The sequence below is a fragment of the Thamnophis sirtalis genome, unplaced genomic scaffold (assembly GCF_051295495.1).
Source record: "Thamnophis sirtalis isolate CommonGarterSnake01/CBP01778 unplaced genomic scaffold, rThaSir2_p1.2 scaffold_9, whole genome shotgun sequence".
In the NCBI taxonomy this organism is placed as follows: domain Eukaryota; kingdom Metazoa; phylum Chordata; class Lepidosauria; order Squamata; family Natricidae; genus Thamnophis; species Thamnophis sirtalis.
Genome location: NW_028261389.1, coordinates 44,126,396 through 44,270,574, shown reverse-complemented (window position 1 = coordinate 44,270,574; position 144,179 = coordinate 44,126,396). Strand labels below are relative to the sequence as shown.

General features: G+C 39.0%; 1 protein-coding gene across 8 annotated transcripts; it reads right to left on the bottom strand.

Moving 5' to 3' along the window:
* Nucleotides 1-64,121: 64,121 nt before the first annotated feature.
* On the bottom strand, nucleotides 64,122-128,480 carry KCNC2 (potassium voltage-gated channel subfamily C member 2). Of its 8 annotated transcripts, none has more exons than XM_014073230.2 (6): nucleotides 128,062-128,480; nucleotides 126,300-127,047; nucleotides 72,315-73,233; nucleotides 69,756-69,923; nucleotides 66,221-66,315; nucleotides 64,122-65,262 (listed from the first exon to the last, which is right to left on the bottom strand). In XM_014073230.2, the coding sequence occupies exons 2-5, from the start codon at nucleotides 127,026-127,028 to the stop codon at nucleotides 66,254-66,256; spliced, it is 1,878 nt and encodes a 625-aa protein (XP_013928705.2). In that variant the 5' UTR covers nucleotides 127,029-127,047; nucleotides 128,062-128,480; the 3' UTR covers nucleotides 64,122-65,262; nucleotides 66,221-66,253. The 8 variants fall into 8 exon arrangements, 5 of the variants coding, with proteins under 5 accessions (XP_013928705.2, XP_013928704.2, XP_087579557.1 ...); XR_001313933.2 differs by lacking the exon at nucleotides 64,122-65,262 and adding an exon at nucleotides 68,508-68,666 and having other exon boundaries at nucleotides 66,244-66,315; nucleotides 128,062-128,479; XR_001313932.2 differs by lacking the exons at nucleotides 64,122-65,262; nucleotides 66,221-66,315 and adding exons at nucleotides 67,015-67,153; nucleotides 68,508-68,666 and having other exon boundaries at nucleotides 128,062-128,479.
* Between the last annotated feature and the right edge of the window lie 15,699 nt (nucleotides 128,481-144,179).

Below are 144,179 nucleotides of genomic sequence, written 5' to 3'. Positions count from 1 at the left end.
AACTTTGGGGACATGACCTAAAAGAAATAATCAAGACTCTTAAAGCAGACCGATTATGTGCAATGTCACGATCAAAGATTTGCAAGAAGCTCTGGTTCGAATGCAGCAAACATGACTGGGAACACCAAATTGACAAAGTTCTTGAAATGAGCAAGTCGAGATTCTGTGGGACTTTTGGATCTAAACAGATAGACATCTGGCCAACAACATGCCTGACATCACTATTGTAGGAAAGAAAAAAGTCTGCTTGATTGATATTGCAATACCAGGTGATGCCCGAATTGAAGAGAAGCAGTTAGAAAAAAATAACAAAATATCATGATTTGCAAATTGAAGTTGAGTGACTATAGAGGAACAAATCAATGGCTGTACCAATAGTAAGGAGTGCTTGGAACAATACCCAAAGGGCTGCCTATATACATAGAAATTTTGAACTTATTCGACCTGAATATCCTGACTTTGCAAAAAAAACACTCTACTTGGAACCGCCTATATATTCAGCTACAACCTTAATAGCTCTTAGGTCAGTAATGGCTAACCTTTTTTCTAAAGACATGCCAAAATTGTGCATGCATGTACCCCACCCGGGTGTACCGGTGCCTGCCGGGAGCACTGGGTACCATTCTGGTAAGGTGCTCCAGAAGGCCCCCATCCACCTGCCCACGTTCCTTATCGGTATTTGAGCTCTTTGGGGCTTCCACGCATGCACATGGAGAATACAGTGCCTGTGCAATGCTCCACTGAGCAGCTGGAGCATCATGGAGGTGTCACGGAGCATCGCAGGTGGTAAGTACACATGCGTGCCCTGCACGTGTTCATGTAGTGGACACCAGGCCCATTGCACTGTACCGGTTGCAACGGTATCTGGAACCCACCACTGGTGTGCATGTCCCACCCACCTGCGCATGTGCAACCCCCCTGAAGCTTTCCTGAAGCCTGGGGAGGGCAAAAAAATGGCCCAATGGCGCAACCAGAAGTTTAGGAATGAACTTCCGGTTGGCCTGTTGGGCCTGTTTTTCATTCTCTCTAGATTCTAGAGGCTTTCCTGAAGGCTGGGGAGGGTGAAAACAGCCTCCCCTGGCCCTACAGAAGGCCGAAAATCAGCTGGCTGAGGGCTGCCATGCCAGCAAATATGGATCCGTGTGCTACCTGTGGCACACATGCCATAGGTTCACAATCACTGTCTTAGGTTCTTGATTAGGATTTGAACGGTTTAGTTTTTACCAGTCCTAGACTATGAATAGAATTTAAGATTAAATCAATAGTAGTAGTGGTGGTGGTGGTGGTGGTGGTGCTGGTAATAACAATAGCAATATAAAAATCTTCCTAGCCAAGGTTTTTGGGAAGGGATGATAAAAATGACAAAATCAATCTAAACATCTAGCTCACTGTATGTTGAATCATGACAATGATAATACAAAGATTATTTATCCAAAATTACCTTCAGTTGTCAAAAGCAAATTATTTCTTATAAAACTGAAATAGAACTGAATATGTTTATTTTATTTTTGTAAGCCTTTTAGAACTTGTATGATAATAGGCATAAACATTCTAAATAAAAAGGGGGAGTGGATCTAGAATTAGGGAAATCTAGGCAGCCATGAAGCTAATGTTGTAGTCATTATCTCTCCATTTGACTGATCCTACAGATTGGTCATAAGGATAACATGGGAGTGCACAACTTAAGTATGCTACCTTGAATCCCTTGTGGGAACCATGGAAGTATAATGAAAGAAAAATAAATATAAATCCTACTTAATAAGTTATCACCATATTCCCAATTACAGCCAAATATCACTGTTTCACTGACTGAGACATTAAATTAAAGTACTCATAAGAAAATATCTTCTTCCTTATCAATGCAACCAAATTATCAGTTTTATACTAATTTCCCAAAAGTAAAATCTTATTACCTCGCCTACAGACAAGATATGCTAGGTTCATTGAATGAATCATTAAAAAGCATTTTCTGTAATCTTAAACTTTGCCTAAGAATTCAAAATTATTCTGAAATTACTCCTCCCATGAACATGGCCAAACTAATTATTTTGCATAAGACCAAATTTTATCTGCAATGTTGTTTACTTTGTTAGTTTTCCTATTTCGCATTAATAATGTTGCCACATTCTCTCTGATGCAAATAATACCACTGTTTTCTTAATTTCTATAGCCATAATGGAATGTTTTTCTTCTTAGCAAACTTCGATAGGTTGTACTAAATGTTCTAACAACATCTCTGTATGTAAGATAATTTAATATAAATATATTTTAAAACACCTCCATTTAAAGCCACAATACAAGGATTGAGGAGATGGATTAAAGAGTACTTACATATGTTTCCGTCTCTCATTTTTGTGGGTTTTTATTTAAACAGTTCATAATCTTATTTTATTTTTAGACATTCAGTTCACTTAATAATTGTATTGCTTTAATTCCAATTTTCAATTTTTCAAGTTCCATTCTAGAATGCCTTAATCAGACCCAGTTACATAATTAATATGGGCTCTTTAAAACACAAGCTATATATGGCAAGTTTCTATGTTGCAAAAGAAAAGACATCCTTTCAATATGAATAAATTAAATGAAGCAACTTGGCTATTACAGCAGAATGTGATTAGATTTGGCAGTATTTGTCGATGTTTTTCCACTCTTTCATGGCCCACATTTATTAGATGAAAACTTTCATGCCTGAGTGGATTTTTCAGTCTCTAAAGATCAAATGTATCATAAAAAATTCAGATGGTACAGAAATATTGCAGGCATGAAATTATGTAACTATCATTACCTATAGATTCTCATGACTGTTTTGTAACCTCTACTTCCATATTCTATTTACTTTTGAGAAGAAGACATTAGCGTTTCAGAAGATACTGTATCTATAAAGCTTCTTGTCTTCAGTGGCTGCCTTGAAAATCTACTCTAACATCTGGGGAAATGTTTATATTTTCAGAAATTATGGGCACATAGATTCATATTTTATCCAATACATCAAACCCAGCTAAATCATGCTGACCTCTATTATACTCCTTGAAGTATTAGAGCTACCTCAGCCTGCGTTTTTTCTAATTTAGTACTATATTCTAATAACATATTTCCATTCCTTCTTTCTTGTTTTGCTTCATATTGATTAAAAATAATTTTGCTGCTATTTTTTACTGCTTTTTGAGATTTTTACTTGCTAGATTGTATTATTTCAGGTCAAACAGGTTAACATTTCTGTATTTCTTTGCTTTTGTAACTTCCTCTCATATCAGTAAACTGGGTAACATGGAATTGAACTTTATCCCAGCTGAATATATAAATGAACATCTAGTAGTTTGATTTTTCCCTTGTGATGATCCATAACTCTATCACAGGTATTCAGATCTCTTTGATTCCTTATCTAATGTCTTCCTCTTTTCCTTTTTTCTTCAATTTTTCCAAGTAGTTATTTCTTCTAATCCTCTTCATTGCAAGCCAATTTCTACTTGCTGATTATCACACCATCAATATTCATGTAGCTCAACACTGTTTGATTAGTTTTTCTTATAGTTCACAGTATTCACAATAATCATCTTCAAATGTATCATACAAAGTGTTCTGGCACTCTTTCCAAATGTTTAGCTTTCACAACTGTATATGTTCAATGGGGGAAAAAAACACATTGCTTTAATTTTTCTGATTTTTGTTTCCACAAAAATATATATTTAATCTCCATAATTTATTCCAAATAAATAATTGCCCACCCCCACAGGAACCAAATCCTGTTATTTCTCCAGTCATGGTCATTATTTATCTATTATGAATGCAAGAAATCAAATACGGTATATTTACCAAAATCCCCTTTTCAGTATCATTTTTGAGTTCTCTAAGCATGCTGATTGAAACTATTTTTGTCCTCACTTTTTACTTTCTACTTTTGCTTTCATAGTGAGATAGCAATAGCAATAGCAGTAGACTTATATACCGCTTCATAGGCCTTTCAGGCCTCTCTAAGCGGTTTACAGAGAGTCAGCATATTGCCCCCAACAATCTGGGTCCTCATTTTACCCACCTCGGAAGGATGGAAGGCTGAGTCAACCCTGAGCCGGTGAGATTTGAACCGCTGACCTGCTGATCTAGCAGTAGCCTGCAGTGCTGCATTTAACCACTGCGCCACCTTGGCTCTTCTAAGACTTCTTTACTTTCATTGAATAAAGTTTTATCTTTTGAAATGCAAACTATTTGAGATGAGTATTTTCAATTTTGATTTCAATTTCTTTGTTCAACCTGCTGTTTTACAAGATAAACGTAAAATAATTATTAATATTAGTTACCCTTTATTTGAACTGAGACCATCCTGCTATTTTGAAGATGTATCAAAGCACTAAATTTGACAGCCATTTTTAATAATGATGGCTACTTCATTGGTTTTATATTTTTCTTATCCATAATAGAAGTTTTGATACTGCTGTGATATGACATGACCCATTCCAGTCCATTTCAGTTCCCCGATTCCAAAAATGTCAATGTTAAATCTTGACATTTCTGCTCTGACAACTTCATATTTGCCTTGGGTCATAGTTCTCAGATTCCACAAGCCTAATGTTGCGAAGATATACAAATCTTTGCAACATTGAACTTTTCTTTTGCCTTTGGGCACATTAGTAGCTGGATATTCTTTCAGCTTTAATTCAGCCACATAGTAAATATAAGTGAAGATGTATTTAGCCTCTGCTCTTCCCTAGTAGTTCATTGCACATTCTCCCACCCAATTACTTCATCTTCCAGTGTCATGCTGATATTATTCTGATTGTGAATGTCCATTTTCTCAGCAAAACACTGGAGTAAGCTGATGTTTCCTTTTCCTTGGATAATGTAGTCTTCTCTACCAAATTATAGTTAAAAGTATCATTGAGATAGGCAACCCCCTCTTTAAAACAAGGTGATGATTCATGAAGGAATGCAAAATATAGCTGGCTGCAAAAGAAAGCATCAGCCCCCAGGAACATCTTTATTTCCATGAATGACCATGGATTCTGCCTAAAACCTCTAGAAATTCTGAAACAGTTTAAAAAATGAAAGTATTGAAAGTGTTAAGGAGAGATAGTGAATAGCTGGAAACCCGGCATTCTAGTAGGTCTGGGATTGGTCACATTCTTTCCATGAATCTAGTGTCATAATTGCTCTTAATAGTATTTAATTCTTAAATAAGATTGATAGAGAATGGAATAACGTAAAGTCTGTCAATCTTATAATTTTTCATCTTCTTGAAAGGAAAGAGCAAATGTATTGAGCCACCAAGCAAAACTGCTGAGCTATTGGATTTAGAATCAATAAATTCATAGCAATCCATGTCCAAGGACTTACTCATTCCTGCATTTTCATCATGATGAAGGAACTATGTTGACTGGACAATCTGTGTCTAGATGCTAGTGAACACAGTCCCGGGTTAAGCTGGCATCAAATCAGTCACACACATATGTCAGGACATGATGTTTGCTGTCAAATATATTAAAAGGGTTTTATTTTAAGAAATGTCATTGGACATCATAAATGAATTTACTCAGAAGGAAGTCTCAATAAAGTGTACTAAATCTTAACTATATCTAGAATGAGATATAATTTTAGGAAGAACAGTACATATAAATTTCTTAAAAAGTAGAAGATTATGTAAAGAAGAGTGAGCTATGAAATTAGGCGTATATAATATAAGTCCATGATGGCAAACCTATGGCACGTGTGCCACATGTGGCATGCAGAGCCATATTTGGTGGTACGCCAGCCATCAGCTCCAGTGCACATGTGCACACCAGCCAGCTGGTTTTTCACCCTTCCAGAAGGCCAGGGGAGCGGGAACGAACTTCCAGTTGGGCCCTTGGGGCCATTTTTCACCCTCCCCAACCTCCAGAGGCTTTCCTGAAGCCTGGGGACGGTGAAAAACAGCCCCAACAGCCCAACTGGAAGTTCAGAACTGATCTGTTTCCAGCTTCTGGAGGGCCTCCGAGGGACCAGGGAAGGCCATTTTTGCACTCCCCAGGCTTCAGGAAAATCTCTGGAGCCTGGGGAGTGGTCGTGCACGGATGTGTGGGGCTGTTGTGTGTCTATGCATGGGGGTGCATGTGCACATGCGCAAGTGGGTGGGAAGGGTTGAGTGGGCACACCGTAAGAAAAAGGTTTGCCATCACTGATATAAGTGGTGAATTTTGAAAAAGATTGGTTGATTTGCAAGATAGTAACTTCAGGTCCCTCCTTTGACCAACAGCCTTAGTAGTACAGCAATAATAAACATCTTATGGATTGAGAGAATCACACTCTTGACACCATAGTTATCATAACAGGAATATCCAATAGGATAGCAAAAGGCAAGATATTTGTGGGGAAAAGAGAAAATCTCTTGTGCCAGCAGGTGATAATGTAGGTTTGAACAATATGTAGGTCTCCAACAATGTTTTGGTTTACCTTTCATTATCTTCATCATATGACATGTTAATGAGGAATATTTAGGCAATGGAATATAACAATGGGCATCACTTTTTCTGAAAATGTAGTTTGTTTCTAGATGCTTCTAGATTAACAATAGGAATCATGATTGCAAATTTACTCAGTCCATTGCTTGGATGAGAAGTAACCAAATCAGTGGTGGGTTCCTACGGGTTCAGACCTGTTCTGCTGAACTGATAGTGGTTTGGCGGCCTGGGTGGCTGGAACCGGCAGTGGCCCAGGCCTGCCATGCCCCCAGGTGGTGCTGTCGGCACCGCCATCTTGTTTTTCAGTTCTGTGCATGCGTAGAACAATTTTAATTGCACTGTGCATGCAGGCAGTGCACATCAAGCGTGCACACAAAGAGCACACACGAGCAAACCAGCAGTAATGCCTGCTGGAACCCACTCCTCAGTCAAATATCCAAAAATCAATGGTGAGATATTCAATTTCAAATTATGGCAAAGTAGAAGGAATACTTTACCAATTTTCTATTTTATAATCTCAGCTCCAGCCAGTCATATATTTTTCTATTTTTTCTTTTTCTTTTTTCCCCCATTCAACAGATTGAATACACTCCTTGCAACATAAACAGTGTTGCTCATTTGTACCCTGTACTTTCCCAATAAGCTATTTTAAGAAGCCCAATCTGTTACAATATCTGCTGTCCTCATATGTGAATTACTGAATGGATTGTGCCCAAAACTACAGAGATGAGTACACAACAATTATATTTAATCACAGTTTAAATATAAATATAACTGACACAGTTATATTTAATCAGCTTAAATGGCCTGCTCCATAGAAGTAAAAGACATTGTTTATTGGCTGTGATGGTGACCGGCCCAGATAGCATTCAAAAGTAAGCAATACTTTGTCAGCACAGATCACGAGCATTGACTATGTTGCTATGGCATAATCTCATGCCAAGAACCATCATTCCCCACATTAGTAGAGTGGTACTGCTAAACCATCTGTTTGGGGTCTTAAGCAAAAGCTGGATTGCTTTAAAAATAATTACCAGATACCTATAGCTATATGGGACAGTTTTATTCTATTCTTTGGTGAACTCATCTTTTATTTGCCAAAGGGCTACCACAGCTGCACTGAAAAAAATCGAGACAATTCCTTTGATAGTAAAAAAAGAAAATGTTCTATTCTGCATCTCTTTGACACCATCTATATTTCTTCAGCCCAGATGTGATAGAACTACTCTCTTGACATTTTGTTGAACAAGTCTTGGAGGTAGTAAGAGCAACATAGGTGTGTATGTGTGTGTTAGTATGTTCTAGTATTTCTTATTATAGAGACAGCCCAAGCTGCAACTTCTGCCTGAATCTGAATCAATTTGGCTATATTTCCAAACAGTATGATAGGTACATCAAGTTTTTATCTGGGCTTCTGAAAGGTGCCTAAACTGCATCTAGTCCAAATGATAACAGCTTTTCTGTTTTTCGTTAAATAATGGTTGCTCACTTATTAAGGGAATAACACTCTTTAAACACTCTGCTTATTTCCAAACCAGCAATGTTTTTATGTCAAGAGCTGCTTTATAACATACCCAGGAAACTCACTTATCATTCCTGAACTGGCAGACACAACCCTCTGTTCTTCATTGAGATTCCAGTTGTCTCGTGGTTAGGAAAAAAACTAACCATGTTTCTTTTTCCAGAGAATGCTGTTCTTTACAAAGTGATTGCCAGCCGTTCTCTGGAAATCTTATAAATGTAGTAGTCTTTGATTTTTGATCACAATTGGGACCAGACTATCCATCATAAGTGACACAATTGTTAAGTGAATTGCACCTGATTTTGTTACCTTTTTGTCATGGTTGTTAAATGAATCAAATGGTCATAAAGTTTATCTTACTTCTCCCATTGACTTTGCTTGTCAGAAGCTGGCTAGGAATGAAATCATAAATCTCAGGACACTGCAACTGTCATAAGTACATCCCAGTTCCCAAGCACCCAAATTTTGATTAACTGCAGGGATGCCTCAATGGTCATATGTGTGAGGACCAGTTGTAAGAAACTTTTTAGTACCACCATAACTTTGAAATGTCACTAAACAAACAGTTATAAGTTAATGACTACCTGTATATCTACTTTCCTTTTTAAATTCTATAATATTTTTAAAAATATACACATTCTACTGTTTATTATGTGTGATTCCCAAAATCTCTTGATTGGTGGAAAATGGAAGAAAAAGCCATGGTTAATGGAAAATGCAACAAATTGTTACAGGTCTTAAAATATTCTTTTAATCTTTATTCATTACTCAAACTCTAAAAACTGCCCATAGAGTGTGTAAAACTGGTATTAGTAAAAGCAATAAAAGGTTTTCTCTATGTACTACAACATCAACAGGTCTGCCTTTCTTTTAAAAAAATCAGTCTCTGAACTCTATATATTCATCATATAGGTTTTATCTCTGTGATAAGCATTCACTATAATAAATTAAAAGCAGCATATCATTGTGTGAAATCACAATAAACCTCACCAGTCAAGGATGAAGCGTATATAGTTTAAGAAATATTGGAAATGGACAACATGATATGTTGATCTTAGAAAATGAAGTAGTGGAAATAGTACCAATTAGTAAGGAACAGGCCATATGCTTAACCTCTTTTCTTCTGAGGACAAAGGACCATACTGTTCCTACCTGTTCACTTTCCTTTGGAATAAAAAGACCAGCTCTTGGTTGGGGGGTGGGGGTGTTGAGACTCACAAATTAATTTAAAATGAATTTAACAAAATATGTGCTGCAGATTGAGAATTGAGAGAACACTGATATAGTTTTCCACAAATAATTTACACACACATTACTAGCAATCTTTAATTCAAAGGAATATGGTGTACAACAGAAGTACGGTATGTGTTTTCCTCAAGTAAAGTTATATTTGTTGTTGGGTGCTGAAATAAGTTCAAACATTGGTGCCCCACTTTTTCTCTCAGAAAAATGAAATGTAGAAGCCAAAATAGTTATATAATCAGGGCCTCTCAGCCAATATTACCAAATAGATGTATGTCAAGCGCCCTGTTGCTTGAGATAGGACAATGTCCCACTTGTATTTCTTTCCTCATTTGGGTGTATACAGGTAGTCCTTGACTTAAGACCACAATTGAGCCTTAAATTTTTATTGCTAAGCAAGAAAGTTGTTAAGTGAGTTTTCCCCAATTTTATGACCTTTCTTTGCCACAGTTGTTAATTGAATCACTGAAGTTGTGAAGTTAGTAACACAGTTGTTAAGTGAATCTGGCTTTCCCATTACCTTTGCTTATCAGAAGTTTGCAAAAGGTGATCAAATGATTCCGGGACATTGCAACCATCAAAAATTCATGCCAGTTGCCAAAAGTCAGAATTTTGATCATATGACCATGGGGATGCTGCAATAGTCATGAGTATAAGTAGTATATTCATATAGATATGTGTAGTCATATCATTTTTTACATGTTGTTGTACCTTCAAATGCTCACCAAGTGAATGGCTTGAAGTCAAAGACTACTTCTATTGCCTTACAGCAATTTTTGAAGAGGGAGCAGGGCTGATTTCTCAGAATTCTCTAGTGAAATACATATTGTGGTCCATATGGCTCTAGAATCTGTTTGCTCTACAAGGCAATATCCTAATGAAGAATCCCTCTTCAAGCAAAGGATTTGGATTTTCCAAATATATTGAACTTCAATGTTAGACAAGAGAAATATTGTGACACAGATGAGTGCATAGGCTTGGAGATCTTAAAATTCTTATTACATAAATTCTTTGGACTTTCATTTTCCTGCTGTCATGTTCTGTCTTCTAGGGTGACATTACCTGGCGTCCTCCCTTTCTCCACCATGTGAAAAAAAAGGCTTTTATGCCTTGGACTTTTTGGAAATGAAAAAGAGGGGATGACAAGAAGAATTAGAGCTAATCTTCTGGTTCTTCAATTCCTTCTCTTCTTCCAAATGTATATAAAATATAAATTTTATATTTTTAAATTTTCAGTATCCAGAATATAAGCATTCCACCTCAAAGAATACAAATACAAATATAGCTGCTTCCACATAAATTTTAAGAACAAAACTCTAAACTAAATGTAATACTCTAGGTGGCAAGAATCTGGTCCTACCATTAGTGTGCCACAGAAGAATCATGGTGGCACAATGTTTAAAGTGCAGTATTGCAGGCTAACTCTGCCCACAGCCTGGAGTTCAATCCTGACAGGGCTCAAGTTTGAATTGGTCTTCCATCCTTCTATGGTCAGTAAAATGAGGATCCAGACTCTTTGGACAATATGCAAATACATATTACAGAGAGTGCTGTAAAGCACTAGAGGGAAGTATATAAGCCTAACAGCTATTGCTAATAATAAAGAATTTGTTGTAAAGATTGAAATAACATTTCAATTTCTTATTCCAAATCATAACAGATTCTAAGGAAAAAGTATTTTCCCATGCCCAAGGGAGGATAAACATAAAAAGCTGTAATGCACACAGTTTTTGCATGTTTTCTCTCAGTCAACCTAGAGCAGTGTTTTTCAACCACTGTGCCGCGGCACACTAGTGTGCCGTGACATAGTGTAAGGTGTGCCGTGGGAAAATTACTTTATATATAGTCAATATAGGCACAGAGTTAAATTTTTTAAACATTTTCTAATGGTGGTGTGCCTCGTGATTTTTTTCATGAAAAAAGTGTGCCTTTGCACAAAAAAGGTTGAAAAACACTGACCTAGAGAAATAAAAGCAGGAAATTTACATACAGAAAAATAAACATAAATATTCTAATGCATATTCTTTTCTAGACGTTATCTATTCCTTCAGAAGCAGTATTCTCTTGAAATTAGATGTTTCCATTTGTATCCAAATGTCAGTTTGGGCCTGTGGGGATCAGTTTTAGTCCCTTTCTATTTTCAGCTCTTCTGGTTTGGATATAAAAAGAAAGAAAAAATGTCCCCCACACGGAAGGATTTGTTTGTTATGTCTACCTGACAAAAAGAGCATCTGTATCTCAGTGTTCTGGGGTAGTTTGAATTGACAGTCTGTCTATCTGTATCAGTGTCAGTAATCTGTACACTCATAACAAGAATGTCAACACCACCAACCTACAGCCAAGAGTAATACAATACAATAGCAGAGTTGGAAGGGACCTTGGAGACAAATGGCTATCCAACATTTTCTTAAAGACTTCCAGTGTTGGGGAAGTGAGGCTCTCACCTTGACCAGAGGGAAGGCTAAACCTGAATATAAGCTTAATTAATGGCACTTAAATTCCATTGTTATCAACCACACCTAAGATTTAATGCTCATTCCAGTGGATGTGATTAAATCAATTTGACTCTGATATATGATTTCATACTTTCTGATGTTATTCCTAGCAGCTGCCATGATTCAGATCCAAACTGAAATTAAACATTTGAATATAGTGAAAACAAATACATCTTACTTTGTGAATTCAAACTTTTGTAAAATAGTACTATTTTCAAGTATGTTGCACAAAATTAAATCCATCAGAAAGGTTGGTTATAAAGGCACAAATAATTTTAAAAAATAATTTCTGAGCTTTTAATAACTGAACAATTGAAAATAAAATGATGAGCTATGAATCTCAACCATTGAGAAGGATCTCATCCTGTCGTTTCAGAAAAATGTTGGGAAATGTGTTCATTGTATTTCTTCTGGAGCAAAACCTGAGCTGATTTTATCCTATATAAGCTGATAATCACCCCATAGCTATTAAATTGAGACTGGTGCTACCCAAATTACAAAGTGTTGTGTTCTGAGCTTGCGCTGACTAGAGGTTTGAGCGGGAAAGCGCTCGACAGCCGATTGGCTGATCGTTTGACAGCTCCTCTATAAATAGGGAGCTGTCCAAACGAGCAGCGCGCGTTCCTATCTAAGCCGGTTCTGAAGTGTTAGCTTGTACTTTAAGGGAATAAACTTGTTAGCCTTTTATTCCTGTCTCTGCCTCAGTTCTTCTGGCTACCCACGGGTCCTTGGTACACACTACTGGCGACGAAGGTTGGGATTGCCAAACTGAGGTACGAGAAGCTGAAGTCACTGATAGCTGAAGTCACTCGCTGAGTCACTAGAACCGCGCTTAATCATACCGCGACGAGACGTCGTTGGGTCTGACAGGAATGGCCACGTTAAATTTCGCGCCATTCAATTATGGAGCTGAGACATGGGAGTCGTACACGGCTCGATTTGAATGCTTCCTGGTCGCACACGACCTCACCAAGCTGACAGATGAGAGGAAATGCGCGTTTTTCTTGTCCGTGTGTGGCTCAGACGTTTTCCACACAGCCAGAGCTCTGACAGCTCCTGACCCTATAAAGGCCGTTCCGTGGCCTGAGCTAATGGCCAAACTGAAGAGCCATTATGCTCCGTCCCCGTCCAAGATAGCCAGCCGGCACGCCTTCCATCAGCGCAGCCAAGCTGAGGGGGAGTCCGTGAGTGCCTACGTTGCTGCCCTACGATCCGCCGCCCTGCACTGCGAGTTCCGGGACTTAGATGAAGCTCTTCTTGACCGTTTAGTGTGTGGCCTCCGCGACCTCAAACTACAGAAGAGGCTTCTAACAAAATCAGACTTGTCGTTCCAGAAAGCCTTCGATGAAGTTCGGGCTTCCGAAATAGCTGCTGCTTCCCTAGCCACCATCGCGAAAGCCCGGGCTGCCAACGCCGCGCAGCCTGCCAATGCCTTTAACACAGTGACCAGCCAGCCAGACTCGGACAGCGAAGATTCCGATGCTGAAGCAGATATTGAGGACATCAACCGCCTTGATGAGGCGAGCAGAAAGAGCTGGCAACGGCAGAAGGGCAGACCTAAATCTGCATGTAGTGGTTGCGGAGGTAACCACGAAAGAGCTGAGTGCAGATTCAGGCAAGCCCTCTGCCAGCGCTGTGGCAGGAAAGGTCACATCGCTCGAGTGTGCCGAGCCGCACAGCCCATGTCCTCGGCCGAGTCACAGACTGAGAGGTCGCGGCCATATCGTCCCAGAACAGAGGGCCCTAAGAAAGCGAGAGTGGACTGCCATTCCATTCTCCGTAACTCTCACCATAGTCTCTCGTGCAACCAACTTCAGAAGAAAATTCAACTGACAGTCATGGTCGAGGGGAAGCCCTGCGAGATGGAGCTCGACACCGGGTCTGCCACATCCATCGTGTCATGGAGCACCATCAAACGCATCGTGCCGCAGCTTTCGAAACGCCAGCTGAACGATTGCCATATCACACTAAGAGACTATCAGGGCAACCTGATCCCAATAATTGGCACCCGCAAGGTCAGAGTGCAGTTCAAGGGGTTTGATGGCCGCCTACCCCTCATCGTAGTCGACGGACGGCTGCCCAGCCTTCTCGGCCTTGACTGGTTCCAGTCCCTGGGTCTGCAGATCAACGGAATTCACCACCTCAGCTCCAACGCACTCGACTGCCTGGTCAACGAGTTCCCCGAAGTCTTTGATGGCAAATTAGGCAAGTACACGGGCACGCCGGTTTCCTTTAACCTCGACCCGTCCGTACAGCCGGTGCGGATGAAGCCTCGCCGGGTGCCCATCGCCCTCAAACCAAAAGTAGACGCTGAACTGGACAAATTAGTGGCTCAGGGCATTTTGGAGCCAGTGGACCATGCCAGATGGGAAACACCCATTGTGCTACCCATCAAGCCAGATGGCAGCGTGAGAATTTGCGCTGACTACCGCTGCTCCATCAACCGTGCCTTGCCTTCCCACGCATACCCAGTACCGGTGGTTCAACATCTGCTGCACACCTTGGGCAAGGGGACTGTGTTCGCGAAGCTCGACCTCGCCCAAGCCTATCAACAGCTGGTCGTGGACGATGAAGCCGCTGAAGCACAGACAATTGTCACGCACCGGGGTGCGTTCCGTTGCCGCAGACTGCAGTTTGGGGTCAGCATTGCCCCGGGACTGTTCCAGAGCTTAATGGAGCGGCTGCTCCAAGGACTACAAGGCGTCGTCCCCTATTTTGACGACGTGCTTGTTTCAGCCACCTCCATGGAGGAACTCATGGCACGTTTGCGCATGGTTCTCCAAAGATTCCAAAAAGTGGGCCTGAAGGTTAAGAGAGATAAATGCCAAGTTGCGGTATCCCAGATAGAATTCTTAGGGTTCCTCATCGATGGCAAGGGCATCCACCCCACGGCTGCCAAAACCAAAGCCATCGTTGAGGCCCCTGCTCCAAAGAACAGAGCTGAATTACAGGCCTTTTTAGGCCTACTTAATTTTTACGCTGTCTTCCTTCCCCACAAGGCGACAGTCGCTGAGCCACTGCATCGCCTCCTTGACTCGGGTGCCCCGTGGGTGTGGGGCCGCCGGGAAGCCTCCGCGTTCTTAGCAGTCAAGCACCTGCTTGTTTCCAACGATGTGCTTGTGCAGTACAGCGAGCACTTGCCCCTTGTGCTCGCTTGTGACGCTTCACCCTATGGGGTGGGCGCCGTCCTGTCCCATCAGTTACCCAGCGGAGCAGAGGTGCCAGTTGCCTATTTTTCCCGCACGCTCTCTGCCGCTGAACGTAACTATGCCCAAATTGATAAAGAGGCTCTTGCCATTGTGGCTGGGGTGCGCCGGTTCCACCATTACTTGTACGGCCGGCCATTCCAAATTGTCACCGATCACAAGCCCCTGCTAGGGCTGCTGGCTGGAGATCGGCCTGCACCACAGGTTCTTTCCCCACGCATGACTCGCTGGTTTGTGTTCTTGGTCTCCTACGATTATCAGCTGCAACACAGACCGGGGAAGCAGATCGCCCACGCCGATGCTCTCAGCCGTTGCCCCCTGCCAGAGGCCGTGAACGACCCTGCTGCTGCCGCGCCTGTCTTCCTAATTGACGACCTCAACCTTCCTCTCTCTGCCGCCGACATCGCCCGGGAGTCCGCAAGGATCAGGTAATTTCCCGGGTGCTAGACTGGGTTAAGCGAGGGTGGCCAAAAGACCCCGTAGACACCGTTTACCTTCCCTTTAAATCTCGCCTAGCGGAGCTCTCCGTTCAGCGCGGCTGTTTGCTATGGGGCCATAGGGTTGTCGTACCTGCCTCACTGAGGACTACTGTCTTGCGGCAGCTACATCACGCTCACCCGGGAATTGTCCGGATGAAAGCCTTAGGTAGAAGTTATGTATGGTGGCCGAAGCTAGACCAAGGCATCGCCGACCATGTCGCCGACTGCCCGAAATGCCAAGGTGCCCAGGCACTGCCACCAAAAGCTGAGCCGCGTACGTGGGAGCCACCTTCGGCTCCATGGTCCCGCATTCACATTGATTTTGCTGGCCCTATTCACGGCCACATGCTCCTTGTCGTTGTGGACGCCTTCTCGAAATGGCTCGAGGTCGTCCACATGTCCACTACCACTGCAGATGCGCTAATAGCGACCCTGCGTCGTTTGTTTGCCACCCACGGCCTGCCCGATGTGTTGGTGTCCGACAATGGACCGCAACTGACAGCTGCCAAGTTTGAAGCCTTCCTTGCTTCCCAAGGCATCCGACATGCCCTCACCTCCCCGTTCCATCCCTCTAGCAATGGTTCGGCGGAGCGCGCTGTCCGCTCTGTCAAAGAGGCTCTATCCAAACTAGACCACCTTCCCTGGCAGGAAAGGATTGACGCCTTCTTGCTAGCCCAACATACTACTCCCTCGCCAGAGACAAACTCGAGCCCAGCCGAGCTCCTCATGGGACGACGGTTGCGAACAACTTTAGACCGTTTGCACCCCACTTATTCCGTTGCCACCCCATTAGATTCCCGGGGAGGGTCTCGTTCCTTCATCCAGGGGGAGGCAGTGTATGCCCGGAATTATGTAGGGCATCCCTTGTGGCTACCGGGCATAATAACCGACCAGACTGGGCCCTGCTCCTACAGGGTCAGGCTCCTCGACGGCAGAGTCTGGAAACGCCATTGCGACCAGTTGCGGAGCAGGCACCAACCACCAACAAGCCAGCAGCAGTCAACCGTTCTGCCAACCCCGACGGGCACGCCGACCGACGCAGAGCGAGGAAACGAGGAGGTCAGCCGAGATCCAGCAGCCTCAGTCCCAAACCGAAGCGGCGACTTACCTGGTGGGCCAGCACCATCCTGCGTTCTCCGGCGGCCCAGGTGATCGCCGTCCTCCGATGCAGAGTCCTCGGTCGAACAGCCAGAGCCTTCAAGCGAAGCAGAAGGGCCTAGGGCATCAGGCCGCATCAGGCGGCGTCCAGCTTACTTGCAGGACTACGCCTGCGCGAACTTAAGGGGGGAGGAGTGTTGTGTTCTGAGCTTGCGCTGACTAGAGGTTTGAGCGGGAAAGCGCTCGACAGCCGATTGGCTGATCGTTTGACAGCTCCTCTATAAATAGGGAGCTGTCCAAACGAGCAGCGCGCGTTCCTATCTAAGCCGGTTCTGAAGTGTTAGCTTGTACTTTAAGGGAATAAACTTGTTAGCCTTTTATTCCTGTCTCTGCCTCAGTTCTTCTGGCTACCCACGGGTCCTTGGTACACACCACAAAGATTCCATAATTCTTAATCAAATCACATACTGTAATTGTTGGCACTATTCAGAGGGCTCACTGGTCAGCATTAGATAAATGTGTACCCTAAAATAGGGATTTTAGGGTACACAAATCCTGCTTTTTGCAGGGCTGCAACTATGTGTTGTGTTAGATATAGATAGATATAGATATAGATATAGATATAGATATAGATATAGATATAGATATAGATAGATAGATAGATAGATAGATAGATAGATAGATAGATAGATAGATATATTCAAAAAATATGTTATTCAGTTGAAAATAATCTAATAACATGTGAACTCAAAGATTATATTAATTCTTGAGAGCTGAAGCATATCCTAATTAGATCTGAGATGTGAGACATCCAGTTTATTTTCAAACTTCCTATTGAATCCAACTACATCCAAAAAATAACAACCAAAAATACTATTCAATATATAACCTAATGTTGCAAAGCTAAAAATAACCTTGTGCAGTGGATTCTTTCAACTTTTGCCTCAAAAGAGCATTGGAGAACACACACAATATAAACATGGCAGTACATTTTAAAAAGAAAAGAAAGGAGCAGTGTTTCCATCTGAATGATTTATTTGATCACAGAGAAGTTAAACCAAGGTTAGCCTCTGTCAGGATGCAAGTGACAGTGATGTGTTGCTCCTATTTGTTGAAGTAGGGAAAACTATATTGATGAAGACTTCTTCATTATTTAAATATATAAAGCTGTCCAACTGAATAGCTATACAATGAACTGTAATTCTTCCTCGCCTGGTCTTTAAACCACATGCATCTCACTTCAAGGCACAAAATTGCAAGGGAAGCACATAATAACAGTTTAGGATATTTTTCACTGATTTGTAAAGCTTTCTTTGTTTGGTGATAGTTAGCACTAGTATCCTAGCTGGCCTATTTTTCACTGAGATTTTTGCATAGGATGGGAATTCTGAGTATAACCTCCTTCCCTAGCTTCTACCTTTGCTCACTTATTGGATGAAAAGATGACTTCACTTATTCAGGATGTCTGCTATAATTCATGATTTTGCATATAAAAAGGGTTTAATAACTATTTGCATTCAAGAATCAGTTAACTATTCTTCTGCAAGTAATAATTTTGTTTTATCTTTTCAAGATGATTGATACATGACCACATCTTTGTTGAAACTGTCCACAATCACATCAGTTTGTAGGTCTCTGGACTTAATTTTTAGTGGCAGATTCCTTGAAAAGGGCATGAACAATGGAATTTTCAGGGCTACATTGCTCCAAAATTATGTGTGCCTGTTTGGGTAAAAATTAGAGATGGGAAGGGTTCTCTGATGTTGCAAAGTAAAGAGAACTGAAGAACATAGGTTCAGATTGAACCAGTGGTGGGTTTCACATTTTTTTAGAACCTCTTCTGTAGGTGTGGCCTACTTTGAGAGAGTGGCTTGCCGACCATGTGACTGGGTGGGCGTGGCCAACTTGTAAAATGTGGTGAAACTCACTTAACAACGCTCTTGCTTAGTATCCAAAATGTTGCCTCAGAAACTCTGGCATTTGAAGCACGCAAGTCTTAAAGCTGTCAAGTTACAAGACCCTTGCACCCCTCACCCTTTAGAAAAAAACCCAGGGGTGTTCAAACTTGACAGCTTTAAGACTTGTGGACTTCAACTCCCAGAATTCCTCCTCTAGTCATGTTGTCTCAGGAACTCTGGCATTGAAGTGTGCAAGTCTTAAAGCTATCAAGTTACAAGACCCTTGCACCCCTAACCCTTTAGAAAAAAACCCTGGGGTGTTCAAACTTGACAGCTTTAAGACTTGTGGACTTCAACTCAAAGAATTCCTCCTCTCGATCGTCATCTTGATGATGTACGGACGGCTGGGGAGAGGCAGCTGGAACCGGTTCTGAACGGCACTATAGAATTGTGGAACCTCTTCTATAGAAGAGGTTAGAACTGGCAGGAACCCACCCCTGGATTGAACCCAAGCTGTTCCTACATCTGGGTTCTTCTTTGGTGCTAGTGTTATGCCTAGAATTGGTTTGAAATTTGGGGTCCTTTTGGATTTGAAGTTTCTGCTTGGTCATTCCTTGGGGTGAGGGAGCTGCCTTAAAGGACTATCTGTTAATTCCAATTAGTCAAGAATGCTGAAACCATGTGTTAACTGGCTCTTTACACTGCGAGCATATTATATCTATACTTCAGGCCCTGCACCTGTTACTAGGTTAGTTCTGAGTATCTGTGCTGGTATTAATCATGGTTTAGAGCATGGGTCTGTTCTCAAACAGATATAATCTGGCTTATTAGTTCATGTAGGGAGAGGTCTCTGTCCGCCTTGCCCCCCGCCCCCAATTTCTAAGATGTCAGGGTGCTGAAGCTAGAAGTTACCTACAGCAGTGCTGACCTTGTAGAATTAATTCCCTACTGTGCCATTACTTGGTTGCTTGATGGCTTCTAGAAAGTTATTAAACACAGAGATTTTTCTAAGAGTCTTTCAATAATTATCTGCATTTCTATCCAACTTGGGTCTTGGATTTTGTTTCTGTAATTTGAATTGCATAAAGTTTTAATACTCTTGTTGTTTTTACTGTGACAGTATAACTACTTAGTGTCATGTGATTGTGATAGAATGAAAATCAAATAAATAAATAAATAAATAGGATACACAATAAAACATTTATAAATCCAAAGTGAACATGTCACCAGGACTTACATTATCCCGCTCAGAAATATCAGTTGCAGAGCTTTAAATGTTAAAGGCTGTAGTTTCACAATTAGCCCCAAATCCTTCTCCTATTAGATTTTCTGTCTTTTCTATAACATCTAGAAGTTGTAAAATTTCATAAATTTTTCCAATTATAATTTTTGCAGCCGTATTAATGAACAAAATTTGGGGAATATTTATACTCATCTTTAACCCAATTATATGAAAGGTAATAGTTATAGACTTTGTAAGAGATTAACTATCATATATATATATATATATATATATATATATATATATATATATATATATATATATATATATATATATATATATATATATATATATATATATATATATATATAAATGTGTCAACTTTTATTAATAGACAGGAACCAGATATGAAGAAACACTGATTAAAATAGAATTAGGGAATTTATCTATCTATCATCTATCTATCTACCCACCTACCTACCTACATATATCTACATCTAACTATCTATCTACCTACCTACCTATCTATTTATCTAATCTATAATTCAACCTCCCTCAAAAATATTTTAAGTTACTATATACTTTTCTATAGGGAATGATTCCAACAAAATGTTGTCTTCAGTTTTTTAATTAAGTCTTAAGGTTTTAGACATGTTGTTCCCATTTATGTGATCTTAAAAAGGCCTCTTTAAATCATTTATGACAGGTTTATACATTCCCATCAAAACGTTGCAATGATTTACTTAAAAGGAGGTATTGCTCCATTTTTCAATGGTTTGCTCTGGGCAGGTGCTTTTGTCCCTTCCAGCTGAAGCATGGGCTGATGGAATTCAACAGGACTTCCCCTTCAGTGGCATGATAAATCAAATGAGTTAGACTTATCTTTTGGTGAAGGCAGATATAAATGACAAGCAACTGCCAGACCACAGCTGCCCTTCTGCAATAATTATCTGGCTTTGACAGAATGCACTGTTTCAAAAAACCAAGGAAAGATTATTATTTTTATGCATTTGGACTTTTCTCCCTACATGATGTTTTACTTCTAAATTAATGTTACTACTTGCACCAAAAAGGACTGAAGAATATAGAACTTCACCAGAGTCAATTTAGTCCAGTGGTTAAGGTACCAGACTAAAAACTAGGAGACTGGGAGTTCTGGTTCTGCCTTAGCCATGAAAAGCAGCTGGGTGACTTTGGGCCAGTCACTCATTCTCAGACCAACTCATCTCATAGGATCGTTGCTGTGAAGAAAATAGGAAGAGGAAGATATATTAGGTATGTTATGTAAAAATAATAAAAGGGAAAAATATCTAAAATAAAAATAAAATTTCCAGAGAACATCTTAATTAGACTTTTCTAATAGCTAAATTGAACTTTGGGGAGGATGGGGACTCAGCTTCATTCAAAGCAATAACATTTTCACAAGATAGTTTGTCTTGAGGTGCATTGGCTTTGTCAATCAAATCTACTACAAATCCAGAGAAATTTGCTAGATTAAGAACTGTTGGAATGCCCAGCCCAGAGGAGAGATAAGCATTGGAGCTGCCTAATTTATCATCAGATCATAGGAAAGGTACTGTAAACTCCTCTCAAGGATTTCTTTGGAAAAACCATAAGAATAGCAGTGGGTAAACACAGAAAGATGCAAGCAACTTTTAATTTTTCCATGTAAATAGCAGGGATTAATTTTAATGTTAAAAATTTAGTTGCACTGACTTTTAGCTCATCGTAACTTACTGAATGCAAGGAACAACAGGCTATAAATTTATGATTTTCTTTGGCATTGCCTCTTTATTACTCTGCCTGCTCCTGTCTGTTAGAGTGCGAACTCTTTCTCCCCATTTTTGGGCATGCAGATATGTCAAATGTAGTTTACATAAATAAAATATGTAGCTCATCACTGAATGATCAGAATCCCAATGTTTATCAATGCTATATGCAGCCATAAGGAACCATTCTTGTACAAACAAATACTTGCAAGACAAACATGGCTATTATCTCCCCCATGTCAACTGTCCAGCATACCAACCTATAATGGCTTAGCTATAGCTATGTCAAAATCAAGACCAAGTGGAATAGAAAGGTATAAACCAAGAACTACATATGTTGAAGGAGTCAGACGTTATTAACACATCCTACTTAATCATTTATTTAATTATGATTTATGCAATAAAATACAATTGACTGGATTTGAATAACACCTTAAGTTATAAACTGATTAATAAGCAAAATGATTTGTTGCAAAAACTTAATGAAAGATTTTTTTTAACTTCTTGATTAGAAGGCAAAACATTAACTGACTTATTACTTCCTCCATGTGTTCTCAACATTCTGCAGTTAGCAGGATGTTTATTTTGCAAGACTGATTCAAGGTATTTGGCAGAATATGGATATAAAAATAGTGCCAGGTGAAAATGACTTCAGCCCACCATGACTTCCCTAGCTTGACTATCTTTTTAGTGGCAACATTTTGCCTTTATTTAATCTAAAATGAAAAGTCCTGCAAAGTCATGTGTAAATTTGATGCATCTCTGTTGAATTTAATCTTCATTACATAAATTATTTATAGCATTTTTGCATTGTTCCAAGGCCTTGTTTCACATTCATCTGAGTGTCAGCGTCTCATCCTTCAGGATTTAAAAAATGTTTTTTAAAAAAATATTTATTAAATAAATCAGAAACACCTTTCAGAACAGTTATAAGATTTTGTTTTAAGAAAGACGAATTCAAAGTATAATTTTATTTCATCTGAAATGAAGATGTGACATTGAATTTGTCAGTCATGCCTCTTACACCTTTTAATATTTATTTTTGATGGAATCTTTGGCATGCTTAATAAGACAATTAAGTTACATTCATTAATCTGGGAAGCAGGGACTGAACTTAGATATTGGTGGTATAGGGTTTCCTGCCTAAGCAGGGGGTTGGGCTAGAAGACTTCCAAGGTCCCTTCCAATTCTGTTATTCTGTTATTACTATATCCTGATGGTATCATGAGGCTCACATTCACTCAGACACTAATTGGTATGTTAATGATTATTTTTTATGAAATAGTCAAACACCAAAAACTTTTGTTTTAAAGCTACAGCACTCATGTGATAATGGAGATGTCAATTTCATGATTTTACACTACACTATTGGAAATATTTGTTAACATCAGTAAGGTAGTAAGTTAAATTATATAGAATATGGTTCATTATGGGTTAGCTGAAGTATTATTATTTGGCTTTCCTGAAATCTTGGCAAGTACTTGATCCCTGGTATAATAAGAATTAAGTTATATTCCCCACATTTAAGGCAAACACATTTTGACATTATTTGGTTCAAAACTTAAAATTTGATTCTCATGAGAAATTATTTGGAATAATCCATATTTAAAAATAGTTTTAAAACATTTTGGAAAATATTTTGGCCAAGCTTAATTGGGTAACACAACTTCCCAAATCAGGTAGTTCAAGTATGAATTATTTACATACAAGTGAAAAGCTCTCTGATGTTCATGGCTTTTTATAAAACTGCTGAATGGATGCCTCGGGGTACTAGTTTACTTTCCTTGCTTTAACACAATACCAGGCTCATGTGATTAAAATTAAGTAGAATGAGAGGTCCCTAAACTAGTAACATGAGCAAGACATACTAATCTAGATATTCTGCAATGATCCTCAGCATCATAATATAGTTGATTATTCCATGAAAGAAAAGAATGGAATTTGCTCACTTGAACTGATAAGATGTTGCAAAATATTATGCTTATTCGTTTTATAAAATAAAGCAATTTTCATTTCAAACTGGTTCATTTGTTTCAATGGGAGAGAGGGAGAGATAGAAATCAATAATCATTTTCGGAAAAAGAAAATATTACAAAATATTCCTTAAATTGTTATCAATTAATATATTTCAGTTTTAAGAAACATTTTCTGGTTCACTGAAGCAAGAAAATGCAGCTTTATTCACTAGCAAACTCTGTGGTTCAAAATACAATATTATTAACTAGCATCAATAGTGAAGGTTAGGTGTACACCTTGCACTAGTCATTATCGTTGAATAAATCACATTTGGACATAAATACTACTGTACCAAGTTCTGACAAACTACAATAAGTGGCTGATTTGTTACCATATACAAACCTTAATCAAACAAAGTACAGGGCGGGGCATAACCTTTTCCTAGGGGGTCACAGCAAGATCGACAGCAGTTTACAACTTCCGCGACACCTCATTTTAAAGCCCATAAAAAACTGAATTGAATGAGCTATTAAATGTTAAATTTGCTTTAAGAATGGCTGGAAAATTCGATTCGGAAGAACAAAGGATCATTGACAGAATAAAATGCATTGCCTTTCGAGAGGCTCGCGATGCTGGAGCGACGTTTATCAATCGAAAATGGATTGCAAACAAATTGAAACGTCATCCGGATTGGGTTACTGATAATTGGAACAAAACAGCCCAAGAATGTTTCACAAAATTTGGAGAAGGGCGTCCTCTGCAACTGTCCCAAGAAAGCAAAGCCATCATTGCAACTGGCAGTCGCAAACAACGAAAAGGAAACCGAAAAGTGGCCCAAGAAATCCTTCAAATTCGTGGAAAACGAGTTGATCAAAGGACAATCGGCCGATATCGAGAACGAGAAGGTTTGAAGCCATTCCACGTCATTTGCAAACCATTGAAAACTCAAACACACGTTCAAGATCGGCTTTGGTTGTGCGATTGGTTGTCTGAATGGACCGAGGAAGATTTTCTTCATTTGGCGCCATCTGACGAATTCTTCGTTTATGCCATTCGAAAACCGAATTTCCAGAACGATCGAATTTGGGCTAAAGACGTCGACGACATCGCCAAACATGAACGATATCGACAAATCGTTCGCAATCCGACTTGCATCGGGATTTTCGTCATTTTCACAGCCAAGAAACTGCATTGGGTTTTGAAGGATAAAGGGGAATCCTGGGATGGCAGTTATTTCCGTGAGAAAATTTTATTGGAGAATGTCATTCCATTTCTCAGTGATCCAGACAATGTCTTGGTGGTTGGTGAGGCTGTCTTTCTTCATGACAAAGCTCCTTGCATGCGTGCAAATGCGACTCAGCAATTGTTAAAGGAAAACAATGTCGAATTTTGGGGCAATGACGTCTGGCCGGGAAATTCACCAGATCTCAATCCGGCAGAGAACATTGGGGCCATAATTAAGGATGAAGTGGAAGCTCTGATGATTCAGGAGCAAGGTCAAAATCGATATTCGGTTGAAACTTTGAGAATGAATTTGGAAACTGTGTTGAAAAATCTGGAAAATCGAACGGAACTGTTTGAAGATTTGTTGTGTTCTTATCCACCTCGTTTGAATGCTGTTCGAAGGGCTAATGGTGGTCATACTGACTATTAAATCGTGTCAATAAACTCAGTTTTTGATGGGCTTTCGAATGGTGTATGAATTATTTGTGTTGTTATTACAAGTGTTGCTGTGACCCCCTAGGAAAAGGTTATGCCCCGCCCTGTACAATGTGACTTCATGAAACAGGTCAACATGTGATGCCAGACCTCTATTTTAATTTATTCTCTGAGCTTAAAAATCATGTCTGGGAAACTGAATCATTTGATCCACAGAGAAGGAAGTGCACCTACATGAGTAATCACAGTGAAATAAGAGCACTTAGACATATTACGCTCTTTTCTCTTCCAATCTAAATCAAAGGCAGCTACCTGTGAAGACCATCTGAAACTGTCAAGCAGTCTAGAATTCATCAGTGCACACATTTCTCATGCCTAGTGTTTTGCTTATGTCACACCACTGCTGCATGAGTTGTACTGACTTCAAGTTTCTTTAAGATGTAATTCAAGATGCTGGTTATTTGTTTGTTTGTTTGCCACCTGTCTCACTATGCAGAGTGACTCTTAGCAGCTTAAAAGCATAAATATAAAAGCATTAGAAACATTGAAATTAAGAACAGTTAAATAAGGGTTAAAAACCAGGAGCACAAGTAGTACAGGGATGGAGTTTTGTCTCTTATTCAACTAACCACTTCCAGCATAGTACGCCCTCAGCAGTGCCTCAGGCCAAGATGTTCCAGAGACCAGTTGCCATAGAAGAGAAGGCTCTTTTCCTTGATCCTGCTACCCAAAATTCCTTGGCTGACAGTGTCCATAGAAGGCTTCTTCTGCTAGAGTGAGTGGGGCGGGCCAATCCCATTGGTGTGAGACAGTTCCTCAGATAACCTGGTCCCGTATCATGAAGGGATTTAAAGGTGATAATCAAAACTTTGAATTGGACCTGAAAGCAAACTGGCTACCAATGCAGTTTGCATAACAGCTCCAGCCTAGGAGTCTCCAGAACTATCTGTGCCACTGCATTCTGAACCAGCTGTAGTTTGCAAATATTCTTAGCTATCACATTTGAAGCCTTGAATGACATGGGGGCCAAGCTATTTGAGCAACTGTCTATTTTAAGGAAATACATCCATCTCACCAAACTGAATAGATTTGGGACACTAGACTTAACTTGTATTACCTGTGGTCATTTGATGGAAACTGGTACTAGCATCTACTCTATGAAATAGCTTCCATCCAAGGTACAGAAGGCCCCTATCTTCCTTGCTTTCCACGTGACTGTTAAGACAGCTTTCTCATCAGGCATTGGGCCAGGATGGAAGATAAGTCCAGCATTTGTGTTCTTGAGATGGAGTATTAGGGCAGTAGTGATATACGAGAGTTTTAATTTAGTTGTATTTGTTGTTCTTGTTGTTATATATATTCTGGGTTATCAACCTAGGCTTTTTATATATAACATGAGCAGCCATTTAATTTTTAAAAAAATAGGTAAATCATATTTACCTTCAAAAATCAAAGCGCTTATCCTTTTAAAAATACTTTTTGTTTCTGTGCAGCTTTCTCAACTTTGCACAAATGTTTGGATGCCTCTTTCCAACATACGTTTTGTACAATGACAGGCAGTACTGGGCCTTGGCAAGGTTTACATGACCCAGTAAATCATTAAATGGGCAATCATATGGGCTTGATTATGAATCCTTTCCATATGATTAGTCTGTGGGTTTGTGAATTGTATCAATGGAGTTACTTAGCTAAGTTCAGCATGGATAAGCATGTCATGTAAACAGCTTTTGCCATCCATTTGATGTAAGAGACTCCATATGCCAGATCATACTATATAAAGCACAAAGAAAAGCTTGCTATATTTATTTTGCATTTGTTCTCAGGATAGCTGGACTCTGTTCGGCTTGCACAATAGGTGAGGCATCAATATAAAGATAGTTGGTAAGAAACAAGGTGCAGCCTTTCCCTCTGATACATGCAGGATTTTTCTTGTTTACCATCTTTTCTTGCTATTTTGTAAGGCCTGTAACCTTTTTACTCCTCCAGGCTACACATACACACATTCAGGTCAGCTATCCAATCACCATTTCCTTTCCTTCTTTCCCATGGCAACCATCTTCTTTCAACAGGCTGTGATTGCTTGAAACATCCCAGCTTTTCCCTTCATCTCATTCTGCCTATTCGATCTTGTTGCCTTAATCTCATCATATCTTTTCTAGTGTTCTCAGCATGAGATGGTTTCAAAAAGTTCCTTTCTTCTGATTTGATGCTTTGCTCGGTACAGCCTTTGAAGCTATAAATAGGTTAATGTAATTCACATGTGTAGCTCTTAATTTTAGGGAGAGCACTGCTAAAATCATCATCATTATAGCTCTATAAAGGTAATTCTATATAGAAGACAAAATATTCTTTTGAACATTTTATTCTAGAATAAGGTGACCAGACGTCCCGGATTTGGCGGGACAGGCCCGATTTTTCATCATTTTTCCCGCGTCCCGCCCGCTTCTCAGAAACCCCCGCTTTATTTCGGCACTTGCTGGCTCTCCCGCCCATCATCAGCTGCCGCTAGCTCGCTCGTTCCTTTCCCCCATCTATTCTATTCTACACTAAAAATCTAAGCCAGCCCAGCCTGCCGCTCACTGATTGGCCTGGACTCCAGCCAATCAGTGAGCTGGCTGGGATGGAAAACTTTAAGCACGCGGCATCCTAGCCAGCTCACTGATTGGCTGGAGTCCGCTTAAGCACGCCGCGCGAGTCTCCATTTCATTTCGCCTTCGCCGTTTGCTTTTGCTGCTTCACTGGTGAGTAACCGGTGGGAATCGGGAGGCTTTGCCGCTTCGGGTGGGCGGCGGTGGCCTTTAGCAAGGGAAGGCCTTCCCTAGGGAGTCTGGATTTCCCCCCCCCTGCCTCCTCCACTAGCCTTTGTCCCTCCACAGTAGGGTGGCTGGGGGGAGGAGACGGCCCTCCTCTCCTTCTCCCCCTTTGCGGAGTTGGGCTGGCGGGCCGTCTTCTCCCCCCAGCCACCCTACTGTGGAGGGACAAAGGCTAGTGGAGGAGGCGGGGCAGGGGGAGGGAAAGCCAGCCCGCGGCGGCTACTACCAGCCTGCGGCCTCCCTACCCTGAGAGAGAAACCCGGGAGAAGATGCGGGGAGGGGGGAATTCGCATGGGGCGGGCTGCAAGAGGGAAGGAGGGAGTCTGGATTGCTGCAAAACAAGTCTTGGGAAGTCCTTTGCACCGGCTAGAAAAGGTCTTCACTCACTCCCTCTTCTTGCAGCACGCCCCGATGCGAAAAACGCCGAAAACGCGCACTTGGGGCTGCAGTGATTTCTATCAAAGCAAACGTGGGCGCAGCCAAAGAGCTTCTCTGAATGGGGCTGAAGCCCAGTGGAACAAGAGCGCCGCATGCCCGCCACAAACAAAGCACATCCGCGCCCGCCGATAACTCCTGCGTGGGAGAAACGAGCCGGGCTCCCCCGGGAGACACCCACCCCCAGGCCGGGGGGGGGGGCTGCAGGTGGGGGAAGGGCGGGGGGGTGGAGGAGCCACCGCAAGGGCACCACATTTACCCCTGCACCGAGGCTGGAAACAGCAAAGGTGGCCAGGAAGGTCCGATCGGCCGAGACTATCACTCCGTGCTTCCTTCCCTAAAAATTTACATTTCTCTCAGAGGAAAGGTCACAGTGTTGTGTGGTAGGCGGAGCTCGGAGCACAACGGAGAGAGAAGGAAAGCGGGCGACAGTACTGGCTCCCGCAAAGCGGAGCCTTTAGGGAAGGGAGCCAGCCGTGGAAGGGAAGGGAGTGTGCGGGGCCGTGTGTGTGTGTGCACGCGCGCAGGCAAGCCGCCGGGGAGTTGCGTCTGCCTTTGCCAAGGGAATATGTTGCTGCTGTGGTATTTGCTGGCCTCCCGTTGCCAAACGGCACCTGGAAGCCATGAGCGGTGGACGCAGCCCTTGGCGGCTTCTAGCAGGGAACCGTAGCGAGCATCTCCCCCTTCAGCTGCAGCTTCCTTTCCTCTCTCCACCCGCCGATGCTGTGGCTGCTTTTCGCTTCTCTGCCTCTTCCTGGGGATCGTGGAGGAATCTTGGTCTGGCATCATTGTGTATACCCGTCCCAGCCGGCCGGTATTTTGCCCCTTCTGTCTCCCCGTTGCTCAGAAAAGCAACTCTGGGAAGGTCCTTTGCTAGCAGGCAGGTTCTAGGACGCCTGCCACCACCAAAGGACCTTCCCACAGTTGCTTTTCTGAGCAATGGGGAGACAGAAGGGACGCAATCTCCTTTCATTCTCCCTCTGCCTCATTCACTCGTTCGGGCAGCAGAGAACGAAAGAAAATTGCATAGCCAAGGACAAAGGAGCCTGCAGCCTCCTTCATTCAAATGTTCAGGCAGCGGGGATTGGGGGGGGGGCTTTCTCGCATGCCTTCTTTCTCTGAAGCCGCGCTGGATTTAGCAAACCTTGGGATTGTGCAGCAGCCGAAGATTGCCTGGTTAAAAAGGAGGAAGAGGAGGCTCCACTAGTCCGGAGCCCATCCGCGGTGGCAGGGATCCCCCACACACATACACACACACACACAGGGAGGGAGGAGAGACAGAGAGAGAGACAGACACACACAGAGAATGACAGAGAGACAGAGGGAGGGAGGGAGGGAGATAGAGGTAAAGAGCCACACAGAGAGTGAGAGACAAACAGATACAGAGAGAGGGAGAGGGAGAGGGAGGGAGTGTTTATGCACAGAAGGGAGATTTAAAACTTCGAAGTGAATCCGGGAAGAGGGAAGAGATGGAGGACTGGCTTTTCACTCCGATTTCTGAGCCCCCAGCTGTTAGTGACGGAGGAGGAGAAGGACGAAGGAAGACGTTGCATTTTTGTTAGGCTGAAAGAGCTGTGGTGTTTTAAAGAAGTCCCGTTCTTTTTATTTAAGCACGAAAGGAAAAATCTGCAAAAAGCCCGGGGAAATGTTCCTTGCAAAGCATCACGGTCTCAGAGAATGCAAATGAAGGTGCTTATCTCCCCGCCCGGCTCGGAGTCACGCTGAGTCCCATTGAGAGGGCGGAGGGACGCTATGCTTTTTTTTTGTTTTGTTTATGTTCTCACAACCATGCAAAGGTGGGTTTTGTGCTACAAGGATCTTTCTTTCTTTCTTTCTTTCTTTCCCTGTCTGCGGTTCCGATTGCAGTTGCTTCAGTTTAAAGCACCGTTTCTCATTCCTTGCAAAACTGGGGCAGGACTGCCTCTCCTTGCAGCACGCTCGGTTGCAAAATGTCCCCCTGATTTGGTTTATAAGTTCGCAGCAAGGCAATCCAACAAATAGGAAAGTTTTAATAAGATTTTCTGACTTTATTTGGTCTCTGCTGCCACCCCACCCCCTCCCAAGGAGAGAGTGGGAAGGAGAGGAAGGAAGGAGGGAGGGGGAAGGAAAAGAAGAAGGGAGGGGGGAGAAGATGGAAGGAAGGAGAAAGAAGGAGGAAGGAGGAAGATGGAAGAAAAAAGGAAGAAAAAGAAGAAGGGAGGGAGAAAAGAGGGAAGGAGGTGGGAAGAAAAGGGGAAGAGAGGGAAAGAGCAGAAAGACGAGGAGGATGAAGTTGATAGGCAAGAGGAAGGAGGAAGGAAGGAAGAAAGAAAAAGGGAGGGAGAGAGGAAAGAAGAAAAGATGGAACTAGAAAGGAAAGAAGGGAGGGAGGAAAGAGGAAGACAGGGAAAGAGCAGAAAGACAAGGTGAAGGTAGATAGGCAGAAGGAAGGAAGAAATAGGAAGGAGGGAAGGTGAAAGGATGGAAGGAGGAAGGAACAGAAGCGAAGAGGAAGAGAGAAATGGAAAGAGCAGAAAGACAGAGAAGGTAGATAGGCAAAAGAAAGGAAGTTGAAAGAATGGAAGGAGGAAGGAAGAGAAAAGGAAGAAGGGAGTGAGTGAGGAAAGAAGAGAGGATGGAAGGAGAAAGGAAGGAAGAGAAGAAAAGACAGAAGATGGATAAGGTGAAGGTAGATAAGCAAGAGGAATGAAGGAAGAAGTGAGGTGTCTCGAGGAGGGGGAAAACATTTAGTGACCAAAGTTACAATGGCATTGAAAAAAGTGACTGATTACCATTTTTCACACTTAACAACCATTTTCACACTTAGCAACCGTTGCAGCATCCTCATGGTCACATGATGAAAATTTTGATGTTTGGCAACAGATTCGTATTTATGATGGTTTCAGTGTCCTGGGGTCATGTAATTGCCTTTTGACAAAGTCAAATGGGGAAACCAGATTCACTTATGTTAATAACTTATCAGCTGCATTTATTCACTTAAGAACTGTGGCAAGAAAGGTGGTATAGTGACCAAAGTTACAATGGCATTGAAAAAAGTGACTGATGACCATTTTCACACTTAGTGACCATTTTCACACTTAGCGACTGTTGCAGCATCCTCATGGTCACGTGATCAAAATTTGGATGTTTGGCAACAGTTACAATTTATATTTGTAAATTGTAGTTATGTTGAAATTTAAAAAAAACATTACAATACTATTTTTGCATTGTATGAAAATTTTTGTTGCTCCGTATAACATTTTTAATCAACACCACCCCCCCCCCCGGGTCAAAGGTATCCCTCTTTACCAATCTGAAAATATGGTCACCTTATTCTAGAAGCACTTTCCTGTTATGGTCAGTAAAATTCAAAAATATTATTTAAGTTCTGTTCCATTATTGGCCAAGAGCCAAGGTGGCGCAGTGGTTAAATGCAGCACTGCAGGCTACTGCTAGATCAGCAGGTCAGCGGTTCAAATCTCACCGGCTCAGGGTTGACTCAGCCTTCCATCCTTCCGAGGTGGGTAAAATGAGGACCCAGATTGTTGGGGGCAATATGCTGACTCTCTGTAAACCGCTTAGAGAGGCCTGAAAGGCCTATGAAGCGGTATATAAGTCTACTGCTATTGCTATTGCTATTGCTATTGCTCAGGACTGAACATGTTATTCAGACTATAAGCACTATGTGTAGAACTATATGTAGAAACAATGGTGGGGGAAATTCTCCATCAGTAACAAGAGAGAATTTACAATGCTACATATTAAACAAAATGCTGAAAGATACCATGTGAATTTCCGTTAAAATATAACTGGAATAAAGTAGGACGTAAAATGAGATTTGGAAATAAGAGTGAGATGGTTTGGGGTCAGATTAGATGATCTTCAGTCATTTTTATTTTTGTGATTTATAAGGTGCAAAAGCATATTCTGAGTCTTGAAAAAGAACAGGAAGCTTGAACTCAGGAAGTTTAAAATGTCAGACCACAGAGCTAGTTTTTCTCACCTAGCCAAACCACATAAGTTAATATTTCCTACATGATAATCAGCTTCTGCCTAGCAATAAGGAGCTTAACCAATAGAAATGTTTTAAGATATTTCCGTGTTTTGCTGCTTTTATGCTTTTTTGCTGCTTTATAAAGAGTGTGTCTTAATCAAGATCTTTTGTTCAGACAAAGATGTGGGTTTACACTGTCTGAGCCTTTTGGCCAAAATAAAGCTTTTCTTGATCTCGAAGTCCAGGTCCTTTGATTTTCTGCAACAGGAGAACTTGTGTGCCTCTAAATGCTGATGAATTACAGCTTTCACAATCTCTCACTATTAGCATTACTATCATAACTTACTAGGAAGTTATGATTCAGAAGCATCAAGTTGCTTAAAAGATGGCAAAAAAAATCATATAAGCAATAGCTCCTATAGATTGCTACTTGTCAATGAAACCTAAGCTTCTAAATCAGGGTGTGACAGCTATCTTCCTGATTTATTCATACACTTCAATGACATCTGAGTAAAGTATTTATTTTTGGTGTAGATGTAATATATTATTCTTGTAATTATATTTCACATAGGGGCGTATTTTCCATTTTATAAAATAAAAAGATTTATGACCTTTATTTTAGTCTTTTTTTTTTTTAAACAGAACTTTTTTATTTTTCTTTAAAAAAAACACAAATATGTCATTTGTCAATCATTAAAACATTGAAGTACAATTTTTTTTGTTGTGTGTACCCCTCCCTCCCTCCACCCCCCCCACCCCCCCTCCTCCTTCCCCCCCCCCCCCGACTTCCCAGAACCCGTACCCGGTATGGATTTTTAACTAACACAGTCTAAAATCTATTGAGAAAAAAGAAATAAAGAAATTAATGACATTCTAGATTGACCTTAGCTTCTTCTTACTGAACTAACTTTTAACAGTTTAAATCATTTCTGATCTTAAGCATAGGCTAACTGGAATTTCTTAGTCCCGTATTTATTTTGTATATAGTCAATCCATTTTTTCCAGTCTCGTTTATATCTCTCATTTGAATGATCTTTGAGATATGCCGATATTTTAGCCATTTCAGCTAAGTTTGTTACTTTCAATGTCCATTCTTGGATTGTAGGCAAGTCTTCCTTCTTCCAATATTGCGCCACCAACAGTCTTGCTGCAGTTATCAGGTGCAAAGTCAAATTGGTCTCTACCACTGTAAAGTCAGTACATATACCTAGTAAAAATAACTGAGGACTAAACTTTATCCTTCTTTTAAAAACATTTTGCATGACCCACCATATTTTTATCCAAAATGCCTTAACCTTTTGGCAGGTCCACCATATATGATAATATGTAGCATCGAGAGAACCACACCTCCAACATTTAGGCTGTACATTCGGATACATAGAAGCCAACTTTTTAGGATCTAAATGCCATCTATAGAACATCTTGTAAAAATTTTCTCTCAGATTTTGAGCTTGTGTAAATTTCACATTTCTTACCCAGATTCTTTCCCATGTATCCAACATTATTGGTTCCTCAATATTTTGAGCCCATTTTATCATACAATCTTTAACTAATTCTGTTTCCGAATCCATCTGTATTAATACATTATATATCCTCTTTATATGCATTAAGCTTTGATCTCTTATTTGTTTAAACAGATTATCCTCAACTTGAATAAAACCAATTTTTTGATCTATTTTCCACCTAGCCTGTAATTGCCCATACTGGAACCATGTTTGAACTACCTTCTCCTCTTTTAATACCTCTAAAGATTTTAATTGTAATACCCCCCTTTCCGAGGTAAGAAGCTGTCTGTAAGTAATTCTGTCCTGTTTTTGTGCTGTATTCATATTTTCAATTGCGTGTCTAGGAATTGCCCACATGGGTATCTTGTCATTTAATTTATATTGGTATTTCTTCCAGACCCGCAATAAAGCATTTCTTAAAATATGACTTTTAAAGTTCTTATCCAATTTTTTGTTGAATAACAGGTAAGCATGCCAACCAAATAGCAGATCGTGTCCCTCAATGTTCAATATTCTATCATTGGTTAAGTGAATCCAATCACTAATTACAGATAATGCCACTGCATCATAATATAGTTTTAAATTAGGTAGTTTCAATCCTCCTCTCTCACGTGCATCTTGCATTATTTTCATCTTTACCCTCGGCTTCTTTCCTGCCCACACAAATTTGTTAATACCCTTCTGCCATTCTAAAAGGTTCGCATCTTTTTTTAGTATAGGTAACATTTGGAAGAGAAATAAAAATTTTGGTAGAATGTTCATTTTCACTGCCGCTATCCTACCCAGCAAAGATAGGTGCAATTTCTCCCATTTTTTCATCTCTGTCTGTATGCTATGCCAAAGTGGTTCATAATTATGCTTATATAATTTCCCATTTGAAGTTAAAATGTTAACTCCAAGATATTTGACTTTTTTAACTACATCACATCCTAGCATCACTCCTAATTCTTCCTTTTGTTTAATATTCATATTTATAGCTAATATTTTGGTTTTTCCTAAGTTTATTTTAAAGCCCGACACTTGACCATATTGATTAATCATATTCATTAAAACCACACTGGATTCCTGCGGTTGTTCCAATATTATAACCAAATCATCCGCAAAAGCGCGGACTCTATATTCTTGCTGCCTAATCTTGATCCCTTTTAAACCATCCAAGCCCCGTATTTTATTCAACAATACTTCCAAAGTTATAATAAACAATAATGGGGACAAAGGACAGCCCTGTCTTGTACCTTTTCCAATTTGAAAAGAGTCTGTTAGACTTCCATTGACTATGATTTGTGCTGTTTGCTGTTGGTATATTGCTTTAATTGACTGTAAAAAATTATCTCCTATCTGCATTTTTTGCAGTATCATCAACAGAAATTGCCAGTTAACTCGATCAAAGGCCTTCTCAGCATCCAAAAATATAAACGCAGCAGGGATCTGGTTGTTCTTTCCCAAATATTCTAATGCATTAATAATTAATCTAACATTACTTTTCATCTGTCTCCCTTGTATAAAACCTGTTTGGTCCGTATGTATCAATTGTTGAGTGACCAACATTAACCTATTTGCTAATATTTTAGTAAAAATTTTATAATCTACATTCAGTAATGAAATAGGTCTATAATTTTTGGGTTGAGTAGTATCCTGATCTTCTTTGGGTATCAAAGATATAAACGCTGTCTTCCAAGATGGAGGGACTTTACCTTCCGTTTGAATCATATTAAATAATTCTCTAAGAGGTTCTACCATTTCTAACTGTAAGTTTTTATAGTAAACCGCTGTCAAGCCATCTGTACCTGGTGCTTTCCCTGACTTTAATTGCTTAATTACCTGCAGGATTTCCCCCGAAGTTATTGGTTGATTCAATTTTTGCCTGTGTTCTTCTCTAACTAAAGGTATTTTCTCTTTGTCTAAATATTTGTCTATGTCTAAAGCATTAATTTTATCCCCTTTATACAGTTCTGTAAAAAATTCCCAGAAAGCCTTTTGAATCTCTTCCTGTTGAAACACCTCCTTCCCTCTATAAATCAGTTTAGATATATTTCGAGTTTTCCTTTTTTTCCTAATCTGATAAGCTAACCATCTGCCAGGTTTGTTTGCATTACAAAAAGTATTGTGTTTTGCATATAATAGATTAGTAGCCACCTGGTCAGAGATCAACATGTCAAATTGAGATTTTAATATGTTAATAGCTTCCTTAACCTTTGTATCGTCTGGGTTCATTGTTAACTCCAGCTCTTTTCTCTTAATTTCCTCTTCCAGTTCTGTTCGTTTTAACCCTTGCTTATTTCTATGTGTTTTATTTATATTCATCAAAACTCCTCTCATATACGCTTTGCTTGCGTCCCATACAAATTCCATAGATGTACCCTTATTCATATTCAAAACAAAATATTCAGATAGTAATTTTTTACAATCATTAATATACTTTTCATATCTAAATAAGTTTTCATTCAATCTCCAAGACCTTCTTGCCTGCACTACCCTTCCCAACTCCATCCAAACTGGGTTATGGTCCGAAAGGATCCTAGCTGCAATCTTTGTTTTCTTGACCCTAGAAAGCAAATCATTAGTGGTTAGAATAAAATCAATCCTTGAGAGGGATTGATGCCTGTCCGAGAAGAAAGTGAAGTCACATTCCTCTGCATTTCTTTCTCGCCAAATATCTCTCAATTCAAAATCATCCATAATGTCAAAGAAAGATTTGGGTAACTTTGCTCGCATCTTGGTATTTAGGCGGGAAATCTTCTTATCTTTCTTAGTGTCTATCACTCCATTCCAGTCACCCAATAGTATACAGGAACTATAGTCCCATTGTACTAATTTAGCATGAAGATTTCTATAGAATCTATCTTGCTGTTGATTGGGAGCATAAATTCCCAAAAGTAATGTCTTTTTCCCTTCTAAGATTAAGTCTAAAGCAATATATCTTCCGAAGGGATCTGCTTCTATTAATTCAGCTTTCATGTCTTTTCTTAAGTATACAACTATACCATTCTTCTTTTCCATAGCAGAAGCTACAAAATGTTGACCAAGTTTTGAGTTGATCAAATATTTTTGATCAGTTGATTTGATATGAGTTTCTTGCAAACAAATTACATCGTTCTTAAACTGTTGGAGATAATGAAATATTTTCTTCCTCTTCTGTGGAGAGTTCAGTCCGTTGACATTCCATGTTAAAATCTTAGTTGTCATCTTTGGTTGGTTGAAGCATTTTTAGAGCTTCCTGCACGGCCTGTTTAACCTTAGGTCTAGCTCCTCCCATTGCTTCCAGATTTGTTGTTGTAGATCCTTGATCGATGGCCGATGATTGTTGATGCTGTTGCTTTTTAGCTTGTTTCTCCATACGTCTAGTAGTCATGCGGCTAGGTCTTGGTTCCATAGCACCTTGCACTTCTAGAGAAGAGAGATGCTCCATCTTGTCTGGTGGTTGTGTAGTTTGCTGTCTATCCTGTCCTTCTTGTGGTCTTTCTCTAGGTCCAAATGGTGCAGGGTGTCCGGCCTTCAATATATTATAATAAAAATCTCGGGCTTTCCATACAGAGTTGAGGCGGTATCTTTGCTTATCAAATGTAAATATGATGCCAAATGGTGCATCCCATCTATACTGTATCTGACGATTTCTGAGTTCTTCGACCAAAAAAGTGTAGTCTCTCCTGGCTCTTAACATTTGAGGTGGTATCTCTTTCAAAACAGCCAGGTCTTGACCGCCAATTTGAAGCTTAGTATTATAAGATGCTTGCAGTACCATATTTCTAAACTCTCTTGTAGTAAAATATATAACGATGTCTCGAGGAAGCTGCTTCTGCTTTGCCAGCCAGGAGTTAACGCGGTAAGCTTTGTCAATTCGCCAGTCTTGATTGGTCCCTGGTCTTCCCATCAGGCGGTCAAAAGCTTCCGATAGGATCTGTTTCAGGTTCTCCTGTTTCTCCTCACGCAGCCCCCTTACTCTTAATGCGAACTCCATTTGTCGGTACTGTATCATAATAATTTCTTTTTCAGCATTTTCCACTTTTTGTTCCACCACCTCTGTTTTCAATGTCAAGTTAGCATTGGCATCATTAAGAACCTCTAGAGTATCTTCCACTCCAGAAATATGTTCTGTTAATACAGTTACAAGACTCAGCATGTCGTCTCTAATTTTATCAATCTTAGCATCAAATTTCTCATACAGCTCCTGTTTAAGTCCATTTATTTCACTTTTAATTTCTTCTTTCATTTCTTTCATTTCCTCTTTTCTCTCCTGCTTTACCACCTCTCTATTATCTCTAAACTTATCTTCCATTTTAATTGTCTGTGCATTGAGAGCCTCGCTTAGATTACTCAGGAAAAATTCTTTCGTTAACACATCCCCAGCAGGGGGTGTAGGAAGCGGAGGCTGCAGCTTTGTGCCAGGCACTGAGGATGTGCCCCTGGAAGTAGAGGGTGACGACTTCAAGTTAATATTTGGTTTTGAGGCCATTTCAAAATTTATCTGCCTGCAGTTAATAAAACTCTATTGCCTGAATTTGCAGCTTTAAGTAAAGAGGCTTTTATTTTGAAGTTTAAGGCTTGGCAAAACTTTCAGTGAGTAAACATTGTAACAAGACCATTCAGCAGATTCATCACCATTTAACTTCCAAATAAGCAAGGTTAATGAAGGAGTAAAATTCTTCTATTGTGAAACCAAAACAAATGATAAGCAATCTCTTTTGTTTTGAATTTTTGTGAGAGTTAGCAAAAAGTGTTCGTTATTACCGGAGAGGCCAGCCTGCTCGGCGCCATTTTAGAAGCCTCTGAGTAAATAATTTTTCGGAGGAGAAAAAGAAAAGAAGCTAAAATGTTGATAAGCAATTATTGTCCACAGTAAACGGATCCAGCTCGTGATAAGAATAAATCAAACAAAGCTTAGAGCAGAGTGGGAGAGACCTACTTTGTCCTGCACAAGGCAGTTTGAAGTTCCCAGCACGGACAGCCGTTCTGCCTTGGGCTAGCCCCCCTTTCCTGCAAGCACAAAAGCTGCAAAAATCGAAGAGCATTTGCCAGCAAAACAGTTTCTTCTTTCCTTCTTGCCTGAAGGATAAGAAAACCTGATAAGACGTCAGATGGAAGATCCTCTAAACAGGTACGTAGCCAGGAATTCGGAGGCAGCTGATTTTTTGCTGCCCCCACCAGTAGGCTCCTCCCAGGAAGCCAGCCTATTTTAGTCTTTTTTTAAAATCCAAAGCTTTACTGTTATTTCAGAACTGTGGTTGCTTCTTGCTTCGAGTGAGCCAAGGTAAAGTCCAAGTAACCCAGCACTAATTGTAGAAGAGCTCAATACATATCTACCAAATTGTTCTCTTCATGGCACATTTTAAAAAAAGAGGGATTCCTGCATCCCACTTTCTATCTCTATTCTGCTGCCTGTGTACTTAAAAAATAAAAGTTGGAACATCCAAAAGCCAATCCTTTTGGGACTATTCATGCCAATTACCCACAGTGTTATTTTCCAGTGATCCTTTTAACAGAGATAGTAGTTACTATCAATTCTTCCCTGTGGTTCATTTTTCTCTCTTTTCTTAGTTTTGCTTGCCTTGTCTTATTTTGCCAGTTAACTCATATTACTGTTTATTGATGTTTAATAAATAAGCTGCAAGCGATATTTTGGCTAGTGATATAAACTGAATATAGTGATTGCTTGTGTTGGATGCAAACTAAACTAGAAAGGGTCCAGGGGAGCGGGGGTGCTACCAGCTACTAACTGCCATACTGTTGTTTCTTATTTGAGAGAGGAGGAGAAATAGTCATTTTTTTCCTTTGCCCTCAACAGTGTTAAGTTCCTTTCAGTCAGCTCTTCAAAACTGTATAAAAAATGTAAACTCATGTTTACAAAGCAAAGGAGGCGGTCTAATTAGACCCATCCTATACTATCTGGCCAAGCAGGAGTTAGTGGCAGATGGCAACAGTTACGTTTCCTAGAAAATTGTTTTCTCTGTGAGCAGGTTGTGTTATAAAAACATCTCCCTCTCCAGACTGAAACTGATAAGAATCAGATGAGAGAACATATTTGGGTGATTTCGTGATGTGTGCTTATGGATGGTAAGATGTATTGATTTTGACTGCTTGACATCTGCAATCCAGAAATAGACTGAACCATTTTTGTTGTAACAAAGAACACAGATTTCTATCTCATATCTCTTTGGCATTTGGGAAGAAGAACTGCATTATCTGAAGGAAGATGACAGGAAATTTAAAATAATCCTCCAAAAGGTAGCAATACATATACATGTACATGTCTATCAAGAAATCTTTGTTCAATACATTTATACATGTGACACATGCTCATGTCCATGTCAATGGCAGCAGCCACACTGAAACAAAATTGATACAGCCAGGATCTATATAATGTACTTTTATATTACTTGAATAGTCATATTAAAACTGCATGTAAAACTGTTGCGTCCTCCCGACGCATACTGGCGACGAGGATGAGCGACACGGACTCCGTCATCGTCCCTGCCCTGGCTCCTTCATCTGTTTTCGCTGCTTTCAGGTTAGAGGCCGAATCATGGGACGCCTTTTTAGAGAGGTTCCAGGTCTTCCTCATGGCATACGACCTCTCCGAGCTTCCTGAGGGGAGACGACGGGGCACTTTTCTGCATTATTGCGGGCCAGAAATGTTCGCCACCACCTGGGCTCTCTCTACACCGGCCCCGGTACATTCTGTGCCCTTAGATCTCCTCATGGCTCGGCTCAAGGTTCATTATGTGCCCTTGCCTCAAGAGTCTAAGACTCCCTGCAGAACCCTCCTACCGAAGGCTGCCTCCGCAGAGGCGGAGGCATCTAGGCAGTAATGTCTAATGAATGGTGAAGGAGACGCCCAGGCAGCGGCCCGGCAGATCTCCTCTATGGGAGCCTGGGTGGCCCAGGCTGCTGAGGTGGCCGCACTTCTGGTGGTGTGTGCGGTGATGCCCTCTGGAACCTGAATTCCCCATGCCTCGTAGGCCTATGAAATGGCCACCCTGATCCACCTGCTGATGGTGGTCAGGGAAACCTTAGTGCCTCTGGTGAAAGGTTGATATGACACGAAGAGGGCTTCTGAACGCCTAAAGGGAGCCGTGCGCTTAAGGTAAATGTGCAAGGCTCTTCTGACGTCCAACCTGTGCCAAGATCTTTCCCTATCCCTGGAGGGCTGCAGACAGAAGTCCGGCAGAACTATCTCTAGAGCCCTGTGGAAGGGGGAATTGACCTTGGGCAGGAACGCGGGGTCCAATCTGAGGATTACCCGGTTCTCTAGGAATGTGCAGAGGTCCGCTCTGCTGGAGAGAGCATTGATCTCAGAAACTCTCCTGGCCGAGGTGATGGTGACCAGGAAGATGACCTTAAGGGTCAGAAATTGAAGGGAAACATCCTTCAGGGATTCGAACGGTGCCTCCGTTAAGGCCTGGAAGACCGTAGGTAGGTCCCAGGAAGGGAATCGATGGACTGCTGGGTGCCGCTCCCTTGAGGAAGGACCTGAGGACCGGATGTTGGGATAAGGGTGGAGCGTCCACCCCCACCCCCCAGAATGGTGGAAAGGGCTGAGACCTGTCTCCTAAGAGTGCTGGGGGCGAGTCCCTTCTCTAGACCTTCCTGCAGGAAGTCCAGGACCTGAGGTACTGAGGCCGAGGTAGGCTGAATGTCCCTTGCTTTACACCAGTCAGCAAAGGCCACCCAGGAGGCGTTGTAAATGCGGGTGGTAGATTGCCTCCTGGATGCCTCGATGGTCCTAATGACCTTGGAGGAAAATTGAGCCTCTCTTAGCTGCTCCCGCTCAATCGCCAGGCGGTCAGATGGAGCCACTCTGGATCCTGATGTAAAGACACCTCCCCCAGGAGGATCCGCCAATGGGGAGCTGAGGACCGCTCCACCAGGTCCGCTAGCCAGGGGCGGCGTGGCCAGAAGGGAGTCACTAGAATCATCTCTGTCCCCTCTGACATGAGCCTCCTCAGAACCCCAGGAATGAGGGGAAGGGGGGGAAATGCGTAAAGTAGACCTGGTGGCCGTCTGCAGCAGAGGGCGTCCGTGTCCATGGCTCCTCTGGAGGGAAACCTCGCTATGAAGTTCGGCAACTGGGCATTCGCTGGAGTTGCGAAGAGATCCACCGTCGGTTGTCCGAACCTTTCGCAGATCCACTGGAAGACCCTGGGGTGGAGCTGCCACTCTCCGTTGTCGACCGTCTCCCTGCTGAACCAATCCGCTTGCTGGTTCTCTGTCCCGGAGATGTGTTCTGCTCTGATGGATTGGAGATGTCTCTCTGCCCGGTTGCCTAATCGGAGGGCCTTGTCACGAAGGGCCTTGGAGTGAGTGCCCCCTTGCCTGTTCACGTGGGCCTTGGCTGCCACGTTGTCCATCAGGACCAGGATGTGGTGACCGGTGACTGTGGTCTTGAAGTGTCGTAGGGCCAGGTGGATGGCTCTGAGCTCCAACCAGTTGATGTTGTTGTGCAGATCTGTTGGAGTCCAGCAGCCCTGGGCTATCTGAGCTTCCAGGTGGGCTCCCCAGCTGAACAGGCTCGTGTCCGTCGTGAGTATCTTCCTCGCTGGCTCCTTGAAGAGGGATCCCTTGCTCAGTGCTGGGGTCAGCCACCAACGGAATGAGAGCAGCACTTGGGGCGACACTTGGATCTTGAATCTGGAGTCACTCGTCCCTGCCTTCTGGTATGGAAGCAGGAACCACTGCAGCTCTCTGGCACGTAGGCGAGCCCATGGCACGATCCCTATACAAGAAATGAATTTCCCAAGGAGCCTGGAAAGAAGAACTACAGGGACAGAGCGCAATTTACGAACTTCATGAATCAGCTGCACAATGCTGTCCTTTCGTGCCTGGGGGAGGAACACCTCCCCAGACACCGAATCTATAATAGAACCGAGGTGTTGGAGCCTGGTAGATGGAACCAGCTGGCTCTTCTCTAGGTTGATAGAGAACCCCAGGGATCTGAGGATGTCAATGGTGGTGCCTAGATCCTGTCTGGCCGTGGCTGGGCACCTGGCTAGGACTAAGATGTCATCTAGATAGCAAAATAGACGGACTGGTAGGGAATGCAGCCAGCATCTTGGTAAAGGTCCTGGGGGCTGAGTCCAGCCCAAAGGGAAGGGCCCTATATTGGAAGTGATTTCCCTCATGGGAGAACCTAAGGAACCTGCGATGTTCTGGGGCGATGCTGATGTGGAGGTAGGCCTCCGTAAAGTTGATGGAGGCCATGAAGTCACCCTGTCAGATGCCTTCCAAGATGGATTTCAAGGAAGTCATCTTGAATCTACGGTAGACTACCCTGGAATTGAGTTGTTTAAGATCCAGGATAGCTCTCCACCCTCCTGAGCTCTTGGGGAACAGAAACAGGTTAGAATAGAAACCGGAACCTCTCTCCCCCTCTGGGACTTCTTCAATGGCCTTGATATCCAGAAGGTGTTTGATGGCCTTAGCCTTAAGGGCCCGTTTGGCCAGATCAGCAGAGGAGGTGAAGGTGCGGAACCTGTTAGGGGGTTGAGAGTGGAACTCCAGGTGTAACCCGAGCCTAACCGTCTGGAGGACCCACTCGTCAGAGGTGATGCGTTCCCAGGCATCCGCAAAAAGAGTGAGGCGACCGCCAATGGGGTGATCCGTGGCTGGATCACTTGAACCTGTGGAATGGGCAACCACCTCCTCCTCGAAAGGGCCGCTTGCCCTGCTGCTGGCCCCTGAATCTGTCCCTAAAAAACTTCCTGTCCCCCTGTCTGTGGAACCTGGGGGGTTGGTACCTGTGAGACTGAGCCTCCGAATCAGGCTGGTGGAAGGATGTTCTCCTGGGGTAGGGGGTGTGTCGGTTATCCGACCATCTGGTCGTGGCTGGGAGGACCTTCTTCTTGTTTTTGTCCTCCACCAGAAGCGGGTCCAGCGAGGTGCCGAACAGCTTGTCCACGACGTAGTCTGCTCCTGCAAGGTGCCATTTGGCTCAGGACTCCCCCTGCCAGTGGCGCAACCACAGTAAGCGCCTGGATGCTACAGAGGAAGATAAAGCTCGGGACGCATACTTAACTGCATCCAGGGTGGCGTCCACAGAGAATTGCGTGGCTGCCAGCACCTTCGAAATGGCTTGCAGCAGTCGCACCTCCGTGGCCGGTGTTCTGTCTCTCAGCTCTTCCAGCCACAACACCATGGATCTGTTTAAAAAGGAAGCAGAAGTGGCCGCCCTAATGGCCCAGGTTATTGCCTGAAATGTTTTACATATCACGGTTTCTTCCCTCTTATCCTCTGGCTTAAGACAGTTTGCAATGTCTCCCGTCACCACGGATGAGGATGAGGCTAGAGTGGTGATCGGGTTGTCCACCTCCGGGAGCTAGAGTGCCTGGTCAAAGGTGGGGTTGAGGTTATAGAACCTCCGCTCATTGCCCCCCGGATTGGGGAAGGACCCTGGTTTAACCCACTGAGATTTTAGGATCTCCATGAACATCTCTGGAGTTGGAATCTCCTCCTTTTTTACCGGGGGTCTATGAAAGGGGCTCTTTTTCCTCCCCTTACTGGTGCTAGATGTGGAAGTGGTCGGCCTGGGTTCTGGAGGGGGATCCAGGTCCGCTGTGTCCCTGGCCTTACGGAGTAGGGAGCTAAATAAGGAGGAGGGAAACAGGCCCGTGATGTTGGGGGCCTCTGTAGACTGAGCATCCTCATCCGCAGAGAACCCCACGTCTTTCAGCTCCCCTTCTTCTAAATCTGAGGCTTCACTGACAGTGGAGGGAGAAGGGGACCTGTGCTCTCTGGCCACAGAGGCTCTGGGAAGAGTCTGATGATCTCTGGGCTGGTCCCGGGATGATCCCTGTTGTGAGGCCTGGGGTTGGTGCTGCATCCCAGCGGCCATCACTTGAGCTAAGGCCCTGGCTAAAACCTCCTGGAAACTCTCAGGTAGCTCTGGGAGGGCAGGGCGGAGCTCTGGAGGTTGCAGGTGATCCCTTGCCTCTGGTGAACCTGGTGCCAGCCTGGGCCTAGCTGGGCTGGAAACCCTGCGACCAAAGAGATCCCCCCTCGTTTCAGAGGAATGAGCAGGCGAAAGGGGGGGGGCGAAATGGAGTTATGCCTTCTGCCTGAGCTCCTGGGGGAGCCAGGAGGGGACGCCTGGGCCTCTGCCAGTGCAGGGAGCCTGCGGGGGGAGCGTGACCTAGAAGGCGATGGGCTGATGGTCGCCCTAAATCTCCCAGATGAGGCCCTGGTAGCTCTGCCTCCTTTAGGGCGAGTCTCCTTAGTGGATGCCCTGGGGGTGTCCTTCCTGGTGGGAGACCTCCCTCTGGTGGCCTGGGAAGCTCCCCTGGAGGTCCCTTCAGCTGGATCTGGGTCCCCTAGGGATCTCTGCCCAGCACCCCCGCTCCTCGCCGCGTCCACCTTGCACGTACTCTTTTTCCCGCTCATCTCTCCTCTCTCTGCTGGCTCAGCTGCTTCTTCTTCTTCCAGCCGCCGATCCACGGCTCAAGCACCGGCCTGCAATGAATTCAGGACCCTCTGCGGATCCACCGGCAGAGTGGGGGCCGCTCTAGGCCTCTTCTGGCCTCCTCAGTGCTTCTTGAGTGCTCCCGGCTACCGTAGATGATTGCCAGTCACGCACTCAGCCATGTGCTCCTTTCAAAATGGCGGCCGCCGGCCTGCGACCCGAGCCTCTCTGAAGCTGGAGAGCGCTGGGGCGATCCTCTGCGGATCCCCGGTCCTCCGGAGTCCTAATCGGGTGGCTGAAGAGCGAAGGCCCTCCACACACTCCGATCGGTGCGGAGGCTTCCTCCCCTCTTACGCGACCATCCGGCCACTTGGGGAGCGCGCCCGTGCTAGCAGGGCAGCAAGGCCTTCTCTAGCAGCGCTGAGCACGTTGGAGGAGAGATGCAGCGCTGGATGCTTCTTGGTGAGAGGAAAAAAATGCTAGAGAAAAAAACCTACACTAGAAAAACCTCTAGATTTCCAAAGTGAGGGAGAGTCAGAAAACACTCCTTCTGGGCTGGAGTCTGAGGTTAATCTGGGAGAGCAAGAGGAGGATCAGAGGCGTGGCTTCAAAAGATTATCCTCAGACTCCAGGGCAAAAGGGCTTGGTTAATACCCAGCTGTTACTCCTCCCACACCTCACTCTGGAAACTACTATTTTTCTAAGAAGCTAATACAACTACGTATGTTAACTTTTGCACACTAATTGTATGCTCTGATTAAATCTTTTAGGAAACATTTGAAGTTTCCATAAATACAGACAATAGAGATACACTTGAAAGAACTATTATTATATTGGAGAAAAAGAGTAGATTGCATATATTATAACAATATAACGATTAACAACACAAGATATAGCTGTGCACATTATAGATGCAGTTATGTTTATGTAAAAGGAAAGAACAATTAGCAGGAATTGTAGCTTTCTTAATGGAATTGTTTTCCTAAAAAAAGCTAGAAAGATGTACCAAAAAAAAAACAACCAAGATGCTTACAAAGACCATTGATTAGAAAAGATAGGAATCTATGCTAAACCATTGCTGGGATCCTACAACTCTCCAGGCAGTTGGCTGTTTTGTACAGCTCTGCATAGCCCAAAAGCCTAAGGCAGCAAACAACCACATAATATCTCCCAAACATGCTTGCAAATTGTATTAAGTTTTGAAACTTGTATTAATATTAAATATTTGTAGAATTATCATATCAAACTGAATGTTGATCATATCACTGCCCTTGTTAGCAGGACAGTTTTTTGGATGCCATTGAAAAAGCAAGAGAGATTCTTGGTCCAAAAACATGGCTATTATTCAGAATTTCTGATTCCTTGGATCTGTGATACTTCTCTCTGAGTTTTTGTTTACAACTTTTACCATTCCTACTAATCTGGCAAAGGAAAGTGAAAATCCACCATTTTTGCATGTCAACTTTATTTGTATATACTACAAGCTGTCTTGTAATATTGGAAAGCCATAATCTTTTCACCCTCTATTTCAAATGCAAAAATACAGAAATTTTCCCTCAAATAAGCTGCTTCACTTACAAAGTCCAATATATCCTATAAATTTTCTGCTATATATTGTTGCTAGGTTACCAACAACTTCCTTCAAGTGATAACATGTCACACTTGAACTTGTAACAGAGAAGTAAAGATTACAGTAAAAGGATTAGTCACAGCCCTTCCTTTCAAATCTGCTGGTGTTCCCTACCTAAAATTCCCCATGTATATTCTTCTAGTTTTTCTGATATTAAATTATACAGTATTTGATATATTGTTGGATTGCCCTTAAAATGCACATAATTCTTTGCTAACTCTGTAAATGATGACAATATTAATGAAAGTATTTCTAAGCAGAGCTGCTAGTAACTGTTGATCTTCATTATTCCAGTAGATTACCTTCTTTTGAGAAATATGAGAAGGGTCAGTATGAAGGGGAAAAATGAGACAACATTTTCAGAAAATATAGTTTAAATTTAGGCTTCAGTGACCTAAAATAAATCCAGCAATGCCCTCCCTGTTAGAGCAGGTCCTGGTATTAAGACAATATGTTACGTAGCTGCTCTGACATAAGTGCTTTCTCATATATCATTAAGAGCACTGTTATAAATATCTGAACTTCTGACCTTCTTTAACATTATCTAGACCAGTGGTAGTCAACCTGGTCCCTACTGCTCACTAGTGGGCGCTCCAACTTTCATGGTGGGCGGTAGGGATTTGCTGTAACTCTGCTTTATAAATTTTATAAAGTAAAGTTACTTCCCTACTTTATAAATCACCATTACTGTGGAACCGGTGGGTGGTTAGAAAATTTTACTACTAACAGAGATACAAAAGTGGGCTACCCCTGATCTAGACTATGCTCACATGGCATGACATCCTTAATTTATTCAGAGATGGAGGTCAGTGTATTATATGTAAGGTGACCAGATTTTCAGATTGGAAAAGAGGGACGCCCTTGACCGGGGGGGGGGGGGGGCTTGATTAAAAAAAATTTTTTTTGTAAAAAGGTCACCCCAGGACACTGAAACCAGCATAAATACGAATCTGTTGCCAAACAAAATTTTGATCACGTGACCATGAGGATGCTGCAACGGTCGCTAAGTGTGAAAAATGGTCGCAATGGTCGCTAAGTGCGAAAAATGGTCATCAATCACTTTTTTCAATGCCATTGTAACTTTGGTCACTAAATGTTTTCCCCCTCCTCGAGACTCCTCACTTAGCGACCATCAGAAATACGAATCTGTTGCCAAACATCAACATTTTGATCGCGTAACCATGAGGATGCCACAACGGTCGCTAAGTGTGAAAATGGTCGCTAAGTGTGAAAAATGGTCATCAGTCACTTTTTTCAATGCCATTGTATCTTCCTGATTATTAAAAGTGCAAATTCACTCAGTGTCAATCATGACTCCTGAGTCCATTTCAAAGTATTGTGCATAGAAATTTTTAAAATGGCTTGTTTCAATTTATTTTGGATAGAATCTTTTTTTAAATAGTCTAAGACAATTTAAAAAAAGAATCAACACAGAATACCACTATTTTAAAAAATCATATGCACAATAAATAAAATATTATTTTAAAATACATTGAGCCTATACTCCTTACAGTAAATGACTCATCTGGAAACAAGCCAATAGCATTTTTTGTGCTTTCAAATTTACAGATTTTCCAAAATCAGCTTAAAGTCCAAATATTTAAAGACCACCCCCCTCAAAGCTATCTTACCAGAGCTTTAAATATCTTCTGGAGAGGCCCTGCTAGTAATCCCATTCATGACAAAGGTAGGGCTTTCTAGTTGGTAACATCTTAATTTGAGGCTTGATTGGAACATTATACAGAAGTTATTGAAAGACAGTAAAATGGACATCAACAATCTCACACCCTGCTCAAAGTTGTGACAGCAAGTTTAAATTTTTGACCTTAACTATCAAGAAAAAAAACAATTTTAAAACTGGCATGTCAGTGACTTCTTAAAAGTCAGGATGCCTGGTCAAGATTAAATTGCAGGTAGATTTCTTATCACTTTCTAAAAAGAGAAAAATTCAGAACATAACAAATAAAAGGTTGTGAATTTCACAGATGAGACAGAAAACCACAAATGGGCAAATATGATCTAGAAAGGCATGACTCTCCCATATTATGGGAATCCCATAAGCCCTGCAGATGTTCATTATGAAATTATATTTAACTATTTGGGACAGAAAGACAACACAGACTATTTTTTTAAAAAAATTCACCAATATCACACCATAAGATTCTTTACCTTTTCTTTGCAACAATTCCGAATGGCACAAGAAATCTCCATCAATATCTATCCCCAAGAAGAAAACTCTTCTTTCACAGCAAAATAATGTAGAAAAATTACAAACAATAACTCTTTTCAGCTTTATGCACCACCCCAGTAAACACAAATGTTTGATCAGAAAAAATATGTCCAAGATAGGAGCAATAAGCTATACACCATGATTTAGGAGTTTGATTTTTTTCAAAAATAAATGCTAAAATACTAAACTGTATATATGCACATTTAGGTAAATAGTGTTCTGTATACCCTCTCGGAGGCGGCGAGCGATCCCAATCACGAACGGACGCCGCCCGCAGATAACTTCCATGCGGTTCAGGGGCTTCTGCCGGGCGGCAGGACCCCCGGAAGCGAGAGGAAATTGTCTGCGGGCGGCTGGCAGCGCCCCAACCTCTCCTCCTGCCGCACGGATCCATTTTGATTCACGAACGGACTCCGCGGCAGGAGGAGAGGTTGGGGCGCTGCCAGCCGCCCGCAGACAACTTCCAAGCGGTTCAGGGGCTTCTGCCGCACGGCGGGAGCCCCGGAAGCGAGAGGAATTTGTCTGCGGGCGGCTGGCAGAGCCCCAACCTCTCCTCCTGCCGCGGCGATCCATTTTGATTCACGAACGGACTCCGCGTTCCCCACCTCTCCTCCTGCCTCTTCGTGAATGGGATTGCCGCCTCCGAGAGCGTGGGGGCAGCTGCAGCCGCCCGCAGAGAACTTCCACGTGCTTCAGGGGCTTCTGCCGGGCGGCGGGAGCCCCGGAAGCGAGAGGAACTTCTCTGCAGGCGGCTGCAGCTGCCCCCACCCTCTCCTCCTGCCGCGGCGAGCGGAAAATTCGATTAGAATTAGATTACTCACCAGTCAGCGCAGCTGCAACCTCTTTCGTCTTTTGGCGAAAGGAAATGGAGACTCGCGCAGGCGTGCTGAAAATTTCCCATCCCAGCCAGCTCACTGATTGGCTGGAGTCCAGGCCAATCCAATCAGTGAGCGGCAGGCTGGGCTGGCTTAAATTTGTAGGAGGTAAAAGGCTAAAAGCACGCTTTTTTTGGCGCTCGCCGCTCCCGCCCATCAGCTGCTAGCTTGCTGGGCTGGCTCATCTGGTAGGATAGAGAACAGAACGATGAGCCAGCCCAGCAAGCTAGCAGCTGATGGGCGGGAGCTACGAGCGCCAAAAAAAGCGTGCCTTTTAAAAAGGCGGGCGGGACGCGGGAAAATGCATTGGAAAGCGGGTGTGTCCCACCAAAAGCGGGACGTCTGGTCACCTTAATTATATGAATACCTAAAGTCGATCAGATGTGGTGTTAGGAAGACAAAGTTTTGACCCAATGTAGTCCCACTTTCACCATTTATTTGAGTAAGTAGCCATCCCTGGTCAGTTGTATAATCTGAACTCAATTAACAATGGGGAAGTTGCCATGTTCTGCCTGCTCAGTTTTTCAAGAAAAAAATTGGGCTAGAGAGCAACTGGAGAAGCCAGGCTCTTTATTATACAATTCATTGCCAAATTACTACAGCCAGTGAACACATTTTCCTTATACTGATTAACTGAATAGGCCAACCACACATCGCCAATTTAGATTACCTTCAGCCATACTTTCTCACTTAAGCCTGAAAATATTCAATCGTAAATATAATAATTAACACTGTTTGAGAATTGTGTTTGCATTCCCAATGTAGATCATAGAAAAGCCACTGGGTATTCTGCTTGCCTATCAATTCTGGTTATGAATTAGGAATGTTTTCTACATTACTTGCATACATTTCCGTATTCCTTTTTCTTCCTTTGTGGATTTATTGTGGGGATAATTTTTCTTTGTTGTTGATAATATCTGGATGGGAGGGGGATTTTTCAGTTCTCTCTCTGGCATCTTCTATTATTCTTTCTTACAGTATTTTTTCTATTACCTACATTTAGATTGCAAGTTCTTTGTGGCAAAAAAATTATGGATTTGTTTCAAGTTGGCTTTTGACTGTAGAAAAAGAAATTGATTCAAGGATTTTGTGTTTGGCCTCAAATAAAATAGACCTCAAATAAATTTCAGCAGAAGGTATCAGGGAGAACTCTTTCCATAAGTCTGTATTTGATCCTTGTTGCTTCACACCCTGAGATCTGGACCTACAATATTCCTTCTTTTAAGGATAGCATAAGGTTGGCCAAGTTTTGGCCAGGGAGATAATGTTGTAGAAATCTAGGTGATAAGACATGCAGGATCTGACAATCAATTTTGAATTGAACCCAGAAGCAGATTGGTAATCAATGTAGCAACTGCACTATTAAATCTGTTATTCCCAGATCAACTGCTGTATTTTGGGTCAGTTATAGCTTCTGAGTGGGGTGTATACTATATATGCAAGATTAGGGAATGAACCATGGTTGAATAGAGATTTTAAAAAAATCTATAAATGGCACAGAAGGTACAAGCACTATATAGCCTGAATTGATCTGTTTCAGTGTGATATGTTTGATACTCTGTTATATGTTGCCTGCATCTATAAGCTAACAACTATTGTTGTTTTTTTAAAGAAAATACTTTGCAAATCTTCTATCTTAAATCTGTCAGTCTTTCATCTATGGAATGGGAAGAACCAATTATAAGTTGCTGACAAGCCAGAAAATTATTTAGAAATAGTTTTGTATCATTACAATTTCAGTGATTGTCTGAAAGAAGAAACATTAAATATAAGGACCAAAAAAAAGATGAAACAAAAATCTGTCAATGTTAAATTTGTAGATATTGAAAACAGAAGCAGCTGCACAATCTGGAGATATTGGCATATATACAATCCACTGTTCTCCCTTGCTTCATCTGAAAAAGAGTCTAATGATGAAGCAAACGTTATGTATAAATAAAACATGATGATGGATTGCCAGACTCAAAAATATTCTCATCAAAGATGGTTGTTTTTCATATCTAAACAGCTTCATTTATTGTTTTAATTTATCTGAATTATTTTGGGATAATTCCACAATAAAACCAATTACGCTGCTCTGGTACAGTGAAGCTTAACTATATTGCATGCAATGGAAAATTATGTCTGAATCAGAATTATGATTAAATAGCTGCCAGTAGATGATGATTCATTGGTAGATGATGGGCATCTGCAAATATATTTCTATAGTGTCTGAACTAAGAATAAGACCCTGACAGATTTTTTTTCTTTAATTCTGAAAAAGAAAGACCTAAGCCAGGGATGTCAAACTCAAAGCCCGGGGGCCGGATCTGGGCCATGGGGTACTTAGATCTGGCCTGGGGGGCCACCCTGGAAACAACAAAGGACTGGACTGTGGTGCTTCTGCCAGCGAAAACGGAGCTCGGGAGCCCGTTTCCGCTGGCAAAGAGCTCAGGCCACCACAGGCACCCCGACACGAGTGACATCAAGTTGGCCACACCCACCCTGGCCACACCCATCCTGACCCCCAAGGTCAAAAACAACCCTGATGCAGCCGTCAATGAAATTGAGTTTGACACTGCTGACCTAAGTAATTACTGAGCCCTATTTATGCTCTTAGAGGACATTTGACTATTAATTTCTCCCTTCAATAAAAAAAAACCTTGTTCAAAGTGATCAAAGAAGAATCTTTATAATTTTTATTGATATAATGTACAAAAATTACCAAACAAAAAACTAAAGCACGGCATTATAACTAGAATTATCCCAGACCAAAAATACTTTAACGTGTACAAAAGAAAATAATCCACAAAATAATTCACAAAGAAAGAGTATAAGAAAAACAGAAATTCAGAGGTATTAAAAAAGTAAAAGTTTGTCCATATGGAATCAGATTGATCACTCTTGCCATTATATCATAAAATGCCAGTCAGAAAGCTAAGAGTGAATATATTTCAGTCCAAAATTTTAGGCTGGAATGTTAATTTCTTTCTAAAAAATCCAAAATATATTTGAGCTACCATTGGAAATAATGGATAAAAAATAATTCTACCAATTGCATCCAATTTTCCTATGAAGGAAAGGAAGCCTATTATGTTATTTTATATGCTATTTTTTCAATTATTTCTTCAGAATATGTAAGAATAGTTATACAAAGATTCTTGTGCTTTTATTTCTAATATTAGTAATTCAGTTAAATATTGGCAAAAAGAATCAAAGAATTCCTATTCTATTCCACTGGAATTTCTTTAGGTTTTTTTTTTTTTAAATATATTTTATTCATTTTCACATTCCATTTGCAATCACTTATATACAGGGTATTTACTATAAAAAAAGAAAAAAAAGAAATAAAACAAACAAAATAAAAAGGAACACAACTCATCATTCACAACCCCACCTAACACTTCCATCCTCCATACACCCCATCTACCTCCTCCAACTTTCCTTTCTCCCTCTAACACTCCCCTCCTACTTCCCTTTCCCCTCAAACCTTCCTTCTCCCCTTACTCCCCACACGCCCTCCTTACATTCCCCTTACTCCTTCCTTACTCCTCCCTCTTCTTTCCCTCTATCTCCCTCCTTGGTGTATGCCTTTATTCGAGTGTTGTTTAATCTGATAAAAGTAAAATAAACCAAGGAAAAATATATATATATATATAAAGAAAGAAAAAAGAGAGAAAAGAAAAAAGAAAAAAAACCACCGTATATAAATACATTCTTGTTCTTATTGAGACTATTTTAACGCCCCCCACACCCCCCCCACAAATCCCCATCCCTAATCCTCCCGACTTCCCAGGGCCCACACCTGGCACTACCTTCTGTCTAAAATATCTTGTATACATATGGATTAAAAATAAAAGTAATATGTCAAAAGAAAGAAAAACAAGAAAACAAAGAGAAAAAAAAGAAAAGAGAAAAGAAAATAAAGAAAAAAAAAGAAACCACTCTTTGTGTTGATCTCAGCCACCCATCTTTATCTATGCTTAAATAGTATAAGTCATTCTATCTATATTTTATTCTCGTCTCTTACTTCTTTGTTATTTACCCCAACCTTCTGTAGACTCTCCCGTTCCTCTTCCTAAACCTTATATTCAGGTAAACATTTATACAAATTTGTGTAGGCATCAATATACAGTCTAACCAAAATTGATCCCTTCCGATAAAATTTAAGCAACGTGGTTCATGCCACATATTCAAATATTACTTTACAGAAGAATAATCAAACTTTCCCTTCTAATAAAATTTAAACAGCGTAAATAATCTTTCTTAACCTCCTTTTCAAACAATAATTCAAAATAATCTAACCAAGCTTCCCCTTCTTAGTAAAGTTTAAGCAGCGTAGATCAAGTATTACTTTACACAAAAATCAGTTTCTATCTTAAGATAATCCCAACCGACTTTCTCTTCTAATAAGATTTAAATAACGTAAATCATTCCACATGCATTTTACCCTCATCCCTTGCTTGTCTGATATTTACCACTATCAAATTTATGCAGACATTTGTTTAAGATCTAGCTCAAAGTAATTTCAACCAACTTTCCCTTCTAATAAGAATTAAATAGCATGGATCATTCCACATATTCAAATAATACTTTCAACAAAAGTCAGTTAACCTTCTGTTTTAAAGTAGTCCCTTCTAACAAAATTTAAACAACCTAATTCATTCCGCATTCATTTTACATCTATCTTAAGATAATCCCAACCGGCTTTTCCTCTTCTAATAAGCTTTAAACAACGTAAATCATTCCGCATATATTTTACCCTCGTCCCTTGCTTGTCTGATGTTTACCACTATCAAATTTATGCTGACATTAGTTTAAGATCTAGCTCAAAGTAATTTCACCCAACTTTCCCTTCTAATAAGAATTAATCCGCTTTTTCTACCGGAGAGAGGTCGCAAACCCCCATTCGGTCCACAACTTTGGCAAATATTTTAAAATGTCTAAATTCTCGATCTCCGTTTTTCTGCTTCTCCGAGGGAGGAAAGGCTACACCCTCCATCTTGCAGCCACGCGGCCTGCCGTTTGCCTTCTCCTTCCGCTTGTCTCTCCTCTCTTCCAAGTGAGTCAGGAAGTCCCGCCTTCAAAGTCCTACGATAGAAATCTCGGGCCTCCGAAACAGAGTTAAGACGAAATCTTTGATTCTCAAATGTGACCGTAATGCCGGCAGGGGCCTCCCATCTGTATCGAATCTGTTGACTCCTAAGCTCTTTAGTTAAAAAGGTGTAGTCCCTTCTTGCTCTCAACATCTGGAAAGGAATATCTTTGAAGACAATCAGGTCCTGGTCATCAACTCGGAGACTGTTATTATGAAACTTTTGCACAATCGCATTTCTGGATTCTTTTGTGGAGAAATATATAATTATGTCCCTCGGGAGCTGTCGCTGTTCCGCTACCAATGAGTTCTGGCGATAGATTTTCCGAATCTGCCAATCAAAGTTAAGTCCCGGGCTTCCCACCGCATGGCTGAAGGCTTCAGCAAAGGTCTGTTTCAGATTCTCTTGCTCCTTTTCACGGAATCCTCTAACTCTTATTGCAAATGCCTTCCTATTAAAATTTATCATCATGAGCTGTTCTTCAGTGTCTCTAATTTTTTGTTGTAATATTTGAATATTAGTAGTCAAATTAAAATTAGCCTTCTCCAAGCTTTCCAATTTATTCTCTATTTCAGCAGAATAATCTGACAGGGCAGACACGGCTGCGAATGTATTCGCCTTCATTTGGTTAATTTTAGACTTTAAATCATCATATAGTTCCAATACAAATTCCTTAATTTCTTTTTTAAAATCATTAAACATTTTAAAGAAATATTCCTGTGTTAAAAATTCTCCAGTAGAGGGCATAGGAGACAAAGGCTGTGGTTCCAATATAAATTCTTTAGATTCTTTAGGCACATTTGTAGCAAGACGCTTCTTTGATCTGGGTGCCATAATAAATAAACAGATAAGCAGCGCTTTTGCTCCCCTCTGTTTCCAAAGAAAAAGAGTTTATTTTGTTAAGGAGCGGTCTGCAGGAAGGTAAAACCGGCTAAGTACATCCGCTATCAATCACCAACGGGGGGAAATCGCCATTTTGAAGTCCATTTCGACAAAGAAGTCTCTAAGACGAATGGTGCTGGTATTTAAGATAGTAATAAAAGCATAAATCTCACAGGAGTGGGACCCGCCCGTATTAACCTAGCTTGAAAAAAGCTTTGCTTTGTCCTGGGGGGGGGGGGCTAGCCTGTCTGGGGCTGCCAAAAAAGGCAGCTGAGAAGAACTGGCTGGAGATAAAAGCTCCGCTCCCGCTGGATCTAATCTCTGTCCACAGCCAAAAAAAAAGAAAAGGCTGTGGATTACGAATAGACCCTAGCATACAGAGCTACTCCCTGCCCCTTCCTTAGCCAAAAAGGGGTGATATCTATGATCTTATTTAGATATACAGACCAGATCCCTGAGAGGAGCTCGGTTGAGCCCTCCTCAGCAACAGGCCACGCCCCCAAATTTCTTTAGTTTTTTTGTCATATGGTTAATTAATGCTTGAGACAGGCTATTTATCTCTTATATATGTGTGTGCTTTTAAAACAGTTTTAAGTTGCATCTTCTATATAGGAGAGTTGTGCCCATCTCTGTCTTTAGACACCAGATGTTTCTTACCATTTTTAATCTATTAATACTTTCTCATGCAGGCACTTTACTGCTAATTTTTCAGTTTTAAAATCATTATTTAAGTTATGCTGAACCTCCCTTTCCCAAAAATTTTCATAAAAATAAATATTCCCACCAGGCACCCCTACATGATTTCTAACATTTTGCTTGAAAATTACTGACATGGTTTAAGCAGAAAGCTTGAAAGCTCGAAATACCTGTCTTTTTTATTATTGCTTCTTAGGCAATAACACACTCTCATTGGTGGTGATGAAAGAAATGTCCTTCTGGGTTCGGCTCCAAGTGGGGAAAAAGACACTGGAGACATGGAGGCTGCTTGGAAAGATGCTTTATTGTTGGACAGGGCCACATGGCTTGAGCCCTGAACAGAAAAGGTGATCACATGCTTCAATGTTGGTGGAGAAGAAGAAAAGGGGTGGGGTTTACTAGTCTTCTTATGATTTGTTTAATCCCACCTCTGCCATGTGGTCAGTTGGGTAAAGTTCCTTAATCCCTTCCCCCTGCAGCTGCAGTGGAGAAGTCTTTATTATGTAAAAGTGGACTAGCTTGGCCTTAATGGCCCATTAACAGTGGGGATGGACAGGAAGATACAGGCAACTATTCTGTCTTTTAAAACATGTTTCTTTTGATATCCAGGGAAATATTCTGCCTTTTCAATATTTCCTAGGATATTTCATTTTTCTGGGAGAGGGCTGGATAATAACTTCCCACAGTGGACTTGCAGGCAAAATCTGCGTTTAGATTTACAAAGCAATGCCTTATTAACATTTCATTCTTTTATTTTCCATAGTAAATTGGAAAATGCCATCATTATAATGCAGCTGACAGAAGGGAGTAAATTAATTCCAAAACCTCTAAAGAAGCATTTTATTATAGCTGTTTAGGGGAATGCAATGGGGCAGAAAAAAATCTAGTTTCTATTTATGTAAATGATTGGGGCAGTTTATATTGTACAAACTTTCATGGTCTATTCAGATGTATCAGATGTTCCAGAGCCAATTTCAGATGTATCTTCATGAAATGGAGTTTAAAGTATGAAAAGACAAATCTGTATCTGCTACTAAGTTTGCTGTCAGGAGCCTCTTAGCACTGGAAAAGGTAAGAGGTTGGAATAGACTGAAAAGACCGATATTCCCTGTGGAAACTCACTGGGTAACTTTAGGTTCTATCTTGTCTCAGAACCACCATTAACCCAGGGTTATTATTATGGAGAAAAAATTGAGATGAGCGTGCTATGAATTACATCTTAAGAATCCAGAGAAAGGTAGAATGTAAATCTAACGAACACTATTTAGAAGTATTTGTGTTTATAGTGCCTACAAATTGTCCAAAGTAATGTAATATATTGAATGTGGATATTTTGTAAGAAATTATATGTGGTGAGTATATGAAAGAAAAAATGCAGTGACGTTGGTTAGCACCTTGAAGCCCCTCTCCCCTTTAATGTTTAATTCCTGTTTTAACTGCCGCCTATGGGAATATATTTATAGAGTTTTGTTTTAATTGTCCACTATCCAGAATGAGAAGGGTGGTCTTCAAATTTGATATAAATAAAACAATGATAGTAGAATACATATCATTTTGGAATTCTTAAATGAGGGAAGAACATGGGTATTTTTGCTACAGTTTATTTTTGGAGTTAATTATGAATTCTACTAACATACAAATACCTCAAGATTCATTTTAAATTGACATCTTTAAATGATGATTTAACTACCTCATATCAGGACAACGGTTCCAGAGTTTTAACATAAATGTTGCATTTATTCCTCTGACTTTCTCGCATGCCTTTCAAATAATTCTCCTATGATCTGTTGATTGTGTGGGATGCATTACTGCTTTCAAATTTGTCAACTTGCAAAATAATTCACTGTATATATTTCAGAAAGACATTGAGCATTTTAAGAAACTTCTAGGATCCTGAAATACCCAGTAGAGATTATCAGACAGGGATCAAATGTTTGATTATCTCATTAAGGAAAAATACATTTTCTTGTAACATCATGTCTACTCTGTGGCCTAAATGTGATCTTGAATACAGCATTAAAAGCTAAAACTACAAAATGACACCCTCAGAGGGTCCAATTCAGCTTTAATGAGACATCATAGTTTCCAATTATGCAAATCATTTTGCATATGCCTCAGCCGCATATCTCCCCACTGCTCCACTGTTTGAAGCAAGTTCTGCTTTAACATATTTCATTTTCCAGAATAAAAATACAGAATTCAAGCAAAAAAATTATAATCACAAAGAAGTTGGGTGTATATTCACATAATGAAAGAAAGAGACTTGAAATGATCAGATAAGAAGACATGTTTCCCCTTCACACCAACACAGAGCAACTACTAATGAATTGATTAAATTAGGGTTGTTTTACATATAATAATAGAAGAAATTGGAAGAATGGGGGAAAGAGGAATAGGCGAGATTTCAAATATAGCAGCTGATATTATTGCTTGGGAAAGATTGCTTGTCTCCTTACATTTAAGTTTTTTATTTCCTTCTTGCTCCTTTACCTCTTTCCCTAAACTTCATCCTGTTTTGCTCATATACTCACAATTTTCTTTCCTTTGTAAACACGCCCTTCCTGTTTGGTTGTTTTTTTGTTCTTCTGCTAGAAGAAAAATAATTCATCAGGAGATAAACAAAGCATTTTATTTTACAAGCAATTTAATTAATAAATACTAATTCAATTTTTGAAATATATAATTGCACACATATACACAAATGTGGGACATGTACAAATTTACTGGAGAGAGGTAGGGCTTATTTTAGCTTGAGTTGGCTGTTTAATTTTACAAATAGGAAAACTGAGCATTGAAAACTGCCCCTGGTTTTTGGTTTTGTATCTACACTATCTTTTAGGAGCCAGAGATCTTCTTACTTTTAGTGTTGCCATCTTTTCGGGCAGCTATGATTCAGGTATGCATCCAAAACTATGAAAATACATTTGGTATTATAACAGAACACAAACATGCCATCCATATTTAACATGTTAATCTAGAACAACATATATAGGCTAATATATAGGGAACATATTATTTCTATTAAATAATTATGGTTATTAGAGAATTGTTCTTCGTTGTACCATTTTTCATCATTCTTAGTAGTTACAGTAATTTTATGCTAAAGTTAATTTCTCACATTTTAATACCACTAATCCAAAGAAATATTTTAGTTTGTGGTGTTTTGTAATAATAAACTTAGCAATTAATATGGAATAATATATTATGCTTTGTGATTTTATAGGCATTAGGAACTAACAACAGCATTCATGGTGAAAGCTATTAGGAAATCAATGTTAATCAATTCATCCTCACTTCAGATAATATACGTCACATCATTTTTTTTAAAAAAAATCCTTACTTGAAGAAAGTAATGATTGAAACTAAACAACTTTTAGTATCTATTCACTAGAACTTCAAAAAATAATAACACATTTTGACCCTAGTAAATTGCAATAAATATTACTTATATGAATAATAATTTGGATGTTGAAGATGAGTACTGTCCTGGACCAGCAATTTTTTCTTTTAGTCATCTCCCATTTTCCCCTTATTTTTTCCTAAGTACATAAGAGTCTTAAACTTTGCATATAAGTGTTTTACAATTTTCAAACTTCAGTAGTTGAGATCTTTTAGATTATAGGATACTCTTATATAAATAATCAGCCTTTCATATTGCCACTAAAAAGAAATGATTTAATCCAGTATACAATCACTTTTAAACACTATTTAGTAAACATGAAGTATCTTTACCTTATTCTATGTTTTGGAGCTGATGGGTTCCATATTCTGATCTCAGGCTCACTCCCTGGGGAGATGATCAAAAGGCTGTGGAAAGGTATTTCTTTTGTCTTGGACAAAGAAATCCAAGATGGGGCATTATTTGTCATTTAAAAGCAACAACTGCACTTCCTCATTCATCAGATGTATTAATGTTTCTTTTATCACTTCTGTCATTCTTACATTTTCTACTATGTGGGTCTTCTGAATTGACCATTTCAATATGCAGCATTGTAAAATTATAAGGTGCACCATTTTGATATCAATACTGCATGTCCTAATGCAGAATTGAAAGAGGATAGAGATAGAGATAGGGGGGCAGGCTCCTAGTTGTGAGAGTGATCAACCATGGATTTGAAATTGCATTTACAACCATCAAATGAATTAGAATTGAAGTATGTTATAGACAGTGATTGGGCTATTGATGTACAATATAGAAAGTCAATTTCAGGATTTATTGTAATGTTTGCAAACAGATTAGTTGCTGGAAATCTAGAAAACAGACTTCAGTTGCCATTTCCACAGCTGAAGCACAATTCATAGCAATGTTGGAGTTGTGTTCAGAGATAACATGGTATATACCTGTCATGGTGAACCTATGGTAGCCCTTTTTGCAGACACACGAGCCGTCTCCCACCTAAGATCCACTACGCATGCCCGTGTGCCTCCCGCCAGCCAGCTGAGTTTTGGGTCTTTGGTGCTGGTGGGAGATGCATGTGAATGTGTGGGGAGTAGGGGGAGGTCATAAGTGCATGTACGAGGGGAGGGGGTGGCACGGCTCCCACACACCCATTTTGATACTCCCCCTACCCCACCCCATCCTACGCATGCGCATGTGACCCCTGTTTTGGTGCTACCAGGCCTTCCTGAAAGCCTCCTGGCACCAAAAATGTGGATGGCTTTGGTTCTCTCCTAATAGGAGAATATCAGAACTCAATCTTGACTTGAAGTGGGGAGCTGATCTGTAGCCTCATTCCCCAAAGAAGTTTGCCCCACTCAATGGGGTGGGGGAGGCCAAAAAGAGAGCACCAAAGCCATCTCCAAGCTATTAAGCTGAAATATTCCAAGCACTATGAATCACATGCTCCCTTCAGCTACTTGGGAAAGAGATTGAGAGTTCTCCCTCCCATTCCATTGCAGGAGAGGTGGCCAGACAGGTGGGCTCTCTCAGCTGCTGCCGTTTGAGGATAACTGCCTAAAAAGTCCGCTTGCCTCTTCTTCCCACCCTCGAGTGTGAATTGCTGAGAAAGTGGCCAGGAAGGTGGCGGTGATTGGCTGCAGTGCATTTGCAAGCTGCAGAGAAGGGCAAGGAGGGGGGGTTGTTTTCCAGAAATAGGAGAGGAGGGCAACAGCCATCGCTCCTTCAGGCCTTTCTCCATCTGACCTTTTCCCTTCCTGAGTGTGCATGTACTTCCTAAGCACCTTTGGCTTTAAAAATGGCAACAGGCAAGAGCTCCACTGATTGCTTTCGAGTGCTTTTGGCTATTAAGACGGGCAACAATCAGTTTTTCTCACCCATTTCCTCTGCCTTAAAGGGCAATGTGTATGTGGGCTCATACATGAAAGCAGTTACTTGAGCTCGGCAGTAATAGTGCACAGGATGCCAAAGCCATCCCCATTTTTGGTGCCAGGAGGCTTCAGGGACACCTGCTAGCACCCAAACCGGGGTCGTGCTTGCATGCAGGGGGAGCATGTGAGGGGGCATTGGATTATGGCACGCACATGTGGGCTTTTGGCACCCGAGGGGAAAAAAGGTCTGCCATCACTGGTATATACATTTGTTAAAAGATTTGGATATTGAAGTGAAAGGAGCTATACCACTATTTAAAAATAACACATGTATACAAATGGTAGTAGGTGAGAGCCGAGGTGGCACAGTGGTTAGGGTACAGTACTGCAGGCCACTTCAGCTGACTGTGATCTGCAGTTCAGCGGTTCAAATCTCACCGGCTCAAGGTCGACTCAGCCTTCCATCCTTCCGAGGTGGGTGAAATGAGGACCCAGACTGTGAGGGCAAGTTGCTGACTCAATTTGCTAAAAAAATCTGTAAACCGCTTAGAGAGGGCTGAAAGCCCTATGAAGCAGTATATAAGTCTAATAAATAAAATAAAGAATAAAATCCAGAAGGCAGAAGCAAACACGTTGACAAAAAAATATTGTAATTATCAAAGAAGCAATGAAAGAAAATGTAATAGATCTAATTTATTGTCCACCGGAAGATAATTTGGCTGACCTCATGACAATCATGTATATAGAAACACAAGGATCTTATGAAACAACTTGGTTTAAATGCTCATCAGCTATAAATTGGAGGGATGATATTTAAATTTAGTACCTGAACAGTGGGGTTGTGCAGTGAGCCAGAACACACATTTATGGTTGACTGGTTGGAGAATGTTGGCTGCTGCATGAGGCAATATGCATTGTGATTGGTTGCTGTGGGTGTGGAGGGTGAGTTTCCCTCCCCCCTTCCGTTTTTTTCTTCTGTGTGTTCTGTGATTTACATCATGATGCAGTAATGTGCCTGTCTTATTTGCTGTATATATAGGTGTAAATATATTTATTTATAAAAAAACTACAAGTTCATGCCAGCATCTCTGACTTCATTTGGACATCTGCTGCGCAATTCCCTTCCAAGAAGCAATGGCATTTTGGAAGCATAGAGCTTTCCCAAGGAGGAGGGAGTTTATTCCATCAAAAAGAATCCCAAATTAAGAGAATGTGCAATCCAATCTGGGGGGAAAGAGGAAAGAGGTTCAGGAAAGACACATCTGGAATTTCTCAAGATATATCTTGTATGTTAGAAAGTTATAACTTTAGTTTGGCAAGATTCTGTCCATTAAGTGTAAGCAAATAAACAATTGGACTCAATTGGATTTTACTGTGTCATCTTTGGGTTTGAGCCTTATACATCTGCAAAAAAACCCTTCTCCTATTCAACACACATAAGATCTGAATGAGCAATCCTTGGTCGGGAAATTCCAAAAATTTCATTTAAATAGTGTCTATGCACTTTTCTGATATTCTGCTTCCCTGAGACTTTTTAAACTTTCAAAAAATAGATACAAAAAATGATATATAATGTGATATAATGCTAAATAAATTTAACAGGTCACTTTTTATATTATGTTTGAACAGCAGACATATAGGTTGTCAGCCAGAGGCTTCCAAGAGATATGTCAAAGCAGATAAGGTGAGTGTCACAGCAGCACACTTGAAGTCTTTCCCCATTGAAAATATCTTTGACATAAACACATATACAAAACGAGTGCTAATTTAGTTGTGCTGCTGTGATCTTGGCTGTTTGGACTCTCCAAACTTCATTGCTTTAGTCTGCATGTATTACAAGAGGAAGTGCTTATCATATGTCCATTGTTAGCCACAGTTATTATATTCCTCCTTCGTGTGTAGTTACCAACAAAAGGATAGTAATATTCCTGTACACTTCCTCTTACATAAAAGGAAATATATATGGATGTAAACAATTTCTTGAAAAGCTAAACTTCTTTCCCTTTGATAGTTGTTGCATAGTTAAGTATTGAATATGAAAATATTTTATGAGAATTATAATACCACAGTCTTACGAAGTATTACTGAAACTAGTTGCTATGTATTTGATATATGTATAGGATTACAGAATTCAAACATAATTTAGACGCAGGAAACAATTTGTTTCAGAGGTAACAGACTGGTTGTAATTAAAAAAGAGATGCATGACAGCACTCTCTCTTCATTCATGCATTTGTCCTGTTTTATGGGATACTTATTTCATCCTGAAATAATCTGTATAAAAGATACTCACTATAATCAGAATGGCCAAATACTGCTTAAATGAAAGAAGGGACAAGAAAAAGGAAACAGCAGAAAAAAGAAAATAGGAACAACTTTGTGAGTTGTGTTTCAACGTCCTCCCCAAGATCTTTTGCATTTTATTCTCCATTTTGGTTAGTTACATGGCCACTGGCTTCTACCAGGCTTCTGCATGCACCTTTTGACAGCTTCACAAAAAGGTCCACAATACAGAGTTTCATATGTGGGAAACATTCTTACATTCAAGGGTGACAAACAGTTTCTGGAGAAGGTCTTGTTAAACAGTAGGGAGAGAACATAAGTTATCGCACAATACCTGGCAACAAAGCATCATAGACGTTGAATAGACTAGAACAATTTTATCACAAAAATCACAAAAAAGTAAAGAATCTCTCTGTTATGCAAAATATACATTTTAAGATCTATTTTATATTTTCTACTTTATATATACTAATATTATTTTGTGATCATTTCAATAAAAAAACTATAATATATTTAACTGCCCATATTTTATTTCTTTCAATACCTATGAGGTAACAATGAAGTAAATCAAAACAATAACAAAAAGCATCTATACAAGGCTATGATTTTTTTTTCTTCAGCTTACTACTTTCACCTACATTCACACATCTCTGATCCAGATCAAAACTAAATAATCTTTTGGCACATTCACTAGGATTCATAAAAATATAGATACGGCAAACTGAGAGTGCAAAGACTTCTTGCAAAATCCTATGACATTAATGTTCTTAAGTTGCAAACTTTGCAAAAATACAGTTGCTATGAGGAAACGTATGTGCTAACATCACTATTGTTAAATTGTGTGCCTTTTATGATCCACAGTGTGGCCTGTTGTAATGACCAAGAAGAATACACAAAGAGTTGTGCTGGTCTTTTTTCATGGGGTTTCAGAGATGCAGCATCCCTTGGTGGAGACGTCTAAAGCTGATATTCCATGCACACGCATCTTATTTACAGTTGACTCATCAATAGTGACTAATAACTGCATCTGCTGGCAGCAGCTGTTAAAATTGGTCCTTAATCCTCATAACAAGCTCGACTTCCATAGAAAATTAGAAGAATCTCTTCAAGGCGTTAGGTGATGATCAGGGCCCATTCAGGAGGAGCAAACTCTTTCCAGTACAGTCCTTGGTATGGCTAAATTCCATTGTCCCTTTTTCAGCAGTCAAAAATCCATGATAAATTCTGTATAACACTGTAGCCAATAATAGCAGCATCAGATATTAATTTCTTGATGAATCTATTTTCATATTAAACATATGTACTGTACAGCTATATCTGCAAGTGCTATTACCAAAACAAAATGTACATCTCCATGTATAAGAAATACAAGTACTCAAATACAACCTTGTACATTTTTATATAACATGCATTATATGGAAAGAATGTTACATATTTAAATACACCGGTTTTTCCTAGCAATCCTAAACGTACAAAAATCTGGGAATTTTCAACAATCTGAACAGTTCCTTATAATACTTTAAAAAAACTTTAATGTCTAAGTCATTCACATTGTTGGGTGTTTTTCCTCACCAGCCCAAAACTTCATATCTGCAACTAAGTTCATGAAGTTGCTTAAACCATGTTACCTTGTTTTTAATATAAAGAAAAAGCAATTATAGAGAATAAAATTTGAACATAAAAATGAATGCAGATTGTAAAAGTGTGGGATTGAAGCAGCAATCCTAATGAAATGACAAAACCATTGCTAAATCCCACCTTTTGAAAAATGTTAAGGAAGTGGCCATTTATTAAACTATATTTGGCATATGCATAGATACATGTATCAAAAAGTGGGGGAAGGAAGCAAATGCTTTTAGCAGCTAAACTTACACATGAAAAGAGCAGCTTTGAAGAAGGCAACTGTGGAACATGAAGACAGATGAAACAGTAACACGACACACAAGACACAGCATTTAAAGAAAATAAAATTAAAAAATGTTGACAAATAAATTGTGAAAGCCTTAGAGTTAGAGGTTTAGATGGTCAAAACCCCATTTTGAAACTATTATCCTCTTACAGCTATGATAATATATATATATATTATGTGGTGCTCTGCATCTGAAAATGTTGAAGAATCCTGGAGAAGAGAAATGACTGCACTATCAAGCAGCACTTGCTAACTTAATATTGCAAGCCTGGACTGTGTTTACCTTTCTTTCATGTTTTGTGCCTTCCCCAAGCCATTAAGAAAGAGATCTGGCCTCTGCTTGCGTGTACCCAGTAATGACAACCTCTTTGCAGTTATCTGTGTACAAACAACCGGAAATATTCAGAACTCTGCTATATTAACCCAGTACTAAAATAAATCAATCAAGAAATAACATTTTTGAAAAGAATAATCTTAAAATAAATCAAAGAGAATCAAAATAAACACAAACTAGCCAATCCCACATGCAGACCCATTGAACATCACTCTGATTTCAAAAAGATGGTACAATTAAAACAACAACAAATCTACACAGTCCTAGGTCATCTATGATTCCAACTAATCTGCAAGATGGATTTCAGGAATGGAAACAGAATGGTCAATGAACATGGTTAGACTGAAGTCACATCCTATCCAATTATGACCAGATCTCAGACATATTCAGAACAGGTTGGAATCACAAGAAATGAAAATCCAATGAATAATTATTAATGGAAGCACATTTATTTAAATATTATCTCCCTGAAAATATGATCATTTATTTATACGGTTCAGGTTTTTTTTATTGCTGTGGTAATATACAGTAGGACAATAGCAGTGAAGAGGAAACAAACCTACTGTAATTTAGAGGATCTTACAAGCAAATTAGGATCTTCAGCTATCCAGGTGATACTGCTGGACACTAGCAAGTATAACACAGATTTATACTTCTGTCAATAGAACTTGGTTAATGCTATAGCTATTCTGTTAGTTAATAAGCAGCATTTAAATTGCAGAAATGTAATCAACATATAGCCTCTGGTTTACAAGATAGATGGGATGGGAGATCGAGAGCGTCTTAGACAAGGTGAGCTGTAAGGTGAGATTACTGGAGACAGTCTCAAGGCATTGCCTGCCATGCCAGATATGTTGTTTAAACTTCTGGATTTTTCATAGCCTTTCATGAGAAAATGCAGACATTAGTTGAGTTCAGTCAGAAAATAGACAAACAACACAATGCAATGTAATATTATGTTTTCAATGAGTGCCTATAAAAAGTCCTAATGTTTTCTTAAATAATAGAGAAAAAGATAAGATGCCATTTATCAATAAAGCTTATATTTTTGTGTACATTTTAAGGGCAAAGACCACCGGCATATACTTGATATGCCTATTGGTTCTGTCAATGATAATTAAAAGAAATACTGTAACTGGCTGTCTCATAATATAAGTCAGTATCATAATTATAGAACAGTTTTCCCCATCCGGCAATCAGAATGCACCAGGGGAATTTTATTGATAAGTATAGTGGCACCGGACTAGTTCTGTAACCTAGAACATTCTATACCTAAATTCATGAAGCCTTTTTTTTTTATTTGTAACCCCAGAGGTTACATTTATTTTGTTAAAAAGTTCCATTTGCAAAAGTGTTCCTATCAGGCATCCAACATTCTACATCTAATACTATTTAAAATTTGATATATTTGAAGTATTTACAAGATTTGAAATCCATTAAAATATGTGTATATTTTTGTGTTTAATTATTCAGTAAAATCATAGTATTAAAATTTTCTAATAGCTATTTAAAAAATAAAGAGTGAATGTGCACTTAAGATACTAAAATAAACAGTATTTAGATGTTATGTAATCATTACATCTAGAGTTATAGAAACTCTTGATGGATCATAAAAACATGTTAGAAGTGAGCATTAGGCTGGGTGCTCGTCCCTCCTTCACTCATAATAGGATCCTGTTGTATTATCTAAACTAGAGGTTACATAGGAGCAAGTTCCATTTATTTTATAAAGAATCCATTGTGAAGCAAATATATTGTAACTGAATTACACACAAAATAAATATGATAATTCTTATGAATTTTTATAAGACGTGAACTAATAGTCTCTTTAGCTACAAACTAATCTCACTGTTAGGTAAACAATTATATATTCCTTATTTTTTGTTAAATTTATATCACTCCTTTTCTCTGGGGTATCAAAGCAAAATATACAGTACACCTTTCTGAAATTTCTCCTCATAACCATAATCCTCTAAGGTAGGTTGGGTTGGGTTGGGTTGAGAGAGAATGAATGTGACTTTCCACAGCAGAGGTTGGACATGATCCAAAACCTCCTGGTCCTGTTCTATAAATTAACTAGGTGGATTACTAGTCAATAGGATCTGTAGAGAATGAGATGAATATAAGTACAAATGCTATTTGATCTCAGAAGCAACATTTCTTTAAGATAGCACCCATAATTGCTGCAAATACACCAGGGTTTCCCACACAAACACATAAAATATGGATGACATACCTAGGGATGTAAAAGAAATCTGTGGGAACAGATTTGCAAGATTCCCCAGTTCGGACTCTGTTGCAATAAAGACAGTAGCACTGAACTGAGTCCACTAGTGTCCATCTTTCTCTGGTCAAAAATCCGCATAAAAATTCCATTTGTTTGTGAAAGATGCATCTGAAAAAGAGTGTTACGTTTCTGAATGTTGCATACAAAAAGGGGTAGTTACATAAATATGAAGGATATGTACATTTTAAAAAGTACTTGGGAAATTTATGAAATAAAGAATAGCATCATGGAAATTTGCTTTAAAAATGATTTATTGGGGAATTTACATTAACAACTAAGTACAGCAATAGAAAGTGTATATTAAAATGCCATATGTTATGGAAAACTGTGAACAAAAGTGGATATGGATTTTCAAATACTGCTTCCAGCTCCTAATGCAAAGTAGTGTATTTAATTTTTTTAAACAAATAAAGCAATAAATAACCTTTTGGGGGAGGAGGGATTTAAAGATTGGATTGTGATTCAAAGATGCATGTGACCTAGGCATGCCATCGAACTTTCATTAGTTTGCTGCAGGGGAAAACATAATAATACCGGTGTAGCTGAAGCAATTTTCTATTCAACATAGTGGAACTATCCTTAACTTAGTGACTTTGGGTAACCATGTTCCTTCTTTCAATTCAAACACTTTGTAAAAAATAGTACCTTAAAATTTTTGTTCTTTTTCAGAACTTTGTTTTATCTACCTCAGAGTTAATTAAATCATCCTTCTACGGCATGACTGTCAAACTCCCGGCCCACGGGCTGGATGTGTCACACACTGGCCATGCCCATGCCTGGTTTAGCAAAGGGGAAGGGAGTCCCAATACATCACATGACACTGCCATGAGAACGTGAATTTGACACACCTGTTGTACAGCATAAACTAAATTACAATAGTAACTAATTTACATTTAAATTATCCCACAGCAATTTCTAATTATTTAGAAAGCGATTTAATGAAAATGGTCTAAATTACATCTATATTCTTTCAGGTAGACAAATGAAATCATGAATGAAACAATAACATATTTTTCCATGAATTAATGAGCCAAAGACATTTCTAATACGAAACAACAAAGGGACAACAAAGAAAATATGAAAGAAAAATGCTGACTATAGTATTTCCTATAGAATTTATTGACATCTGCTTTATTCCAGGATTATTTGTTCAGAAGAATAGTGATAAAATTTATAGTCTAAGGAAAGAATCCATACCTTTTCTGATCCCTCCATCAGTAGCACATGGGTAATCACCTGCTGTCAGTAGAAAACATGTTCCCCCTCTTCTGTTTTTGTCTCTGGTACTAGAGCGTCTGATTGGTGGGGGGCTTTCCATTGGTGACAATGGCTGCTCACTTTCTGTACTGTCTTCACCTGATAACACTGGTCAAAGCACCATGCCCATTTACATCATATAGCCAATGAATAAATGAGACATCACAAATAACTTGCCTTATACACTTACTATTGAAGGTGGAAAAGAAGATTAAGTAGTAATAAGTTATGAAATGAAAAAAAGTTTGCTCACAAAGTTGAAAATCTATGATTTCCTAAGGAACAAACAAACTGGCCATTTACATGGATGCTGTCTTCAGTATTATATATTGCTTCAGTGTCTTCCGTATTTAAAAAATACAGCAAATGTATACTATAGCATTTCATCCACTACTCAAAGAAATTAATTAGCTAGCAGTGAGACAGTATGTTACACAAGATATGTTACACATATGCAACACCTGCAGTCTAAGGCCAATCTGTCATTCAGCATAATGTTAGACAAAGACACTAATGAGTAACTTAATGTTCTTCAATTGTAAGCCACACATTTAAATGCAGCTCATGAGCCCATCATCTGTAAGATGTTGATAAATGTATTACTTTGTAAAATATTCATAGGGCAGCAAAAGCAGGCATTAATCAACCTGCAATATATGGCTAGTGGCTAAATTTAGCAGGTAAGTCCCAAATTGTATAGGTACAATATGTTGCACAGTTTATATGGTAGATAATCAGCTAGTGGTCCTTAGCAATTCACAGAGATCTGCTGTTTTAACAGATATGTCTAGGTTCCCTCTGCCTCAAATTCTGCATCTTGAAAGGAAATATTTGGTTTTTCTAGGTTGTCTGTTAACAATCTGTTAACCATCTCCCTTCTATATAAAAGTCTTAAAGCTTCCCTATCCTCTTACTAACACATTAGTCTAGATTATTTTCTATGATGGCTCATTTTCAAAGAAAAATCTGTATTCAAGGACCAAACCATATTTTAGCTCAACTCTGGAGCAGATGATATTTACAGAAAAGGCTAAGCTATCTTCTCCAATCATGGTGCTCCCAAGATAAAGCCATTTTATTTGGAAATTATAAGGTATGAATCAGATTTCAAGAATACATGATTGGGGAAGACTGTGGTTCTTTAATATTTAAGCCTTTTCATTAACCTCTTTGCACTGAAAATAATATTATTATGCAATACATTAATATTTCTTATGATAGAGCTATTTTATTGATAGCAATGGAAACTGAGGAACAGTTTAATCTGTTTCATTTCCCCCTAACCTCTCTTTATCAGCACCCGTTATTCGACTCACTTGCAAACTGTGCCCTCTCTATGTTAGAATACAATAGAATAGGGGCGTCAAACTCGCAGCTTGTGGGCCAGACACATCACTCACTGGCCATGCCCAGCCACATTTTAGTGAAGGGGGAAAAGTCACATGATGACACGATGACATGAGTTTGACACCCCTGCGATAGAAGAAACTCATGAACATAAACATTGTTTCTTCTTTTCTGCATTTTTAAACTCTGCATGTGTATGTGTGTGTGTTTATGTATCAGATTTATTAAAATTATATCTAAAAAAAGACTACTTAAGGTAAGGTACTTTTAAGTTTCGCTCCTAATCCAAATGAAATACATTTCTTACTGATCTTAACTTATGGCAAATTTAATTTATATTTGTTTCCTAGGTCAAGGATAACAGCCATAATTGTAAAAAAAGAGTGAAACTTAGACAAAATATGCCATTAGTCTTATAGAATTTTCAAACTATTACAAAAAATTATTCTGCTTTTAAATATCAGATAAATTACTATCTACAACCAATTTCATTGTATTTAAATACAATGACAATAAAGATTATACTTATACTATCTGTTTTAAGTCATGAAATTATACTATTATTGTAATTCTTGTATTATTTTTGTATTATTGTTCTATTGCATGTAAATTAGACAGCCCTTTTCTTAAGATCCATGAATCCTTGACTCTCAGAAAGCTTTGGCTTCAATGGTGGCTGCATTATATGAAGTTCAAAGACCTCAAAGCCACTCATTTGGGATAGGACAACCTAAGCTAACATATGTTTAAGTAATGTAAAGATTGCTGCTAGTATTTTGTAACACCAGCAAACAAGGAAAACATTACATAGGATAAAAATTCAACAGAATGAAAGCACAATTGTATAGCACAAACATGAACTAAACATCTGTACAATGCACTAAGCAAAAACAGAGAAAGCCACCACTAGAAAAGAAAACGATGGAACAAAAAGCAACTTAGCATTTAGAATACATTTAGCAAACACTATATAGAAAGCAATTCACAGATCCAAGATCTAGCAACTTTGCCATTTATGGGACTGGCACACAAATAATGATTGAAGGGGAAAGTGTATGATCTATCTCTTTCAGCTGAAGAAAGTTTAAATGTTTTTTTTTCATTCTTTATATTGCCAGACATACCAGACATGCATCTGGAATTGTGTCCTACCTGATTTATTATGTTCCATCAGCCGGTTGTCTTTGCCAAGACAGACTTCTCCCTGTGTACTATTGCAGGCCATATTCAAGTCTGTCTTGCAAAATGTAGGGGACCTTGCCTGAGGAGCAGGTGGGATGTGCTTCTTTCTCTTTCTTGGAAGCTTCTGTTTCGCCATGGCCAGAGAATAGTACATTCCAAAATTGTTGACAATAACAGGCACAGGCATGGCTATGGTCAGCACTCCAGCTAAAGCACACAGAGCACCCACTAGCATGCCTGACCAAGTCTTTGGATACATATCTCCATATCCAAGAGTAGTCATGGTGACCACAGCCCACCAAAACCCAATGGGAATGTTTTTGAACTCTGTATGTTCACTAGCTGATGGATCATTGGGTTTGGCACCTATTCGCTCAGCGTAATAGATCATGGTGGCAAATATCAACACTCCTAATGCCAAAAATATTATCAGCAGCAAAAACTCATTGGTGCTTGCACGGAGTGTATGACCAAGCACCCTGAGGCCAACAAAATGTCGAGTGAGCTTGAAGATTCGCAATATTCTTACAAACCTCACCACCCTGAGGAAACCAAGCACATCCTTAGCAGCTTTAGAGGAGAGCCCACTCAGACCCACTTCTAGATAGAAAGGCAAAATTGCCACAAAGTCAATGATATTCAAGAGATTTTTTATGAATTCACATTTGTTGGGTGAAAAAACAACACGGACTAAAAACTCAAATGTAAACCACACCACACAGACTCCTTCGACATATGTTAGAGCTGGATCTGTCTCTATTTCATACTGCAGAACTGAACCTTTGATAGGTTCAGTTTTATTTTTGATGGTATTAAACGCTTCATGGGTTTCCAGGCAAAAGGTGGTAATCGAGAGTAGGATGAAGAATAAAGAGGCAAAAGCAATGAACTGTAAAGAAAAGGAAAAGAAAGGAAAATACATTAGAAAAAGACAATAAAATCCAAAAACAATCCCCAACAATATTACAATTAGAACCTTTGCCTTAATTTATATTAATTAATAATTAAGTATTACAAATGAAAATATAGAACAGGATGTATGTCATTGGGTTATTGTTGATATTAATTTAATTTCACTTAATTTATGTAGCATCTACTTGCCAAAGAAGACATTACTAACATTCTCAAGAAGAACTGATAAGTTTAAAGAATAAAAAACAATGAATAGAAAACTATGGAATAGTTATTGTGAATTCTGTGGTGCAAGACACATGCACTTCCCTTCCTTTTTTTTTAACCTTGTGCTTTTGATTTCCATACTACTTCTTTCTGCATTTTACACAACATTGATTGAAAAGAACATATGTTCTGGCTGACATTATGCATATCTGCAAATAGTAAGAAAATTCTTGCTTCTGACAATGTACTTAAGCAAATTAATATTTAAGCCATAGTGCAATAATATTTACGCAGTCATATCTTTTATTAAATTCACTGAAGCTTATGTCAAAATAGAATATTTACAGGACTGACTCTTCATTCTTTCCAAAATGACCCAACATTATCCTTCTTCTTTGGAAGCTTTGTTGGAAGGGCTTTCAATTTTACTCTATATAATGGAGCTAGGATAAATGTTAAGGTCTAATATCATATACTTTCTTCCTCTGGCTGAAAAAAAAACCAGTGGGACAAAGTCGCAAGGAGAAAAAATGTCCTCACATGTGGAACCAAATGTAGTATTTATTTAGGGTTTGAGTAAAAGAGAAAATAAAGGTGATCTTGAATGGAGCTCAGTGTCTAGTGACTATATGGACACAACAATGTAGTCACAAGGCTTTTTTGCAGATGTTAAGTGGTTTGCCTTTTCCAGCATGTTTTCTACTTATAGATCTAGAAACACAAACTGGGACTGTAGAAATTTATCTAGAGGGTAGTTAAATAACAACCCAAACACTATTTTTTTCAAAAAGGGGAATTATTATTGCAAACTCCAGTCCCTCAAAATACAACTTTGCTTGATCATAGATAGTAAGGCCACAATGGAAATTCACCATTCTTATTATTCTTAATTAGTTGAGGAAGTAGAGCGGGGATTAATTCAAACTAGAGCCTTCCACTAGTCTTAATTACTTAATGCAATTAAATGCTTAACCTCTGCAATCATTATTGCTAGCTAAGCAGATAATTCTCTGCAGTATAGTGGGGCTCCTTTGATTCATTATGTAGCTCTATAGTTCCTTAAAATACCTTTTGTCAATCTATAGTAGGATGCAATATCCAAAAACATAAGACTATTATTAAGATGATCCATTATGACATGCCAAAAAAAGGTCATTGGTTCCTATTGACAAAATAAAATATAATCATGCCTTTTATATTGACTGTTTACCTACATTTAGGAAATTGTTTGTAAAGTCTCTTATGTCTAGAAAACTCTGCATAAATATTAGACTTTCATTAGCCTTATGGGTGTTCAAGTTGGCAGTGAGTATTTTCTTAAACTTGGAGATGTTGTCTTTATTGTAATTCACTTCAGAGTGAATGTGAATGGCATCTTCTCTCAGATTGATTAACAGTACTATAAACAGTAACCTTTTCACTTCTACCATCATCTTACAGCTATAAGATGCCTCAGTAAAGAGTGAATATTATCATTTCCCAAGATTGGAAATCTTGCCTAGAGATAGAAAATAATGTAACTCTATATTTCTTTACAGTAGCTAGTTCCTCTATTTTAAGCTCTTTAGAATATACAGAATTTGTCTGTGGTTCAGAGCTCTTTTTGAATTGCTTGATTTATATTTTGCTCTTGGACTTAATTTATCATTCTTAATTCCTTTATTATTTGTAATTTCCAATTTTGTAGTAAAATGGTTACTTTAAAAACAATGAATAAATATGCTATCCAGCAGCATGTGTGTTTTTCTTTTTTTTAAAAAAATTACAAGTGTAATATAACCATAAGAAAAAAAAACAATAGCTCTTTTAATCTCCTTAGGCAGATAGTTGAACACCTTCTAGCAGATTTGACAGAAATTTTAAAAAATGAATTATTATTGAAAATGTGCCATATTATCCTTCTCTCAAACTATATTAATTTGCCAATCATCAACCTAATTCATTTCAAGTCCCAACCTAACAGAGAGCTCAACATTCAGTTCACTTTGCCATGCTGTGCCGTCTGTGTACTGTTCCAAAATCCTTACCTAATTGCATTACTTTTTCAGCAATTATTCAATAATTTTCACATTCCGTGTTGAGTAAATCTACATATTAAAATGTTTCTTCTGTGGATATGATTTTCTGTAACATATATTTTAGATATCCCTAGACCATTAAGATAATATTCCGGGGGGAGGGGGAATCAGCTTTTATATAGCAATTTAATATTAGTAAAAAGCTTTATTTTCAATAAGCTGCTTTGATGTTCCTACAAATATATTTTTCTTTATTAGTCAGTAAACTTTGAATAGTACAGTGCCTTCTATTCTCATGACCTCCTTTTCTATTTTCTTTCTAATATCATAGATTTCAATCATAGATTTCAACCATTGGGTTTCTGGTGCTCCACCAACCACAACACCAGGAAAGGGGTGGAGGAGTAGCAATTATCGTCCGAAGCTCGTTAGTTCCTCGCAGGATCCCTGCCCCAGAGATTATGGGATGTGAGTCTCTCCTCTTGAAGTTTGACCTAGGGGTTCAATTGGGCTTGCTGTTGACGTACCTGCCTCCCAGCTGCGTCACAACAGCCCTGCCTGTGCTGCTAGAGGCAGTAGCCAGGTTGGCGGTGGAGTTCCCCAGACTAATAGTACTGGGGGACTTTAATCTGCCGCCTCTTGGTGAACACTCAGATGGGGCACAGGAGTTCATGGCTTCCATGACAACCATAGACTTGACCCAGGTAGTTCAGGGTCCGACTCATAGAGCGGGACACACGCTTGACCTTGTATTTCTCTCGGGGCAGTGGAGACGTGATCTCGAGTTAAGGGGAATAGAGACCTTGCCCTTGTCATGGTCAGATCACTCCTTGCTGAGGCTTGACTTCAGGACGCTACTCCCCCATTGCAGGAGGTGGAGCCGATTAAGTAGTTCCGCCCCAGGCACCTGATGGACCTGGAGGGATTTCAAAGGGAGCTTGGAGAGATACCTGACTCCTTTGTCCGAGTCTTTGGTCGCTGCCTGGAACATTGCAGCGGCTGGAGCATTGGATCGGATTGCGCCTTTGAGGCCTCTCCGCGGCAGTGGATCCAGGAGGGCACCTTGGTTTACCGACGAACTCCGGGAGATGAAGCACCAAAAGAGACGCCTAGAGTGACATTGGAAGGCTAGTAACTCTGAATCTGATCGATCACTATTAAGAGCCTTTGTTAGGACTTATCTAGTGAAAAATGTATGCATTTTTCCGCTCTTATTGCGTCCTCAGAATCTCACCAGCTGCCCTGTTTAGGGTGACCCGCTCCCTCCTGAAAGGTGAGGAGGCGGGGGAAACCCTGCAGGGAAGAGCTGAGGAGTTCGTTCAGTTTCTGTCGGATAAAATCACTCAGATTCAGACAGACCTGGACTCTGCTTGGGCAGTACCAGCCGAGATGCCGAGGGCTAGTCTTAATCGGATTTTCTGAGATGAGTTTGATTTTGTCACCCCTGAGGAAGTGGACAAGGCCATGGGAGCAATGAGTGCCTCCATCTGTTCACTGGACCCGTGCCCCTCCTGGCTGGTTTCGACCAGCAGAGAGGTGACACAAGGCTGGCTCCAGACGATTACTAACGCATCTTTGCAGGAGGGGGTCTTTCCCGCAACCATTAAAGGAAGCAGTGGTAAGACCCCTCCTCAAGAAGCCTTCCCTGGACCCAGCTATTTTGAAGAACTATCGTCCTGTCTCCAACCTTCCTTTTTTAGGGAAGGTTGTTGAGAAGGTGGTGGCACTTCAACTCCGACGGACCTTGAATGAAACAGATTATCTAGACTCCTTTCAGTACGATTTCAGGCCTGGGTACAGCACGGAAACCACTTTGGTCGCCCTGACCGATGATTTCTGGCGGGCCAGGGATAGAGGATATTCCTCTATCCTGGTGCTTCTTGACCTCTCAGCGGTCTTCGATACCATCGACCATGGTATCCTTCTGCGACACCTAGGGGAGGTGGGAGTGAGAGGCACCGTTTTACGGTGGTTCTCCTCTTACCTCTCTGACAGGTCGCAGTTGGTGTTGGTCAGGGGGTAAAGGTCAACCTCTAGGCCCCCCAAATGTGGTGTGCCACAGGGTTTAGTCTTGTCCCCCCTCCTATTTAACATCTACATGAAGCCGCTGGGTGAGATCATGCGACAGCATGGGGTAAAGTACCACCAATATGCGGACGATACTCAATTGTATCTGTCTGCCCCGTGCCAGCTCAGTGTAGTGGCAGATGTGATGTGCCGATGCCTGGAGGCTGTTAGGATCTGGATGGGGGTGAACAAACTTGTGCTCAATCCCGATAAGACTGAGTGGTTTTGGATGCTGCCCCCGAAGGACTGCTTGGACAATCCATCCTTAACCCTGGGGGGTAAAAATTTACGCCCCTCAAAGAGGGCTCGCAATTTGGGAGTCCTCCTGGATTAGCAGCTGAAACTGGAACATCATCTATCAGCTGTGACCAGGGGGGCCTTTGCCCAACTTTGTCTGGTGCACCAATTGCGGCCCTATTTGGATCGGGAGGCACTTCAAATGGTCACTCACGCCCTTGTCACCTCGAGGCTGGATTATTGCAACGCGCTCTACATGGGGCTACCCTTGAAAAGTGTTCAGAGACTGCAGTTAGTTCAGAATGCGGCCATGCGAGTGATATTGGGTGCACCAAGATACACCCACATTACACCTATCCTCCGCGAGCTGCACTGGCTACCAATTGGTCTCCGGACACAATTCAAGGTGTTGGTTATCACCTTTAAAGCCCTACATGACTTAGGGCCAGAGTACCTTCGAGACCGCCTGCTGCCACATACCTCCCAGTGGTCAGTAAGATCCCACCACAGATTGAGATTGAGATTTGTTTTATTTATATGCCGCCCTATTCCCAGCGGGACTCAGGGCGGCGAACAACTCAAGGGGGGAAAGGGAACACAAAAATACAAGACAAGCAGTTAAAATAGCCAACAGCCACACAAGTCGAGAGGGGAAGGGAGCTCATCAAATTGGGCCTCCTTCAGATGCCGTCAGCCAGACAGTGTTGGCTGGCAGGCCCTCGGAGGAGAGCCTTCTCTGTGGCTGCTCCAACTCTCTGGAACCAGCTACCCCCAGAGATCCGGACCATACCCACTCTCATGGCCTTCAGGAAAGCTGTAAAAACTTGGCTGTTCCGGCAGGCCTGGGGCTGTTGACCTCACTGTTGAGGTCCAGCCCTGATTAGAATTAGTGTATGAGGTGTTGCTGTTTTTAAACTGTTTCTTTCGTTATGTGTTTCATTATGTGTTTTTTTTCTCTTTTTATTTTTGTAAGCCGCCCAGAGTCCTTTGGGATTGGGTGGCATATAAATGTGTCTAATAAATAAATAAATAAATAAATAAATAAATAAATAAATAAATAAATAAATAAATAAATAAATAAATAAATAAAAAAACAAACCACATGTTTCACAAGCCATTGTTAAAAATCAGTTAATTTATTTGTAGAGTAAAGAAAATAACAATGCAGATGACTGCAGAAACATTGCTCTTGTAGTTTTCCTAAATTATATCAAGGTCAGATGATTACCAAATCTCAGACAAGGCTGTTCCAAAGCCTCCCAATCTCTTGGGTGTATATGGAAGGATTCTTAGGCACCTTTTTCCGAGATAAGTGTACATGATGGGCCAATTCTATATGAAGGTGATGGTCTTGAAACTATTTCAGAGCCAAACCATGAAAGATTAAATCCAGCATTTTGAAATTCAAAAGCTAATACAGGAACCCCCAAACTGGTGTTATATGTTTGAAATAATTCTTATTGCCAGCAAGGATCTGGCCCATTTTGTTTAACTCATTTTTGAGGCTAATATTAAGCACATTGCCTATATATAGCTTCAAGATGATAAGGGCATGAGTTGCTATAATCAAGCCTTTCAACTCTTGTAGGACCATAATTACCTTGCAGATAACCTGATAACCAAGGAGCCTAGAAAGATTAGTCCAGTCCAGAAGTGGCAGAATTAATTTTTGACAATACCACTGAAGAGCATTAGGTCAGAGAGCTTAAAGAATAGTAAGCCTTTAAAATATTTATTATTTATAAATTCAGTTTCAAAGACAAATAATGTGCAGAGAATTCATGAACAGATCACTTCATTCTAATTTGTCTAATATGAAAAAATTAATATCCATAGTATAACAGATTAAATTGAGTTCTGTAACCTCATTCTTGTTCAGACGCTACTTGAAAATCTAGCCAGGATTACACATAAAGGCTAGGAGCTCTCTTTTAATAAATAAGCTTAGTTAATTTATTTGCTAATGAATAGGAATAAATTTGGCTATGTTGGCAAAAGCTACAGAGAGTATTATTGTATTCTGAATTCGTTGATCTCAATGTTATTAAATAGAGCAACAGAAAATGCTAACAGAAAATGGCTGTTGTTTTCCACATATTGTAGAAGGTGGAGAGAGTGGCTTTGAGAGAAAGGAGGAAGAACTACTACCAAGGCAACAGTCAAATAAAAGGGGGCTAAGATCTTACCAAGAAAATAACAGAGTAAACTTCTCAGATAACCCCCCCCCCTAATTTTTCACAATTATAAAGAGTGGGAGGAGAGAGGGAAGTACATTGAGAGGCATATTTAGCTGGGGGGGGGAGAACTATAGTTCTACAGTACATACCATATTTTTCGGAGTACAAGATGCACCTTTTTCTCCCCAAAAAAGAGAGTGAAAATCTGGCTGCATCTTATACACTGAATTCAGCATTTTTGGCCTCCCCAAACCCCGCCCCCTTTCACAAAAATGGATGTGCAGAGGTTTTGGGAGTCCTGCAAAGTGCTCCTGGGGGCTGGGGAGGGCAAAAAAGAGTGAAAAATGCCCTGTTTTTTGCTCATCCCGCTCAGCCCCCAGGAGCACTCTACAAGCCTCCTAAAGACTATGCATGCCCCTTTTTTTTGCAAAATTTGGGCCTGTATTAGTAAAAAATGGGCCTTTATTGCTCATTTTTGCCCCCACCCAGCCCCCAGGAGCCCTTTGCAGGCCTGTCAAACTCTCTGCATGCGCCATTTTTCACAAAAAATGAGGCCTGCAGAGGGTTTGGGAGGTCTGCAGAATGCAAAAACCTTTTTAAAAAATTTTCCTCTTCAAAATCTTGGTGCATCTTATACTCTGGTGCATCTTATATTCTGAAAAATACAGTACATCCCTTTCTCAATTCATCCAATCTATTAGAAATTCAGTTTCTAATCCAAATTTATTGACTACCATCTGTCTTTTGCTTTATAATATCAAATTGAGTTGCTAACATTCCTTATGAACATTAAGAATATTTGTCATTAATTCCATAAGTGACATAACGGTAGGCAAAAACATGACAGGAAACATTCAAGTGAGAAATGCAATTTGGCCTAAGAAAGTGTTAAATGTTACTGTTGCAAATCATGTGTTCATGTTTCAAAGCACACAAACACAACAAAAGTACTTTGTCAAACTCTCTTTTTATTGTCTCAAAAGCTCAGGGAAGTATTTGAAGGGCATGTCCCTGTTTTCTGAAGCAGAAGAGACTTTTTACTACCAATGTGAGGAAATCCCAGCAGAATTATCTTCTATGGATGCATAGACATACTCAGAAAATAGAGGTAGCCCATATCAACCATTTGAAAAGATTTGGAATCCCAACACTTCTAGTAGTAAGTTCAGTAGAGCATTTTAGTCAGTTTCTGAAGCACCTGTACAAATGATTCATACAAACCTTATAGATGTACACTTATGAAGTCTCATGTTTTTCCTTTGGTTATTATTCATGTTTCTAATTGCATTCTTCAAATAATCAAGCAATAATCAATCAACCAGTATTATATGCAAGACTTTCCTCTAAAAACTGTTCACCTTGGTAAAGTTCCCATTACAAAGTTCCTATCCTCAGCAACTTTGTTCATTATACAATCATTTTGCAGTATAATAACACATCAGTAAATGTGATATATTCACAGTTCCAAAAAATTGTTTTCCAGACGTGCTGCTATTTCTTAGAAATTTTGTAGCCATGCAAACATTAGAAACATTAGCATCTGTACTCCAGATATAGGTAGCTGTACATTGAGATAGTACAATATTTCAAGAATGATGTTTATTTACAACTTCTTAAATTTAGAAACTTTTTCTCTAATATGAACAAAGGCAGCAATGTACATCATTCCCTTCCTATATAATTTCATTTTATGGCAGCCTTCCCCAATGTCTTCTAGATAACAGTCGCAATGCCTAGCCAGCGTAAGTATTAGTCATGTTGTTTAGTAATTCTGTGAGGTTTTTGTTCAGCACATTTGAAGAAAAAGAGGTGACCTTAAAGAAGGATCCAGTAACAATGAAACAAGTTGGTGAGAAATGAAATTATATAGGCTTAGTTGTTAAGGCCCAAATATTTAGCATTTCTGGTACTTTTTGCTTGAGTAAGAAGCATAGTGTCATCATTTATTCATTAATTTTTGAGTGATACCAAAAAACACAAGTCTTATCTTAGCAATACATTATGATTCTGAACATGTTCAGCTCTGACCACCTTCCTCACAGCCATAATAACGGTGGTGCTTTGATTTCAACATACATCATCAAAGATGACACCACTATCCATGCAACACACTAACTTCTTTCTAAGTAAAATCTGATGATTCCCACATTTTCTTCTACCTCTTGAGAATCATCCCCTCACTGCTTTAATTTATGATCAGATTACTAAAGCATATAGATAGGTCATATCTACAACTAACCCTTCCATTACAGATTTCTGATCCTTTCATGGAGGTAAGTACTTCTGAGAAAAGTGGAATAATGGGGTTATAAATTGAGTTTGAAGTTTCCCTAAGCTTATTTAAGGGTGGACTCCTAAATAAATTCAATAAGCTCAAAAATCTCTAAGCTTATTGGGGGGGGGGAGGCTTTTAAAAAAATCAAACAAACTCTTGGCCATATAGCAAGGTAAGAAAACTTTCCTCTTAAAGTGTTATGAGATAAACTTTCACTAACATGGAATGTTAATGATGAAACTATTATATGTTTGCATATAATACAATGCAATGATTTCCATATTTAATTTTCAGCAGGGAAAAAAGTGACAACACAATTCAGCTCTAGTGCTCTAGAAGGAATTAAGTAGCATTATTTGCATAAACAATTTATAATTTATAATAAAGATTTATCTTAATTTTATCTATAATTTAGTGAGACAAACTAACAAAATTAACATATAGTTAGGAAAATTTGAAACATGAATATAAAAGGAAAATACAAATAATAATTCATATTGAGTCTCTTGATACATTATCCAAATTATATTTTGAAGTAAGAAAATAAAACTTTGATTTTGTTTTAAATATTTTGATGTTTATTCAAAAAAATGCTAACAGAACCAGTAAAGGTTAGAAGAGCTAATACAATTTTATTCAGAGAAGTTACTATATATATATAATGTTATGAAACAGAAACTCCCCTAGAGAAATTATATTGAAAACAGTTCTTTTCAAAATACTTTAGAAATAACTCTTCTAGGAAAAATTCTATATTTACAAATGGCAAGGAAACATTAGACCCATATGGAAAATTTATTGGAAATATATATATATATGAAAGCTTTCCACAAAAGAGGGATCCCAAACAATAGAAAGACAGAAGATTTTATAAATTTTGAGGTTGAGAGGCAGGAAATTTTAAAAAGCTGGTTCATGAACATGTTTTGAGCAAGTGAGATAAGTGTTTAAATAAAGGAAAATGCATTTTTTCTAATGTAAAGCAAAGCTATGGTTTTGTAACAAGACAGCTGAGGTAAGGATTCCATTGTGAAGAGGATGCCATGTTGAGATAGTCAAGGGTACATGCTTGATGAGAATAAAATACCTGCGGTTTCTAATCTCCTGTTTTCTAGATGAACGCTTAGGTGAGGGCTTTTTTACTGTATTCCTAGTGATAGGAAGCAGAAACATGGCCATGTTATACAGTAGTCTGGACTGATCCAGTTTACATGTGTGAGTGGAGAGAGAGCAGGGACAGCAAAGGGAAATGAGGGGAGAGTCTATGGGGGGAAAGAGACAAAGGAAATAGTGTATAGCTTTATTTTACATTTTTTTCTATCATGGTTGATATTCTTCCAGGAATTCAAGCAGCATACAATAGCAGACTCTCTTCATTTTCTCCCCACAGTAATGAAACTGCAAAGTAGGTTAGATGTGTCTAGCCAAGTCATTCAACTGTGGCTGAAGGAAGATTTTATCTGGATCTACTCATCTAGTATAATATTACTTCTCACTAGCATTCAGAAACTAAAAAAAGGAAAGTAAACTTTCATCTGTGAAATAAATCTTTCAAATTAGATTACCTTAAAAATCCAATTTTTAAAAATGAAATTAAGGTAGCATCCTTAAAATCCTCTGCTAATTTCTGGATAGCAAAGAAAGCAGAGGTGGCTTTCTACCAGTTTGCACCAGTTTGGGTGAACTACTGGTGATAATTTAGCCTGGGTCACAGAACTGGCAGCGACCCAGGCTGGCCATGCCCCTGAACCAATTCCCCAGTCTCCACTGCCATTGCAGCATGTTTTTTAGTAGTTTTTCATGTTCTTTGAGCACAGCACAGAACAATTTACAGTGAACTGTGCATGTGTGAAGCAAACCAGTACCAACACTGGTAGGAACCCACCCCTGAAAGAAAGCGTTTGAAAACATAGACTATTGTTAGTATTTTAAAATCATAATTCTGATCATTATTCTAACAGGCAGAGCACAACATCATTCCCAAATGATTCATATAAGAACCTGACATTATGAATAAAGGGGGGGGAGACACTACATGTCTTTAAGAAAACAAGCAATTATCTACCTGCTTTGCATAGTATATTATAAGAGTTGTTTCTTTTTCAATATTCTGATGGAACTCATTTTTCACATTTCTAATATAATAAATATGCTGAGTTATTGTAGTTTAATAGTACAGATTGCATAATATTTATATCACTTGCTCTCTTTATTAAAAAGACAATGGTGTTGGAAGAGAAGGGGAAGAATAGCTGTGGATGTAGTTTATCAGTCTTAAAGTAGTATCCCTTTGTAGTTTATAGTGTGGGTTCATCTTTGAAGATCATTTATGGAAACCTGCTTTTCAATATTCAGCAAAGTGCAGTGACTAGATCCATTGTGACATGGAAAATGGCCAACTTCATTAACATATATTCAAAGAACAGTACAAAGTTTTCCACAAATACATATATTTTTGCAATATAAGAATAAATAGTGATAGAGAAGCCAAATGCTAGATGCCAGTATTTCGACTACTTTGAGGTGTCTTAGGTGCTCTTGGAGTTTATTTGTTTTCTTGCAGATGTTTAATTACTCTAACTAGGTAACATCATCAGGTCAACTTCAAACCAACAATCAAGTAAGCGAAACCCCAATCAAGAAACTGTCGAAGAGCCATCAGTAAACAGCCCAACCAAAGAATGCCTAAGATCGCCCCCACCCACACAGACAGGCAAGACAACGGAATATAAACTGACAGCAAACAGCACATCTCACTAGCACAGATGATGTTACCTAGGATAACCTGGGTAATGAAACATCTGCAAGAAAACAAGCAAGCTTAGAGAGCATCGAGGACCCTACATTTCAATTCTTAGCTACAAATATTCTCCTTCATTGGTTCAACTACTTTTTAATATGTACTTTTATGTACTTATATTTTGTATATATTCTTATAAAACTTAATTATACTAATATGACAAAATTTATCTGGACAAAATAGCAAATTACTCTTTATACAATCATTTAGCTATTTTTAATTTTAGCTGTGTATTTGATTTGAATTGAGAATTCTAACAACAAAACTGTTAAAATCAATTGGAGGTTCTTTGATTCCCTGGAGTTCCCAGGAAGGGCAACAAGAAAAATCAGCAGCTTGTCATTGCTTAGCAGACTGAGGCAATGGATCCATTTGCAGCTGTATAAGATACTCTAATGTATTCCTGATATCAACAACCAGACAAGGGGTGGACAACTGTGTCCCTTTAACTGACTTAGCTCTAGATAGTTGAAAATGACAAACCAGAAGGAACTAGGGATGGAAATGACCAAAGACTTAATCACTCTATCAGATACTTCATCTAACACTTATAAAAACTCTTGAAATCGAAAGTGAAGTTATCTTGGGGAAGATCCCATGTAAACACTTAAAGCCAAAGGTAACTGACAGGGTGGGGATATTATTATCCTGCAACCAGCTTAGATGCTTAAAACAAATGGCCATTTCTCTCCCATAACAGTGTCTCCCTGACTTTAGAGAGTATGTCCTTTGAGTTCTTGCAGGGCTCAGCAGCATTAGAGTCAATGCAAGGAAACTGGAAACAGAGATTACAATATCAACTAAGGATGTCCCAACAGTCTCAACACAATCATCTCAACCTGCTGTCTCTATCAATTTCTAATATCATGATGGTTTCAACTTATGAAGAGGCTACATTAAATACTTGGAGGTTTTCAAGAAAAGATTGGACAATCATTTGTCTTGGATAATAGAAGGACTCCTGCCTCATGCAAGGAGCTGGAATTGGAATAGAAACTTCCAAGGTCCTTTCCAGCCCTTTGATGTTATATAAACCTGTACCAGGAATATAATATAGTCTCCACAATACAGATTCACCACCATCATCATTTGAAGATTCATAAATCAGAAGCCCCGGTTCCAGAATCAGTCTCCCAGGAATCAGCAAAAGATACATTGGTGTTTCCTTTGCAGACATCACAGGGAATAAGATATATGGGGCACTATTTTTCATTATCATGTATTAGCTGTTCTCATCTGCAGGTTCTATCCTGTCATCAAGTGTTAGATTCTATCTCATTGCTGAAGCTGCAAGGATTTCTAGAGAACCCTCCTTGTTTTACTTGGCAAGCAAAGTGATTCAGATTTCAAGTCCCATCCCAGTACTTTGCAAAATATCATCTATCTTGATGTATACTATTGCCATATAATCTTTCCCTGATCTCATGGAGCATGGCTTGTTAGTAAAAGATCAGACACTTCCTTTATTATACAGTTGTACAGTTATTATACAGAATTTGATAGATAAAATGGATCACTGCTTCAACTAATAAGAAGTGTGGCAGAGTAAGTGCTGGGATAGATCTGTTTGTCTCCACAGGTTACAAGCAGAAATTATTAATCTTTCTCTATGTGACCATTGAGCTATAGCAATTCTAATTGAGTTAAATGCTACTTCTTCCTAATAACTATGTATTTATCTCCCTCACAATGTTTACACTTGGCAGTTAAGCAAATGTGACCTGAATTGAAGTATATTGATAATTCACTATCCATTTGCCCAGCAGCGTACCTCAATTATGATAGCAATTTGAGTTCCAGAATAAAACCTAAAAATAAGAGCCTATTTTTACAAGATCATAATTTTCTCCCTACAATGGACACACCTACACACCTCTCCAAAAAGATGATTTACAACTTGGCAGGCTTTTGCTTAGCATATCTGGCAAACTGATTTAATTTATTCATTTCGAATGGAGTTAAAGCTCGCTAGTGAGGACATTTATCTTTTATCCATCTCTAAAATGACAAGTTTTGATTATTTGATGATGTTGTATGGGAAGTACATCCAGGCAATGATTACTTTCTATCATACTTTAGGTTTTTTCCAAGGGCTATTACTGTGCATGGTAAGAGTGTTCCAAATGGATATTGAGGTAGAGTACAGATTTGCATAGGATATAAATGATTGCACTGACTACCCTTATAGTTTAAGATGAACAAAATAGCTGGGCATATCCTGAAATAGGGATTTATATATTAAATTTGTTAAACCTCCATTAGCGAACTTTCAGGTGATGTGAATAAAGTACATTGTGTGTAACTATATTGCTCTGTCTCCAACCCAGCAGAATTTGATCAGATTTCTTTGGATTGGAAGTAGTGACCATATTAGTATGGATATTTAGAACTTTATTCCAATGTTTATGTGTGTGTGCACACACAGAGAAAGAGACATGGTGGAATCAAATGAGAGCAACCTCAGGAAAAGGAGCATGAGAAGCTGCAGAAATACCAGGGCCTGAAAGTGAAACTGGAAGAGGATGTAGAAAGTAAAAGCCAAAGTGATATCAGTGGTGGTAGAAGCATTTGGGGCTGTTAAGCTGGGAGAGTGACCTCAACAGATACAGGAATAACATCAGAGTTCTCTGTCCAGAAGAGTACAGTGTTAGGAACAGCTAAGATCCTTTGGAGAACCTTCAAACACCTCTGGCAGAGGACCCGATATTGAAGAAGTCACATACCACCAAAAGGATGAAAAGGGATTTTTTAATTTTCCATATATTACAGTTGGTTGGATCTAGATTAACACTGCATTGGGTTTTATAGAATCCAAAAGGTAACATTCTTCTGGAAAAGGTTCCCAAGCATATTTTTTTTAAATCATCAAGACTTAATTTCTATAAAGAATTCTGCTTCTGTTGCTGCCTCTAAAGAAAGACCTCAGAATAAAATTGAAACCAATTAGCTGTTTATAAATTCATATATTTTATTCAATATATGCATTAAATTGTTCTAAGAGGAATTTTCCTCACAAAGACAGAATAGAATTCTCTCCAGGGTGGAACATTGATACTCCTTGTTCCACAGACCTGTAAGATGATTTTTATTTCAAATGTTTATTCTAAATAATTTTGGAATTATCTTGATTGTAATGGTTTTCGTAATATTTTTATGAGAGCCGTGGTGGCACAGTGGTTAGAATGCAGGCTAAACTGCCAGCCAGTTTGATTCTCATCAGCTCAAGTTTGACTCAGCCTTCCATCCTTCCGCGGCTGGTAAAATGTGAATCCAGATTGTTGTGGGCATTATGCTGACTCTGTAAACTGCTTAGAGATGGCTGTAAAGCGGTATATAAGGCTAAATGCTATTGCTAGTGTTATGATGCTATATTCTTCTGACAGCCCATTTTATACTCTGTTATTTTTATAGCTTTTTCCATTTATGACTATTATCTTTATAAACAGTTAGTCAGTTCATTTTATTTTACATATTTGATGGAAGCTACAGCTGAGCTCCCTATGGTACATATTGTTAACAGACAAAGCAAGAAATTGAGTTGACTTCTGCTGCTACAAATGGGGTACATATCCCCCACTTTTCAATGCATGCTATTTATTAAGAAAAAGGGTGAAAAATCTCCCTGGATTGAAATTCTGGGTGCATAGTCATCTGTTTACAAACACCTTGTTCACCGTTACTCCCATTTCACTATTTTCTTCCAAAGGAAGAGAGGAGGGGAAGCTGTATTTCACCTATGTGGTTTTGGATTGCCTTTGGTTGCATCTATTTCAGCAGCCACTGAGGACCGAGTGGCTGCTGTGCTTCCCTCCCATGAATTGGCCAAGTACTCCATCTCTCAGGCTGGGGGGTCAAATTATACGCCCCTCAGACAGGGTTCGCAACTTGGGAGTCCTCCTGGACCCACAGCTGACCTTCGAACATCATTTGTCAGCTGTGACCAGGGGGGCATTTGCCCAGGTTCGCCTGGTACACCAGTTGCGTCCCTACCTGAACCGGGAGGCCCTCACAACAGTCACTCGTGCCCTTGTGACCTCTAGGCTGGAATATTGCAATGTGCTCTACATGGGGCTGCCCTTGAAGAGCATTCGGCGACTCCAGCTAGTCCAGAATACGGCCGTGCGAGCGATTGTGGGTGCACCTCGGTTCACCCACGTAACACCTATCCTCCGCGAGCTGCACTGGCTACCTGTTGATCTCCGGGTGCGCTTCAAGGTGCTACTTATCACCTATAAAGCCCTTCATGGTAGTGGGCCTGGGTACTTGAGAGACCGCCTACTGCCAATTACCTCCACTAGACCGATTCGATCGCATCGATTAGGCCTCCTCCGAATCCCATCTTCTAGCCAGTGCAAACTGGCAACTACCCGGAGGAGGGCCTTCTCGGTGGCTGCTCCGTCCCTTTGGAACGAACTCCCCATGGAGATTCGGACCCTCACCACCCTCCAGTCCTTCCGCGCCGCTGTAAAGATCTGGCTGTCCCGGCTGGCCTGGGGTTAAGATTGTAGCCCCACTTGAATTGTGCGATTGTTGTGTTCTTTTTAACATGCTGTATTGTCTATTGTTTGTCTTTTCCCCCTCCCTTTTTGAATTGTGAGCCGCCCTGAGTCCCCTCAGGGAAAAGGGCGGCATACAAATAAAGGCAATAATAACATAATAACATACATTTGTGCAAGTTTAATGATGGATTTTCCATACCATGTATATTTTTCCTCAGTGAAAGGAAAATGAATAGTATAGGAAATGAAAGCATTTCTATAGTACTCCTATTATCTCCCCCACTGTAATAATAAAATCACATTGTAAACTGTCTTGGAATATGCATTTATCTGAGGTTATATATATATATATATATAATGTTCTGAGGTTTTCGCGGGTGTTAGTATGTAGGTCTCTAGTTGTTCGGGTTTTCTCCCGCGTAGAATTGGAGATGTCTTGGCGACATTTCGACGAAGTCACATTCGTCATCTTCAGGCTGCTGCTGACTACTTCAGGTTTCCTACTCCTGACTACTTCAGGTTTCCTACTCCTGGAAACACCAAACCTGAAGTAGTCAGCAGCAGCCTGAAGATGACGAATGTGACTTCGTCGAAACGTCGCCAAGACATCTCCAATTCTACGTGGGAGAAAAAACGAACAACTAGAGACCTACATATATATATATATATATATATATATATATATATATATATATATATATATATATATATATATATATATATATATATATATATATATATATATATATATATATATATATATATATATATATATATATATCCATATTGTAGTAATTTGTTCAACTGCACACTTTGATTTATGCCAGTCTTTTAGTCAAAAGTTAAATACACTTTTTCTTTCAAGCTGTATGATGTTATGATCAATTTATCTCTTTGGAGCCATTTATTAGTGGTTATGGAACTGAAGGACACTGGATACAAAATAACAGTTTTAAAATATGTTACCAGTTCTCCAGCAAAATTCAATATATGTCACATGTTTTCAAAACAGAACCTGATTCTTATCAATCAAATAAAATTACATTGTGATGAATCGGGTTTTCATTGTTAAGAAATCTTGTGACTGTGCCTTCAACTATCAAACAAGAGCAGTTTCTCTACTTCAGGACAAGCGACAATGGAAAAAAGAGTATCCATAAATAGCTAAAGATAGTGTCAGCAAAAATTGATTCATTTTTTTCTAAGTTCTCAGAGTGAGAAGGAAAAGAGATATTTTGTGATTGACAACTTTGAGTTTTTCCTGAGCTCTCTAAATACGGTACTTGGAGCAAGAGGACTATTAAAGCTAATTTTGTAGAATTGCTCTTGAGTTTTGCTTTTTTTTCTTGAAGTAATATGAAAGCTTTAAAAAAGTTAAGTTTGTGATATATATAAAAGGTCTTAGATCTTTCTTTAAAAGGACAGGTTATCCTCCTACTTTTGCCACTGTTTGTTCTACTTTTATCATGCATTTTTACGTTATTGCAAATTGTGTGTTTGGTGCAAACTGAGCAGAAAAGTTGTACTATCCACCATTTCAATGCTATTAGTCTTTGTTGTAACCATTATTTTTAGAAAATAGAAACATGCACATATGCGGTGCATCTGTCAGCATGCTAACCAATTGGTTTTTAAATCTTCTCCCTTCTTCAAGTGATCCAAAACCATAACGCAGAATAGGTAAAACAAGTGTGTAAAAGAATCTAAGCTACTTTATTTTCTTTTTGTGTCTTTGTTTCCACTAAATAAAGCACTGTGAAATTGTCCTCTTCAACTGCAAAGTGGGCAAATTAAAAAAAGGACTATATTGTTTATTAGTTTTGAACTATTTGCTATACATCTAAGAAGTCCCAAATGTGTTGCTTGTCATTCATCAATCTAAATTGGTAAATTTGTTTCAACTGGATTGGATAATTCCAGTAAAGTGCACCATGCAAAAAAAAATTTACACAATTGAAAAGAATTTAAATAACTACTTCCTTCCTTTAACTACTTCCTTCACATCAGTTCTCATGTAAATATATATTTATCAGCAACTATGATGAAAACAGATGGGTTGACCTAGCTCAGGGTTGTCAAACTGGCAGCCCACGGGCCAGATGCTTCACGTGCAGGCCACACGCTCTGCAACTCCATGAATGGGGAAAAGGTCATAAAACATCACATGACAGCAATGTGTTGTGGCGAGTTTGGTACCCGTGATCTAGCTTATTTCTTTTAAAGTCAGAAGTGGTAAGTCAATATAAAGAGCAGCTGATTATATATTGAGCCTTCCATCGATTCCTTATTGTTCTTCATGTTTTTTTATTTGCATCAACTTTTTTGTTTTTTGTTTACATCAACTAAGCTGCCATTGCCATGCTATACTTTTTAATAATTCAGCTTGAAAAGCTGGGAGGAAATATTATTTGAGAAGCAATCAGCAAATTTCAAGGCTTAGCTGAGATACATCTAAATTATTTTCCACTTACCACTTCAAAATATGAATCCTATTTGCCTATATATTTTATTTCTCAGCAAAAGTATTGTTTCTTGATAGAAACCAAGGTAGTCCACCATTTCATTTATTTATTTAAACACACACACATTTTATATGCACATATTCTATACACATATACCAAACTTAGATTTGCTTCTGTTCATTTTGGAAAAATAATTCCAGAAGTTGACTTCTCAATCTAAAAATCACTAATGAAATCCATATGTACATGAAAACAATGGTAAATTATCAATACAACCACTCTATCCTTTTAGCACATGCCCTGTTGACATTTTTTTTAATCTTTCCTGAGGCTGGTGATTGGAACTGTTTTCTACAAGGGGGGGGGGGAGTCAGAGAGACAAAGAGGATTAGATACGAGCCCGGGTGCCTAACGGCGCACGAATCATATATCTATAAACCAAAATAGCAATAATACATTCTGGATTAGTGTGCTTGAGGTTCTGATTTTATTTTATTTCAAAATGACCGGCTTAGTTCAATGTAATAGCTATTTTGCACCTGTCTTTCACAGTACTCTTCCCAAATTTGAATACTGTTCCCCTTTGTAAACAAATTACTAGTCTATATAGACAGATTACCTATCTAGAATCTCTAATCTGTGCTCTCCAAGCAGAAATTAGGTGCCCAATTTGGCCATTCCACACTATGGAGATGCAACGCTATCATCCCCCTGTACCACAAAGATCCTGCAGGAGAAGAGCAGTCTGGACAACCGTGGGATCTGGGAGGGTAAGAGCTGTGAACCATAAACACAAAGCTTTTGCTGTGACCCAGCATAACAGATATAGCCCCCTTGCTGACCTTAATGGGGACACTAAAGAGACAGGTCAAGGTAGTTGTGATAATGATGGCTCAAATAAGCAGGGGATCATGGTCCAAAATGAAGAACTTTCTTTGGAAAGGCGAAATGGGGACCCAGGTATCACACATCAGTCGCACAAAAAAATCAAGGTATGTAAAAAGAGAAGTCACCTTCTGGTTGGTAATTCAATCATAAGGGATGTAAATTTAGGAAAGGATATGGAAGTTTTAAAAGAGGTCAGGTATCTGCCAGGTTCTACTGCCAGCAGAGACAAGAGGTGTATTCTTAAGATAGTCAAGAATGCAAGGAAGGACTGTGACGTTGATGCTATTATATATCTTGGCACAAATGATCTGCCCCCAAAAGATGTGTTTTTTGTGAAGAATGATTTCCAGAGCCTGGGGTATGAACTTAGTAGGGTAGGTTGTAGGCTTATCTTTTCAGAGTTTTTACTTGTATATAAGGAACAAAAAGGGAAAGGACAGCGTGTAGTGGAGTTTAATGTGTGGCTAAAGGAGTAGTGTAAAAGGGAAGGCTTTGGTTTTATTATTTAGATGTCTGCAGCTGGTCCAATGAAAAACTGTACAAAAGAAATGGTTTGCACCCATCCAAGAAAGAGACTGAGTTATTTGGCATTAAATTCACAGATTTTCTGGATAAACATTTAAACTGAACAGCGGGGACAGAGAATTAATTGATACAGAACATTTCTGTCCCCAGCAATCTAAAACTCATAGGGTTATCAGTGCATGTAACATAGATGATTGTGTGGGTAAGATTATCACTCCTGCTGTCAAGCAAAACCAAGCATTTAATAGTGAGTGCCATACCATGTGCATGAATCATACAAGTGGCAAGAAAATAGGGGCGATCAGGCATAACACAGGTTATGTAGACAGTAAATACAGGGTCAATCAAAATGGACTCAAATGTCTATACACCAATGCACAGAGTATGAGGAATAAACAGGGTGAATTAGAAATTCAAATGAGGGCAGATACGATATTGTTGCCATTACAGAAACTTGGTGGGATGAAACCCACAAATGGAACATACAGCTAGAAGGATTTAAATTATTTAAAAGAAATAGACCAAATAAAAGAGGAGGTGGAGTTGCATTATATATATAAGAAATAACTACATATCTACAGAAATAGAGCACAACAATGATGAGAGCTATCTTGAATGCATTTGGGTCAATATTAAAGGTTGGGGGGGAAATGACATTGCCATAGGTCTAGACTACAGGCCACCCAACCAAGCAGAGGAAGTAGATGAACTTTTTGCTAGACTAAGCTAACTAAGATACACCACAATAGTAATGGGGGCTTTTAACTACCCCGACATCAACTGGGAAACAAACTCTGCACCAAGTGGAAGATCCAACAGGTTCCTAACGAACCTAGGAGACAACTTTGCTTCCCAAAACGTAGAGAAGGGAACAAAGGGATCGCCCATATTAGACTTAATTCTCACTAACAGAGAGGAAATGATAGAAGGTGTTGAAGCCACAGGAACCCTGGAGGCAAGTGACCATGCAATATTGGAATTCAGCATTATGCAAACACAAGTAGTAGAACAAAAACTAGAGTCTTGGATTTTAAGAGAGTTAATTTCAATAAACTTAGAGCTTGGGAAGAATTCCATGGATGAGAATCTTCAAGGGGAAAACAACTCAAGAAGCTTGGGAAATTTTGAAAAATGAGATTACAAAAGCTCAGTCTAGCACAATACAAATGAAGAAGAAAAATAACAGATCCCAAAAGAAACCAGTATGGCTGCATAAAGAACTCTCTGACAAATTGAAAGACAAAAAAGTTAAGTATAAAAAGTGGAAAGAGGGGGACATAACTAAGGCAGAATATCAGCAAATAGCCTGAGCCTGTAAAGAAGTAAGGAAAGCTAAGGCTCACAATGAAGAAAGGCTTGCCACAAAAGTAAAAAATAACAAAAAAACCTTCTTCTAACATGTTAAAAACAAGAAAAGGGTTAAGGAAACAATTGGTCCATTGCTGGGAGAAAGTGGCAAGAAGGTGACAAGCAACAGGGAGAAAGCAGAACTATTTAACTAATTTTTTTGCATCTGTCTTTACACAAAGGGATAAAAGTCCAACCTATCAAAAACAGCACCACAAAAATCAGATTAGGAACACAAAATGAAATAGGGAAGAAAATGGTAAGTGAGCACCTGTCTACCCTAGATGAGTTCAAATCACGAGGACCAGACGGATTATACCCCAGGGTTCTGAAGGAACTGGCAGGTGAGGTCTCAGAACCACTGAATTATATCTTTCAGAGATCCTGGAGCACCGGGGAACTACCAGAGGACTGGAAAAGAGCTGATGTGGTTTCCATCTTCAAAAAAGGAAAAAAAATAGATCCAGGAAACTATAGACCTACCAGCCTAACCTCAATACCAGGAAAGATTCTGGAAAAGATAATCAAGCAACGAATTGGCGAACACCTAGAAGTAAACAAAGTAATAGCCAAAAGCCAACATGGGTTTGTCAAAAACAGATCATGCCAGACTAATCTTATTGCATTCTTTGACAAAGTGACAAAATTAGTGGATCAGAGGAATGCCATCGATATAATTTACTTGGACTTCAGTAAGGCATTTGATAAGGTAGACCATAACCTACTACTAGATAAAGTAGAAGAATGTGGGTTGGACAGCATCACCACCAGATGGATTTGTAACTGACTGACCAACCTCACTCAACATGTAGTCCTCAATGGAACTGCATCTACATGAAGGGAAGTATGCAGTGGAGTACCCCAAGGCTCCGGTTTAGGCCCAGTACTCTTCAACATCTTCATCAATGATTTGGATGAGGGAATAAATGGGGAACTCATCAAATTTGCAGATGACACCAAGCTGGCAAGAATAGCCAACACTCCAGAAGACAGGCTTAAGATACAGAAGGATCTTGACAAACTTGAACATTGGGCACTATCTAATAAAATGAAATTCAATGGTGAAAAGAGTTCTACATTTAGGCAAGAAAAACGAAATGCACAGGTACAATATGGGTGGTACCTTGCTCAATAATAGTAACTGTGAGACGGATTTTGGAGTCCTAGACGACAACCATTTAAATATGAGGCAGCAGTGTGCAGCAGTTGCCAAAAAAGCCAACACAGTTCTAGGCTACATAAACAGAGGGAAAGAATCAAGATCATGTGAAGTGTTAATACCACTTTATAATGCCTTGGTAAGGCCACACTTGAAATACTGCATTCAGTTTTGGTCGCCACGATGTAGAAAAGATGTTGAGACTCTAGAAAGAGTGCAGAGAAGAGCGACAAAGATGATTAGGGGACTGGAGACTAAAACATATGAAGAACGGTTGCAGGAACTGGGTATGTCTAGTTTAATGAAAAGAAGGACTAGGGGAGACATGATAGCAGTGTTCCAATATCTCAGAGGTTGCCACAAAGAAGAGGGAGTCAAACTATTCTCCAAGGCACCTGAGGGTAGAACAAGAAGCAATGGGTGGAAACTAATCAAGGAGAAAAGCAACTTAGAACTGAGGAGAAATTTCCTGGCAATTAGAACAATTAATCTGTGGAACTTGCCTCCAGAAGTTGTGAATGCCCCAACACTGGAAGTCTTTAAGAAGATGTTGGATAGCCATTTGTCTGAAACGGTATAAGGTTTCCTGCCTAGGCAGGGGGTTGGACTAGAAGACCTCCAAGGTCCCTTCCAACTCTGCTACTATATTGTATTGTATTGACATGCCTGTTCACTCAATTTCTAATAAAAAAAAATAAGGAACATAATAAAATATGCAAGTAAATCCCATCCCTTTTATCTTGCAATTTTGCACTTATGAAATGATATAACAATCAAAGCATGTTCTCTGGTAAAGTATTGACATAATCGAAGTGAAATGAATATATAATTTATGAACTTATGTTAAGAATCCTAAAATCAAAACCAAATAGATTATAGGACATGTATTACAAAAAAAAACCAAGTACCGTATATACTCGAGTATAGGCCGATCCGAATATAAGCCGAGGCACCTAATTTTACCACAAAAAACTGGAAAAGTTATTGACTCGAGTATAAGCCTAGGGTGGGAAATGCAGCAGCTACCGATAAATTTCAAAAATAAAAATAGATACCAATAATGCCATTGCCCATTGAATAACATATACAGCCTGCCTGTGCCCATTAAATATACAGTAGCCATTGTAAAAATTTGCTCTGCATAACAAATTATTATCACACAATACCGGTGTATTCAATGAAATACTTCACTCACCTCATGATGCTGATGTCCCGCTGTGATGATGATGTCCCGCCTCCTATGACACACGGCACAGTGATTCCTATCATTGGATCACTGTACCAGAGGAGGTGGGACATCGCTATGTGGCTGCTTGCCATAACAAGGAGGAGGTGGGACATCGTTGCAGAGCGGCAGGAGGGGGAGGAAGGGGAATCGTAAGATAGCCCTGCATTACATTAGAACGTGAGGAGGGGGGATGGTGCGGTGCACGCTGCGCGGCAAACTGACACAGAGGGAGGGGAAACTCAGGGGCGCTGGGCCATTCACGAGCGTCACCCAGCGGCATGGCCCCGCCCCTTTTTCTCCTCCATTTCGGGCAAATTTTTCACTGACTCGAGTATAAGCCGAGGCGCCTTTTTTCAGCTCAAAAAGTGGGCTGAAAAACTAGGCTTATACTTGAGTATATACAGTAAAAATGATGAGTACACTTTCCTGGCTGGTCAAGACCTTGCAAAAGGTCGCATGTTCTTGGATCCATGTAGCGTTTTTGAGTAAAAGGGTGCTTCACTGGCTTTGAGAGTGGTGAGGTTTTGCCCAGAAACCAATCTTCTTAATTTCAAAGTATCTTGCAGAAAAGTTCTATTAGTGTGGATTCAAGAAAAGACATAATACTAAGACAACATTGGACGTACTTTTTGATAATCTATGATAGGCTGAGGATGGGAGAATTATATTACTCCTGGATTTCCTTGATTTCTTAGAAGCCTTTTGATACTATCACCACGGTGTCCTTCTACATTAGGTTAAGGATTGGGAGTGAGAGGTACAATGGTTATGGATATCAGTGTTTTTCTTTTTCCACGGTCAGAGGGAAGGATGTCGTTTGTCAGCATCTTCAGTATTATCATCATCTGTATTATCAATATATCTTGCTGGATGAGAAGCTATTTTCCCCTGAAACAATTGCATATATTCTCCAAAGTGAAGAGTGATCTATTAAACAAAACCATGTGCAAGTTCTCTCATGTTTCCCTTTGTCTTCATGAAGTTGACCACCAATCTTTATAAAGACAGCTGTCGATGGAATGTTATCCTCAGCATAAGCGGTAAAGATTATTGAAGGATCTTTTTCTTCTCACACTATTCTTCAGAAAAAAAAACTGGTTGGTGCAAAAGCCAAGCTAGGAGAAATAAATTGTTCTTACTGCCATTAGCCCTACTAGTTCACCCACTCAATTGATCAATCTTCCCAGAACCTTCTCTCCAGCTCTCTTCAGCTAGTTCTCCAGTGCACCACTAACCCAATTGCTCCAATGCGCCATCCAGTCTTCCTTAGCATCTTGTATTTCTCCCTTCAACATAAGTGCCTGATCTTTCCATAGAACTACAGATCCACCAGATCATTTTTTCCTTCTCTGGAATTTAAATACGAAGCATGCCCATAACCATATCCGTTTTTAGCAGACCATAATGACTACTGTCAAACTGCTTCTCCAAGTAATGACTATATCATTTAATTCAAGTGCTATCCAGGTGACCATTTTAATTTTAAAAGAAAAATGTATCTACTAAATTGAGATCCATTAAAGTGATGTACTGAAATACATTCTAACATTCCTAGTTGAAGCAGAGTACAATGAAGTTATTATGTTAAAAAGGAATAATGGACCAGGTTGAAAATCACTGTCAGCCTTAAAAGGTTCCGGTGACATTGAACCAAACAGTATTTCTCAAGTTTTTGTTGGGAGAAAAACTGAAAGAGGGAGTTCTTTGTAATCATCTTTGTGTTTTTGGAGACAAGGCAAGATTTATATCTGATACAATAAAAATCAATATTCCAATTTGACTTGTGCATCCTTTATTCTTTCATTATATTTGATCAAAGGCTTTTATTGTTCAAAGTTTTATTATAGTGTAATAATGACATTTCAATGTATTTTATTATGCACTGAATTGGAGGTGCAATAGCATTTCAAAAAAGAACTGGGGTATTAATTTGGGAGAAAAGGAAGAACTTGGTGATACAGATTATTCTCACTATATAAGAACTGCAGCTGCAAAATGGTTCTGTTCCAGTATCTAAAATAACCCTAATCATTCTTGGATGCCTATTAATATACAGCTGCCAACCAAGCCACAAAGTGATAATAATGATGTCCTTTCCTTCTAACATCTCTGAATATAAAATTCCATCTAATTTGCATGTATAAGCATAGAATATTAACATTACTTTCCCCTGTACTTGGGGTGAGAGTTCTTTTTTTATATGTAAAATGAAACAATATCAAAGAATTATATCCATGAAAATGTTTAGAAGGAAGGAGGGAGGGAGGAGCTAATTGATGCTTTTAGAAGTATTTTTAAAGCAGTGATATTAAAAAACACAAGAAGATTCTTAATCTAAGATTTTTCTTGTTAAACTAGTTCAGAAACCATACTCTTCAAACTTCTACAATAATAGTGATTCATAAATTATTGGGGGGGAAATGTTTACAGCATTGCCTCATCTGATTTTATAAATTTAGAATAAAGATACTTAGCTCAATGATACAGTAACAATCCACGTTTATTTCTATCCATGTAAAAAATAAAATTTTAACACTCAGTTACACACATGATTGTGCAAGAACTGCTTGTTAAATCTTATAATGACCCAAATATATAACATCCATAATTCTTCTTAGGAAAATTAGGACTGCACTCTATGCCACTTTGAGCTTCTTAATGAAAAAGTAATAAAAGCATTTATTAAAGACATAAATAAGTCTTGGTTGGTTGAAATTGAATAAATAATAAATAATTATGAATTTCAAGCTCTGCTGTATTTCTACGTAGCTGAACACATTACACACATGAAATCAGAAAAAGTCAGAATTACAAGTAGTCCTCAAATTACCACAACAGTTGAGCCCAAAATTGAGTTTTGCTCAATTTTACAATCTTTTTTGCCATACTTATTAAGTGAATCATGCAGTCGTTAAGTAAATCTGGCTTCCCCCATTGACTTTGCTTGTTGGAAGATTACAAATTTACAAAATTGATCACATGTCCCTGGGATACTGCAACTGTCATGAACACATGCCAGTTGCCATATGCCCAAATTTTGATCCCATGACCATGGCCATGCTGCAAGTCGTAAGCGGGAAAATCAGTCCTAAGTCACTTTTTCAGTGCCATTATAACTTCAAATTGATACTAAATGAATGGTTGCCCCAAAGGTGGTTTTTCAAGTGGCAACTGGACATTCTGGTTTTTCTTTGGAGAAATTTTGGACAGAATGGACCGCTGGTTTAAAAGAGAGGTTAAAGAGGCTATCTGTGTCAAAATTGAACAGCCCTCTCTTAACAGAGAGGGAGGGATGTGACATCATCTATCTCCAATCTACAACACAGTCCTTTCAACAGTTTCAAGAAGGCTCCACACCCATTTGCACCACTCAGGTGACCCTGAGGACACACATAAACCTCCAAGTGGCCTCAATGACTCTCTAAAAGAATGCAAATGACCAGCTGTCTGCAAGGAGTATAAATCCTTCCATTCCCCACCATCCAGTCAAGAACTGAAGAAGCTTCTTGGATAAGAATCAAAATGTCTTCAAAGAAAAACCAGAAAGTCCAGTTGCCTCTTGAAAAAGCACCTTTGGGACAACAATGACCTCAACTACTGAGATTCTCCATAGACAATGGGGGAAATTGTTTTCAGAAAGGGAAAAGAGACACAGTATTAACAAAACTGAATAAACATAAATAAATAGATTGGGAAGGGGTGGGAGAGAAACATCTAGGAGGCATGGCAAAATAGTCATGTTGTTACACTACTTGAATGACCTACGTATATCCGATATTCAAGACTGAGCCTAAGTTTGGAAACTATATTTTAGAATGCTGACAATGATTGCTTCCTGCTGGTCTCTGGTTAACACATTTATCCTGTTTCTTAAAGGGTTTATATACAACTGCCTTATCAGTGCATTGGGGTGTCACAACTGTGTCCAAAGAATCTTCTGATAAAAGAATGTGATGCATCTTCAGGATCACGATTCACAGGATACGGGGGAATCAGTGTCACCCCTCAGGAATTAACTGAAGAGAATTTTTTTCTCCTGAAGAAAAAATAATTAGAGGTGAAGAACTGCTAGAAACTATGTCCCTTCTCAGTCCTATAGAGCAGAAACAATTCAGGGTGCAAAAACTGGAATGTAATGAGGCTAACGACTGACAAAGCAAGACTATCCTGGCTGATTTGTTAAGCAGTACCTGCGAGAGATGCCCTACTTAGCAAATATAATCAAATGGGACACACTGGCTGCTGTGTATCTTCCTGGATCTCAATTAAACTAGTAGGACCTAAAAAACCTAATAGATTTGGGGTTTATTCTGCTTTTGTTTGGTTATAAGAATGCCTCCAATTAGGGGGCAGAAAGCTAACAAATATGGAATTTGTTTCATTAAAACTCACAAGAAGAATCTGCATTTTAAGAATCTAAAAAATTGGTAGGATAGCTACTAAAGTAAAATTATTCTCTCTACAGTATCATGGTGAATTTTAGTTTTTACCAGGCAAATGAATGTATCTATGATCCAGTTAACATGCAAAAGATTTCTGCAATAATAATAAAAGCCTCTAATATAATTTCAGTTTACCAATTAAGACCAATACAAAAAAAAAATTGTTGTCTAGGCATAGTTTTTTGCTCCACCCATTTGATATATAAAACAACTTAGTACTTAATATAGGAAGTACAGTCTACTTAAATCTAATAATGTAACTTAGTAACAATCACAAACATCACATTTAAAAAAGAGGGGAGGCAGACTTTTCATTGGGTAGATATATAAAGCATGGGACAGGAAAAATAGAAATAGAATCTCCTGCAAATCTCTTTATTAAGTCCAAACACATGCACTATAGGAAAATGATACAATTAAAAGAGTATCATTTTTTTAAAAAATCAGTAAATAGCCATGAGCTAGGGTTGAAAATTTTGTTACAGGAAAGCTGATTCAGCAGAATGCAATGGAGTGGGCAATGTATGCCTAGAATTTGGAACATACCTCCCAGAAGTCATCTGAGTTGACATGCATTTGCCAGGCTGAAAGCCAACAACCAATCAGGTGATAAGCTGTCTTGAATTTTCTTAATATATTGCTGTATACCGTAGAATGTTAGTACATGAAGAAAATCTCCAGCTTTCGGTCTGACATACAAGTGATTGGCAAAGATGCTTTTCCATGATGAAATGTTAACATCTCTGAATCAGCTGCAATCTGAAAATATCTCTATATATTGTATGTTAAATTATTGAAAAGGTGATCACTGTTAACTTAGATGGCTTTGAAAAGTATTAATACATTTTCACAAGAGGAAGATGAAATTATCCATAATTATTATTAGCATGACAGGAAAATACAACTTAAGTATTCTAAAGCAACTTTTTCTATATCCCGTTTAGTGTAATATTAATACAGTATCAGGGGTTTTCAATTCTATTGTATAGAATGTGAAGGATATTGTTTTTGTTTTATTTTTATAGTTTTCTTATGTATGATGTACACTGAAGACAGCATTTAATTTTGTTGTATGCGGTGCAATGACAATCAACTTGTTACTTACAAAAGGACAAACAATATAGAGAATCTATAAGCCTGATGTAAGCAGAAGATTATGGCCTGAATGTCTTGCTAAAAATAAAGTGAGGGTAATTGTGGATAGTTCCGTAGCTTGCAATGCAAGGCAAAGATGCTACTAGACATAAAAAAAGAAAACAAAAGCTGTAATGCAAGAGATGTTCAGCAAACAAAAAAAGACCTAATCAACCACAGCACTCTCATGTGAACATTTACAAAGCCAAATCTGCACCTCAGAACTCCAAATTCTAAGAAGAATTGTTTTTGGTGTTAGTGCTCATATTCAAAAAGCAATAGGCTGTACAGTTTCAGTTTTATTAACACATGAGGAAGACAAGGTATTAAACTAGGCTTAGCCTGAATTAGCTAACTCTGTTCTTTTTTTTTTTTAATGGCGCAGAAGATTATCAGTTGAAAACTTGTTTTTCAAGCATTCCTTATTCAAGAAATCCTTTCTTTAAGACATATGGTAAAGAATTTTAAGAGCAATCGGATGACATTTTACTGCGGACAATGTGGTACATATTACAAAACAACATTTTCTGAAACAGAGCTTTATAGGGAAACTTAACTCTACTTCCAAAAAACTAAATTGCATGACCAAAAAGCTACACTGAAGGACTCCCATCAACCTTATTTCAACTGACAGCGCCCTCTTAGGTTAAAAAGAAAAAAAATCACAATGCATAGGATGACTAGTACAGGTTGGCTGCCTAAATTACTTTCCCTAATAACTGCTGGTCTAAGAAACAGACTATGCTTCTCATTTTCGGTATAAACGCAACTGACCAGAGGCTAAATTATGTTGTATTAGTTAATTGGTCAGAACCTGCTGAATACCACCTCTGCTTGGAGGTCTTCTACTCCAATCCCCTGCTCAGGCAGAAAGCCCTGCCTATACCATTTCAGACAAATGGTTGTCCAATCTCATCCCAATGTTGGAGCATTCACAACTTCTGGAGGCAGATTGTTCCACTAATTAATTGTTCTGTCAGGAAATTTCTCCTTAGTCCTAGGTTGCTTCTCCCCTTGATTAGTTTCCATCCATTGCTTCTTGTCCTGCCTTCAAGTGCTTTGAAGAATAGGTTCTCCTTTTCCTTGTGGCAACCCTTTAGATTTTGAAACACTGCTTTAATGTCACCTCTAGTCCTTCTTTTCATTAAACTACACATACCGAACTCCAGCAACTGTTGTTTATATATATATATATAGCCATCAGTCCCTTAATCATCTTTGTTGCTGTTCTCTGCACTCTTTCGAGAGTCTCAACATCTTTTTTATATTGTGGCAATCAAAACCAATGCAGTATTCCAAGTGTGGTCTTACCAAGGCATTATAAAGTGATACTAACACTTTACGTGATCTTGATTCTATCCCTCTGTTAATGCAGCCTAGAACTGTGTTGGCATTTTTGGCAGCTGCTGCACACTGCTGGATCATATTTAAGTGACTGTCCCCTAGGCCTCCAAGTTCACTCTCATAATTACTACAATTGAGCCAGATACCACCTATACTACGCCTGTGCATTTGGTTTTTCTTGCCTAAATGTAGAATCTTACTTTTTTCACCATTGAAATTTATTTTGTTAGAGAGGGCCCAATATTCAAGTCTGTCAAGATCCTTCTGTATCTTGGTTTGGTTTGGTTTGGTTTATTGGATTTATATGCCTTTATTGGATCTTAAGCCTATCTTCTGGAGAATTCCAGATACATCTTTCTGAAATAAAAAAAAATCCACTATCTATGGTCCAGCCAGAGTCACCTTACAGCAGTGGGGGCGAACCTTTTTGTAAATGCGTCCCAAAATTGTGTGTGCCCCACACTCACAATGCACTGCACCCTGCCCACCTGCGCATGAGCATGCAGCCCCCCACACGCATCACACACACACACACACACACCGAAGTGGGAGATTTCGCCCTCCCCAGGCTTCAGGAAAGACTCCCAAGCCTCTGGAGGGTGAAAAATAGCCCCGGGCCAACTGGAAGTTCAGAAATCATCCATTTTTTAAATTTCTGGTTAGTCCATTGGACCAGTTTTTTACCCTCCCCAGGCTCCGGAGCCTTTCCTGAAGCCTGAGAAGAGCAAAAGAAGCCTTCCCTAGCCCTCCAGAAGGTGAAAATCAACTGGCTGGTGCACGCATGCGCACTGGAGCTCGCATGCCAGCAGATATGGCTCAGCGTGCCACCTGTGGCACATGTGCCATAAGTTCGCCATCACAGCCTTACCGAGTGAACAACAATTTTTATGAACAGCATAAAAAATTAATAAAATAAATGGTCTCATAAAACTCTTAAAGTCCTTTTTGATGGACTCTTATAATGTGCAACTTCAGACTGGAGAGTTGATTTCATGAAGCTTTAATTCACAAGAAGCACAAACTTAAACAGGAACTTGCCTTGAAGCAATGCGTTTAGATGTGTGAATCCAAAGTGCTTTGAAGCCTTGTCAAGTGCTTCAGGCATTCAGTGGTTTCTCAGAATTTTGGGGGCTTTTTTCAGGCAATCCAATCTAACATTGCAATCAATTCCATATAGAATAAACTTGGAGAGTGCAACAGCCTTTTCTTTTACATGAGATGAGAAGCTAGCCAATCTGACATCACATCTCTATCTATTCCTTCTTGGGAGTAGAAAAGGTAGCAGTATTTCTCCTTTCATTTTCTCAGGTTATAAATGTGCTTTTATTTTTGTTAGCCTCTTTCTCAGTGACTTTCATCTCATGGCATTGTATCTTGATTAATATTATCTGGAGTGTAATTTGTATGTATTTGTGAATATTCATAGTTTGTACATATACTGTATGAATGTGGTCCCCAATCCATATAGTTTTTCAGATATCATACCCCCTGGATAGCTCAGTCCACTGCTGTACATTCATTCAGAATCCACATTTCTGTAAACCGAATCCATTTTTTTTTCATATCTATGTCTTGCATTATAGAATGAGGGGACCATATCTTTATCTTCCTCTGGGTGATATCCATTCATATATTCAAAAGTGATACTATGTCCCTGATATTTTCATATTCTAAAAGATAAATATTTCCAATTCCTTCCATCTTTCTTCAAATTTTTTTGTTTTTGGTATCCTTCTTGTTGGTCACTGAAACCATTCCAGCTTCTTCTTAAAGTGAATTGGCCAGAACTAGATGCTATTTTGTCAAAAATAGAATTAAATAGTGATTCAGAAACTATATTTCTTAAAGTAATCTAAATGTATATTGCCTTTCTGCTGCCACAAGATCCTATCAATTCATGTTTAGTTGAACATACTTAGCTTTATTACAGGCTCAAATTAGCAATGATTTTTTCAACATCATATGAAAATCACTTGGTTGGGAGTTTTAACCAACCTCCCAAAATATAATATTCTGAATTTACATAAAATATAAACATTTTAAATAAATTACATATAGTTAAATGTTGTGGCCCAACAGTGGCTGGCTGAGCTGTTGGTGGAATCTGACAGCGATGAACACTATGGGACTGCCCTGGAAGCTGAGGAAGACTCTGGGGGTGTGTTCGGAGTCAGAGCCTAGAGAGGCCTGTTGGCCACCAGATAGCATCTGAGTCAGGGAGCAGTGAGGAAGAACAGAGGGAGGCTGTCCCTGACGTATGTATGCGTAGGGCTGAGAGGAGGATGGAGCAGCTTTGGAAAAAGGCTCACAGAAGGAAATAGGAACAGGTGGCTACTGATTGGCCCCTCCTGGAGAGCTTACAGGTGGGGCGACGGGAGGGGAATTTTGCAGGAAACAACAGTTTACTAATCCAGGCGTAGTGAAAGATTGGCAGAATTTCGTGAGTTCCAGACTTGTTTTCATAGAGATAATTTTCTGGGCTCCTAGCCAAGGGGTTGCTTATCTCCCTCCTTAGTTGTGGCAGACAGCCAAGTCTGCGTCAGTATATATTAGAGGCTTGGGACAGAACAGTTAAATATACATATACATATCCTCCATGTACAGTAAATATATGCACATATTTCCTAATATAGGCAAGTGAATATCAGTATATAATTGCCAATATTTAGTTGATATAAAAATGAAGTGAGTGACTCAATAGATCATCTCTTCCATTACTGCTTTTTACAACTTTCTAGAAAAGAATCAGGTATCTTTTATGTCTAATCTATTGTGATTAAGGTTTAATTAGATATAAGGAAACTGAAGAGAAAATAACAGTAATACTTTTTCTAATAATACAATTATCGTTCGAGAATTATATTTAAAACAAAACTGCAATTCACATATTCCAACCTTACATTACTGATAATGTATTAATAATTGCAATAATTATCATTTTAAAATAAGTACAAATTGAATAAAATCTTTGTATTAAATTAAAATAAAATCTTACATATATAAAAGAAGATATGGGCTAGTTGACATTTTAGTATGGATTTTCAATTGCTTCTATTTGCAATATTAATTTTCAAATGAAATATCCTTTTAAATGGTCAAATATACATCTACACGACAATCTACAATAAATAATAGAGTATTTTTCTTACCCTTGTTTCCCCCCAAATAAGACCCAATCTTATATTTCTGGGAGCTCCAATATAAGCACTAGGGCTTATTTTCAGGGGGTGTCTTGTTTTTTTCATGTACAGAAGGCAGCAAGGATGGGGGCTGATAGGAATGGTGGCGCTGCTAAACTGGGCCAGCCCTCTCCATCCCATCTGCTTGCCTGCAGCCACAACGGGCCAAGCTCTCAGTGCTCCCCGGCCTCCATCTACCCGCCCTACCTGCTGGTCCTGCTGCTGCTGAGACACTGGAGCTTGAGTCTTGCTCAGGTTGCTGCTATGATGAGGCAGAAGGCAATGCAGTGCATTGGGATTGACTTCCCCCCTGTGCTGCTGGCCAGTTGCTGGGCCTACTACACCTGCTGCTGCTAGCCTCACAGGGACTCTTTGCCCGCTTGGCCACGCTGTTCTCGGATGCCCTGCTGGTCTGGCTCCATCCTGGCATGGGGCATGTTGGCCTAGATCTAGGATCTCCAGAGCACCTTCCTCACTGCTGGCCTGCTAGGGCCCCTTTGCCAGCGTTCACCGGTGGAGCCGGACCACATCATTCACCATCACCTTCAGACTGCTGAGCACCAAATGCAAACCTATTATGAAATGGTGGCACTGGGCTTCGGACAGAGCCCAATGCTCTTCAGGCCTTTATCTCTCCTGAGTCTGCTCTGCTGGTGTCAATTGGCCAGCAGGGTGGCCAAGAGCAGCACAGGCAGGAAGGTGAAAAGCCCATTTGGCCACCACCAGTAGGTGCAGCAGGCCCAGCAGCCGGGCAGAGACACGGCAGGGCGCAATCCTGATGCACCATTCAGCCTTCTGCCTCATCATACCAGTAGCAGCAGTCTGAGCAAGACCCAAGTGCCAGGCCTGAAAGAGTGCAAACCATAGTCACCACTTGCTCCAGAGCCATACAGTGATCTGCAAAAGAGAGGGGCCCTTGACATCGAGGTTGCCTGGTGCCACATGCAGGGCCAGGGCTCATGAGAATGCACCAGAAATCCCTCTAGGGGCCCAGAAAGAATGAGAGTCAACTCCTGGCCCTTGCTGACTCAGCCAATCCATGGAGCTATGATTAAGGGGCTGAGTCAGCTCCAGGCCGAGCTCAGTGGAGCACTTTATCCATATTGCTGGTCCCACTACTACACGGAGTTGTGCTGCATGTACATGCGAAGATTGGCGCTAAGACCTGGCCGCTAGAGTCACACTGGCCGGGAAGGGAAGGAAACACCATGCTAAGCGCCAACTCAGGGATCGCTGCCCATATTTGTGAGGGGACATGTGGTTAGGCAGGTAGTTGTTGGCTGTTCTGAGCCCAGAGGGCAGAGTTGAGGAATAAATTTTCTCTTATAACTTCATCATCCCCCCCCCTTGGTTGGGGGGGGGGGAATTACTGCTTCAACTCAGGCCTTCAATTTATGTGGGCTTCTGAATCGGTATAACCAGAAGCAACATAGAACTCCCTCCCTTTAGTTACTTTTTTTGCAGTGCTTTATTTTCTGCCCTTGGGTCTGTGATTTATACATGTTGGCTCACCCACTTCATCCCACTGTTTCTCTGTTTGCCCACAGCTGCTGCCAGATACTCTGTGCCTCCTATGCTGCCCATGCCCACCTCTGCCCTCGGGCTGATGACTTTCTTTACTAGGGCTTATTTTGGGGGTAGGCTGCATGTATCAAAATCATGCTAGGGGTTGTTTTTGGTATAGGTCTTACTTTCAGGGAAAACCAGTAACTGTCTCTGATTTACTTACAGATAATTTTAGAATATATTTATTGTAGTATCAACTTTTACACCCCAAAAATGTAGGCAATATATATACTACTAGTTTTTCTATACCACCCTACACAAAATACTTCCCCTGCCACTTCCATATCAGCTAATACATTTATAACTGAACATATACACCCAGCTAATCCAGGAACCAAACATATCAATATTATACCAATAGCAAAGTCTAACCACAGTACCAATAACTTTTAACTGATATTATATTTGCTAGCCTAGTAAATAATTATTATGCATTAAGGGAAAAGTATGCTAGAAGGAACTCTAAATAAGTTATAACTATTAACTTATCCTGTTTTTATAGGCTGCTACAATTTAGCAAACTATAAACTAGTAATTCCATAAAAATGAAATCATAAAAATCAAACCCCAAGCATCCAGTAATAGCATTCAATTCTTTAAATTAAAATTTCTGAAAAACAATTCAATCTTTACCTCTATTCTAAACAATAAAGGATTACATGAACAGCAATAGAAAACAGGACAGAAAGTTGGATTGCTAACATATTTTTCCCCTAGGACTGTTAACAATCACCATATTTCATGAATGAAAACCCATAACAGATTTCACTCCTCTAAAATAGGATTACTAGTTTTCTGGGCAAATTACTATACAATATGGCTAGTATTCGGTGTGGGAATATAGGTTTCATATAGAAAGATGTCAGGAATAGCAACTGAACATAGTAACCATACAACATAATAATTTATCTACCACATGAGTGGAATTCATATATTCTAATATTACTATTACCACAAAATTAAGAGGAATACAAAAGTCATTCAGTCTGCTTGAAAGGTGGAATTGGGAGCTATAAAATTAGCCTGGCCTGCTTTGGATCATTATCTGAAATGAGAAATTGGCCTGCAAAATTTGTTCTCACACAATTTTCCTTTCATAAAACACAAGCGAGTGTAAATGTTTTGTGGTTAATGGAATGGGATGAAATTTGCAAAAACCTAGAAGGGTGTGAAAGAATGAAATAATTTAAATATTGCTTTCTAAAAGAACATTTATCAAAGAAGAAGCATTAAACCGATTTTCCAGTATTGTAAAAGGAGTTATGAATTAAGACTGTTGCAGCAATTAGATTCATTCAAAATTTCTAAATATCACATATGCCTAAGGTTGATTTGGTAGTTAATGTTTACACCAGAAATATCGTTTAAACGAGAATAAATCATTAAATATTCCCACCATCTACAGACAGAGCTGTAGGCAGGCAACTTTTAGCCTATAGTTATTTTTCTCTATATGACTAGAAAAAGGTAAATGCAACAAGAAGACTGTTTAAAATGCAGATGTTGGATCACTGTGGATCATACTGATGCCAAGCATCTGCTTTTAGTATAACAGGTTATAATAAAACTGGCACTTCCAAAAATAAGGAAAATAGTGGTAAAACAGCCATTTCTGTTAAGTGACATTTCCTTTCCAAAATGTCATTCATTTACATTTACACTTGACACCAGTTACCATAATTCATAACATCCTATTTTCAAGGTTGCATGCTTTCATAATTTCAGCATTTTTCTCTCCGTTTCAACATGGTTACATACAGTATTTGTTCTAAGCAGAAGTATTCTATATTAGAAATATTAAGAAAATGCATACTGCTGCTACAAAATATAACTCTCATGTAACACTCCTGTTGGAATATCTGCTACAGCAAGTTAAACTTGAGAAGATTCTGAGCTGCATTTTCCTACAGTCATGTGCAAAACATTTGTCTGCCTTCATATTTATTTATTTTCATTAAGCAGGCAACTGAATTGGGGCATAATAATTTGAGTTCTCCGAAGACAGACATACCATGTTTCCCCGAAAATACAACCTGTCCTGAAACTAAGGCTTGCCACATTTTTCGTGTTGGCAAAAATATAAGCCCCCCCTTGAAAATAAGCCCCCTAGACAACCCCTCCTCCAGCCAGGCAGAGCACCGCTCACCGACCTAGCGGTATCCCAAGCCACAGGAGCCGGGGGGGAGAAAGGCGCTCACGCTGCTTGCCGCCTTTGGGATACTGCTAGGTTGGGGAGTGGCATTCTGTCTGGGCAGAGGGGGGAGTTGGCGGGTGGCTCCTCCCTTGCAAGCGGGCTCCCGAAGAACTGGGCACAGCCTCAGGGATGAAGCAGCCATGAGGTGACCATGCTCATGAGCAGCCGCCCAGCAAAACCCCTCTCCAGCCGGGCAGAGTGCCATTCACTGACCTAGGGGGTATCCCTAAGGCACCAAGCAACATGGTGCTCTGCCCCCCCCCAGCTCCCATGGTTTGGCACATTCGGGATACACCTAGGTCAGTGCATGGAGCTCTGCCCGGCTGGAGAGGGTGGTTGCGCAAGCCCCTATTCTGCCCCCAGCTTGCATGCCTCTCAGCCTCACCAGGGCCAGGGCGCCAGCACCACTTTCACCACCGCCGCCGCACTCTGAGCATAACTTCTTCTCCGGCTTCCGAACTCCGGAACTTAGCTTCCGATTCTTCCAGCAGTAGCTGCTCTAGGACTGCACTCTATGGTTGTGGGCCCTATGGCAACCGTAGTCACTAAGAGCTAACATAGACTTGACAGCACATAATCAATTAATGAATCAATCAATCATGATATTGAGACAAACCTGCTCTTACACCAAAAAATGAAAAATGAATTTTTTTCTTTAATAGAATTTGAACTACCTTAGTGCTTTTTTCAGCAATCCTGAAAAAAGTCCTGCTTAAATTGCTTGGAAGGGTACATTCTGGCAGATGTGAGAGACGACGTAGTAAAAGTTGAGTCTAAGAGAAAAGAGCTTACTTAATGAAGGAAAACCTAACTTTCGCCATTTTTCTTTGTCATTCTGCTGCTCATTTAAACAACTGTTCTAGAGGATGAAGAGGGAAAAGGGAAAGCAGTGATGGGAATAATTAAAATTAAAAAGAATTGAAGGTTTGACTGAAACATTCTTTTTTTCCCTCTTAAACTTTTAATTGGGTTTTCCACAAAAAATGATTTGGATATGGAAGACCTTTCTCTGCATTCTTAAATGGACTGTACTTTGTTTTCTATCACTCTCATTGTATCTTCATTAGTTATTTTTATTTCCTTTTTAATGGTCTGGAAAAACTGTTAATTCAATTGAAATAAACAACTTTTTTGAATTAAATATAATTATATTTAATATTATTTTGTAGTTCTCTGTACTTTTAGTACAAGGCAATGAGATTTAAACAGCCTAGATATGCACACAAAATATAAAAATATCTCTTTAAGAACCTACATGAATAAATCAAGGGAGGAATTGTTAGAAAGGTATTTTAAAGGTTAAATAATATTATTTATGCAGAAAGAAATTCCCACTCCATGTTAAAATTTAAAAATGAAAAGTTCCTTTTTTCACTGTGTACACAAAGCATCACAACTTGAATTTCTCTGTGCCATTTTAAAACTAATTCTTTGATAACTCCTTTGGTTATATTTCTGTCTAAATGTTAAGCTTGGGCTGCAATGTTTTTCATCTGGATTTCAAAGACATGTCATAGTTAATGAGCCTCTTTCAAATCAGACTGTCAGGCTGCAGCTGGCTCTTGGTTCTTGGATACATATTCAAGACAATTTACCTATAGAAATGGTTATGCTTTCTCTGTGTTAAAAGCAAATTGGTTTATATTTATTTCTCAGCTTTTTATGCCAGGCGCTAGCTTTGTCAGATAAAAAGAATTGACCTCAAAGGCTACATAGAATATGGTTGTGGTCTGACAGGTCACCACAAAACTGATCCTGGGCATATGGGGCAATTCTGATTAGTTTTTAATGCACGCAAAACACCTTAGAGATATCTAATTCATCTTCGGTCTGATTCACAATCCTTTCCTGAGGTTTCTCTCTCATATTCCAATGTGTAATTTGGGTATATAGCACACTAAGTAGCAGCCATATTCAACAGGAAAAATGTTCTTTAAAGACTGCCAATTCTGAAGGTGTCAAAACATTTTGATTCCAATATTGGCAGCTCCATTCTCAAATCAGAATGTCCTTGCAATCATTTATACTAATTTTGAATAGGTGGCAGAATTACAGAGAGGATAAGTTACAGTAGGATGAGTCCATAATGGCTAAAAACCATATTCAGAGATCCAGCTATGATGGTCTACATCAAACTGAGAACAAAAACCAGTAGGATTTTTACAGGTCTCTCTTGCTGCAATATTATTAAACTTTTTTATGAACTGGATAGCATGACTGTTGAATTGCTTATTAAATTTGTAGCTGTTCCAAATTGGAAGGTTTGACCAATACCCAGGAAGAGAGAATGTGACTATAATCTGGACCACTTTAAAGACTGGACTAAAAAGAAAGCTGGGGAAGAAAAAATGAGACAGAGACAAGCTGGGGAATTCATGGCTTTGGAGTATTACTTCACAAGAAAGAACAGTGTAGTCATTGACAGAAAGATGAATGCTGTCAATGTGAGACAGTTACTGGAAAAGTTAGCACAATTCTAGGCTGTATAAGAAATGTTGCATTAAGATTCCCTTCTGCTATGCACTAATAAGTATTAGGTATTTGGTATTTGCTTCTGGTCACCATAACTTCAAAAGTATTTGCATATGTTAGAACAGATTTAGAGGAGAGTGGCAAAAGTGCTGGATGGACTTGGTGAGAAAAAACTGAATGCTCAGCCTGGAGAAACAAAGATGATATCAATGTTCAACTACATAAAACAGTGCCATAGAGAGGAAGCTCAGGAACTACTCTGCATTTTATATTGTCACAGAAACTAGGATCAAAAATAATCAGTAAAAAGTGCAACTATTTAGATTGAATTTAAATATAAGGAAAACTTTCTAACAAAAAAGGTTTGTATAATAATTTAAACAGTCTATCTTGACAGATAGTTGTCAATGCCACAATTTAAATATTGTCAGTTCAGGATTTTTGTACTATTTCCACAGATAATGACTTTCTTTCCTCTACCTTTTAGCCAAATTTCAATTCTCTGCCATTTTACCTACTGGTGGAGTTCTGTAGCTCTTCTATGGTAGTTATATGGAATAGCATATAACTTCTCTTCCACAGGTCAGCTTTTGCAATACTTGAATATTACTGTTGCATCTCCCCTTGATTTCATTTTCTCCAGCTAAACATAGCAGGCTCTTTAAATCATGTCTCACTGATTTTGATTTCCAGACTCCTGGCTGTTCCTGTCTAGACACAATATGGTTTGCAAATATCCTTTTAAGATATGTTGCCCACATAAGGATGCTAAAGGGGAGGAAGTGACAAAATGTGTGCTGTGAAATTATTACAAAAACACTACCCTTTTGTACTTATGTGACAGTACTGCACAAAAGTACATAATGGGCAGAGCCTGCATTGTGACATCTAGACAAATGATTCATTGTCTAGATGTCATTTGATTCATTTCACTCCAGTTAGCTTGTGTAACCAGTGCATTTTATTCCAAATGCAGACTGAATAATGCAAAATATAGTTGCACTATTATTTATTGTAAATGGATATTATTATTGTATTAATGCAGATTACAGAATTTACAATATTCAATACTCCATGTTCTATTTCCACTTATTTTCTCTATTATAGCTTGGAATTTCAAAGCTATTTCTCAATTGGGAAGTACACTATGTAATTAAAACTCTATAGATTAATATAAGGAACTATACCAAAAAAATCAGCTAAATGGCCATTGCAATAGAATAGTCATGCTACTTCAATCTATCAGTATTTTTCTGATACTGTTAGGTCCTATAAGGTCTTTGAGAGGAAAAAGTTCCTTTTAAAAGATGATTGTGGATAGTTAATCCTAGTGCTTTTACTTTATAATCACATTTCAAAGCTGTGGACTTTTCTTCTCAAAAAGAAGTCCACAAGTAACAATAAGATGTTGTCACACGTATGAGTCATTCAAACAGCTGCATGTATTATAGAAGGCAATGTGACTTGTGATAAAGTAAAACATGAATGCTTTTTAAGGAATGTTTTTCTGTTATCGCATCTCTAGTTCCACAGAAATGAATTTGAATTCTTATGTTTGTATTCATTTAGCAAATAGCAACTTCTCCCTGATGAAGTGTATCAGAACCAGAACTTTGCTGTGCCCAGAATTCCATATTCAAGATATTGTACATAATGAATTGGATGGATATTCTCTGCTTCTTGCTGTTCCCATGTAAATTGTACACCAATATGAAATTAAAAAGGGTTATAGAACCAAGATTTAAAAATAATCTCAATTTCTTGTAAAACACAAGGAACTACATAATTTCACACAACTGTTTCCAAACCTGTACAATACTGTAAAGGGCCTAGGCCAACAGAATTAATACCTTCAATCTTTTCTTTCAAATTTTAGTTCAGATACAGGTAGTCCTAGACTTATGACCACAATTGAGCCCAAAATTTCTATTGCTAACCAAGGCAGTTGTTAAGTGAATTGTGCCTCATTTTATGATCCTTTCACCACAGGTGTTAAGCAAATCACTGCAATCATTAAGCAAATCTGGCTTTCCCCATTGACTTTTCTTGCTGGAAGCCGGCTGGGAAGATTACAATTGTCATGAACATATTCGAGTTGCCAAGCATCCAAACTTTGATCACATGACCTTGGAGTTCCTGCAATGGTTGTAAGTATGAAAAATGGTCATAAATCATTTTTTCAGTGCTGATGTAACTTCAAATTGTCATTAAACAACTGGTTGTAAGTCAAGGATTGCGTCTACTAAGCATGGCATTAACTAGTATTTTTACAGGACTGTTTTAGGACAGATAAGCTTTTTTCAAATCATTCCACAAATCAAAATGTTCCCATATAGTGAAAAATTAGCATATAAAGGACTGTTCCAATCAACCATTTTCTCAGATATGATTGTATTATACATGTTTGCACACCAGATAGATATTGAATGCAATATCAAGCAATTTTAGAATGATTTGACTCACAGAGTAATCCTGTCCATGATGATATGCAGTATACATTTATATACTCTCCCAATAGGATAGATCCACCAACAATTTTTGAAATGCAATTTGTATCAAACCAGACAAAATTATCAATAGGATACTATAATGATACCAAGATAACTTAGCTCACTGATAACTACCTATAATAGTGATTTGGTCTGAACCTAAGTGATAAGAGATAAAACGCTGTAGTAGAAATAATATAATTTTAATGTGGATATTAAAAATGGTAGTGAAATATTGTGAAATTAATGGATTTCTTCTTTTAATAGAGTATATATAAACTTGTAATAATTTTAGAATTTCATTAGTGGTAGCTTCATGGGTTTGCATTCTTAGATCATGTGGCAGATTTTGTGATGATTTGTTTTAGTTTTCTTCTTTTCACGTAATTCCATGCTGCCTTTCATTTCTATGAATAATGTAACTACCATTTAAGTTTCTTGGTATCTATTTATTTAATACATAAATTCTTAAAAGATATTAGAGAAGTTAAGAAATCAAGGAACTTTAAGAGATATTCTTTTTTTAAAAAGAAATATGTAAGTAAGATCTTCCTATATTTTTGATCTGTGTCTTTGAAATGGCCCTCCAGATTTTAAATTGTGTGGGATGTGGCTGTTTTAAGAGGAAAAACCTTTCAAAATCACATGGTCTCCAACTATTTCCAAGCAATTCTTTCCTCCCTCAGCAGCTATTCACATTCAATCTCATTACTCAAAAAGATTACTTCAGTTTTTAAACAGACTTCTCAGAGAAATGCAAAGGTTATGCCTTCTATAGGTGTTGGATGTAATGTATTTAAAACAGGAATAGGAAAAGCCAGCTATGATAACTAGAATAGTAACAACCTTAACCTTTGTTGACCTCCTGATGTTCCATTCCCAGTTCATTAATTTACCAAAAGTTATTCTCATTTTTATTATTTATGGTTCTTAGCTATGGTTGCTGCATATTCACTGAACATACATTTATCTTATTATATTCTTTATCTTGTGGTTCATTTGTTAGCTGTCTATTTACTATGAAGATACTGTCTAAGTTGTAATTATTTGTAAATGTCTGCTTTCTACTATGTACATTAGAATTTTAATAAATCCATTTATTAAACCTTCCAATACCTTTTATTACTAAATCATAATTTTATGAATAGTATTAGTAACATTGTGCTGTATTCTATTTTGCTTCATTTTGTTTTGTTTTTCAGATTGTATGTGCATCCTTATCTTTTCTTTTATGGAATCATTTTAATCATTTAGATTTTGTATTTATTTTAGCAATCTTAACATGTTTTTATAATACGGTTGGTAAGTGAATCTGGCTTTCCCATTGACTTTGTCATAATGTTGCAAAAGGTAATCACATATCCACAGGACACTGCAATTGTTATAAATATGAGTCTGTTGCCGAGTGTTTGAAGGTGGCGCAGTGGTTAAAGGCAGCACTGCAGGCTACTTCAGCTGACTGCAGTTCTGCAGTTCGGCTGTTCAAATCTCACCGGCTCAGGGTTGACTCAGCCTTCCATCCTTCCGAGGTGGGTAAAATGAGGACCCAGATTGTTGTTGGGGGCAATATGCTGACTCTGTAAACCGCTTAGAGAGGGCTGAAAGCCCTATGAAGCGGTATATAAGTCTAACTGCTATTGCTATAATTTTGATCCCATACCATGGGGATGCTGCAGTGGTCATAAGTTTAAAAAATAATCATAAATCGCATTTTCAGTGCCGTTGTAACTTTGAATGGTTACTAAATGAACTGTTTCAAGTTGAGGATTACCCGTAGTAATAATGGATTTAATTCAGATCTGTGTTTTGTGGATTATTCATTTCAGGGAAATTCATAGAATTAATCTATGGTATTTTACAGCCATTTCATTAATGTTTACTTATGAAGGAAGTATTTTAGTTTAATTATAATTGTTAAGTAAAGTGATTTATTTACTGTACAAACTGAAGTCAGTGAACTATGCCACATTAGAATTGAATTAGTAGAGTGTCTAAATATCTTTGAAATGCTGAATTTGAAATGCTAACTTTTAAATGAATGTATATAAAGTATAAACTACACATTTCTTGAATATTAATTTGAAGTCATTCATGAATACTGACATGCAGTAATAATAGTATCCTGCATTACTTTTGTTATGCTTTTTACACATAAATTAACTTTACAAAGCCAAACTAATGATATTGTCAGAGATCCCAATGCTAACTCCTAACTTAAACAATTAAAGAATAGACTAGGAAGAGAAATGTTTGGTAGAATGCCAAATATTGTGCTTATAGTTGTCAGTACATCAAATAAGTAATCTGTTTTGCTTTTGCTTTACCACAGTGACTCCCTAAAAACAGGCTACAGTTTTATAATTGTCAATACTACATTTCATGACTTAAATTCTGAAACAGCCAATCTCAATGAATAACAGATATAGGTTATGTATTTTTATACCTTCTAGATATTCTGAGAAATTTGTAAAATAAATACATTTTAATGTGCGTTCAGAATACTGACTTCATGTAGTAAAAATTGGGGCAAAAGTAATTGCAAGAGTAGATTAATTATTTAGAATGCTTTTTTTACTTGACATCATCTTCATTACACACTTTATGAAGCTTAGAAAAAATCTTAACTAATTCTAGGTTATAGCATCACATTTGCAGTTACATTGGCAACAAAATAAATGTGTTTCTTCATCAGCTTCCCTTTCTTGAATCCCATCATTGCAAGATTATATCCTACACCATGGATGTTTGTGACTACAGTCAAGACTTCTCAGTTATTTTTATTGAGTTTTCCATTTTACATGCTCATTACCATGTAGTTTACATTTTAAAATATTTAAATATAAACAAATGTTAAAATCTGAGAAAGTGCCCATTATGTTTAGCTTTACACAGAGAAAGGGGGGGGGAGTGAGTCTGTGAAGCTTTCCAAATTAAAAGCCCACATTTTGTTTATCTGGAGCTGCTTATATGAACATTTAAAGCCAACTTCTGTTCCAGACAGACTTATGTAAACTATGGTTGAATCATGATTTTGAAGTGTTTCTCTGGATTATTGTAGCATAGTTGATTGTGGATATATGTGCATACATTTATATGAAACCATTGTTTGAAATGACATTGTAGATAATCTACAAAATATTTGTTGGAAAATTATGGGAAATATTTTCTAAAACTTAAATGGCAGAAGGGTGCTATTTTTGATGAAAACAAGCCAGAAGCTGATATGTTTCCATGGCAACAAGAGGAGCATTAGACAGTTGAGCCAAAGATAGGGAAAATGCAGATGCTGGGCAGTAAGGAATCTCATTCCATCTCTCTAACAGAAGAGTTGGTCTTCTGATTGCTTTCTCTCAAGCTATTTCGAAAATGTTAAAAAGAATCCCTCAATTTTAATTTAAACCAGCTTTAGAAATATGAATATAACATAATAAGACCCATAATAAATATTTTGTATTCCCATTGTTGTATATAATAATAGTCCTTCATTGCCAGACTCTAAAGAATAGTCAAATAGTGTGACTGAAAAATGATAGTCAGTACTGATAAAACTGTTTTCTAAACAAGTATATTAAACTTGTATTTCATAATACATAAAAATGAATAAATAAATGTACTCAAATTTGTTTCCTAGGGACAATTTCAAAACCATTTTCTCCTAGAAAATATATGTAATCACTATTTAAAACTTGTTGAGTATGAAGCTTCTAGTGTTTTTTAAAGATATGGATTACTAGCTTGGGCTAATTAGCTTGGGCCTGCCTGATAGAATTATTTTACTGGGATTCAACAAAGGGGATGCAAGTTGGTTACTCCACCAAATAGATCAGATCAACAATCAACTCCACAAGAAACTAAAACTACTTTTATTGAAGGTGGCTATAACAGACTCTTGTAAGTCTAAGGTTGTACTCTTCTTATACTTAGGTGAATCAAGGAAGTATCTAATGACACCCAGCTGCATTTCTCTAACATTAAAAGCTGGGAAAGTTAGACATGGTTTCAACTGATTCTTGATTGAAGTTGTGAAGGTTAGGATGAATTTCATTTATATGGAACCATTGTTTTACATGGAACCATTCCTTGGCTTCTGGACCAAGGAATTAAAGGAATGAGTTGTCATAGAGAGATTGTACCTTAATCTTCAGGAAGTATCTGGAGATATTTCTGGGGGCAGAACGTAAAAGTACCAATTACCAGATAAGACTACAATATCAATTGCAGGAACTTCTTGATATAGATAATCATTTGCTCTCTGTTATTCAGTCTATAATTTAACAAAAGGGATGAAAAGTGAGGCAGCCAATGATTACAATGAAAAAGTTCTTAAAGGATCTTTTCAAACTGTGACAAAGTGCATGAAAGTGACAAATGATCGCTATGGTAAAGGCAAATTTAGTTTTGTGTTTATTAGAGAAAAGAATTTGAAAGCAAAATTACCAATATTGTAACATTGTTGTGTAAATCTGTAGTACAAGAGCACTAAGAATGATACATACAATTTTGGATTTCACATTTCAGAAAAGATTTTGTTCAGCTGCAAAATATGAAAAAATGGCAATTACTATCATCAAGGAATTGAAACAATTGAGTTGACCAAACTGAAATTAATATAATAAAAAATCAGAATTATCTATTTTTAAAATGCTAGCTTAAAGCTATGTTTTTTTTTAATTTCTGCTTTTAATATATATGCCATGTACGTGTTCAATATTGCAGTTTCATAAAGATGCCATAAATTTAAAAAATCTTCCAAATTATAGCTAAGGCATAGAGTAAGTTGTTTGGGACAGAAAAGACACCATTAGAAACTACTTTTGTTACAAAATGAAAGAAATTATCTTTAATAAATATGTAGCAAGAGTATGAGTCATGGGAAGCCTAAAATTAGTAGTCAAACCTCCTTTTTTCTATAGCAATTGCTCACTCGTCACCCACATCCAATCAAATGTTAATCCATGAGGATCAACTGCCTTCAAACATTGATCTTCAGACTCCTGATCCAAAATACTCTGCTATTCATTATAAGTTGTTAGTAGCAATTGTGTTTTTTAAAGAAAAATAATAATATATTAAATATTTGGTATGAAGCATGAAGATTAATTATTTGTTTTATCTAGGTTCAGTCGAAATGTATTGCTTGATGACTATTTAAAGTTATTCTCACTGTAGAAACATTCCATGCCTCAAATCTGTTTGAGGTGAATCTCACTGATCACATGAACCATCATCTGCCTCTGGCAAATATAGCACTAGTCAATGAATTTCATATGATTCAAGATGTTCATTCCCTTTGTGATTGCTTTAGAAAAGAAAATACAAATCATATAGATTAAATGAAGGAGATCTGATATAAGTAACTGTAGCTACATAGAATTTTTAAAAAGTTTAAGGTCAATACCATATACAAAACAGGAAAAAAGGAAATTCTTAAATTCTAATACACTGTAATCACGTTCCTTTCTTTTTACATGTAATAGAAATTATATTACAAATCATCTTGTGAATCAAGGGCTCACCCAATATAACTTTTTTGTGTATTCCTGCAAGTCATTGTTGATATTTGGCAGTAGTCTGACAAATACATACAATTTTTTGACAAGGTTTTTCAAAGTGGTTTGCCATTTCCTGCTTCCCAGGGCTGAAACTGGCTGAAGATTACCTAATTGGTTTTGTGTCTTAGGCAGGAGTAGAATGCATGGTTCCCCATGAGTTTCCAGGTTTCTAAGTTAGTGCTACAACCATACATTAAACTGGATCTCACAAATCTTTTATGTCAATATAAATAGCAATCTAAATCTGCTTATTCAAAACCACATCCCTCTGAATTCACTATTTATTCTCCAGTGAATGTAATGGTTTTAATATTAATTAGGAATCTTTGTGGATCTAGAAATTAAATCAAGGCAGAAACAAAGATTGTTATATGAAAATAGGACGTGGATATCAGTAAGGAAAATTGAATGGAAATCATCTGATATATTTTTAAAAATTTTAAGGATATATCTATATATTATAAAAACATATTTATAAAATACAGTTCCTGATAAATAAAGAAATTCAGCATTCTATCATGGAGGAGCAAGAACTATATCACCCAACCCTTTCCAGTTTAATAATTTTCACATTTTTTTATCTTTAAATGGTAGAAATTATATGACAGGATTTCTGGAAATTGTCAATTAAAGAAGAATGGTATTTATTTATTTTAAAATGTATATAGTTTCCCATCTTCCAGCCAACTCTGAGCAACTCCCATTCAAAAGTCTACTTCAAATTAGGCACAATCCCACTTCAATCAACACATAATACTGGAGTTATCAAACTTCTAAGTGATTATATTATTGTGTACTTTTTTATGAGATTCATGTGCATTTTTTTAAAAGTATGGTTCATTCTTTCTTATAATATTGTTGAACTATTTTATTTATTTTAATAGACAGCAATACAATTATCTATAATTTAATAGCAACCTTTTATGGTATTCTTTCCTAGCTATTATATTCTATATACCTCAGAAAATAACAATACATAGTTGACTTTATACCTGTGACTTAAAATTAGCTTTGGAGGGGGCACTTCCTAGGATTTTTAAGAATGTAGACTAGGATCAAAAACTGAACAATATTCCTCTCAAAAGTCGATGGAATAGATTCTATATTGTTCCTAAATTGTATTATTTCCAAGAAAACTATGGATGTGTCCATATAGGCACCAGGTATCAAGCTTGACAGCTACACATATCTATTTCTTATATATATGTGGTATTTTTGAAAAGTATACTTTAGTAATCAGGTTCTATTCATATCATGCAATGGTGAGTGTTGTGCAGGAGCCGTTGGAGCTGCCACCAGACTCCGACAGCGAGGGGCCCTATGAGTCGGCCCTGGAGGATGTGGAGGACCCTGGACAGGGTTCCAACTCTGAGCAGGGCGCAAAGAGACTGGTTGGCCACCAGGTGGCGCCTGAGCCTTGGGCCAGTGGGGAGGAGACAAGGGAGAGTGATCCAGAAACCAGCAGTGAGTTGTTCCTGGATGCACGCCATCGAAGAGCTACTCAGCGTCAAGAATAATTACGCAATTATAGGAGGTAATTGCGCTCAGCTGGTGGTCATTAGGCTCCTCTCCAGGCTATAAAAAAAAACTGCTTGTGACACGCCCCTCTTGCAGAAGTCAACGCATTGACTAAAGAGAACATAACTAACTTGGCAGGCTGGATTGCTGCCAAGGTTTGTCTGAATTGCTGCCAAGGTTTGTCGGACTTGCTGCCAAGGTCCTTATCTGTTTGTTTGCTTCGCTTTCAGCCACCGAGATTCTGGTCTTGTTACTAAAGGACATTCTAATTAAACTTGTCTCGGCTTTCATTACTGGACAGAGGAGGTCAGAACAGGTGAGTATGTGTGTTATGTATTATATATGTGCCGTATATGTGTGAGTGTTTGTATGTGTATGTGTGCATATATGTGTATGTGTGCATATGTATACACACACACACACACACACACACACACACACACACACACTTTACAACTCTTTAGTCTTAGGTCACCACACCAGCCATCACAGTGTGAAAAAAATGGAACCCCGTTGTTCTACACCCTGTCTCTCTACAGTGAAGTTCAGACACTTTTGAAAGAAAATTATTTTACAGTACCAGAAAAATGCAGCAGGCAATTGATGAGATGAGATTTAGTGAAACCACTGTATCGTAGTATTCTCCCTTCTACTCAGCCTCCAAGTCAATAGCTCAATGTAAATAGATGTTCCTTTCATATGTAGGATATGCTAGCTGGTCATATGCAGCCATAGCTAGGAGGAATAAACAGGTTACCTGAAGGAAAGCTTAAGATGAAGCGGAAGATGGGTGACTAGCTTGTGGCAGTTCTATTACACCTATTGCTTACACTTAGAACAAGTGAGCCTGGGACAAATTTATATTACCTATGGAATACTGGAGATATTCCATAGGTAAGGTATATAAGTGGTGGCTTTTAATATAACTAAAACTGCATTTTTCCACCCACACCACTTGTCCCTTGAGACAACCTTCCCAGTGAGGGTCTTTTCCAATAGGCAGTTAGTTTACATATAGCCACAGTCCACCTCTCCATTACAAGCAGAGAAATGAAGTACTTAAGTTCACAGTTCCAACTGGAACACTATAGTAAAGAGTGAATAAAATAGAAATATCAGTTGAAGTTCAGAAATAACACTACTTAGCTGACTATGACAATAAAGTGGAAGTGAAATTAGTTTAACTTTTTGGTTTAATTACAAAACTAATTTGTAATTTAAGTAAAACTGCTTAACTGCTATAACATTATCAGGGACTTTTATAACTTTTAATAGCAGCTTATCCATTAAACAATCAGCTGCAAAGGTTAGCCTTTCAATGTTAATATGTCTTTTAATACATAAATGGCCACATTTTTGTTTTATTTTATTTTTTCTCTGTGCAACACTTTCTGAAATTGAATTAATATAAAATAATGTTCAATACTCATATTCTTTTGATTTCTTGTTCCTAGAAAAATCCTCCATTGTCATTTGCACCTCAATAATTAATATTCAAAATAAATTACCTCTTAATATATTTCTACATAGAGGTAGCATTTTCTTTCCATGAAAGTTTTAATCCATTAAATAATCTAAAATAGTAGTTATTATTTTCACACTACACATCTGGATTCAACACTTTAAAGCATCTGAACAAACAAATATTGTCATCTAGCTTATGGATAATACCGAATGTTTCTCTAGCTTTCTGTGGATCGTTTTAGATGAGGAAGTACTTATTTCAAACAATTCTGGAAAACTCTTGCCACTTTGTGGTGATTAATAAATATTCTGTTTTTTTATTTGGTATATTTGCATTTTTATCATTGGATGTTTATTCAAAAGTGTGCTAGCCAGTTATAAGCACAGGTCAATAAGGTATAAGCTACCCATTCTGTTCTACTTCTCTGACATAGCTATTCTACAAGATTTCAGATCAATTCTGTGTAGATGTAACTCATTCCTTTTTGCTGGAACTTATTCCTAGTATAAGGTATTCTGTTGAGGATCAAATGTTTTGTTGCAGTAAAGGTAAAGGTTTCCCTGTCCAGTTGTGCCTGACTCTCCGTTTCTTGGCCAATGGAGCAAGTGTTGTCTGAAGACAACCAAAGGCATATGGAATTCTGTTACCTTCCCACTAAAATGATACCTATTAATCTACTCCCATTTGCATGCTTTCGAACTGCTAGGTGGCCAGCACCTGGACTAGGAAGGGGGGGCGGGTAATCAGATAATGCTATTTGTTACACACATGACACTCTATTCTGTACTTCAGTAGACAGGCCTATAGATTCTTCTGAAGTTTCCCAACTTTGTTATTTAAATACATAGTAAGTGAATTATTACATAGCTTCATGCCAGTTTTTATTATTAAGACTTTTCCCACACTATCTCTTATAAATAGTGTTCTCTTTTACACACCTGATTTTGTGGATACCAGAAAACTAAGTCATTTCCTTCATAAGGTACCATCTCTTTCACACACACAAGAAATCCAGATGTCAACATATTCCTACATCTAACAACTGTCATCATTTTTTTAAAAAAATGGACAGGTGACCTATTCATACAAAATAACTTCACAAGCATATGCCAATCTGAGCTATTGGGGAAATAATCATGACAAATATACAGATGTAAGAATTTGGACTTTTGTGCAATGTACTTAATGATGGTTAGTCTTCAATGGGAATGGCACCATGAGTTACTCTCCCTTTGTATGACAGGTATGCCTTCTAATTTCATACCCACTCACTACAACAAGACAGGTATTATGCAACATCTGGATACCAAATAATGTGCATAACCTCCCTGGAGCACCATCATCATTCAGGGCTATTTTGTGTAATGTTAGTATATCATTATTCCAGCTGCTATAGCCATAGATATATGAGTCTAGTGTACATGGCAAGAGCTTGTTTACCTGAGATATATATGCTGGCAACACACTTACCTGTGTCAATGTAACATCGAATCACCATTATAAGCCTTGATCTGCCTTATGTGAAATGGGGGAAAGGGGAAAGGCAGCCTTCCCCAAACTGGCTAGATTTTGGGCAGAAGCCACACTGGGGAAGGTACATTAAAGTGCTTTTTATGGTGGTTGTGGTGGTGGTGATATATAAAATAAAGACAGCAAAAGTTGCAACTCTATTTCCTTCAGGAGATTCTTTTGAAAAAGCACATGTAGGATGGTGTAGCGGGGGCCTTTCAAAGATTAGGAGCGCTTCCTACTCTCTGTCTAGGTGCGCTCTCCCTCCTTCCCCGGCTCTTCTCGCTTACCCTGGCGGCGCGGGAAGAGTAGGGATCCTCGAAGAGTGCCCACATGCGCGGTTGGAGCCTTTTCCAGCGGCCGCCGTTTCCGTCAAGAGGGGACCCGTTAGCAGAGGAAGACGAGGAGGCGCCCAGAGCCCCCACGTCCTCGATGCCCAGGCGCTTGGCTGCTAGCTCGTCATCGTCCGGGTCGCCAGGTGGCTCGCCGGTGATCAGGTCGGGCGCCTCAAAGATGTCCAGCGCCTCCTCAGCGTCGCGGTGCTGCCTGTAGGTCATCCAGCAGCAGGGCTCCACGTCGGTCTCGTCGATGCCCCAGAAAGCCAGCTCTTCCTCGAAGAGGGGCCCGCACACGTCGGCCGGGCAGTGCAACTTCCCGGTGCGGTAGTAGTTGAGCACGTAGGCGAAGACCCCCGGGTGGCGGTCGAAGAAGAATTCGCAGCACGCGCCGCTCCCGCCACGTGCGACGACGACGCCATTGGCGCGCGAACTCCAGCCGCTCCCGCCCACAGTATCCAGGGGGCCGCCGCCGCCGCCTCCAGGGTTGGGGGCCGGGTTGGGGGCGGGGAGAAGCGGCGGCTGGTGGTGCTCCTCTCCGCCGCCAGGGGAATCGCCTTGGGGCTGGCAGGCGAGCAGAGCCAGCCGGGTTCCCGGCAGCGTTTTCAGGGTGCTTCGGTAGGTCTCGTGCCTGGTGCCCCCGACGTTGAGGATCACCCTCTCGTTATCGTCGAGCTTCCCCATCTCTGTGACTCAGACATGACTGCGGGCGAGAAAGAGAGAAGAGACGGGCAATGTGCAAGGCGCTTATTTTAAGGCCGCCTGTGGAAAAGACAACAGAGTATTAAGTACCAAGGAATCCAGCGGGGTGCCGGGGGAGAAAGGAGCCTCCTCCCAGGGCGTCCCTATGGGGAAAGAGACGGGATCTTAAAGGAAGGGCCAACACCCGTGGACAAGAACAATCCCAGAGCCATAGCACTGGGACCCCTCTTTCCAACTTAGGCACCTCCTTTGGAATCCGTCTCCTGCTTGTACCCAACGTGAAATCGTCCCACTCTGGAATCTTCCTTTCCCTTATTTTTCCGTTCCACACTCTTATCCTTGAGCAAAATCAATCTCTTACCGCATCTCTTAATTTGCTCCTTCAAAGTTCTTTCCAAAGTGGGGATAGCAGGGAGGTCATTGGACCTCAGCAGCGAGAAAGTTACTCTATAACGACTCAGGAACAAACCTAGCACTCCTAATAGCTATTGTCCTGAGCAAAATTCAGCGCAGAGTCCTCACACTCCTGCAAAAGCACCCTTATTTAGCTTATTATCAGGTGGCTTCTGCCCCTCATCCCTGTCTCCTCCCCTCCTTCCTGTTCCAATGATGGTCTGGACTCTTCCTATAAACGTGCACCCGCCCACCCATTCCAATACAGTCAGCGCTAAAACGCCGTTTCCCTTTAGCAGCCGTCAGCTTGGTCAACCTTACTCATATTTCCTCTTTGGAATTCTTGAGATCAAGTTGCCTAAACTCAAGGGCGTCATCTGTTCATCTTCTAATTTTAAAAGAAGACCTCCAGGTGGAAAATACCAGAGCTTTACTGGTGACAAAAACAGTCTTTACGCCCCTCCCCAGCAAGTCGTTCTGTGGGCACACCCTAAATAGAACCAATGTAACCTTACCAGCACATTCCTATCGCCAATACTAGATTTTATTTGTCAATTGTTTAACAGAAACATCTTGTGATGGTCGCTCCCCTCCCCCCTTATTTTCAAATCCATCTCAATACCTTAATCACGGAGAGAAAGAGGCTTTTCTTCACGTTCCAGCCGCTCTCTGTCCTTTCTCAGTTGCCTCCAGACTCCTTGTGTGTCCGTTCCAAACAAAGAATTCCTCCTTGTGCGGCTTTTCCGTCCATCTTCAGGTGGCCATTCCAGCGCCCTTGACTGCCAGCTCCGAACGCAATAAAAGCAACCCCCACCTGCTGCTAGGAAACCTATCTCCTGTCCTTGTGAAAAATAGATGAGACGCTTTAGCATCAGGCAGAGAAAAACCACCACAAAAACATGGGGAGTGGAAAGCGTATCAACATAATGGGCTCCCAGCAAAGGAAGAAACCACTGCTGCTTTAAGCAGGCGACTCTTCAACTGGCCCTTCTATGACTCCCAAGGTGAACCAGAAAGAGGCTCCTCGCTTTGCTTCTCTTTTTAAGAGACGCGGAGGAAGAGAGCTGTCCTTTCAGCACCACTCTCCAGCGATTACTGTTCGTGGCAGGGACCTTTTGCAATTTGGGGGGGGGCGGAGGGGGAGATAGTGTAATTGCGACAATCATTAAAAACAAACCTCCAAAAATCAAAAAGATACAAAAACGCTCTAACTCTTTTCCCTTTACATGCTGATTACACCAAAATAGGAGCATCTAATTTGATCTGATAGGAGCAGCAAAGTGACACTTAGCTACAGGTGAGAACAACACAGAGAACATGAATACTTTGGTAGAATATTTAATGGTTTCAAGGATTCAATGACTGACCACCTTAACACTGAAGGAAATGTAAAAGTGATGATGATGATGATGATGATGATGATGATGATGATATTTCTTTAGGTATCTGCTTCGTGTTTTACCTCTCTCTCTCATTGATCATGCAAAATAATTTTTCTATAATATTCTAGCTGTCTCTGTGAATGAATAGCTTGGATCAACACAACCCTACCATAATACTTAGGAATTCAAATTTAGTAGCATGCACTTAATGATCCCAAAGTTCTAGAGAATCCTTTAGAAGTACCTTGAAATGAAGAATGAGATGAACGCTGCTACCTCCTTCAGAAAGTGGAAGAGAGAAATCACTGCATCGCACAAATATATTTTTAAATATCTTTCAGTAATGGATATGCAATCATAAAAAAGGAATACGATTCATTTATGATCATCACTCTCTTTTGAGCAGGGTTCAGGGAATCCGAAGGAGGTCAGGTTGTGATGTGTGCTTCCCATTCAAATTCTCAGCAGTTAGACTTTTTTTTGTATTTGATAGCATTTAATTGTTGATAATCTCAAGAACCTTCTGAAGGTAACTATGAAATATTTAAGTGCACTTTTACATACTCTCGCAAGTGAATATCAATTGAATCTCCAAAGTAATCTCTGATATCTCCAAGATATCAAATGAAATGTATATACTGGATAGTGAAAATATACATAGGAGACCCTGAGAGAAACATCCCAAATAACCCTGAGGCTAGATAGAGACTGCCTCCACCCAATAAAGTCTAGGAATGTATTTGCAGAGCAGGTAACTGCATTGCTTATATCAAATTTATATGTGTGTTCCTTCCAGCTTTATTTTATTAGAAACACATTCTGTGACTATATGATATGTTTTTGGATTAACCAGTCAGTCCTGGGGAAATTTTTTTGTTTGTTTATATCAATTTCTTTTTTAATAAAATTATTGTTAATAATTGATTTCAGAATTATATTTGCAACTATAAACTTATTAAACTCTTTCTTGCATATTATGTTTTTTCTTTCACTATTATTAGTGCTTAAGAAATCAAAACATAATATATTTTTAAAAACACATTCCCCAGTCTGAAGAATCCATAAAGAATTATTAACACATGAGACTCATACTACAGAGAATTCAGCAACATATATTATTGAAAGGTAGTTTAGAAGAATATGCTTAGCAGTTTTTCGTGTTTGAAAAGAAATTAAAATATGAAATAAATTTGTAATAGTCTCTGCTTCAACTGTATGTGAAATTCTATTAAAACAAATAAGTCAGCCATATACACTTGTCCATGTTTATTAGTGTAAGTAAAAGAAGATAAAAAGGCAAAACATGATGTACAACTTTTCTCCAGCACAATAAGCATTTCCTGATGTTACATGTCTTATCCTAATATTTTCAGCTTCATAGTCCACTTCATAGTCCACTTTGATTTTATTTTATGATTGTTTTAAAACTAGAAGCCTAGGGCAAAACCAACATTTGAAAAGAAATGTGGAGCATTTAGAGTTCAGGAAATTATTTGATACTGTACACCAGCACTGAATGGAAGTCACAATGCTGCCATATAAAATCCATTACAGCCAAAGATGACCTTAATTTCTGCTCTTGTTTTTAAAATAATCAAAACTCATATCATATGGGTAACTGATAGATCAAACCTATCTGTTCCACACTTCTGCTCTGAAAGATAACATCAAGAATGCATTGCAGAACTTTTTTTTTTTTGCTCTCGGGCATCCTTATGAATTATGTCAGTAACTATCAGTATCTGTGAGAAGGGTCGTGTCATCATGCCCTTTCTAGTATCTCTCCCAGGGCCTCTGATCCATCATGTTTTTGCTGAACAGAAATGTTACATATAAGAAAGCACAAGCTCACTGAAGCAATTGATATGTGGCACGTGGAATTATTTTGTAGGCTTCCAACAACTCTGCTCACATTCTTACACTTTATTTCTTTTGAACTTCAATGGTTATTGTGCAGAGAGAACTAATTAAATATGTGCTGTTAAGGCTACAATTTCTAATCAATATTTGCCTGTGCTGAAATTCTTTAAGTACAATACAATAACATGTTTTATAATTATATCGCCTAAATATTGTCATATATGAGGCTGAATGTCTACACATCTTTATTTTCACTTGTGGAGCAATTCCAGTTGTTCAGAAAATAAATATAAGGGTGTGAACACTATAAGAAGATATGGCCATTCATGTTAGATCCTTATTTATACGTCTGCCTATTTAGGCATGGATTTCCTCACAGTAGCTGGAAACTATGAAGATCCTACTTTATAAAGTTTTAAGAAATAATTAAAACACAAGTTGTTCAAGAAGGCTTTTGATATCTGAAAGAGACCATTTAATTGTTTACTTCTCATTTTGGCTTATACTTGTAAGAACTTATTTTTTGGTTTTATTTTGTGATTTTTAGCTTTCAGCTGTTTACTGTGATATATTGTGAGTGTTTTTATTACAAATGACAAATTATAACCCACTGAGAGCTGACTGACAGTGGTAAGTTAAAACTGAACATATAAATTCTACTTATGTTCAGTTGAAAAATAAAACCCTTTATGTGATATTGTTGTCTGAGATCATTCAGAACCCTTCGGGCTTTGCCATGCAGCCCAACAAGGTATGACACAGAGGGATAGGAACAGATACATATCCCTGTCCCCTTTTAGTCCACACATAGAGCAGAAAGCAGGACAAGTCTTTTGCCCCTTTGTAAGCCTTTTCTTTCAGTGAAATGCCCATTCCAGAAACATTTTTTTTTCTGAATCTGTCTCTCTTTTGTATTATGAATTGTTAGTTTATAATCAATGAACAAATCTACTATTCAGATCCAATGAGGTATTTGTGTTCCTTCAGATACTGCTAAAAGTTGGTTCATAGCATCTCTGAAATGGCTATGTTGGGAAATGTAATTCACTTGGGAAGCTTTAGGTTATATATACTTGATGGGGTAGGGGCACTTTTACAAGTAGCTTTTTATTTAATGTGAAGGACCATTTCTAACTTTTATCATGTAAGATGTCTAGAATTATTCCTGAGAATAAGATCTATATATTTTTGCAAAATAAAGGAAAGACATATAGACATAATCATAATTTTTTATTATTTAAAAAAATGACAAATATATTTCTTAACTTTGTTTCTCTATATACAGTAGGTTACAATATTTTACATATATTTTATGTACATATTCACAACACCCTTAATCATATCTGCTGAAAATTACTCATGGAAAGTAGTTTATAATTGCATAAATGTTTGAAGGAACAAAGAAACTACCAGTTTCACTTAAAAAAAAATACTGCATCATTTGAGAGAAAAAATAAATTCTTGCATTATCAAAAGTAAAGAATAACACAGACATTTAAATACTATTGCACAGAATTCTTCCTGGAAGAAAAAGGGAAAGAAAAGTTTCCTGCAAGTTTTCTTAAATCCATAGCCATTTTATGTAATGAGGCTTTCAATGCAATAAAAATCCAGCAATAAATAACCTTGAGGAAAGGAAAAATGACAGTGTTTTGTTAACTAAAATATGAATAAAAATATGTTTAATGTATTTCATGATCATGTGTAAGTACAATTTTAAAGTGATGTACCCACACTACTTTGTTATTTTTCATGTTATCCACATTCATATCACTTCCATACAAAATACAATATTAAGTGATACAAAATAAAATCGCTTAAATTAAAATATATACTTATTTTTAAACATTGATTTCAAAAACAACCATCCACAAGTATCGTTCATGAAAGGCCAAAATGGATAAATATATCTAGAAATTGCCCAAAGCTACTTTTAAAAAGATAACTGGATTTTCTTTGTTTTTCCTTGAAGACATTTCACTTCTCATCCAAGAAGCTTCTCCAGTTCTCCTGGATACAAAGCAAGACATCTTCAAGGAAAAACAAAGAAAGACCAGTTGCCTCTTGAAAAAGCACCTTTGAGACAACATGACCTGGATGACCGAGAATATCCACAGACATCTAGAAATTGTTTACCACACTTCAAGGTTGGTACAGTTTCTAAAATTGGAATAAAGTTTTTCTATGTAAGAATTTTTAATGAGTTTTACTTGTAATTTTAAATGTGTACTTAACTCTTGGCTTTAGTGTTTTATGTTTTTTTCTCTTTTAATCAATTATAAACATTTTACTATAAAATGTATACATTTATACATTTTGCTTAATTATTAGTACTTTACTTGAATAATGTATTGAACCACAAGGGTAACAACAATACTAAACAATTCTGAAATTTACATATTGAATAGCACATTTTCTAAAACTAAATGCAATTTGAAGAATTTAACTAGAATTCAGAGGGGAACAAAACACATGCATATTATTTCTGTTCATACTATATATTAAGTAACAATATTATTCAATGTTAACTACAAAACCCATTGAAGAATATAGTAACAAAATGCACATATATATTAGAATAAGGATGTATTAATGAAAAATAATGATCGGTTAATAATAGTTGCAATGTCAAAATGATATAGCTATTAACAATGGCTAATTAAAATCGAAACTAGAAGATGATATTTTTTATTATATATGATACGTAATCAGGAAATTTGGGAAGTCAATACATAGTATCTCAAAACATGTTACACTGCAAAGAGATAAAAGCCCTTTGACTTAGTTTATGTGCAAGTCATACCTAGTAAGTCATACCTACTGAGTTGAATAGACCTTTTTAGAGTAGATGGGAACAGTCTGCTCTACTAAACTAAATATTTGAATCTGTGCATATTATCGTTATTTGGTACTGTATTATTTATCTCTATAGCAAATCTAGGTGGGAATGCCTTCTCTTCCAATCATATAGATTTTACTAAACATAAATAGGACAGGAACATAATTTATGCAGCATGAAGTAAGACTATAGGCAATAGTCTGCAGCCAGAAGATTTTTAAAAAGCAGTTGGGTCCAGAGGATGACCTAGAAGTTGGATGGAAGATATAAAAAAAAACAAGGCAAGAGATGAACAACAACAAAAAATCTGAGAACTAGTAATGGAATCACACACTCTACAGATGTCCTTTTAGGAGTTCTTGCATCATCTTGCTATCCACTTGGTATTCTGAGCATAATGAGAACTTTGAGGGATTCCACAAAGTGTGACTTGTTACCTCATTCTGCCCTTTTTCGGATAGCCATCCAAACCAATTTAGCTTGGCTTATAGCTAACATTTGCTTACTGCCAGATGTCTTTGCTTAGTCACTACTTCTGTGGCATCTTTAGTAAATCATGTGATGCTGGCACTGGTTTGCCACTTGGCCTTACCTCTTTGCCACAACCCAACTTTCCTCTTTAGGCTTCCTTCAAAAGCGTCTCAGGCTGACCTAGCCTTTCCCACCAAGTCCCATCAAAAGCTGACCTTTCTAGAGGCATTCAACCTCTAATCCATCCTTGATCTTACTGCTCTACTACTGCTAGGCTTCCACATATCATTGGCACTGTTTTTTCCTTACTGCTTCTCTTGCTGCTGCAGATGCAGATAGTATTTGCAAGGGTGCTGTGTTCCGTGATCTCCAATTCTCTCTGTGTGTACAACTCTTATTGCTGGCTGTTCAGCAACTTAACTTTCAGCTTTGTTCAGCTTTACTGCTCTATGGGATTGAGGAGCTTTCAGCTCTCTCCAGCTTCCCAAATGAAGGAATCTGTTTCTTTTCAGCCCAATTTACTTCCTGCTTTACTGTAATTTCTCTTATCGTGCCAGCATTGGTCAGATAGGGCATTTACAAGGAGCAAAGGAAACAAGAAGCTATAGGTTTTCCCTTCCTCTTTCTATAAAGATATGTCCTGTCCCAACAGTGTAGTCATGAAATGCTATACAATGAATTCCAGCTTTTTCACACTTTCCTGAGAAGCTGCTCAGTTGTACACAGAGGAAGAATTAGAGGGCATGGAAAACAGCATCCCTGCAAGTATGTCTAACCATTTGCAGCTATGATCAACATCTGAGGAAAGTACTCTAAAATTAATTTCAGAGTCTCCAAACATTATCAAAAGATATTGTGCAGCTTTTTCATTTTTTCTACTAAAGGAAATAAACATTAAACATATGATTAAAAAAATGGGAGGGTGGCTATCTAGTTGTCTCATGATATTCCATAGATAAATCAGACTAAATATGCTAAAAACCTCACCTAGAATTACTGCTTTTCAATATGTGAAATTATTTGAAGACAACCAAATCCAATGCCTAACCAAAAGACAATTCTAATGTGTTAACTTAAATTTATGAGTTAAATGCAAACCACCTCATCAGAATATTTCATCTTTTGTCATTCAACTTTTTTTTCTGTACATATAATTTGCTCCTAAATTTCATAGTTAAATTGAGAAACATACCTCCTTTTATCTCATTCTTCTATCTAAAAACTCCTGGTAAATCAGTTAGGTTTAGGTTTAGGTTTATTCAACTTGTATGCCGCCCTATTCCCAAGAGACTCAGGGCGGCTAACAACCATAGGGGAAGGGGTACAAATAACAACAATTACAGACAAACAAATTAAAATATAACAACAGTCGCAACATTCGAGTGGGGCCGGACGATTCTTCAGCCCCAGGCCTGCCGGAACAACCAGGTCTTAGTGGCTTTGCAGAAAGCCGGAAGGGTGGTAAGGGTCCTGATCTCAACGGGGAGATTGTTCCAGAGGGCCGGAGCAGCCACAGAGAAGGTCCTCCCCCGAGGAGTTGCCAGCCAACACTGGCTGGCAGATGGTATTCGGAGGAGGCCTAGTCTGTGGGATCTAATAGGTCATAGGGAGGTAATCGGCAGGAGGCGGTCTCTCAAGTACCCAGGTCCAATACCATGTAGGGCTTTAAAAGTAATGACTAGCACCTTGAAGCGTGTCCAGAGCGTAATTGGCAGCCAGTGCAGCTCGTGGAGGGTAGGTGTAATGTGGGTGTACCAAGGTGCACCCACTATCGCTCGCGCGGCTGCATTCTGGACCAGCTGAAGTCTCCGAATACTCTTCAAGGGCAGCCCTATGTAGAGCGCGTCTAGAGTTCACTAGAATAGCCAATGTTAATTAGTATTAAAGGGGTCATAACTTCTGAAATGTAGCAAAAAAACTGACTGACAATAGCAGAGTACTTAGGATAGATTTGTGTTTCTGCCTGTGTGTGGACATGCACACATCCACGCCTTTGAATCAGTTTTGATTTCTTTTCATTCAAATAAAAATTCTCAATAAAAAGTATTGTTTATAAATGAATCAGACTTTATTTATGGTAATTTCCTGGACTAGCTTTCTTGGAAAGAATTCAAAAGTGGTTTGCCATTGCCTATTTCCTAGACTGAGAGAGAATGACTGGCTCAAAATCACCCTGCTGACTTCATGCCTAAGGCAGACCCACTATCTCCTATTTCTAGATTGGTACCTTAAAGATATACCAAACTGGTGGTCTAGGATAGAAAATAACAATGCAATAATTACAATAAAAAGAGAATTGAAACATTTTAAATATATATTTCATTTCCTAAAAATAAATTATATTTTAGCTACCACAATAATGATAGAAATAGAAACTGGGAGAATGTAGTACTATGTTTCCTATTTCTATTTTTAGAAATGAAAAAATAGATCCCTTCCCATCAAAACCGATATTGGTGGAATAGCAGACACCTTCAAGGCTGGTCTGTTATTTTTTTGTCAACAAGAACGTTTAGCAGAACTGAAAATAGTTCCGTGAATTCAGCGTAATAATTCTAGTGCAAGTCGTCAAAGGTGGGTTCCTACTGGTTTGGACCGGTTCGGCCGAACTGGTAGTGGTTTGGTAGCCTGGGTTGCTGGAAACGGCAGACCTGCCACCCCCCTGAACCGGTTCCCTGGTTGGCACCATTGGCATCGCCATTTTGTTTTTTACTTCTGCGCATGGACAGAACAATTTTAATTCTACTGTGTATGCATGCAAAGTGCACACAAGAGCGAACCGGCAGTAGTGTTTGCTGGAATCCACCCCTGCAATTCTTTTTTAAAGTCTTATTTAGAACAGTCAACAGTGTTAAAGCTAGCTCAAATAAAAATTCCTATCAGTTGAAAGTGAAATAGTATTATTTTTTAACATGATGCAAATGCAGCCTTTTGTTTTAAATGGCCATTCAGTTTTTCAAGACTGGCCTATTACTTTCCTTGTCTATTTATGTGGGAAGAACCTTATGCTGGTATTGTTTGATCAGAAGCAAAATGTGTTTGTTCAAGTTAAAAGAGGATAATTTAAAGAAGATATTAATTAAGGATGTCAAAGAAAGTAAAAGAATGACAGAAAATACAGGGCCATTCTGCCAAGAATATTTGCCTGAAGCTATTAAGAGACATGTTAGAACTTTCTCTTTCTTCTCCTCCTTTTCATTTCCTTCTATGGAAAAAGAGAAAGTAAAAACAAATGAAAAAGGAAAATATGAGAGAGATGGTGTTTGAGTGCCCAAAATGTATTCCTGATGTTCTTGGTACCAAGCAGAAAAAGGATACTAGCGCAATAATAATAATAATAATAATAATAATAATAATAACAACAACAACAACTCCGCCGTTGCCGGTCCCAAGCCCGGATGAGAAAGGAGGAAGGTTGGGATCAGGTTGGCATCTGGTCCCGTAAAAAAAACCCCGCCAACCCATACAATATGGTGAAAAAAACAAAATATTGTGCAAAAATTATAATATCAAAACAGCAAAAAACTGGTGGGAACATCAGCCTGAAAAAGTCACCGAAAATCAGATGGTCAAGATCTTGTGGGATTTCCGTATACAAACCGACAAAATACTGGCGCTTAATACACCAGACATCACACTGGTTGAGAAAAATAAGGTCACAATCATAGACATCGCAATACCAGGTGATAGCAGGGTCGCTGAGAAGGAACATGAAAAAATCGCAAGATACCAGGACTTAAAAATCGAAATTCAACGACTATGGCACAAACCAGCAGTGGTAATTCCAGTGGTAATTGGCACACTGGGTGCTATTCCAAAAGCACTGGAATTACATTTAAAACAGTTAAAAATTGACAAAATCACCATCAGTCAAATGCAAAAAGCCGCACTGCTTGGATCTGCACGCATATTACGAAAATACGTTACGACGTCCTAGGCCCCTGGGTGGGGCCCGACTAGTAACCAATACCAAATCCGGTGAAACAAATGGCCGCTGTGATACAATTGTATAATAATAACTCCGCCGTTGCCGGTCCCAAGCCCGGATGAGAAAGGAGGAAGGTTGGGATCAGGTTGGCATCTGGTCCCGTAAAAAAACCCCCGCCGACCCATACAATATGGTGAAAAAAACGAATAAGAATTCCATACCGCATCGGTCGTCGCGCAGGTTAACAAGGGCCGCGGCGGATGTTGGGGTCCCTGGACATCCGTCGACAAGTGGGCTACAAGTGGACCAGCCAACAAAACGACAAAAATATAGTGCAGATGAAAACCGTGCCATAATGGCCTGTTACTACAACTCAGAGCCAGAAAAAAGAGGATATTTAAAGCGAATGTATGAATTATGGAAACAACAATATCCAGATTCAAATGTTAGTGAACAACGACTAGCAGATCAAAGGCGATTTATTATACGGAATAAAGTGTTTAGTGAAGTTGAACATGAGGAAATTCAGGCAAATTGCAAAACCCAAAAAACAATATCACAAGCGGAAATAACTGATATTCAAGACACAACTAAAGACACTTAGTAGAACTCCCAGAAGAAGCTCTCAGGGAGGAAATAACATCACCACCACTAGAACCAGTTATCACTGAACCAACTGATGAACTAACTCAAAAACAAAAAGAATTGAAGGATAAGATCATGGAGCATTTTCTGCTTAATGAGGAAAGGCAACGTTTACCATCACTAAAAACTGTGCCTAAGAAAATTTTGGCCCCTATCATGAAAATGGTTAATGCAGTGTTTTCAACAATTGAACCGGGATCCATCTTGGAAACAAACCAGTTAATGTACAGCGCAGCTGTAATAGTCACTAATGAACTAGGCATTAAAATTAAAGTACCTAGTCACACAACAGAAAAAGCATCAAAGCCAAAGTGGAAAATCCGTCTAGAACAAAAAATCAAAAAATTAAGGGCAGATGCTAGTAACTTAAAGAACATGCATGAGCAACGGCTTAAAAACCACAAAATCATAGATCGGCTAATCAGAAGATATAGATTGGATACAAGAAACATTAATGAAGCTGTAGAGATTGTAAAACAGCAGATAACAGCAACAGCTAGAAAAATTGAAAGATATGAGGCACGAATCATCCAATATAAACAAAATCAGCAATTTCGATCAGACCAACGGCGTTTTTATCAAAGTCTTAATGTGAATGGTGACACCAAAAGTGAAAAACCAGAAAAGCAGGCCACAGTTGAATTCTGGAAAGAATTGTGGGAAAATGCAAAGGACTACAACAAGGAAGCAAAGTGGATACATGACTTTGAGAAAAGCATTGGCAACAAACAAATGCAAGTATTAGAAATAACAACTGAGATGATCAAAAATCGAGTTAAAAAGGTAAAGAATTGGACATCACCTGGAAAGGACCAATTACATGGTTTCTGGCTCAAATATCTGACCAGTTTACATGCAATATTGGCCAGGCAACTGAATGAAATTTTACAAAAGGGCCAAATTGATGAATGGTTGACAACTGGAAAAACATACTTGATTCAGAAAGATCCAACTAAAGGAACAACACCTGAAAACTATAGACCAATAACATGCTTGCCAACAACCTTCAAATTACTCACAGGCATTATTGCAGATAACATGATGGATTATTTGGAAACAAACAACATCTTGCCAGTAGAGCAAAAAGGCAACAAAAGAAGGAGCAGGGGCACAAAAGATCAGCTTCTAATTGATAAAATGATATTAGAAAATTGTAAGAACAGAAAAACGAACTTGAATATGGTCTGGATTGATTACAAAAAGGCATTTGACTCACTGCCACATAGTTGGATCATAAAATGCTTAGAAACAACTGGCATTAGCAAAAATATTACATCCTTTACTGAAAAGGCAATGAAACAATGGAGAACTGAGTTGGCAGTAGGGAATGAGAGCTACGGAATGGTTAATATCAAGCGAGGAATTTTCCAGGGTGATTCACTTTCACCTCTTCTCTTCATCATCGCAATGATCCCACTATCAGTAATCTTTAAAAAAATGAAATTAGGCTACAAAACAGCCAAAAAAGCTGAAAAAATTTCGCATTTACTATATATGGATGATTTGAAACTCTATGGAAAGTCAGAAATAGAAATCCAATCATTGACAAATACAGTCCGAGTATTCAGCACCGATATTTCAATGCAGTTTGGCATGGAAAAATGCGCCACTGTATCCATAAAAAGGGGCAAAATCACTGCATCTGAGGGAATTGAAATGCCCAATGGCCAACTAATTAAATGCAAAGAAAATGAAGCCTACAAATACTTAGGCATTCTGCAGTTGGATAACATCAAGCATGGAGAAGTAAAAACTATTGTCAGGCGAGAGTACACCAACAGAGTTAGGAAAATTTTAAAATCTAAATTGAATGGTGGAAATACAATCAAGGCCATAAATACCTGGGCAATACCAGTTATAAGATACACAGCTGGTATAGTTAACTGGACACAAGCTGATTTGGACCTTTTGGACCGAAAAACCAGGAAACTAATGACAATGCACTACAGTTTACATCCACGTGGTGATACTGATAGACTATATCTGCCCCGAAAATCAGGTGGCAGAGGATTATTACAAGTGAAGCAAACAGTTGAAGAAGAAAAACATGCACTGGCTGATTATTTAAAAGACACTCAAGAACATCTATTAATCGAAGTAAAGAACAAAAATCTACTGAAGGCCCAACAGACAAAACAAGAATACAGAAAAGATGTGATAAAATCAAGAATGGAGAGTTGGCAGAACAAAGCACTGCATGGTCAATTTCTGGAAAAAATAAAAGATAAAGTGGACAGTGAACAAACTTGGTTATGGTTAAAAACAGGTACATTAAAGAAAGAAACAGAGTCACTAATCCTGGCTGCGCAAGAACAAGCTATCCGCACAAATGCCATTAAGGCCAAAATCGAAAAATCCTCTGATGATGCCAAATGCAGACTTTGCAAAGAAGCTGATGAAACTGTTGATCACATACTCAGCTGCTGTAAAAAAATCGCGCAGACTGATTATAAATTGCGGCACAATTCAGTAGCACAAATGATCCATTGGAATTTGTGCAAAAATTATAATATTAAAACAGCAACAAACTGGTGGGAACATCAGCCTGAAAAAGTCACCGAAAATCAGATGGTCAAGATCTTGTGGGATTTCCGTATACAAACCGACAAAATACTGGCGCATAATACACCAGACATCACACTGGTTGAGAAAAATAAGGTCACAATCATAGACATCGCAATACCAGGTGATAGCAGGGTCGCCGAGAAGGAACATGAAAAAATCGCAAGATACCAGGACTTAAAAATCGAAATTCAACGACTATGGCACAAACCAGCAGTGGTAATTCCAGTGGTAATTGGCACACTGGGTGCTATTCCAAAAGCACTGGAATTACATTTAAAACAGTTAAAAATTGACAAAATCACCATCAGTCAAATGCAAAAAGCCGCACTGCTTGGATCTGCACGCATATTACGAAAATACGTTACGACGTCCTAGGCCCCTGGGTGGGGCCCGACTAGTAACCAATGCCAAATCCGGCGAAACAACTGGCCGCTGTGATACAATTGTACTACAACAACAACAACAACAATCATCATCATCATCATCATCATCATCATCATCATCATCATCAAATTAAAGAAAGAAACAGAGTCACTAATCCTGGCTGCGCAAGAACAAGCTATCCGCACAAATGCCATTAAGGCCAAAATCGAAAAATCCTCTGATGATGCCAAATGCAGACTTTGCAAAGAAGCTGATGAAACTATTGATCACATACTCAGCTGCTGTAAAAAAATCACGCAGACTGATTATAAATTGCGGCACAATTCAGTAGCACAAATGATCCATTGGAATTTGTGCAAAAATTATAATATTAAAACAGCAACAAACTGGTGGGAACATCAGCCTGAAAAAGTCACCGAAAATCAGATGGTCAAGATCTTGTGGGATTTCCGTATACAAACCGACAAAATACTGGCGCATAATACACCAGACATCACACTGGTTGAGAAAAATAAGGTCACAATCATAGACATCGCAATACCAGGTGATAGCAGGGTCGCCGAGAAGGAACATGAAAAAATCGCAAGATACCAGGACTTAAAAATCGAAATTCAACGACTATGGCACAAACCAGCAGTGGTAATTCCAGTGGTAATTGGCACACTGGGTGCTATTCCAAAAGCACTGGAATTACATTTAAAACAGTTAAAAATTGACAAAATCACCATCAGTCAAATGCAAAAAGCCGCACTGCTTGGATCTGCACGCATATTACGAAAATACGTTACGACGTCCTAGGCCCCTGGGTGGGGCCCGACTAGTAACCAATGCCAAATCCGGCGAAACAACTGGCCGCTGTGATACAATTGTACAACAACAACAACAACAACAACAATCATCATCATCATCATCATCATCATCATCATCATCATCATCATCATCATCAAATTAAAGAAAGAAACAGAGTCACTAATCCTGGCTGCGCAAGAACAAGCTATCCGCACAAATGCCATTAAGGCCAAAATCGAAAAATCCTCTGATGATGCCAAATGCAGACTTTGCAAAGAAGCTGATGAAACTATTGATCACATACTCAGCTGCTGTAAAAAAATCACGCAGACTGATTATAAATTGCGGCACAATTCAGTAGCACAAATGATCCATTGGAATTTGTGCAAAAATTATAATATTAAAACAGCAACAAACTGGTGGGAACATCAGCCTGAAAAAGTCACCGAAAATCAGATGGTCAAGATCTTGTGGGATTTCCGTATACAAACCGACAAAATACTGGCGCATAATACACCAGACATCACACTGGTTGAGAAAAATAAGGTCACAATCATAGACATCGCAATACCAGGTGATAGCAGGGTCGCCGAGAAGGAACATGAAAAAATCGCAAGATACCAGGACTTAAAAATCGAAATTCAACGACTATGGCACAAACCAGCAGTGATAATTCCAGTGGTAATTGGCACACTGGGTGCTATTCCAAAAGCACTGGAATTACATTTAAAACAGTTAAAAATTGACAAAATCACCATCAGTCAAATGCAAAAAGCCGCACTGCTTGGATCTGCACGCATATTAAGAAAATACGTTACGACGTCCTAGGCCCCTGGGTGGGGCCCGACTAGTAACCAATGCCAAATCCAGCGAAACAACTGGCCGCTGTGATACAATTGTACAATAATAATAATAATACCACAAAACTCTTCACAGATTATGAAAGTGATTTTTTTCCTTTCTTCTAAGTTACAGAACAGGCAAAGGATGATATAACTGCCTGTGTCATTAACAGAGCAATATGATTTGCACTATAAGGCATATCATCGGCTGTGTAGATCAAAGCTGTACCAAATTATTGAAAAACCTGATGTTTATGGCAAATGAACAACCCTTCCTCAAACCTTTAACATAGTCACTCAAAGTCACCTTAGAGGGGAGATGGGTGGCAGATAAATTTAATAAATAAATAAGATAAACAGGGCCAAGTCCTTTGACATGCTCAGACAGTTAAAGATTTTTACCAGCTGTCCATTTGTGTATATGGATGCTCAGCATCTTATTTCATTGATGTTCTAAGAAAAATGTTGGATCTGCATGCAGGTTCATATACAGATATCCAGGGAGAGTCTTTGAAGTAGAAATGCTAATATGTTCTGCAAAGCACTCCTGAATGCTTTGCAGCGCCATAATGCAGATGTACATACCAAAAATGGGGAAATCTTTGTTATAAATCTCTTAAGCATTTATAGCACAAGGAATATGGTCCCTACATATGAACCGCTACTTATAATTTATTGGATTGTGTCCCCTCCCCACTACTGCATCGCTTCCATTTTTTAGTTCTTTATTTTTTGGTAGAAAAAGCTGCCTGTGTTTGGACTGAGCTGTCTACTGCCATGGAAACCGAACTACGCACAACAAAGGACCAGTGGTGAGATTGCTCTGCTTGTTTTCAAGTAGTATAGTATTTTTTACAAAATTCTGAAAGGGAAGTTTAAGTGGTTTTCTGTCATACCCTATCAACTGGACATTTTGCTTTGCCATATAAAGAATAGCGGACTTCATCTGTGGGAATTACAGTTTTTCATTTCTGGAAATATTACTGAGGAAAATCCAAAGAAATACACTTTTCATCCATACTTTCTCTTTGCAGA

What these genes read in the sequence shown, in the direction of transcription:
- KCNC2 (XM_014073229.2), bottom strand. Translation starts at nt 127,028, where the DNA reads ATGGGGAAGCTCGACGATAACGAGAGGGTGATCCTCAACGTCGGGGGC. An exon ending in GATGGAACATAATAAATCAG is followed by an intron (nt 69,924 to 72,314) that starts GTAGGACACAAT and finishes TGCTTTGACCAG; the next exon opens with TGTTATCAGGTGAAGACAGT. An exon ending in TGATGGAGGGATCAGAAAAG is followed by an intron (nt 67,154 to 69,755) that starts GTATGGATTCTT and finishes TTCTCATGAAAG; the next exon opens with GCTATGAAAAATCCAGAAGT.